This window comes from Lepisosteus oculatus, chromosome 6 (assembly GCF_040954835.1).
Source record: "Lepisosteus oculatus isolate fLepOcu1 chromosome 6, fLepOcu1.hap2, whole genome shotgun sequence".
NCBI lineage: Eukaryota > Metazoa > Chordata > Actinopteri > Semionotiformes > Lepisosteidae > Lepisosteus > Lepisosteus oculatus.
The window spans coordinates 33,953,015-34,070,356 of record NC_090701.1 but is presented as its reverse complement, the minus strand read 5'-3'; the positions used below and the strand labels follow the sequence as shown (position 1 = coordinate 34,070,356).

General features: G+C 34.6%; 1 protein-coding gene across 1 annotated transcript; it reads right to left on the bottom strand.

The window, feature by feature from the left end:
• Nucleotides 1–20,276: 20,276 nt before the first annotated feature.
• On the bottom strand, nucleotides 20,277–113,491 carry vipr1b (vasoactive intestinal peptide receptor 1b). The gene is made up of 13 exons (XM_015354105.2): nucleotides 113,155–113,491; nucleotides 102,540–102,636; nucleotides 84,813–84,920; nucleotides 59,248–59,351; nucleotides 57,962–58,059; nucleotides 50,319–50,451; nucleotides 34,149–34,302; nucleotides 33,913–33,973; nucleotides 30,948–31,014; nucleotides 28,900–28,991; nucleotides 27,019–27,148; nucleotides 23,841–23,882; nucleotides 20,277–22,895 (listed from the first exon to the last, which is right to left on the bottom strand). Exons 1-13 carry the CDS (start codon nucleotides 113,209–113,211, stop codon nucleotides 22,704–22,706), a joined length of 1,335 nt encoding a protein of 444 aa, XP_015209591.1. The 5' UTR covers nucleotides 113,212–113,491; the 3' UTR covers nucleotides 20,277–22,703.
• Nucleotides 113,492–117,342: the final 3,851 nt, after the last annotated feature.

Below are 117,342 nucleotides of genomic sequence, written 5' to 3'. Positions count from 1 at the left end.
TGTTTTACCCTTGAGGGAGATACTTCACACCTATTGCTCCAGTCTACACAATGGTATAAGTGCAGACCAGCATTGCTGGGTGTAATCCCTACAATGGATCCCTACAATTTAACCCAGGGGGTGAGAAACATGCTTTCAGTCCACTTAATATTACATGGTAACCAGAATGAGTCCTCAATGAGACACACCCTGGAATAGTATGCTGCAAACAGAAGCATTGATAGACAGGTCTAGGTTCTGTAAAACAAACACAAAGCAGCCATAAAATAAAGAGAAAGTGCTCTTTTATTTACAGAGCCATGGAATCAATTCCAAAACAAACCAAACAAAACCCCAAGTTGGAGAACAGCTGATCCTGTTCTTAGTATGATTCAAATGACTAAGCATCAGTGTTGTTCTATAAAGCAGGAACTGAGGGGGGGTATGATTCTGAGAGTTTGAATTATTCAGGCCTATAAGTTAATATGTGGGCCAACATTAGCACATAATTATTACTTTGTCAATCATAGTTATATGACTGAATGCTCATTGACAATTTAATGTTACATTTTAATACATGAATGTATAATAATAATAATAAACTTTATTTTATATAGCGCCTTTAAAGGTGGCTTCTCAAAGCACTTTACAGGATGACAATAACAATAAATAAGAAGACTACAACAATAAATAGGACGATTTCACAAGATAAGACACAGTTACAATTACAACAATAACAATAGAGGAGACCATGGAAGGTGGTACTAAGAAGAGCAGAGGGGTGAAGAATGGAACCAGTTAAGTAAAGGCTTTTCTGAAGAAGAAGGTTTTGAGTCTGGATTTGAATGAGTTTAGAGAAGGTGGCTCTCGGATATCCTTGGGCAAAGCGTTCCAGAGCTTGGGGGCATAGCAGGAGAAGGCCCTGTCACCCATACAATGTAGACGGGCTTGGGGGACAGTAAGGAGGGCAGAATTTGAAGAGCGGAGGTTGCGAGGTGGGGAGTAGGCCGATAAAAGTTCAGACAGGTATTGAGGTGCCAAGCCATGTAAAGCCTTATAGGTGAGCATGAGGATTTTAAAGTCTACGCGGAATTTGACCGGAAGCCAGTGCAAGGACTCCAGGATAGGAGTAATGTGAACACTTGCACTAGACCTGGTCAGGATTCTGGCTGCTGAATTTTAGACATACTGCAGTTTGTTCAGAGTAGATTTAGATACCCCAGGGAGTAGAGCATTGCAGTAGTCAATTCGAGAGAATACAAATACGTTGATCAGCTTTTCAGCCACAGTTAATGATAGCATAGGGCGTAGTCTTGCGATATTTCTAAGGTGAAAAAAAGATGTTTTGACAGTATGCTGTACACGTGGGTCGAATGTTTAGCCAGAATCGAATATAACCCCAAGGTTTTTCAATTTGATTGAAGCTCAAATACAGAGCCATCTACAGATAGGGTTACAGGACTGGCTTTACGAAGTTGATGGGGGGTACCAATAAGCATGACTTCAGTCTTCTCACAGTTAAGATGAAGGAAGTTTTGAGTCATCCAAATTTTTATGTCAGAGATGCAATTAGATGGAATAGAGACAGCCACATCAGTGTCGGGTTTGGTATGGATGTATATTTGAGTATCGTCAGCATAAAAAGGAAAGCTGCGGCCATGTGATCTTAAAAGCTGACCAAGTGGGAACATGTAAATGCTGAAGAGCAAGGGGCCCAGTATTGAGCCCTGGGGGACACCAGACTTGATAAGACCCATTTCAGACCTGTACCCATTGAGAGAGACAAAGTGACAGCGATCAGTGAGGTAAGACTTAAACCATTTGAGGGCAGTGTCAGAGACTCCAAACACAGTCTCGAGACAAGAAAGTAAGATGTTATGGTCAACAGTGTCAAAGGCAGCACTGAGATCAAGAAGGATGAGTATGGAAAGAGAACCAGAATCAGAAGCTATTAGGAGATCGTTGGTGACTTTGACCAGGGCGGTTTCTGTGCTGTGAAGTTGACGGAAACCAGATTGGAGGGGTTCAAAAAGGTTGTTTGTCATGAGGTGGTTATGTAACTGAAGTGTGACAGCACGTTCAAGACTTTTAGAGAGAAAGGGTAAGTTGGAGATGTATGCTAAAATATTTTAGATAATTACCTATTCTATCAATTTCACTGTGCCATGCACATGAGTATAGCTGCTGTGGGTTTGAATTTGGTCATCTGGTGTACTACAGTGGCTTGACTTTAATTTTCTTTGATAAATGATACAGGTGACACAGTGGTGCACTGGTCAGCATTGCAGTCTCAAATTGCTGCCCCCCTGGGGCCTTGGGTTCAATTCTGGATCAGGGGTACTATCCATGTGGAATTTGTATGTTCTCTCATGTGTTCATGTCAGTTTTCTCCAGGTTCTCCTGGTTTCCTTTCATGGTCTAAAGAAATACTGTCAGTTAACTGACTTGTGGGAAAATGGGTGTGAGTGTGTGCATGTCTGTGTCTGTGTGTGCCTTGTGATGGACTGGAGAAGACCCCCTGACAAGTGCTCACTACGAGCAGCCCACAATAAATACACTTTGAGGATGACCAACTGACTAGGAGTATCCTGCTCGGCCTACTGGACCCTTCAGCCCTGTAGTGCACCCTGGAATGAAGCACAGCATTGGACCCTGGTGGCTTTCCCCATCCTGCACCTGCTTCCACCGGAGCTACTTCTCTGCGTTCCAGTCCCTCAGCCCGCCTGTCTGATCCTGGGAGATCCAGGTGGACCCTGCTCCTGGAGCTCTGCTGTGGATTAGGTTTGTCATGTGCAGTTAGCTGGCCACTCTGACTGGACTGTGACCACCCTAGCTCTTGCATCCATTATCATCATTCTGTGTCCACCCCAGTTCCCTGGGAGGTGGTGACTGGCCGTAACATCAGTTTTATATAGCTACTTATATTTTTATACTCCAAGACAAATATACTGTATATTCATTTATTATTGCGAACTAAACTTGATCAAAACTGTGTTTGACATAATTCTTTAACTCTCAAGAATTATAATGGGAATATTAGTATTTATACTCAAAATCAAAGCAAAGGCTCTTGAAAAGTTTGAACTTCCAATGGTCCAATCTCCAAGATGTTCCAGGACACACAGAGAGACAGAGCTTTGCTTTGCTGCTGTTTAAGGCTGTTTAAAGAAGTTAGCAGAACTTGCTTCATCAAAGCTATAGAGCTTTACAGACTACACACTAATATTCAAGATGTAGACATGTAAGATCAAACTGTTTCATGTGTCACATGATTTTGTTTGTACAACAGAGAAACTTGTAAAGAATTTTGTTTTCGTACAGACTCACGCTCTCAGCCTAGTGTCTTGAATAAAGTAAAGTCCTGAGCTGGTGTGACAGTTAATGTTGTCAGTTTATCGAGACAGAGAGCAGGAGTAAGCAAGCGAGCAAAGAAACCAAGAAATCAAGGTTGGTGATTGGTTATGACATACACAAGGTGTATTCAAACCACCAAGCGGGATCCTCATTGACCGGTCATCCTTTGGGTAAGTGACCTCTGTGCTATTAGTAAAGGAGAAGACATTCCTTTGTGAGAGGAGCCGTGTTAGACCCTTCATCATCAGGGAGATCAAGAATGTTTACAATGTCCTGTTCTGTGTTATACACTTGGGATATGCTGCTTATTATAGAGGCTCCTTTCAGCAGCATTCTTAGTGCTTTACACAGAGTGACCTACAAGGTTATTCTCTGGTCAAGGCAACAGAAATGTTATCAGAAATTTTTACTAGCATTTCATTCTTGGTGTAATAATATGCCTTGGAGCTACGTCGGCTTTATGTACAGTAAATGTAAGCAACATAATTACTTTGTCCCAGACTTCAATTTTTAGAAATTCCTGTAAAGTAACAAATATACTGCTTGAAATTGTACAGGTTATCAACTACTAAAGCAGTGTTTAAAGCTTATCTTGTCTTTTCCTTTAGATTGTCTGTACAGAATACAAATAAAATAAAAAAAAATCTACTGTAAATAATCAGTCGTTCATGGAAAATCAGAAGGTATTCAAGCAACATCTTAACCTGAGCTGGTTCACCAAGGCATTGGTCAATACTCTTTTATTAGGAAGTGTGTATGAGTGTGTGCTATGGATTGGATTTTTGATTTGTTATATTTAACATTTAATTAAACATTAGACATTAATAAATGGATAAATTGACAGTCATCTGAAAAATGTATGAATGATTCTTTGCGCTCAGCCTGTATGAGACAACATAAAAAAGCAGCTTTAAAGCCACTAAAGAACCTCGAAGCTTAACAGTGATTTTAACAGCATTCTACATTGAATATTATGTCTATAATTTCAGATGACTGGGATGAAATTTATGAAATGTTAAAGGAATAACAAAAATGGAGTGAAAATATGAAAAAATGTTAACAGCAGATATTTAACTAAGTTAATTAGTGAGCTTCATGGTCCTTTATAATTAAACTAATTAATGAAACTACTTGAATACTATATTATACACTCCTCAAATGAGGCATGATATTGCTTATGCACAAATAAACCAATCACATGTGCAAGTACCATAACTGCTGACGTTGATGAGATGAGACATTGGCAAAACTGCATGGAATCAATCATACCTTCCTAAGAGATGATACTGTAGTATTTTATTGGCCATTAAAAAATGCTGGTGATTTGGCTCCAAGAATACTTTAAGACACTTCTGTGATTATCTTGGGATTAAACATTAAATTGAACTATGGTACAGTATATGTCCGGAGAACATTTCTGGTGTAAAGCTGAGATAAAATTAGAACGATGATACAAGCTAATATAAAATTGATCAGACTGTGGGCTTTAAATGACTGAATTCCTTCTCTCTGTGTTCTTTATAACTTTTCTCAGCTTCATTAATGTTTCTTGATCTCTATTATGTATCATCCTATACTGTAAGTGACATTTGACATTATTCTCTCAGTATGACAGGTAATTCAGTAAGTATTTCCATCTGTTATACTGTTACATCTGTTACATATTTTTTAGATATGACTTTTTGCAAAATAGAAATAAATCAAAATAATTTATATGAAAAAGTAAAAGAATTTATAATTTGAAACAGAAATATTCCCCATTGATGTCATCTGCAGGGAGATTAGTGAAAGAAAAGCACCTGCAGGGCTTTCAGTTATTCCTGCTTCATGCTCTCCAGATTCCAAATAAGTACTCATATGTGACAAAAGAATTCAATCTCTTAGGTAAGGAAGAAACAGCAGGTCTTGGCAGAAATTGACAAGATTTACAGCAGTTTATATTCCCAGAAAGGGGTTTTGAAAGGCTTTGCTCTTTGGAGATAACACCTCTCTTAAAACTAATCTTCAAATATTTTCACACTGGTGAACGCATTAAGATACTGACACCACCACATTTTTACACCTAGTACATTTTAACAGTTTCTAGCTATGCCTTATGATTTCTGCTTCACACCATTGTCCACCATTGCTTCACCCAGTTATTTTAGATAATGGATAATTTTGAAGAAACAGTCAAATCACAATAATCCAGATGTGATAAAAGAATGTCTTTAAAATGCTTGGTTTGAGGGATCGCTGACTGGCAATATGGAAGTAGAAGATACTGTAGAACCCCCAAAATGAAAATCCAAAGTGTTTCTGTACTGGGGGGACATGAATGAATGGTCTAATGAATGGTCTAAATCAGTATTAATAATTCCAGGAGGGCTGAGTATCAACTGGTTTTCATTTCATTCTGGATACTTAATGACTTGATTTACATTTACTGATCACTTAATTGATCTCTATTAATACTATTGCAAGATCCTTACTCAGTCAAGATTACACATTTCCTACTGAATCAGTTGAACTAAGGCCCTTCTGAAAAAGGCGTGAACGTCATTGGTCTAGAGGCTTGTACAGTATGTATACTGTAGACAGCAGGAGATTGGCATAAACTGAGATAAGGCCTTTTCCAAAACATTATGAAAGTCAATTAAATAATCAGTAAAAATACATATGCATTTCCATTGGATGCACCTGATACCATTATGTATTTTAAAGATATTTTTTAACAATCTAACCTCTCGTAGCAGAAACAAAAAAAAATCACAATGTAAAATTAGATTCAGATGTAAATTAAAATTAACAATTTTGGTTTTTCATCCTGATATATCTTCTTTCTTGACTTTATCAAAGATTAAAAATGTGCTTTGTAGGTTCCAGTACATTCACTACAGTCCTATACTCCTGTGGCAGAGGAGCTATCACACTACCAGATCCCCACTTGTGGTAAAGTGGATTCACACATAAAACAGCACCTGGATAGAAAAGGACGATCAGGAGGTGTCACGAACCTCAGAGAAGCATGCAAGTGCTACCACATTTCCACAAGCTCTAGTCTCTCTAAATGCCCACACACCAATTAACACCACACTATTTAAACCCTCACACTTCTTCTTTACCTCGCTCACTATTAGAGGTCTCCTCCCTGAGCTCAGTACTTGCTACTGTACTTGTCCCAGCGTTTTTTTCCAATACTAGTTCTCTGGCTTTGACTCCTTGCTCTCACTCTAGACCATGATTCCACCTCAAGGGGTACTTTGCCCCTTTGGAACTCTTCTGGCTTTTGACTCCTAGTGCTCCAAGACCACGACTTCGTCTCTTGATTTGGCACCGTACCACTTGGAAATACTAGATACCTACCAATCAGACTCCGGCAGAGTAGCCACGCACAGGGTCCTACCTCCTTCCTGGAACGCGATAGGAGACTTCCTGGCTTTATTTTCAAAGATGTGTTTCACACAAAACAATACAACTTAACCCTATGTGAAAATGCACATATTACATTCAGACAAGCAATAAGCCAATTATAAAATGGGTGAAACTATTTGTGAAAACATTAACTTTTCAGACATGATCTCTGGTCATTAAAGACTTCTCTTGGGGCAACATGTCACAGTGAATTCAATTTATACAGTATATAGATTGGAATATATAGATGCTGTTCTAAGTTGTCAGCATATTTAAGGAGGCTACATAAACACACTGCAATTCCATCCATAATCCTTTATTTATAATGAATAATTATTTTCTGAAACATTATTTGTCAGGGTGGCACGGTGTCACAGCAGTTAGCATTGCTACCTCGCAGTGCTGGGGCTTTGGCCAAAGACCTGGGATGCTATGTGCATAGAGTTTGTATGTTCTCCCCATGTTCACCTGGGTTTCCTCCAGCTGCTCCAGTGTCCTCCCACAGTCCAAAAGCATGATGGTATGTAAATGAGCTCCTGGGACCATTAGCCCTGGTGTGATTGCGTGTGTGTTTGTATCAGTGCATTCCCTGCGATACCCACTGGCTGTCACGAACATGGATTGAAATCCGTGTCAGGTCTTGTAGTAGACCCTATGCGATGCGGTAAGAGCTGAAGAAAACAGAAGGCGTGGTAAAAGGGAATTCATGAACAATTCATGAGACAGTGAACGGGGAAGACAAAGAACGGCATCCAAATCCAAACGGGTCCAAAGGCAGGTCAGGGCACAGTCCGAGAGTCCATCAGCGAGAAATCCATCCTGGGACGCGACAAGGTTAAAATCCCTGGAAGGGGGAACACACGGAGAGACAAGACATGGAGGTCCAAGGGTGACGGGGCAAGATCCTCCAGATCCCAGGCTCAGGAAGCGGGAGGTGTCGGGGATGAGACCTATGCCCTCAGGAGACGGACGTAGGGTTTCTTGGTGCCAGGCGGGCCTTGCGACATCCTTACCCTAATGATGAGCGCAGAGGACTGGAGGAGCTAGTCTTTAAATAAAAAAAACTAAGAGGGCACACCTGGGAAGCATAACAATCACAAGGACAATAATGGGTGCAGTGGAGCGCCCTCTAGGGAGGGATGTCGGGTGTGACACTGGCATCCTGTTCCTGGTGTATCCTGCCTTGCGCCTGTTGCTCCCCCACAATCCTGTAGTTCGAAAATGGATGGATAGCTTGGGGGGCTGAAACAAGGTCTTGAAGTCAATATTCTTATCCAAATGAAGTGCTGTATAAAGTCGCAATGAAGACGGCTGTCAAAACCGATCCGAAAAACAATAGGAAATTCACAGCAGGTAAGATGCCCCTGGGTGTCAACTGACAATTATAGTGCCTCACCTAATATAAATGGCAAAATGCTCTATTGTAATGTATGCTTCTGTTACACTGAAAATAGAAAAGTGTGTGAAAGTGAAATAATGAGAATGTGTTCTTGCCTGAGTCTGTATAGAATTGAACAAGGAAACTGGAATACAGTAGGAGGCAATATTTTTATTATAATGGACAACAACTTCAAGAATTTCAAGAATTGAACATTAGAAAATAAACATCATGGCTAAGATCTAAGTAATTCTGTGACTGCTTCAGGGAGGTTATATTATACAAGTCATTTAAGAGGGAGCATGTTTCTAAAGACAAAGAGCGAACATTTCCAAAAAAAGGAAATTCAAAGTAGTTTCACATCTTTATTTCATGTTCACCATAAATATTTCCAAACATAATCTATACATTTAAATTTCATCTTAGTTTAATACACTAAATATATTCATAGTATTTGTAAAAGAAATAGACACAGACACTCACACCAGGGACAGTCTTCACAGATGCCAATTAACCTAACAGTATGTCACAAAGGAACAAGTAAAGGTTTGTTCCATGGTGAAAAGAGAAGAAAGGAAACACAACGTTTCGGCTATTGAGCCTTCTTCAGATGTGTCACCCGAAAAGAAGAAAGGAAACGTTGAGTTTCCTTTCTTCTTTTGAGCATGGAATAAACCTTTACTTGTTGCTTTGCAGCCTATGAATGCTGACGCAGCTACCTGCTTGAACTAACAGTATGTCTTTGGACTATGTGTTACACCATGCTCCCGGAGGACTCGTTCAGCTCCGCTTCTGGTTTTGTACTTTTGCACTGGCTTGTTTACCCACGGCTTTTGGACCACGGATTGTTATATCAACTACGCCTCTGGAGATTGTTCTGGTTTTCTGCATAGGGTCCTCACTACTATTTCCTAACACTATGGAAGGAAACTGGAGCACACACCCAAGATCCACATCATAATAATAATAATCCCCATCTATGAATTGACTTCATTACTCTGCTCTCCTCCCCACTGATAGCTGATGTGTGGTGAGCGTTCTGGCGCACTATGGCTGCCGTCGGATCATCCAGTCGGATGCTGCACATTGGTGGTGGTGGAGGGGAGTCCCCATTACCTGTGAAGCGCTTTGAGTGGAGTGTCCAGAAAAGCACTATATAAGTGCAAGCAATTATTAATTATTACTATTATTATAAACACGGAGAACAAACAATCTCTACACAGATAGCACCATAGGAATTGGGCCCAGGGCCCCAGCACTATCAGACAGCAATGCCAACCACTGCTCCATTGTACCACTCTTGATCTTAATTACAATGTTAAAAGGGCAACCTCCAACATTTTTCAGTCAATTCTAATATTTGTGCCACATTTTGTAATGCCAAACATCAGATAATTTTTCCAAAGAGCCTTTAAATGAAAAGTCTACTGCTCATTTGCACAGACACCTTCTCTGTGGGGAGAACACCTTGTTCTAGAAAAAAAGAGCCCTTGAATGTTATCTGCAAAAAATATGCCTGATACTGAAACCACTCAAAACATCCAGTTTCAAAATGAATGTCTGCTACTATAATAGAACTGGATGATAAAATAATCCCAGTTCTTTGTGTTGGTTACAATTGGTGCTTAATTATTGCAGACGTCAGAGGTGGCCTTCAAGAGTACACTGCACTCACCAGTCAGAAACTATGAACACGTCTGGTGAATGAATATCATATGTTAATTTTCACACAAGCTAAAAAAGAGGAATAGAATTTAAACTTTAATGCTGATTATTCAACATTATTACCTTAAATGTATATCACTTTTTAATATTACTTAAATAATGTATGGTAATTGGAGGTTACTTATAAAAGCACTTCCTTGAGATCAGAGCACTAATAGCAATTTAGTACAATCTTCAGGCATTGCAAAGGTAAGAGAAATTAACACCACTAAGGATATAATTAGAACATAATAGTAATACGGTATGTAGTGGAAAAGATTAAGAAATGAACAGTCATCATTCAATTAAATTTACTATGAACAAAAAGAGCTACAGTATATACTGTATAGTTAATATATAAGACAAAACTATGAGAGATGAATCCCATAGAATTAAGAAGTGTTATCTAATAAAAACATGCTGATCTCTCAGTTGATTATCATTGTTAGCTCCTGGGCAATGTACTCCAATAACAAAAAAGGTAAATATTATGCTTGGATACAGAACAAAGAATAGAGCAAACACAATATACTGTACAATGCTCCAATCTGACTGCATGCCTTTTTAGAATATGTATCATACAGAGATATTGAGAGTTATCCACTTATATTCAAGCACTTTGAAAAGTCACCTTTAAAGTTGCTATATACTGTAAAATAATGTTTATTATTTTTACAGTATATACTGTACCACCTAATCTGTGATAGAAGTGGGAAGAAGGCGTATTTACTACTCAGAGGACATTCAAGTGTATCCAGGTGTAAAAATCCTATGTGCAGCCTTTAGAGGTTCCGATACCTCTATTGTATTCATTCACTTACATTAGATAGTGACATGAAGTACAACTTTGCTAGGTAATGTGTATAGCAACAATGACAACTACTGCAACTAGAAAAAAGGACTGATTGCTCACTGGAAAATAAAGCTGCAGAATTCAATGTGTATTGTTTTTGTATAAATAAATCAGAACTTTATTATTATTATTATTATTATTATTATTATTATTATTATTATTATTATTATTATTATTATTATTATTATTATTATTATTATTATTATTAAAGAAAGCGCTGAATACAATTAAGCGCAAAACCACAATGAAAGAAGCAAACTAGCACAAGGAAGCTGCAAACTAGCAAATCGCACTATAGCCCAACTAATAACAGACCCTTGGGTGAAGGGCGAGGGAAGTATTTAAATAAAAATGGAACTAATAAGGAAATTATATTTCAATAATAGTTTAATTAGTCGCCCGCTAGGAAAGTCTACCCGAGCATGTTCTAACAGTGCCAGGAGGTGTGCTGTTCCGCGTGCGTATGCGGGACCAATCATCGGCACTTGCTCGGGCATGACTATATAATCTTAAATGACAAACATAGCTAGTATATTGTAGCGTTTACAGGTTCTTTTCAGAACAAAGGACGAGTGGAGACATGATTAACAAACAAGCATCAGCTTTATTCGTTAACAACCACACAAAACCACACACAGGATATCCACGCACATGAGGAGACTGACGCAACACATACACATTCTTAGGGTGGTAATTACCTGACAACACAATATACTTTTACACGACTACACAGGGCACTCGAACTACTAGGACATTATTTACACAGGTAGGGTCAGCCGCTGGTCATCGTGCTGACCCTCAGACTCTCCCCGGCTACCACTCCCAGCATGCCCAGCGGTACTACGGGCGCCTAGGGGTGCTTCCTCCTCACCACCAGGCGAGGGCGTTACAATATACTGTACATTAAATAAAAAAAAAACATACAGCACTTTATCCAAGAATTGTCAAAATATTGAAAACTGTAGACCACTGGTAATTTTACGATTACTTTATGACGTGATTTAAGTAAGGTTAATTTGGATGTTTTTCGACAACTTATTTTCATCTGCATTAAAGTTCAGCACTTAACTCAGTAAACATTTCCCCACATTTGTTGAAGCACCACAGGAAGGTTTGGTTATAAAATTACCTCTGAGTCACTTATGTAATATTTACAAAATGTGGGTGACAATTTATAGTTTGTGTATACAGCTAGATACTGTATAGCTATGCATTCACAAAGATTTTAACTCGCTCCAAAATGTCTTTATTACATCCTTACGCAATTACTACCAACGTCAGACTGTTGTGTTGCAATCTTTTAATTTCCTCTTGAAAGTTTCAACTATTCATACAGCTGACAAGGCTATTACCTTGTAAAATAATTTGCAACCGGCAAGGAAGACATCAGGGGCATAGATAATTATGAAATATAATGCTGCAGAAGTTAGCAATCTGAGCAAATGGCCAAAAAACTCTTTATCCATATTACTCTATACTGTACATACTAACAAACCTTATTGCATCATGCGACTTCAAGGACAGAGCTTAAGAGTTGTAGAATATGATCAAACATGACATGGGGAATAATCATGTTCAAATATAAGGTCATCTGACACAATACAAAATGAGACAAAAAATATAATCATCATTGAAGAAAGTATAAAAACACTCAGTTTTTTTACACAAAAGCAGAAGATAATTGAGGCAATAAGTATTATAGAGACCACGGAATAACACAAAAAAAGATTCCTCAAATGTACTGTAAGCTATTAAAATACAAAACAGTATACATCTGAATTAATATGTACAGAGAACAGTGTACTTTCAAGTCCAAATACATGGATTGCAGTCCAGGTGATTAAAAGGCTATTAAGAGGAAAATCATTTGGTCCACACTTCATTATTAGTATCATCTGATTTAAGAACATTGTGAACATTCTTTTAGAAAGTTTAGTTAACTTTTTTTTTTAGCAAAATGTGGTTTTAGAAGAATTAGTAATTTATTTTGAATGAAACATAATGGTAAAAACAGTGCTACCATCTGACATCTTGGTTCTTCGTAGTATATTAATTTACTCTTTTTCTATTGCTAACACTGGCTATGAGAAATCTTAATATATTATTTTCTTCAATGCAGAGAAGTGTCAGTTCATGACACATGATCATGTACTTGACAACTGTAAACTAAAATGTGCCTGATAATTCTAGGATTAGTCTGTTTTATTCTGATGTTTTAATTTCATTTATTAACAACTCTTGAGTTCTAAGTTTTTTTTCCATCTTTGGTGCATATTTTGAGCAGCTGTGAGGTGAAATTAAATGTTGTTTTTTTCTTTCTATTAAGTTTTCAAGGATAATATGCGGTAATGACTTTGTAACTCCAAATTGCACCTTCTCTGGGGGTTTAGTACACATGCCAGCTACTATGCCAACTCCAAGAACCAGCCACTGCAAAGCCTCCTGCACACATCAGCATAAAAATCTGTGTAAATGAAGTATTTCACAGGGATCATCAGGAACAAAATTGCGAGAGAGAGAAATTCTCCCGGTGAGAAGTGAATTGAGCTGGCTAATGGACTGGAACTAGGCAAGCTACAGTATGTGATGGCTTGAGAAAATACAGTGAGGGATGCTGTACTGAGTGAGGGATACCACAGTGGTGTGAGAGAAGAGATTATTTGCTGGCCATAGCCAGCTAGAAGAGCAAACTGTGTACCTTCTCATTATGTGTGAGTGGAGAGACAATTGAGGGTGGAAACATGATGAAGTACACGGGAATGAATACAATGAATAATTGTGCTGCAGAATAAATGTAAGCTGCAGACAAATGGGCAGCCTAAGGTGTTCTAGGAGACAGAGAGCTAGGTTTTGCAGTGTAAACCATAAAGAATGCACTCCAGACATAGTGGGAAGTATTCTGTGGGAAGACCTTGAGAGACAAAGAGAGAACTGAAAAAGGAGTAAGCCTTACACATTGATTTGCGAAGAACATTCTGTGCATGTTAGTGTAAGACCCTTGTGAATACAGAGAAGGTCACAGGGGAAAGAAAAAGATCACCTAGAGAGAAGGTGTAGGAAAGAGGGAGAGGAAAAGGTTTAGATCAGAGATTCAGAAACTTTTTTGACTTGGTGCCCCCTTTATTCACCAAACTCTCATCCCGCCCCCCCACATTTTCTATTGAATGAAATCTAGCCCTTTGCATATATACTTATATTATTGCTTATTTGCATTATTTTGTAATATATACTATTCCATATTTTGTAATAAATGTTGTGTGTAACCATAATGTACAAGCATCCCCAATACACAACAGAATAGAAAATAAAATACAGAAGAGATAAAAAATTACTTCATCAAATAATAATACACACATATACAGTATACTGTATATATAACACCTCTAAAAGGAATAATCTTAAAGTGCTTAATGTCCACACTGTACATGCTCTAAGTTTAATTTAGCAGGGCCTTTGAGTATTCTTTTGAAGATTACATAGGGATCTTTAATGATCATGTAGGTAGATCCCAGGTTTAATGACTCATGCTTAATGTACAATGTTTAATGGATAGTGTTTGCAGTTGGCATATTGGGCATGTGTTTTTGTAATTTCTGATCCACAGGTAATAGTACCACCTACTGATCCACCATTTGCAGCAGCAACCTGTTTTTTTCCTCAGTGCTCTCATCTCAGAACATAGCAGGCTTAGCCTTCCTTAGCTTCTGTGATCTATCAACAGCAGGAGGTAAAACAGTTGTTTAATAAATAATTTAATTGCATGTCATGGATTGAGGTGTTCATCAACTTAATAAAAAAAACACAAGGACAAAAACAAGTAAGGAAAAAAACACATTTTAGCTGTTCCACACCTGAAGAAGGCTCCACAGCCAAAATGTTATGCTTCTTTTCTTCTCTTTTCAACATGGAATAAACCTTTACTTGTTCCTTTGCAACCTATGCATGCTAACGCAGCTACCTACTTGAACTACTTCAGCCCAACTCTGCTGCCCCCTACTATGCCTTCCTCTAAGTCTTTTCCTTCTCTTCATCTTTCCTTCTCCTCCTCCCTGGCCTACTTACCCCCTTCTCTCACCAAACCAGCATTCTGTCTCTTCATAGCCATCTGTTCCAAGACCAGGCTTTCTAACCACCTCCTATTCCTTTACAGATGTCATCGTTACAATATCTGCTTCCAAGATGACGCCCTGTTAGTGGCAGCCTGTTACAGGAGCTCTGTGTCTTTTTGTTGTCTTTTCGTTTCTTTCAGTTAGTGAGTTAGTGTTTTTCTTTCATATCCTTGCCGGCGACTAGATACATATTGTATTGTATGTATTGTATTATTATTGTATCATTCGTTACACTGTGCTGTGTTGACTGTGTTAAGCTGCTGTGTACTGCAATTTCCCTCACGGGATCAATAAAGTATCTATCACTATCTATCTATCTCACAGCCAAAGAAGGCTCCACAGCCGAAACGCTGTGTTTCTTTTCTTCTCTTGTCAGTGTGGAATAAACCTTTACATAATTCTTCAGGTTAAATTATCTCTTTCTCCCTTGCTTCCTTTGGAACACCTCTGCACCATGATGTTATCCTGGATGATAAATATAAATTTAAGCTGTGGCTCTTGCTTCTGGAGCAACAGAATGGCATCACTGTCTATAATGATCACTCTCTGTAACCTAAAGACCTCCATCTTTTCACAGATGCTGCCCTGTTCATAGGTTAAGTGTCATTGCAGTGGTTCCCTTTTCAGATCCTGAAACAATCAGTGCACAACAAAATGGTCACCAGGATATTTTGTATGAAATATTTACACAATGTTATCTATATGTGTCTGTTTACTTATCTCACACATTCATATTTTTTATTCCTGGCTTATTTGATTTAACTATGTAGCTTGACAAGGTGAATTAGTGTGAATGCAGTTTGTAGATAACTCCTGAAGTTCCCTTAGCAACTTTGGTCATAAACATCATCGTGTGAAACATTAATGGTTTTCTTTGGCAACTTTTAAATTTGAGGTTTCTAGATTTTTTAAAACTGTACCCTATTGTTATTGCCACACTTCCTTGGGGATACCACTTGCTAATTCTGTACCATTCTGTTCCACACACTTCTGTATCCAATGTACTGTACACATTACAAATTCTAATCTCTGCTTAGCATGAACCTGCCCAGATGTTTAACCTGGGTTTCTATCTGTATCAAATTCTAAATATGCACTCCTCATATTCCAGATTACCCAGATTATATTTCAGACTCCCCCATTCAACAGTTCAAGACTCAAAGACACAAGAAGCTTTAAAACAATGGGTTTGAAGTGTTTGCGTAGCTGAAGATAGGCTAAGAGACTGGTAAATATGAATGGTCAAAAGGATTTCTAATGGCTAACTCTGGTTACTTAAATCCATAGTAAATCACTAAAACCATAATAAACCACTAGAACCATAATTAAGGATAAACATGTAACAGCCACAGAACATACCATAACTATAGAGACAAGGGAGGGAAAACAAAGGAAAACAGGAGGAAAAACAAAGGGAAATGGAAGACAGGAAAGGAAGGAAGAAAAAGTAAGAGAGGAACAGACATAGAGAGAAGAAAATCACCATCACCCTCCTCTTCCTCAAGCTTGTGTCATGCAAGAGGAACTTGTTCTGATCAGTCTCTTGGACTAGATTCTGGTTAAGTAGTAATCTGAACACTATTACAGAAAGCTTGCCATCTTATTAATTTTGGGAAATTCAGAGAAAAAAAATATCCTAGTTTGATGATGCATTTTTACAATAGGGAAACTGATTTTCAGTTACTTTTGGACATCCATGTTGTAGTAAATTTACTTCTGAGTAGTATCCATTTTTATTAGAATGCTGGATAGCCTCTTTCTGACCAATTGAGGTGGTACATAGTGTTACAGGGCTAGGATTTTAGGTCTATTTCTACATACTATATGTGTTTCTGTGTAATGTTGTTACACAACATTTGTTTGTCTGTCCAGGTGTGACTATGACTTATACAGTATAACAAAAAGAACTCATCATCATACCCTTCCAGCCATTTCCTACTGTAACTCTGATTCAAAACCACGGTGGAGCCGGAAACTATCCAGGCAAAAAATGACAGGGTCCACACTAAATGAAATGCAAGTCCATCTTAGAGCAAGACACACAATCACAGACATGCACACACTCAATCACACCTACCGTAGGACCTATTTTCCCAGAAGCCAATTAACCTACCAGTATATTTTTGGCCTGTGGGAGGAAACCAGAACACCTAGAGGAAATCCACGCAAACACAGGGATAAACAACATAATATATTGTTGCAATTAGGGGGTTACAAAATAGAGAATTACAAAAAATACAGAGGTATGCCATTATATGCAAAAATATGTCTTAAAGAGATGCCAAGAATATACCCAAGAGGTTGGTATATCTTTACAATTTGGAAGTTATGATTATTTACTTTAATTATTGATTGTCCTGCTCAGTATTTTCTGTTACTCTCTTTTTTGTAACACCCTATTTGTTGGTGTCAAATAGGTGTCAGGACCGGATTATCTGGTATAAACAGATTTTAGGCAAAAAAATAATTAATGAGGCACACAAGGTTAAACAAATATTAACAATGACAATAACACACACTAAACAACATATAATAAAACATTCAAGTTACAGTACTCTCTCTACACAGAAAAAGTCTCAGAGGCCTACAGCCTGACTAACCAGAAACAAACTGCTACCCAGACTGCTACCAAGTACTTAAAGACCAACAAAAGTGATAAACCTGCCTTCTAAACTAAACAGAATGGGTTAATTGCAACATACTGAAATCAGCATACTGTATGTGATAGTGAAGTTTCAGATATTCTGTGAAGTTTAGAGGACTGAAATTAAGGAAATAAATATTTAAATTGGGTGTATTGTACAGTAAATCTTAGACATACTGTATTCTGACACATCTGGGTTAATTTTATTGAGATGGGACTCTACATTTGTGTTTCTAAGGGGAAAGCAGGGATACTGAGGATTTGGGGGTAAGAGAATACATTGTGTAGGCAAATATAAGGATACATGAAAGAAAATAAAACTCTTTATCATCATTACTTTTAAAAGTTATTATTTAAGACAGTTCTTCATAACAGTGCCCCTTTTCTTATCTGTGTCTGTGGTACAATAAGAATGGTAGTAAAACAGCTGTAATGTGCAGACAGTCTTGGAGACAGAACAGGAGGCTCATCCCAGTTGATAGCAATGTTGTGTAGGACCTCACATGCCACAGTGACGGTGCATGGACTGGTACACAGACCTAATAAGAAACAAGCAAATCTCTTTTTTAAAAATTTAGGGATCAAGTATCACATCAGTAGGTATGTACCCTTATCTGACATATTTTAACATAAATCTTCATAAATGTTCTTAAATTAAAAATAACAGTAAATTGCCACAAACATTCAGTTATATATCAACATGTGACAGAAAAAGTAATAATCATGGGCTACATATGAACTAACTGATTAGTTTAATTGAAATGCTCTGATTCATAGCCCCCTGCAGTTTCTGCTAATTAGATCAACAACAATGCTGAGCCCTCAGCACTGTACTAAGCCCAAGTTCAGTTGGTTACCAACTTTGTTCCACAAGATTTCTGTTGCAGTTGAGTTCAGAGGTGGAGATGATCTCCAAATAGTATTGTATTAACTAGTCCACAACTTCGTACACAGCTGCAATTTACCCAATTTGAGGAAAAAAATATTTTTCTATAAATCTGGATGCTACAAGTAAATCCCCCTATTCCAAAAGCATCCACTAATGGGAAAAGATTTCTTAACCTAGGGATTCTCCATACAGGAAATCTGAGTTTCCTAAATAAAATAAAATGGCAAGCTCCCTATATAAGGTTCAAATAATTTACTAGAGTCTGGTCTTTAAGGTTGATCTGGACAAGAACCTCTCACCTCCGGTGTCTCCCTTTTCCCATTTTTCTATATTACTTCTGTATTATGTAAACACAATACAATAGACTGGAATATGTTAAAGGTGAGCAACCTCAGAAAACAAAACATAAGGGTCTGTAACATGCATAGATTTTGAAGGAAATAAATGTCAATTAAGAACAGCAGTGAAATTGAGTTTTTAATGAAAGTTCGGAGGGATGAAGGCAGCTGAACTACTAATTAAAATCAGCTGCCACAACTCACACTCATTTTGACATAAGTGCTCTGTCTTCATATATACTGTACCACGTCACCTTCTCCTCTTCCTTTCTAGTTTTTCTCATCCCTCCTGCACCTTTGCAGCTAGTTCCTTTGATTGGACAGAAGCCCTACCCTCCCCATTAAATGGCCAGGAGGTTGACCCTCAGTTTATCTCAATAAACAATTCTACTTTATCCCAGTCTTGGGATTCTGTCATTCCTCGTGAAAGATAAAAAAGTTCCCGAGAGAAACAGTATGTTTTAACCCCTTTAATTAATTGATATTGTACCTTATCCTAAAGGAAGCTATAAATAGAATGTATTGCATACAATAAAAATTCAACAGTCTATTCTCCTTTACTCTTAAATAAGATTGGATGTGCTATAATTTGGGTTGTAGGGTTACTTTTACTTTTGAATTATGGACTAAAGATGTATACTGTAGGTATACTGTAAATATTTAATTCAAAGTGAACGTTGCATTACTGAGAGGGAAAACACACAATGATGTGTGACAAACTTTAAAGAAAAAAATTATTAAAAAGACCGAATGCTTTCAATATCTGATAATTAATGGGAGTTTGAAAAGGTGACAAACACAGAAGTATTCTACTTAACATTAGTGTGCCCACTAAATAAAACTATAATTCAAGTCTTTACATGTAACTTAAATATTAGTCTTTTCCTTCTTTTCAGATACTTAAATAGTAAGTGGACTAAAAATGGTCTCCAGGGTATTTTTATGAAGTATTTATACAATGTTATCTATATGTGTGTGTTTACTTATCTCACACATTTATCTTTTTATTCTTTTCATGTTTTTACTACTGTATGTAGCTTGACAAAGTGAATTAGTATGGGAATTCTGTTTTTGTAGATACAGTAGCTGTTGAAGCTCCCTTAGTAACTGGTCAGACATACATTTCAGTATGTGAAAGAGTATTTTAATTTGATCTTTTTAAATTTGAGGCCAAGTGTTTATTCTATTCTGTGATTCTGTAACCTTTCAATACTGTATATTAAAAAAGTATTGAAAAAGTATTTTTTCTGGATGACATATTCATGAGTTGTCTTTTTATTTCTATAATTTTGCTTCAGAAAAATGAAAATTTTGTCATAATGGATTGAGCTATTAAGTTGAAGAAAATGTCTATACTATAGTTCACAAAACAACAATACAGTTTCTGACCCACCTCAAGCTTTTTGAAACCAAAATGCAACGACCTTCTCAAATGTCAAAATATTTTCATGCTTCATTTTAATTTACTATTATTAATTATTATTATTACTATTATTTTAAATAGTTTTCAGGCATATGTAAGAGTAGGCATATGTTGTTTACTTAATTGGAACACAGTGCTCTGTACATTTCAAAATATTAACATAAGATGTTTCAATTGGAAAAAAAGAAGTAGAACTTTCGAGTGTGAGACAGACATCAGACAACAATAATGTGTGGACAATATTTTTTTGTAGCCATTGGAAAGTCTCCATTATGGTGTAAAATACATTTTTACAGTTTTCTAATAACTTTATGACTACTAAATAAACAGCATGTGACCAACAAGCACAAATCTGGCATCTAACAAAAAGAATTATAACCATATTACAAACTATTTCAAGTGAAATATATTGTTTAATATCACAACATCCAGTTTTGCAACTACATATGATGATTTTTTTACTTTGAAAACATCATTACATCTTAAAGTACAAATAATACTGTATATAATATATTCTGCAAATAGACAGACTAATAGACATTCTAATAAAACAAACCATTCTAATCTCACATAATACATTGTAAATTTACCATTCCAGAAATTAAAAAAAAAACAGTAAAGGAACAAACCGTACAGAACATTATATACAGTTTTAACATAATTAAGAATATACATTCTCGACAACATTTTCTTAGAGGTAGAGAAGCCATTTCACATTTGCCTTTACACTGTAGACAACAGATATTGGTGTGAAGCCTTCAAGCACAGTTACATATCAGAAATCGGAAATACAAGAACAGAAATGCAAGGGGCTTGCAGACAGAAACACAAAGCTAATATAGACAACATATTCCAACCTTATAAAGTATATCACCACTAGTTTTTTAAGTTTTATTTGTATTATTTGTGTTTCAGAACTATTACCATCTAACAACTCTTTGTCAGTTATACAGATATGCACCGCTTTAATTTCAAATTACATATTACTAGTATTTTACCGGGAATTTCAACTCACTTTTGCTTTCTTTCAAAGAACAGAAACAGGAATGCTTATTTTATTGCAATTATAAACTGTTAAACTGTTAATCAAGCAGGATCACAGAACAGAAAAACCTAAATACAACAACACTTCCGCAGAGCAGGTCCATACCAGCTAAAATTAAAAAAATGTTGTAATAATATTTAAAAATGTTGCTGTAAGGATGTGATTATATTATGTTAGACAACATTTTGCAGTGTTTTACAATGTTACTAGAAGAGTGTCATTGGCACAATCAGGCATTTACACATAATGTTATAGCCATTTTACAAAAACCTAAATTATTTACAGTATATGTGGTATACAGAATATGTTCTTATACATCAAGCATTGTACCAGTAGTGTGTTAATTCTATGTTTTCTTTCATGCTATGACTGTGATAACATAGTGATAACATAGTAAAGAATATTTCTTCAACATCCATTTTTCATTATGGTACCACAATTTGGTAAATTGGGTATCACTATGGTCCACTGGTGGAAAAGCGAAAAGAATACTATCTGTGATGTATTATTATATAATATCTAAACAATAAAGTTTAATATTACATATACATTCAATTTATGAACATCATTACTTTTATTATATACGTTTATGCTGTCCTTATAATCATTAGTCATTGGCTAACAAACAGATCAGACAGAGGAGGGCAATTTGTCTTCTTATGATGATTCCAGTGACCACATAGTATCTCCCTTTAAAGGTACCTATACGGTATATATAAAAAGTTCAGTAGCCATCATTCAATGCACTTCAGTGCTACAGTCACAAGATACATTGCTCTGCTGGTGTGGCTGCACAACATCCTAATATACTGTAGATGTGTATAATATCTGTCTGCTACATGTTTTCATGTGAAACCATGTTTGAGTTTATTAATTTTAAATTTGTTTATTTATAAATATGGTTTTCTAAAAGCTGACCACTTGTTCAACTCCTACATTTTAAGTACTTACAGCTTTTCTTTGGTGATTGTGTGCAGTTGTAAAAACTTTAACATTTTGATCTGAGGAACCTGGCTTAATGATGCTTTAACTCAGACAAAGTGCTTCATTATCCAGTTGTAAGCACCAGCAAGATTGACACACACTACCACTATGTATTTGTGAAAAGGACAATTGTTTTTTTGTTTGCAGGAAGCGGGAGGATTGTCATAAAGGTACTGTATTTGCAGCCTTTTTAGTACACTTAGTGTAGAAAAGGTCATTAATTGTGAATTTATCAAGTCTACTGCCATTGACACAGACTCAGGTTTTGGAATGTGCAGAATTTTAATTTTTTTATTTCTATTTAAAGACATGTCTGTGTCAAATACGTTCTTACAATATTCACGATGTGTACACTAATATAAACTCTTGGTAGCCAGCTGTGAAGTTTAGCATTAAAATTTCTTGATTGATTTACTACTAGAGCTTTTTTAAAGTTTCATAAAAGAACTGCTTAAGATTCTTCTAGAATATTGTTGTTGTCTGAATGTATTACTTTTTATTTTTTCATTTTGCTTTAATTTTTAATAGACTCTCTTGTATCTTGAATGAACGTTCCCAACAAAACAGCTGAAACACCAAGCAGAGATGCAATATACTGTAAGTTCCTAGGTTAAACTACAGAGGAATCAGCTTGAAAGCTAGATGCCCTCTGGGTCTTTGGACTGCATCTTGTGAACACTGAGATCTGAGTGCTGAAGTTTGTGCCACTATTTCCCATAGAGGGTTGATGGTACTTCATGTCCGTGCCAAGCAGCCTCTCCAGATGCCACCTCCTCCACTTCCTCTTTATTTCTGCTTGAACCTGTGGTTAAAGAGTAGAGACACTTTTTATTATCACTTTGGTCTCATGATGTGACACATACTGTACATACTGTATATAAATACAGTAATAAACTATCAATTGTAATAAAATTCAGTTACTTTTGGTAAAGTCGGAAAGATATCAACAGGGATATTTGGATAACCTTAATCTCAGATGTCAAGTCTTGTATCTTTAATTTGTAAGTATAAAATTTGGAATTAAAAAATAACTAGCATTTCTTTTATAGCTCTTGAGTGTTAGAAATTTACTGTCATCATGGTGGTAATAAGAAAGGGAATGCATTTCTTATTACCAATTAGAACTTGAGGACATAAACTACTGTTTTCTTAGAACTGCAGATAATAAAAAATATTACTTGGAATACAATATAAAATAATCAGAAAGCCAATCAACACAGACACACCACCCTTGCAACATGCAGAGTACTAGTTCTTGCTACACAGGCAGTAAATGTTTCTGATGTAAAATGATCAACAGGAAAATTATGTTTTGCCCTGTTCATATATATGTTTAAGATAACCATTAAAAAATATTGCCATTTCTAATTAAGTCATTGTAATATGTATTAAATATGTTAATAAAAGTTTTATGAACCAAAATAAGCGAGTAAGTGTGAGTTAAACACCCTGTGAACACAGAAGTGACAAATGATAATAACAATGACACCATTTTGTAGCCAAGGCTACATTTGGCAGCCATCTGTGGAAGATTGCTGGCAGTGCATTCTGAGGCCACTGTCACCATGGGTAAGTGATGCCAGACAAGGTTTTGTTGAAATTAAGTGAATCACTAAAGTGGTTGGCTTCTGAGAAAAAAAAGTGAGAAGGTGAACAAAGCAGCTACATCAAACGAGCACATTAAATGTTCCCAGACTCTTTTCAAAAAGGATATACTAAAATTAGATTTTAAAATATTTTAACCAACCTCTCCATTTAGAAAACAGTACAGGACAGCTACAAGAAACCCCTGAAAAAGACAACAGACAGTTAGAAGTCTTAGGCCCAGTGCCAGAAAAAAACCTTTTTAAAATGAAAGACAACAGTACACTCTACTGTATGTCTTGACAAGCTTTCGTAATAAGACAGACACCATTGTTTATGGTGTAATTTAAAAGATAAGCTTTCAGAGTTTAAAAGTAAATTAATTAGGACTTTCTAAAAACATTTACTACTACAAGACATCCAGACTGTTTTTTACGGGTTTTTTTTTCAATACAAAAGTGCAGCAGATGTAAAATCCTAAAGTTTTCATGATGCTACCTGAACAAACTGGAAGGAAGTTTAGAAGTACTGCTTGGATTTTGTTGTATGCACAATTCAATTTTCATTTACATGTAATTAGATACATAACATTGTGTGGATTTTGCTACATTCTTTTAAAATGTTATACAACATATTAATATCATTGACGATTTAATTGATTTTATGAATTACACCTTTGTCTAAAATTAAATCGAGAAACTTTAATTGTATTGTAAAATATATAAAGTTGTAAGTTTTATTTATGGAAGCCCTTTTTCATGCACATATGGCACATTACGAGAGTGCATATATATTAGTTTAAATACTTGATGGCTGTAGTGCAGACTTTTAAAATTTAAGTACCAAAACTGATATACAACAGGTGTGTGTTTGTAATCCAGGTTTTTAAGTATATTGTACAAGGTCATGAATACAAAGCAACTATTACTGACAATTGTACTACTTGCGGCAATAAAAACGTACGAGAGAAGTGATATGGTTAAAGGAGAATTATTACATGCATTGCTTCATTACTTACACAACAAATAAGGAAAGTAAACATATTTATTGTTGTAAAACTGAATCCTTTAGGTGCCATAGTGAAATGGCAGTTAAATAATGCTGGCTGCTAGCTTTTGAGCCCTGAGTTCAATGGGGTTTATGTTGGGTGCTCCAGTTTCTAATCAGAAAGCATGGGTTATTTGGCGTTTTTAAATTCTGCATGGGAGTGGTTTCATTTGGTCCAGAGAGTAGCCCCTAGTCACAAACATGAGAGAACAATAAAAACAAACACTTGGCCCACTACATTAGAAGGTGGTGATGATGATAATAATAAATCCAAGCATTTCTTGATAAAAGACAGGTTAATTGCTTCAAGAACAAGGCTGCATTAGACCATTGTTTTCCCAGAAATGTGCCTCCTATTCACAATTTTAAAAGTTTCTCCACATAGTTTCCACCTGTGTCCCCTGTTTGTGTTTCACTGGTAATTCATAGGCCCTGTGTCCCCTGCTTCTAGGATAGGCTCTGAGTTGCTGTGACGCTTACCAGGAATAAACAGTTTCCTGTTAATGGATGGATGACCACTTTAGACCGAGTGCCTTAGTTATGTTCAAGTGGCAAACTGCTTTTACTGTTTTCAAAGTGCATACAATGACGTGGAAAACAGAAGGAAAGCACTTAAAATGAAAATACTGACATCTACAAATGTTAACCATCTTCTTAAGTCAAGTTTGTGTTGTAATGCTGCTGTGTACACAGCTCTGAAACCCATGTAAACACTTTTTTTTTCCATTAAGGCCAAAGACTTAACCAGCTCAAAAAGGGAGCAAATGAAGTGTAGTTCCAGGCTAGAAAACTCATTCCAGTATAAATTGTGCAGTTTAATGTATGAGGTGATGTATGTGATAGATAATTTCAATTCCATTCCTCTGATAAAAGGGTCCTTATGTTTATTTGCTATTCTCCTACTGATCTAATCAGTTGCCCTTATTAGAATTAAGAATTAAGGGTATTCTGTGGTCATATATAAATTCAGGATGAAATGTTATTTACACCTTGATAGCTAAGGATTATCCTCTAATAAAAAAAATAAAAAAAACTACTTTCTGCCAAAAACTACAAACCTGCATTTCAAATATGTTTAATTGTTGTACAATACAGTTAGGACTCTTACACAGAAACATTAGAAGAAGATACCTGTATAAAGTTGGAAATGTCACAGCTCACATGTTACATCTTTAATCTTACTGCTTCATCAAGCTCCCTATTGACATTTACAAAAAAGAGACCTAGCAAGCTTCCCTTTAGATCTTTGAAATGCCAAAGACAGAAATTAGGTGAAAATATACTTTAAACTTGAACTTAAAAAATCACTTATAGCAGACAATATGAATTTCAGCAAATTCATATAGTTAAAACCAGGAAAATGAATGAATCCTTTTTGTTGAAGATACACAGGCATTTTATTGAACATGACAAAGTAAATTTGGTATGCTGGTTAACATTTGTCATAAACAGGGTTGATTAACACAGGGTCAGCAGTGAAAGTCAGAGGCTAATTGCATGAGTGGCCACCACTGTAACCAATACAAGCTGTACATCTGTAATGCATGCTTTGCATCAGGTTGCAATCTCCAGCGATCCCGTCCCATTATTGCAGTGCTAAGACAAAAATCTGTCTGGTCCCTGGACCCAAGATGCCGTATTTCATCCTAATTCATAAAATAATGTGTGCTCAAGTGTGGCAAGGATTTGCTGCATGGATAAAACTCACATCATCTCCTAAGAAAACTGTTTTTACATGAACAGCAGGGAGATGTGTGTTGTCCTGTTGTAATATTAACATGTCAAGATGAGGTGAAGGTAGGATTGTATGTGAGGTCAAAGGGTGGGATAAATGTATACGTCTGTACTGGAGATCTGGAGGCTACCACTACAAATGGAATTGATTCACTTCACTACAAGTCAGAAAGATCTGAAGTCAACAGTCAACTCAAATAAATTGTTTTCTTGATAAGTAGGGTACATTGCTGCCTTTCTCTGTTTTTCTTTCTTAATTCTTTCCAGGCCTGACATTCAACAGGTCAAGTAACCTCCTCATCTTGGCCCAATCAACATTTGTACTGAGAGAAGGTGATTTAAAACATATGCATTATCAGTTACATAATTATTATCAGTAAATCAGGCATGAATGATAAATTAATCTAATAATCTAATCACAATTATTCTAAATCATTTAAGTTATCCCAAAAAAAGTTTTTTTTTAAACAAACTTACTGTACATGCATATGTATGTGTATACAGTATGCTCAGCACATTTAATATACAGTACAGGCTTTTGAGCAATTTTCTCTACTTACCTGAAATGACCCAAGGACAAGGTCGATTACCAGTCTCACTTCCCATTTAAAGTTGTCAGGAAAGAATGCAAACATGATGTAATGAATCCCAAAGAGAGGAATCAACAGCAAAGTGGATTTTGCCAGTCGTCTATAACATCAAAAAGAATATTACTTGCAATGCAGCTTGCATTACTAATATCCAATTCTTATTATGGCATTAATTAAATATGTTACCATCATCTGCTGAATTTAATGGAGTAATGGCATGAGAGTTCCTCATACACTTCCGAAATAATCTTATATCTTTCCATTATCAGCAAAGGATCTGGAACCTACTGTAGTGCAAAGCTATGAAAAGCTTTCTGAAGAACCACTGTTTTACCTCAGGATGAAGAACAATTTGTAAACATGATATACCAATGCACAAAGACAATGCAACAATCTAACTTTTAAACCAATAGCTCATTGGGAACATACATCATGTATTTAAGATTTAAATAGTGAGCACATGGATTTTTTTAAAGTAGAATTGATACTTCACATAACAAAAAAATGAACTCAAGTTATGTGATTTCACAAAAAACACCAGGTGCTCTGCGTTTGGCATTTTAGCTGGGTGGATATTGAAAAAATGAACTAATGATCTATATAAATATGCATTGACAAATATTATTTTTAATTAATGCAAAAGTAGTGTCGAGATTCAATCACACCCCACCAATGAGCAATGAAAATGTTTTGTTTGCCATCAGGATGATTGAAGGCAGACTGTGAGAGAAGTTGCCTGGAGAATTACATTTTCTGCTGCTATAATCAACAGACTAGTCTGGTGCAAACTGCATCTATTAGACACAAGCTACTGTACATTAAGTGTGACATACCAATGGCCAAGAACCATCACAGCTATATGACCCACATGTGTAATTGTTTTCAGTGCAGTGCAGTGTAACTGCAGCACAAGAAATTCTGGGAATAATTATCCTGTGTTTCAGCAGAGTGACTTCTGAGATGTTAGTAGAGAGTGGTGGAGCATTCTACTGAGTTATGAATGCCTATAATAGCCTTGTCAGACCTAACATTTGACAAGTTGTGGAAAGTTGTTGTGAGCATTGTGGTAACTATGTATTTTTTAAATCAACTGGTAGTGCTGGAAAAGGAGGAATCTTCATTAACGTAAAAAAAAACTTTTGATGCAGACTGAGGGCAACCTGTTCAGCAAAGTCCTTGAGTCAACAATTTTTTCATTCGTGCGTGCCAATCTGGAAATGTCTTTTTTCCAGTAACAAAATAAGACCACACTTTGCTTTGATCACAGTGGAATGACTTTGTCAAAAGTGTGAAGGCCAGATTATAAAATAAGAACATCAGTGGGACCCAGTCATCAGTGCCATCAAGACACTTGCAACTGGCTAACCTTTGCCAGATGACAATTGCTATGCAGAGAGAGTCCTGGATTGTCCCACAGTAGTCTGAGCAGAGTATGGTATGTCTATGCAACAATACTGCCAGGACTATGACAATCAGTGAATAAAGGAGTGTGACTGCAGGAATGTCTTAACCAATAAAGTACTAATGTCATAGTGTTTTCATATGATACTGTATTGTATTTCTTACTTAAAGCACTTCCATTTTCCTTGTTTTATATTTTGTTCATATTTTCTCTAATATAGTTTTTTCTGTGTTTATATATTTTTAAAATATATCCATTAGTAATGACTGTGCTATTTCTTTTTTGCATCAGTATATACAGTATATAAAGCAGACATATGATTAAAAGTATCTGTTTAATATTTTTTAAAACTGACAAATTCTGTTCTGACACTGCAAGATTAACTTAATAAAATCAATTAAAATAAAAAAAGGAAACCTCTCAACCGACCGATATTAAATCATACTTACAAATATTGGCTGGATTCCTTTCTTCCCACATCTGGAGAGTGTATCTTTTGAACTAATATGCGAATAATGCAAATGAACAGAATGAAGTTCACCTATCAACAAAGTAGAACAATGTCAATGGATGGTACATTGCAGTTTACTTCCTTTCATATTTTTTCAGATAATTTACTTAGCTGTTTTCTGCTTTTTAAGGTTTAAGTCAAACATATCTCTGCATCTTTAATTTATGTTTTTATCAAGTTTTAAAATATGAGAACTGAGGCTTAGTTACCTTTTAATTGAAAAGAACACAGACACACTTGTTTGTGGACCAAGGAGCTTGAACATTTTCCTTCACTTGTCATATCTAAAAATGAACTAGCACTGGAAATGACTTTTTCTTGTTCATTGAAATCATATACAGAATTTTAATTTAGCATTACATGAATTTGATTATTCAGCTGAAAAGTGAGGTGTTCAACTACACTAAGCTCCAGATCAAAAGACAACTCTAAGGATTGTATCATGGAAAGCAAACTAATGTAAATATGTTTCTTTTTAAGAATAGTTCATCTGTGACAACTTTTATGAGGTAATGACCTCTTCTGTCTGTTATAAGCATTTCCAAGTATTTGAATTGCATTTTTAAGAAGTTCACAATCCACATACCTGAATATGGAAGCACATTGCCACCAATGAAAAAAACAACAAATTGATTCATCAGTAAGTAATTATGAGATAGCAATGATCATACTTGTGTATAAACCAGTGCCAGTCAACGTATCGATAGCTTGTACTGTAGGTACTGTCACTGCAAATGTAACAGGTTGCTCATACACTGATATGATTGTTGCTTTCTTGAAATTACGAGATAGCTCAAGCATTTTTTTTCCTTGGTGGCAGCAATGCATTTCCGTACCTGAAAGACTATGAGGCTCCACCCTGTGAAATACTCTAAGGATGGCAGATTCTGCTAAGGTATTACTCTTATTTGTTAACTCTTGATCTCTTGATTGATAATGATGTTTTCTGGGAATTTCAAATGACATGAGCAAAATTATCTTTATATACAGTATATGTTGATTTCTGATAAATTACTTCAAAAAAGACATTGTTTGGGGTAAACAGTATTTGTATGAATTTCGTGTACCAAAATGGTGTTAACCCATTAGTAGCAAGAGAGCCACTCATTTAAATACAGTGGCTACTAGCTACTGTAAATGAGTTACAATAAATGTAAATGTATAATGAAAAATCATTTCAATAATGTCAATAAAGTCATGTTGTATAATTTCAGTATGTTATGAAAAAGTTTTCTTTTGCCACATTTCTCTGAAGAAATTTACAATTCTAAACTTACAAAGGTTTTCTTCAGACAGTGTAATGTTAAAATTGATTTATCAGCCAAAGCCTTAATGGTATTTAAGATTTTTCAATAACCTACCTTATGACCTTTATAAGGGTTCATACTGTAACCTTAAGCTTTCAAAAATGTAATACTTTCTCACACACAGCAATCTCTACTCAGGTTTCACTTTCACTTCTTCTGGTTAACTGTATTCTCAGATCAAGCACTGTCACTAATCTGACAGTTACTGTACAGTACTTTACAGAATGAGATTCCCTGGTATCTATTTGTAACACATTTATCAATACAGTATATGCCATTCTGTAAACATGCTGGTATTTGAACTAACTGTTGACACACTAAGTAATTATCTGTAACACAGAAGTATTTGATTTGAATGCATTACGTCATGCAAACCACACCTGACTTTTAAATCATTTTTGGAGAAGCTTCTTTACACATATAAAATTGATATCAAATCTAAAATCATTAAAAATATCAAGTTAATTTTATGTTTCTAAAATAATTCAGGATTAACAAAATCTACAAGGTTTAACTAGATGCTCAAAACATCCAATTCATATGTTTCTCATATAACAAAAATACCAGATGTACACTACTTTGTACACATATTTAGAAAAAAAAGGTTATTTATTTTTCTTTTTACTATTAGTATTTCCACTAATACTAATAACAACCCTTTGACAGGTTCTAAACTTACCACTATTGATACAGTAATGGGTGCTTTGATAATCCACCAATATGGATACACTATCATGTCCCAGCATCTAAATTACAGGGAAAAAAACATAACATAGATAAGGAGAGAATAAACATTGGGTAATTCTTGTGCATAATAAGTGCCTATGAATTTACAGTATGTGCAAAATATTTTGCTCAAAACCTTTTGAAAATGAAAATGAATTTGTAAAGTTCATTATGTTAAAATTATACAGTATATGAGGTGATAAAACAAATATGAAGTGCATTTTTTAAATTAATCACATATATTTATTAACAGACTGAATAAACAGAAATACAAGTTAAAACAACACTTGTAATTAAAGGGGAACTGCCGTCCCAATTCCTCAGACAAGTTATTAAATCTTGATTAAAATAAATTGACAGTATCACAAAATATTACAAATTCCAAATTATGCACAAAATCGTAAACTCAATGAAAGTACTGGATAGCAGCTATATTGTCAAAAAAACCTGGCCTGGCTACGGGGAAAAGTGAGAGTTCACATGAATTGCAACGTGAGAAGGCCGTTTCTTCCCACTAGTCATTGTAATGGCTAATGTAATGCGATCTACAAGCGAATAAGTACAGGTTGTGCAACAGACATTTCAGTGCAGAAATGTTCCTGTTACGACCCCAAGTGTCTAGGGGTACAGGGGTGTAACATTTAGGATAATTCTTTTGGAAGCAGGTGGGTTCTGGTGAGGGACTAGGAAGCGTGATAACAAAGGTGGGTGCAAAAATGAAAAGTTGAACAAGTGACTGGTAAGACACCATAACACACAGGGATAAGGAACTAGAGTGGTGCCAAAGAAAAGGAAATAACAAACAAAAATGGAGCTGGCTAAGAAAGTGAGGGAAAGCTAACCTGACTACAAAAGAAAACCCAGAACACACGGTCTTCGGCGTCTTCAACCTAGCTAACCTCCACTGACTACCCAAAATGGCACTAACCCGTACTAAACTAGTGTTAATAATACAAAATCAACTAAGTGTGTAGAATTTACCCAACAACCTAAACTAACCTTATACACAAAAGTTCACACAAAAACACAAGTGAACTAGGAATACAAATAAGGGAAAACGAGAGTAATCAACAGGAACAGGGTACAAAAGAACACAAAAGTTGAACATATAACATGGTAGGGCAAGGTAATGGCAAAACAAGGATAAACACAAACAAATGAAAGTACAAAGAAACTAACAGAAACCAACAAAACAACAAAGCAACAAAGCTGAAGCTATACGAAAACACACACACACACAGAACAAAACAAACCAACAAAGCCGAACCAAAAGCAAAACGAAGCGATAACCAAAGCGAAATGAAGCAAAGCAAAACCAAACGGAACCTCCATGTTATATACTGAATAAGATGCACTCTGATGTAACAGTTCCAAAGTGACCTGCATGCAGAGTTAACAAATAAGTTGTATTTGTTAGAAAACCTGACTTGAAGTCGAGACCTATTGGATTAAAAGTGATGTATTTACAAGCTTGCTTGTTTACAATGTAATAAGGCTGTTTCATCTCATTGGAAGTTGTGTTGCCCCTTTCTGCATCACAGAAAATAGCACTGGACATTTTGTAGGTTTTTACTGTGTACATTTTACTTTTATTGTGGTTTGAAAGGCACTCATCACTGCTGATTCTTTCTAACCCCAAAATATAAAAATAGTGTTGCAGTATAAATCAGTTCAGGTTTTTCACCCTCCTCCATTTTCATTGCACTGCTATTGCACCATCCCCTCAGTTCACCTTATGTGGAAGGGGAAGGTAGATTTAAATGTTATTAGAAGAGAAAAATACACTTTGAAGGCAAGTTCTGAAAATTTCCCAGTATTTTGCTGTACTTTTCAAATTTAACGGTGACTTCTGGAAAATCAAGAAAAACATTTGACCACAATCAAAGCACTTTAAAATCACTCTGAATCAATCAAACAAATCAATCAGGAAATTAATAGAATTAAACAATAAGTGATTCATATCTTTGTGACCACCACTGCTCAATCTCTGTGGGTGAAAACACATTTCAGAATCTCCTATATTAGATTGTATGATTAAAAAAATATATATTTACCAAGACAAACCAAATAACCACAAGCCCATTCTGCTCACTCAGGTTTCAAGAGTGTGACAGAGATCCTGCAGCTTGCCTTTAATGTCTGCATCACATCAACATCACACCATCCTTAAAAACAGCTTATTCAATTCAGGGTCACGGTGGCATTTCTGAGATCAAACACTTGGCCTTGGCATGTTTGTGTCTGCCCTGCAACATGCTGGGGCACGTGTGACTGGCTTCCCATCCAGGATGTACCCAAGGAAGCATTGGGGGTAAGGCTGGATTAAGCCCTGGATGGGATGCCAGTCCATCACAAGGCACACACAGACACAAACACAAATAAACACACTAGGATCAAGCTTTTTTTTTTACAGATTAAGCCAGCAGTACATCTTTTAATTGTGGGAGGAAACCAGAGCACCCAGAGAAAACCCATATAAACAAGGAAAGAATGAACTCCAAAAAGACAGCATCCCAGGAATTGAAACGAGGGGCCCAGCACTGTGAAGCAGCAATGTTAACCACCGTGTTGTTTCTTTAACATCTGGTAAATTCCAAAATTTACTCTTCCTCTCGGCCCCATGGCACCTTTTCCAAAAAAAGGGGAGATTTCCGCTACATCAGTCTGGTCGTTCATGGTGGGAGAACTCCAGGATACTGAGCATCCTGGGGAATATGTCAAGGCAGTAACAGGCTCAATTGATAGAAACTATGTTAACCTTCCATTGATGTGAAATCAAGTGGCTAAAATTCCATGACAAAAGCAAATTAAATGCTGTAATAAAGTATTGGTACAGTATGTTGCAGGTGACAATTTCAAATATAAGAAAAAAAAATTGTAGTCTTAGGTGATGACAAAGTTAGGTTTAATAAACTCACCCAATATCATTAAAATAGGCCCTTGCAATGCTCCAAGCTGTGATAAATACTGATGGTGTTCCTGGAAGAATGGAAGATTATATAATTATAGCATCTGAAACAAAGAGTGAGGCCACTCATTTCTAGGTCAGCAAAAATCATTTGAATTCACTTTATTAATATTGTATCCCTCTGGAAAACATTTATATGAGTCATAGTTAAATTTTTATAAAAAGTAATAATAAATAGAAACCTACCCCAACCAATCAAGATGTAACACCAGAAATACTTCCGCTCAGAAAAGAATGAAATGGCCAGTAGAGTATGCAGGTAAAGACCTTCAACCAGAAGCCAGAAGAAGTTGGCCATAATACAGTATTGGAAGAAGACAATTGCAGCTTTGCAGCCAACCTAGGAAAACACACAGTAAGATCAGTGATATGTGATTTTGATTTAACAGTACCCATCAGCAGGATAATTTCAATATTTTAAAGATGTGCTTCAGTGATACTGAATGAAACACTTAAAAAAATGTAAAAATGCATATTTAAAGGGTTGTCTTGAGTTATAAAACCTACAACAGCAAAAGGTTTTATTATCCATAAATTTATCAAAAAGTTTAGTATCCATTATTTGTATGCACGAATAAATAATATCATGAAATAATAGAAAATGCTGGGACAGTCTAAGAACACTCAGCATACACTAGAAAGAGAACAGCAAACATGGTTCTTGCTACAGAAATTAGGATCAGACCTTTTAGAACTACCCTGTTTAAGCAGTGAAAAACATTACACTGTTTAGTTAGAAACTATTGGCTGTTACTGAACATTTTACTACGCTAAACTTAATTCCATGTGCAAATATAGTCTATCTAACCTGTTGGAGTTAGGATATGCTTAAAACCGGTCTTGTGATTTATTATAATAGTTCTTTTATTCTCAAATTGAAATGTGCACAAATACACATCTTTAAATTTATCACACTTCCATGGGTAAGTTATTTTAGGGCTATTTTATCTATTTCTAAAACTGACAGAATCAGAAAAACACCTGAAAAATGTAACAGTTGATAGTGTGAATTAAAAAAACATTATACATTTACATTAAATCTTGAAAGAGTATATACAGTACAATATCTATAAGCTGCAGAATCGTCCACTTTGAAGAAAAGTATAAGGCTTAATATGAGTAGGGAAGAAAATTACTTTAATAATCTGCATCTGTAAATTATGCCTTACAGTTTGTACAAAGGCTGTTAGGATATGATAATTAGCATGTTAGATTTCTTGTTAAAATATTGCATACAGAAAATATGGGAATAGTTTGGAAATCACTAGGTATTTTCATATCATTTATTAATGTATTAATTTACCAATTAATTGAAAGCAATTTAATTAAATTAAATGGCTAATTTAATTAATTTCTCTTTCTGTTGATTTTTGTTTCTCTTCACTGAAATATTTACAGTATACATATTTTTCAAATATTTATAAATATTTTTCAAATGCAGATAAATAATACTTTTATTTATAATATAATTTTATTTTATTTTATTTATCTTAGGAATTTCTTATAGGCTATATATTTTGTCAATGTTTAAATCCAATTTTACCAGTGATGTAATTTTTCTACCATACACAACAGATGGAAAATTTATGGAACATATGCAGACTCAGTCTGGTGATACAGTAAACAAAAAGCTGGAGGCATCACAACAGAGATTTTTCAAAGGCTCAAGGTCCCCACTGGACCTTAAAAGTCATTAATGACTCCTTATTTCCATTTACCTATAAAAAAGGAAATACCAAACAACTGAGCTGTGAATGTTTCTGCAACTCAAATAATGAGCCAAAATACCACTGACTGTTTCTCTTAAGTGTCATCACTGTGCAGAGCAAGCGAGTAAAAATATAGCATGCCTGCAACTTCAAGTGGTTAGACTGTAGGAGTTGGGATTCTGGCAAATTAGTTTTTGTGACTCAAGCAAAGATGAATCATAGGTAGGTGGTACTGTATAACAGATGAAGGTAACAGACTGGAAAACAGGGCAAGCTTCAGATATAACAAATGTAGAAATATCTAATTTGATACAGTACCTTTAAAATAAGAAAAACTGCCTTCAAACAAACCAGTTTTAACCATGTTTGAACAGAAATTTTACAGTAAGCGTTATGGTTTGTCTTTTTTTTGTAATCCTGAAAAATAACTTAATGTTTTACTTTGCATTTCTGTGTACTGTATAAAAGAACGTTTGTATTGGTTAAAAATACATTGAAACAATCGATCTCTACAGTTAACTAGCTGTCCAGCTTCAAAAAGGAAACCAAAAGAAGGAGATAATGTACTGCTCTATGGAAAAAAGTAATTTTTGCATATTTATATAAAATGTGATGAAGATTCTAGTTCTTTACCAAGTTATTAAGGTTGTGGAATTTTTGGTGCTGTGAACACCTAGTTTAAAAACAAAAGAACTGAACATATCATTCCTTACCCTCACTGGCTGAGAGCTTACATGACATTTTTCATTGTATCTTGCCTTCAACATACTGTAAATAGTAGCAGGATGCACAACTACAACCTGTGATGAGCGTGCCCTTGGTACTGTACATACTTAGCGTCACAGGCAGACAAACACCAAAAAAAGGAAAAAGAGAGCTATGAAAAATTAACACTAATAGAGGCAGTGATAATGGAGGTACAGATGCAGCCACTCAGAATGCATGCCATTTTTTAGTATGCAGCGTGGTACGTTATGTGATTCACTGGCCAAAGTCGATCGAAAGGTGGCACTTGTGATGCGTTCGATGCTAGTGATGTTGCTTCATTTAATCTGTTTCCCTACTTCTTTATCGTCTTGTGAAAGATCTCCCTTTTTGATTGTGTGGCAAGGGGTCTCTACACGAACCATAATTGTATCTTCCCCAGATAGCAGTTACAATAACCTCTCTCGTTTGATTCTGTTCAGCCAGGTGCACTCGTTAACCGTCTTCTTACTTACAGGCATCCTGACATGGAAAACAACTGAGGCTGCTACCAGTTTGATCCCACCATACTGTAAGTCTTTGCTGATTTGTAGTACTTAACAAAAACCTTTATCTCTATATTGTCTTTCTGAATACCCACTGTTTAGGAACTGCTTTTATAGGGAGTTAGAGTCTTCGGGTGCAGACAATTACAGTTTTCCCAGTGAGAATATGAAGAATGTACAGTAGTTCTCCTAAATGAGATGACCACGCCCCTGGGGAATTCATCCGTGTTTCCAATCCCTGCTTTGCTACACATCTTTAAATCCACTTAATATGGAATATTAATATGGAATTTTGTAACTAAAGGAAATTTGTGGTAACAACAAAAATAACATCTCTGAATGTCAATATTTAATGTCAATATATTATATATATTTACATACTGTACATAGCTGGTAGTGGTAACTACAAATAAAAAAATAACATTCACAACAGTATTCTACCTTCTTCATAAACTTTTTCTGCATCAAAGTCTTTAACTCGGTTATTTTGGGAACGTTTTGACATGCTCCTTCTAACTATATTAAGTTTATATACTTTTAAAAAAGCTTTTTTAACCTTTATGAATACTTGCTATTGTTATTGTTGTTAAAAAATGTAGCACTTTATAAAATCATCTTAATAGGGATTTATGGAATTATGGAACTAAAAAAACGTTAGTACTGTAGCTGCAGATAAAAATAGTTTCTAAAAAGTCATTAATAATTTTAATTTAAGTGATTTAAATATCTAAATCAAAATAATATATTTATCTTTAGTTTGTCAAATGGGGTTTTAGATGTTTGATGTTTTAGATGTTTTATATAACTACATGGAGTTATCTTTATTGACTAGGCAAAATTATGTCAAATATTCTAGCATTTTATAAGTCAAATGTATAATATTCAAGAACCAGCTCTTTAGCTTTACAGCATTGTAAAATAGCCAGGATTATATCCCAATGACATACATGTACTGTCCTAAAAGGTAACATGGACTAAGACTAAAACAAATGTTTTCTTCCATAAAATTGTTTAAGAACAATAAAGCAGTTCCTTAACTCAGTGGAGTGCAATAATGTCTTCCAGGACACACATTTCTATACTTCTGAAACACACATACTGTATAGACAAGATCTGTATAGGCAAGATCACAGATTTTTTTAACTCACAGGAATTGCCTTAGATCCTACACCTCTATAGAAACTAAAGGCCAATGTTCAATTTGCTAGATGATATTCCACTAGAGCAACTATTTGCAGTGCCAGTTAAAGTTAGCCATTTATGAAATTTGATACTTGTTTATTGGAGATAAAAAACAGTTTTAATTTCACTTATTATACCTCCATTTCATTTACCCCACAATATACTGTATATAACAAATGAATTATTTAATCAATTACACATTTTATCTGCATTAACATTACACATTTTATAGTATTAACCAGCCACAGCTTCAGCTGGTATCCTTATAGCACCCCAAAGCTTAGAGATTCCTGTCTGTACTGTGCATAATTTTAAAATACTGGGCTTTTTGATTGTGGGCATTTACTGTAGGACACGGTTCCATTCAAGTGTATTAGTCCTGATGGTACTCAGTCAAGGAGTCCTGAAGTACATTAGTTAGCCAGCTACATTATAGGATTACTTATTTTCTGTACTGAAAGACAAAAATCCTTTCTGTAAGCTTCACTTTTTATAAAATCGTGATGTTGTATATTTGTTCTTAACTGTATAATAAAAACTCATTTAAATCATTTTGCATAATCAGTTTCAATGACAATTTTTTACAACTTTGACAACTTATTTTAATGGATATCAGAAACAGACCTCTAGGAATGCATCTACATTCTTAATTATGAATGTAAGAATGTAATTACTTAAAAACCTACCTTAAAAATAGAAAGCATGTACAATACTATCAGAGAAAGAAAAAAAACTAGAAACAAACGGCACTTCAACATATTATAGAATGAACAAGTGTCACTATTCATCTTAGTTCTTTCATTTCACTTTTGTTTTATTTCACCTTTTATTTTTGTAGCAATTCACTGTTGTGCATGACTAATTGATTGCCTGCAGATGATCGGTGATGAAAATGGGGTCTAGAAACCCAAGGATTGTTTCTGCATTTTATACAAATAGAATGGTTTTGGTTCACCAGATGTTACATTTATAATGTGCTATTTATAGTTTGAACATGACACAATACTGGGCTCTGTACACAGGACTGCTACATTTGTTACAAACAAAAGCTCGACAAATAATCTGCAAATGCTAAAACAATCACCGTTCAACTTAAAACAAAATAACAGAATGCACTAACATTTGACTTGCAATAATTAAAAATGGAATTTACAAAGAAATATACAAGTTTAAAAATAAAAGGTATGGATAGACTGAACATAAATGCATATCTATATACACTGTATATATATATAAAAAGTTTGATGACATAATAACATAAAATACCAAAAATTATTTTGGATAGAAAGAAGAAATTACTACAATGGAGCAAAGTTTAACCTGAATGTAGATTTGCCTAAATGTTTTGCTTTAGCCATTTAAAGAAATACATAAACACCATAAACAACTTAGGAACCTTAATATAAAAGTTCCGTATGTCCTGGGAGTCTTCCAATTGTCTCAACCTAAAAAGGTTCTCATTGGGAGAACTGTGATTTCAGCTCTACCGAGCAGAGTAAGCAGAGTGTTGTTCAGTGAGATCAGACCCTGTCATAAATTATGCTGATTCTAATGTAAACACTGTGCTATGAAGTATGAAAAATGTTGTATGGCCTTGTAGCAGCAAAGCTATTTACTGCGTGTTTAGAATTAACTGTTCATAAAAATGATAATAATCTTTCCCTTGCCATGAACAGAAAATAACCCTGGCACTTCTTAACTCCTTTGAGTCAGTTTCTTAGGAATGCAGCTATAACTTGGAACACTGACAATTTGGATTGGATGGGCTTATTCGTTAACACAAAGCACGGCATCATATAGACTCATCATGTCACCTCCAGTGATGAACTGCTCAGAGTGACACTTCTTAAACTACGTCTCAAAGAGGGAGAGATGTGTGGAATTCAACCCCAGATGCAAGCCACCTGTCATAACCATTAACAGGGTCAGTGTGAGCACCAATGAGGAATATTTCACATGGAGACAGACACATCCCCTGATGACAGCACAAGCAATCGGCACCCATGACGAAGCAGCTTAACAGGCTCTGCTCAATAATTTAAAATGTGCTAATACCCTGGCAACATGACAGCTAACCAATATTGTGACTGCAACTATTGCTGTTCGAACATAACTGGAATAAAGTCAACTGAAAAGAACTACCGGACTGAGAGATCTATGTAAACAGAATCATGACCAAGAGATTCTCTACGACAAGACATTTTGTGACCTGCTCCCAGTTGATCATTCATCTTGTCAGATCAATGAACTAATACAATCAAACTTTTGTCAACACCACTGAATATCATGGACTATTCAGAATAATGGCAAGCATATATTTTTTTACATTTCTTCCCATCTTAAAAACATTCATAGCTGGTCCAAATTCAAACACATTTCATCTTCAGTGCAAGGCAAAGTAAAACCATTTTTTTTTCACTTCTCTTGAGCTGAAAAAAATTGCTTTTGCACAGAGCCAGAGGCAGGGATTGGATATGTTCCAATCGGATCCAGTATTTCTCTGCTGATGGCACTTAAAAATACCATCCAGATTGCACTTGGACAAGCATTCTAAAATGGATGAGTATGCATTCAATGTTCACATTATAATACTCAGGATTTTCAAAGCGTCTGGTGAAGACTAATTTAAGAAAACAATTTTCTACATGCCTTTTGAGCATATGGATGTACTGTATATGTATGAGACTGGTTCACAAGGTTGATTATAATACTCAATAATGAGTAATATACAGATGCAGCCATTCAAAATGCGCAGGCGATACCGCATTATTTTGCGGTGCGCTTTACGCAGTCTACTGCGAGTTACCGTAAATTCTCCTAAAATACCGCAAGTAAAATAATAGTATCCGGAATATCTGCAAGTTGGAGCTAATAAAGCTCAACCTCTCATGTTTGAGCTGTCGCCATCAAAGTCTTTAACGAAGATATTACTAATAGTATTAATAATGAATGACCTTGGACAAGCTGTAAACTCAAAGTATTTCCCTGGTCCACATTCTTTTTTTCATTGACCGTCTTTGTTAAAGTAACACCACAGCATTTCGCAATCACGCATTTGTTTCCAATTGTGCAAAGTACAGTAATTTTTGAGAATCGATTCACCATGCCTTTCACATGCTCATAAAAGAGATTGATTTAGGAACATAAACATATTACCGTATGCAAACTGTACTGTATACAGTATGTATATTTAATGTCTTAACTTTGCCCGTTTAAGTATTGAATATTTATATGGAATTTTACCACTGAAGGGAAATCTTAGTTCCTGAGCATAAAAAGAATAGGAGCATACTGTAACGCGTGTGAAGGCCATAAACAATATTAATTTTGGAATGTAAGCATACAGTATATGGCTGGTCTCGGTACTTTAAAGAAAACATACACACCAGTATTCCATTTCTCCCTAAACATTTTAAGCATCGAAGTCTTTAACGTGATACCGGAGTCAACAAGCATACTTTTAGAATTTGATTAAAAGGGAATATAATATGGAATCGCGTATCTAAAGAAATTAATAACGATATAATTATATTCATGTACCGCATGTACTGTTGATAATGTTTCTGTAGTGCTTTTTCAGCACTCTGCATGTGACCTTGCTGGTGGTGCAGTGGGTTAGGTTCCTGACTCCCATGTCACATGGGCTGTGATTGAATACTACTGGAGCCATGAATTTATTTTAACAAACATTTCTTTGAAAAAATGAAACGTTTCCCTGAGTCAGAGATTAAATAAAAACTCACTCGCACCAAACAAATTTATATTTCTAAATAACATGATCGAATTTAAGTCACTTTAATAACAATGAATAGTCACCTAGGCATTACAATATAAACATATTGATTTAAATCACGTTTTGATTTAAATCGCAAACGCGGGTTTATATATATGTGATTTTTGATTCACAATCAGACAAATGCAACATAAATTGATGTCTTTGTCTTCTAAGTATCTTAATAAACTTTCAGCATAGCTTTCTCCCCGTTTAGATTTATTTTTCTTGGGATCTTGGGATCAAACGTGGAAAGATAACATTGTAATGGTTTTTATTTTTTAAATACATTTTAGAAAAGTGTAATCTATACTAAAAAGCTGTACACCACCTGCTATAAAGATACATATTGTAATACTTTCAGGTTCGGATAGGACAGACACAAGAACTCAGACTTGCGGAGTTAAAGCAAGTTAAAGCCTTGATTTTATATATCACCTTTAAAAGTGGCATCTCAAAGCAAAGTAAATACCCAACACTGATTGTACCCATCTGTCATGCTAATAAAGCACCTTGAATTGAATTGAGAGAGAGAGAGAGATTTAAACTGTGACACTTATCATTCAACCAGAGCTCGAAATATCACAAGGATCTCAAGAGCACAGCAAAGACTGTATTAAAAGTATGCTAGTGACAAACTAGTATACTTTAGATCTTTTTTTTCTGAAGCGGGGAAAATCTGATCATGTTTCTCTATATTGGCTACATTACTACAGCCAATTCATAGAGGAGGATTATTAGGAGGCCATGATTGGTAAGGACCAATGGGAAATTTGGCCAGGACGCCGGGGTTACACCCCTACTCTTTTCGAGAAACGCCCTGGAATTTTTAATGACCAAAGATAGTCAGGACCTCGGTTTTATGTCTCATCCGAAGGACGGTGCCAGTTTACAGTATAGTGTCCCCGTCACTATACTGGGGCATTAGGACCCACATGGACCGTAGGGTGAGCGCCCCCTGCTGGCCCCACTAACACCTCTTCCTGTGCCAAGGGGTTCTTTTTCCCAGACTGGACCCTGAAAAATAGTAAGTCCAGTCTGGATGCCGCACAGCAACACACTTTCTTTTTTTCCTTTTGTTTTTTTCCCTTTTCATTTTTTTTCCGGGTTTTGTTAGCCTCACGCCCTCACCATCAGACGGGGCATTGACTCTATGTGTACAGGTTGCCATTGTGCTGAAAGCCTTAAGGTGCTTTCTGGGTTTACCGTCCCAATTTCTAATTCTTTTAATAAATTCAAACCATGGAAACACTACAGTTCTGATACTACGTGTTCTACATGTTCTGAAGTAAAGAAAATTAAATGTGTACAGTTCCTAATCCTGGTGGTGTGATGGTATGAGGGTCATAGAGCCAAAGCCTTTTGATTTTAAATGGTGGTGGGCATTGGAGATTGTACACTGAGCCTCGTCTTCACAGCAGCATTAGGGGTAAAACACATGATCAGCACTAAATCATATCATGGCCCTTTAGCAATTCATTTCTTTGCAAATAAAATCCACCAAAATCTATTAATCTTATTTCTCTATAAATGTTTATAACTGCAACAGAAAACTTTATATCCATTAGTTGTTTGCCATTCAACAAAATATATTTACAGTACATTTTTACATTGCTTCACTTTTAGTTTCTTTAGTGTTGCAGGGTTTCAGAGAAAGGATACACAGTTTTTATGCAAATATTTATAAATTATTGTTAAAATGTAAATAAACACAAAATCTCAACATCAAACACTTGTATTCTCATATATACTGTAGTTATCTGATATTAATTATGTTGATGAGAAACTACTGGGTAATAAAGATATTTCTGTTATAATGACACAGCTCTTCTCTGTTTTATTTTGGATAAAGAGTTTTTCCAAGCCATAGGATTTTGGCCATGAGTTACATGTCCGTGTTATTCAGAGCTTGAGACGTTTCATTAACTGCTATGCCAGATTTTTATATTAGAAGTGTTACAAAACACACTCCTGATATTGACTTAGTGCCTTTTTAAATGCAAGATATAAAGCCAAATCCCAAATTTGTTTGGAAAAGGCTGATGTTTATTTTTTAATTAGATAAAGATTAAGAGAAAAGTGTAACACTATTAATTACACAATCTAATGTTGTATGTATTTGGTCATTCATGATATTGAATTGTATATAAATTAAAATGTTTTAATCCTTCTTAATTAGGTAAACCTAAACCACAGTAAATCTGCATAATGAAGGCCAAAGACACAAGAACACAATTTCCTAACTGAAAAAAGAATCTTGGTAGATATTTAAACATTGCTTTTATGCCTCTAGTGGGAAAAAAAAAGATGGAGGAGTCTGCTCTAAGAGATAATAAACACAGTAAGTGGGGCTCAGTTATAACTGCTTCCATGACAAACTGCAGATCTTCCTTAGCAGTCAGTAGATTGAGAAATTATCTGCTTCATCACTGGTCTCTATTTACTGTATTTAACCACTAAATAACATCTGCTTTACTTCAGATTAAAGTGTATTTCTTCCAAAAGTTGTAGTCTAGCTAATGATGATTCCTTTTGGAAAAAAAAAAAAACAGAACAAAATCAGAACAATGTAATACAACATTCCTTCAGTATGCCTCACCATCAGGGGTACTCCCCTCTCAGTTAGACAGCTACAAGCGAAGCTCTGTGCTGTAAGAATCTGACTGCATTAAAAGCAACGTTCCAGCCTTCACTGACCCCATTCTTGGCACTAGGGATCTCAGTAATACTGAGTGCTATATACTGTAAATAATGTCAAGATAGGACAGAATGCCAGACTCTGAAAAAGGGAATTTGGAGGCTCTAGACCAAGCTCCAACACCTTTTTCTCTGTAGTTAGACTCTACATTTCTTCTGCTGTGAGAGGCCAAACTTGAGTCATCATTAAACTATGTAAGAATAAGGAATATCTTTCTAAAATCTAGAATATCCCAGAAAACTGGAAACACCCTACTACATCTTAACTGTATTTCCTAAAAAAAATCTGAAAATTAAGCAAATAGTTGGCCACTGCATCCCACAGACAAGCTTTAGAAGACAACATCTACAGGGGATTTACAAGGGATACAGTAAACTCCTTTCATTTATCCATTATCAGGAAGCTTCTTATCCCTGGTAAGGCTTACAGTTAACCTGAACCTATCCTAGAACAACTGGACGCAAGACAGGATTTTACCCTGGATGGGACACCAGTCTATCATAGTGCATACAAAAACCAAGCAAGAACAAGACACTAATTAACCTACCCAGCATATCTTGCATATCTATGGGACAAACATACAGTAGGAAGAGCATGCAAGATACTTTTATAAGGTATCTCAATCTGGTAAGGTTGAGAAATGTAGTTCACTCACCAAAGAATTCTCAAAAAGTTGTCAAAAAGAAAGTGATAGCCTTATCAAAAACAAAAGTCAAATGAATTAAATTCAACATAAAAGAAAACAAATTTAAATTAAGGAGTTAAAGTATGTTGCTCAAGCAGTGTATGCAGTGGAAGCTTGAACCCACTCCCCCAGTTATGAAACCAGATCTGTCAGACCCTAATGTTTACACTAATGCTCTAATAATCAACTCAGAATTTACTTCGTTGGGATACAGGAAGTTCCTCCATAGACAACTCTAAATCCTACAATTTAGAATGACTCTGATAACAATTGATAGTGAACTATTTTACATTTTATTTCTGCATGTCTCAAAGAAATGGCAGTCATTTCAGTTGTCCATCCTCATACAATCCATCAATGTATTATGAATACACAAAAGGATTTCATGGACACATGCCATGCCATGACACATCATTGTTCCACATCATAAACTAAATAATTGAGAGGAAGAGAAAACATCAGTATCTTCTTAACACTGATTTTTATAAAATTATTTAATGTTTTATTTTACACCATTAAAAAGTACACAATATGTTAGATACGATAGCACAAAAATGCAGTGGACTGTAAATATAAGAGGAGTAGGGTGGTGTGGTGTGCTGATATCTAATTAAAAAAACGTAAAAACACAAAAGTCAAGAGACAGACAGCAAAATGAAAGCTGCAAATTCAATTTTCTCTTAAGAAAGCACCTTCTAGAATGTAATGACCTTCAACAAAAGTAACCACTATGTAACAAATTAATATTTATTACCCTTTATTATTAAGTTGAATTAAGATTAATTACCCTGGCAGTTATTGTTTTATATTATGTTTGTCAGGTTACATGATGTCCATTTTTGTTCTCTGATGCATTGTGTTCTGCTGCCTAAACCAATGAGAAACATTACAAATGTAATAGCCTGCCACCAAAAGAGATCATAATCTAACAGCATGTGTAAAATAAATTGTACTACAGATTAATCTCAAAACCATTTTACCCTGACTTCATTCATCAAAGGGGAATATTTCTAGCAGTACTGAAAGCAAGTAGTAATTGAATATACATTATATGAATATGTACAGATTCAGCCATCTAAAATGTACATCAAAACTCAGAATGAGCAGAAAACACACTGTAGAATACTATAGTTTGGTGCAGCAGGCCACTTTCACCCCTTCACTGCTCAATACAGTTCAATAGGTGACACTTGGGTTGCATTAGATGCATTAGATATTACTGAAATATCAGTAGCTTCATTAAATCTGTTTTTTAGTTTAATAATTGGATTTCTTGAACATATTACACTTTATTCTCTCATTCTAGCGTTAATCCCGCATCAACAGGGTCCACTTGTTGGCACGCTCGTCTCCATTTGGTGGTTTGAACCAAATCTTTGAGCTGACGTTGCCATTAAATGCGACCGAGAATATTCCAACCTCATAGAGGGGGATTATTAGGAGGCTTGGGAAATTTGGCCAGGACGCCGGGGTTACACCCCTACACTTTTCGAGAAACACCCTGGGATTTTTAATGACCACAGAGAGTCAGGACCTCGGTTTTACGTCTCATCCGAAAGACGGCGCTTGTTTACAGTATAGTGTCCCTGTCACTATACTGGGGCATTAGGACCCACATGGACCGCAGGGTGAGTGCCCCCTGCTGGCCTCACTAACACCTCTTCCAGCAGCAACCTTAGTTTTTCTCAGGAGGTCTCCCATCCAGGTATTGACCAGGCTCACACCTGCTTAGCTTCAGTGGGTTGCTAATTGTAAGTTGCAGGGTGACATGGCTGAACATATTACACTTTATCAGTTATGTAAAAGTAAAATTCTTAGTGTACCTACCATTTTAAAATGTAATTTGTCTACATGTTTTTCTGAAAAGGCGTTACTATACATGCCTGGATAAGCCTGGGAATTCTCAGAATGTAAGCAATATCATGTAGTGACTACAATAGTCAAAACAACTGACACTGTTCATATTGCAATTTGCTATTATATTATTGAGGAATTGTATGCACTGCTCAAATAAGTTTAATATATTTTTAAAGATTGCTTGCGAAACAGTTTTGTCAATAACTGCATCTATAGTAGATGAAGGCAGTATACAACAAAAGCGGTAATAATGTATTTGATGTACAGTACGAAGTGTGGGGTGTCGGGAAATGTTGTTTTTTTGTCTATGTATTCAGTTCATGTGCCAAATTAAAAACTACAGTATATAGTGCTTGATGTTGAAATCTAAAATTAATGCCACTCACAATCAAAAAGTATAGTGAATATTTCTCTTTTGTCTTTGTCTCCTTATGCCAGAGCTAATAGTAAAAAAATGTCCTCAAAATATGATATTGTCTTTGAAATGTATTAGTATTAGTATTATAACTTCCATATCCAAAATAAAGACTTCAGTAATAATTGAATTTTTATTTATTAAAAAAAATAACTTAAAAATCAGTGGATGTCCACAGATAACCAAACTGTACATCATCTACAGTTTTACTGCAATTCTAATAGACTTCCTAGATCTAGATGCAATTACAGTACTTACATCACTGTTTTGCAAGAAAATAATTTAAATGTTTTGAGCAGTGCATATTAATATAGTATTAATATAGCACAGACTTGTATCAACTACAATGCAACTTACAGTACATAACAAACTCATTAAAATCTTTACTCAAAACATTTATTTTAGTCTGGCCTTTTTTGTTTATTATGTGTTTATTTGTTTTTAAATACAATGTTTTAAAAATCAATGTTTTTTTAAATAACATTTAAAAAGTATTTGTTTTCTAATTAATATTTATACACATTTGCTGTAAGATTTATAAATTAGTATTATGCACCAATGTGACATCTCATTTGGAGATGTGGCACTGTAGCAACGTGGTAAAAACATTCTGTCTCAACAATGTAATCATTATATGAAATTGTTGCTAGTATGCATGCAGTATGAATAGAACAGTAAAGCACTAATGGATACATTAATAAACATTTAGTAGTGTACAGATTTACCTGAAAAACACACACAGCTGCAGTACTTTATGAATTCACTGCACCACATGGCAGTTTTACAGAGTAGTGCAGTGCTGCGATGATGCATTAAATATGGCTAAATTTGTCATCTTACTATTAAGAAGCAGCTTTTGTTATCTAGTTACATTAAGTCAGACAGTATTTCTAAAAGAAAGAGATAAATATACTTGAAATAATGCCCCTGTTCTCCTTTGTGTTATTTTTTCTTCTTATTTAGCCTTCACATCACTTCTGACAATGTTTTTTGCTTAATTTGCTTTTATTCCTTGAAAAAATTGAAAAACCTCAGCTTTATCTCAGACTTATTTGAGAAAACATGACATCCAATATTCCATCTTCATCTTCTTTGAAAGCAAGAAATTTCTTAACCTAGTTAATGTGATTCACCAAGATTTCTAAATTATTTCATGATAACAAGAACGCCTATAACATAAAATGCCCAAAGTATTATATTTGAAAGTATATGTTCTTACAATATTTTTAGATTAAATGAAAACATGGAAATATGTACTGTAAAACACTTGGTATTTGATGACACAATGCTGATTTGTGTAAAATAAAAGTGTATTTTTTCTAAATACTATATATGACTTTTAAAATTATTTACACTTCAGCAATCAGTTTTTTCATATTTATTTTGATCCTCACTTGGCTTTGAGAACATTGAGAAGGTGTATTTTTAGGAAATTCACATTTTCTCTTGCAGGATTTCTTCAGTCCAGCTACAGTACTTCAGATTACATGGCTTGTTCTTGTGATCTGCTTTCTTTGGTTTACATCACAAATGTTCTATTTTATTTAATCTGGATAGTGTGATGATCACAAAAATAAGCATGTTTATTTTTTTGTTTTCTTAACTATTCTGAAGTAAATCTGGAGGTATTATTCAGGTCCTTCATTCTTTCATTTTTATGTTGTTTGTTCTTGTTAATATTAATGTATAAAAATACATTTGGAATCAATCCATCCCTCACTTTTAAGAAGGGCACCAGGACTAAAGGTTGCAAAGCAGTTCAATTTTTTATTCTTCCTCACAGCGGGGATGATGTTCAACATAAACCTCACCTTTCTCTGTTACTCCCAGTGAAAGCGTTCTTTCTACAGTATATTTTATCCTATCACATCAGGTGGCTCCATTTGACTTGGGAGTCAATTAGTTGCTGTTTTGCCAGTTGCCATGGTCAGCTTCAAACAATAGTCTTGGAGATGTTGTATGCTCATAATGCCAGGTTTCTGAAGATTTCGAATTAACTGCCCTATAATATGATTTTTTTTCTTAAATTGTTTTCTTTGTAGAGTAGGCACCATCCTAATAGCCCACAACTTCTTGGTGATGGACACCATCGTCAAAACTAAGGAGCATTATTAAATTGTCTAACTATAACTAAGATTGTTAAGATCATGATCAAATGGTACAAACTATTTTCCTTCTGTATTCTTTCTCCAAGACCAAGTGGCAGTCAAGTGGACAATCAGAAGCTTTTCAGAACAGCTTATAGATGTTCTGTGAAACTATCAGTTGACTAAAACTTAAAAGTAACTAAAAATAGGAATATAAAATTCTAGAATTGAAAATTCTATATATTTACAGGGTATGAATACATTTAAACATCAAAACACATTTAGAGAAATATGTAATTTTTTTGACAAATGTTTTTGCTTCAGCCAATATGAATAGTATAATTGTTCATGTTTTAAATTATGTAAAAAATAGTAAAATATATGCTTAAATGAAGGTATGAATTCATTCAAAGGCAACTGTATATACATTAATATACCTTGTCCTAAATAAGAATAATGTGTTTTATGGAAAGATTTGAGGTATATTGGTATCCACAAATAGCTCTGATTACTGTACATGTAACAAGCAACAAATTTACCCATTGGTTCAAAAACTTTTAAAGGCATCCAAATAAAAAATGATTAAATTGATGATCCTCAGCATGATATAACTGTAGCTATCATGTTACCAACTGTGAATGAAGCATTTTATGCCCAGCAGTTCTTTTCTAAGAGATTAAAATGTCAAATAACTGACTTACCGAACCAACAGCACAGTGATCAGACTCCCCAGCTTCAAAAAGAATCACATCCTTAATAAACACTGAGATTGTTTTCAGGATGAAGGACATAAAGAGGTGCATATGAATGTAGTTTCTTGTGCAGTGGAGTTTCCTAGAAAAAGACAAGAAATACAAGATCCAAATTGGGGTATAGTACTTTGCTCAATGTGCAATATACATTTGCACCCGATGTTACCAAAACATGGATTACTGTGGAATTCCAGAACCATATTTGGAAACACTGCTTCAGCACTGTCTTGCTGAACCAAATATCACCCAGTTTATATATCCTGATTGTAAAATGGCATAATTCTAGTGAAATACATGGCACACTTAAAACGTGCTATTACTAAGTTGTCTTTTGCTTGTCTTTGATTTTCCATAATGAAATGTTTGAGGATAAAAAAACAGACAATATTTAAATATGAATGACTTTCTTTTCACTTCTATTGTAATTGCCATCTGTTTAAAGTGACAGTTTTTCCTTCTTCATTATTCATCTGTGTTTAATTGGACCAACTTCTCACTATCTACAATCTGTGCTGCTCTTGGACCCTTTTGGCTCATGACAGTTTGTCCACAAGGGCTTTGTTAAAACCAATGTGTGACTCAGTGAGATAGATGGCTTCACAAAGATATAGATATAGAGAATGCTGTAATGAGGTGCATCACAGATTGTGGACAGGTGGGTTATGTGGGTAGCCTCCTTGCCAGGCCCAGTGTTGAAGTGGGCTGCTGAGGAACAGGAGTGGCTTGCTGGATCAGGGTTGACAAGCATTAGCACTTGGAAGGAGTGGGGCACTGACATAGTCACAGAAGGGAGTTTCTCATCACAGAAGGGAGGGCAAAAGTCTAGATTATACACAACCTTTAAGAGCTGTAGACATAAGCTGTCTGAGACCATAAGACAGTGAAAAACCTGCAACACAGATCTGGTATACAGAGGTGTCCCTGGCTAAACAGAATCAGATGGTAAAATATGAAAGGACAACAAAGTAGTCGTGAAGAAAGGGGAGAAAGCAGTAATGAAGAAGGGTGATAGATCAAGCACTTACATCAATACAGCCATCATGTCAGTTAGAGGCATGACACCCTATACTGTAGGTATGACATACCTCCTGCTCTTCCTACAGATGCAGCCATTCAAAATGCGCAGGCGATACCGCATTATTTTCCGGTACGCTGTACGCAGTCTACTGCGAGTTACCGGCAATTCTCCTATAATACCGCAAGCAAAATAATAGTATCTGGAATTTCCGCAAGGTGGAGCTAATAAAGCTCAACCTCTCATGTTTGAGCTGTCGCCATCAAAGTCTTTAACGAAGATATTACTAAAAGTATTAATAATGAATGACCTTGGACAAGCTGTAAGTGTAAACTCAAAGTATTGCCCTGGTCCACATTCTTTTTTTCATTGACCGTCTTTGTAAAAGTAACACCACAGCATTTTGCAATCACGCATTTGTTTCCAATCATGCAAAGTACAGTAATTTTTGAGAATCGATTCACCATGCCTTTTAAATGCTCATAAAAGAGATTGATTTAGGAACATAAACATATTACCGTATGCAAACTGTACTGTATACAGTATGTATATGTATATTTAATGTCTTAACTGTGCCTGTTTAAGTATTGAATATTTATTTTTATGCCTGAGCATAAAAAGAATAGGAGCATACAGCGACACGTGTGAAGGCCATAAACGATATTAATTTTGGAACGTAAGCATACAGTATATGGCTGGTCTCGGTACTTTAAAGAAAACATACACACCAGTATTCCATTTCTCCCTAAACATTTTAAGCATCGAAGTCTTTAACTAACGTGATACCGGAGTCAACAAGCATACTTTTAGAATTTGATTCTTTTTCTTTATATTTAGGCTCAGATTTCAACTATATATCGTATTACTATAAACTTTCTTGGAAAAATGTCTTTTATGTAAACCATGTTTGCTATTAATTCATTTAGGGCTAGAATATGTTCATTGTCTTCCAATCGAGTCGAGTTGACATTAGAAGCTTGCCACGCTCGGACTGTTACACTAATGCATTAGCATGTTAAAGCGATTTCATTGAGGAGCCTAGCTTTCTTAACTAGTAAGTACTGTACTTCCTACTTTGAAAATACCTGTGAAACCGGTTTAATTCGTCACAGCCAGCATTCCCGCAGAGAGGGGGGTTGTACTCATTAATGTCTTAGCACAAAGCAGAAACTTCTTGTATTTTCCGATGACATACAAGTGGAAAGATTACAGATTTTAATCGTCTTTTTTCAGAACCAGGGAAAATCTGATCATGTTTCATTGTTATTAAAAAGACTTAAATTCGATCATGTTGTGATATTTAGAAATATAAATTTGTTTGGTGCGAGTGAGGTTTTATTTAATCTCTGACCAAGGGAAATATTTCATTTTTTTCAAAGAAATGTTTGTTAAAAAGTTCCAGTGGGATTTGATCACAGACCATGTGACATGGGAGTCAGGAACCTAACCCACAGCGCCACCGGCAAGGTCACATGCAGAGTGCTGAGAAAGTACTACAGAAATATCGACAGACAATGTACAGCGTGTACTATTCTTGTGTTGCGGTACATTAATATAAGAATATCGTTATTAATTTCTTTAGATACGCGATTCCATATTATATTCCCTTTTAATCAAATTCTAAAAGTATGCTTGTTAACTCCGGTATCACATTAGTTAAAGACTTCGATGCTTAAAATGTTACGGGAGAAATGGAATACTGGTGTGTATGTTTTCTTTAAAGTACCGAGACCAGCCATATACTGTATGTTTATGTTCCAAAATTAATATCGTTTATGGCCTTCACACACATTAGTATGCTCCTATTCTTTTTATGCTCAGCTACTAAGATTTCCCTTCAGTGGTAAAATTCCATATGAATATTCAATACTACAACGGGCACAGTAAAGACATTTACTGTCAATCTTTCTACGACAGACCAACGGACCACGAGTGCCCCTGTCAGTCAACCAATCACGTACCGTGGTACTGCGCGTCATCTTGCGTCAAAATGCACGATCCCGTAGCCAATGACCTCCGGTACGTGTCTGTACCGTGCACTTTGAATGGCTGCATCTGTATCATTTCATTATAGCAGGTAAGTGATGATCTAAAACGTTTAACTTACTTTCCACTATTATCTTTTCACCTGAATTGTCAAGAGTGAAATCCACACTTGTTGTCTCTGTAGAAAAAGTAAGAATGTCTACCAAAAAGAGCTCTTTATATACTATAGGTATTCTGCTTTGGACACAGGTTCGGACTCCATTCTCTCCATTAAACCTGTCCGCTTTTTTGGTGTGTGCATTTCCTATTCCCCTCTCCACTTCTCTTATTAAGAACATACAAAAAGATACAAATGAGAGGAGTTATAGGTCCATGAAATTCATTCAGCAGTTTCTAACTGATTGATCTGAGGATCTTATTCAGTTGCTTCTATACAGTATTTTATACACTATACAATATTGGGTAACAAGTGCCCTTTCCTTTGCTGGCTATGGCATATTGGAGTTAAAAAAGGGAATCCTTTCTTTCTGAACTGAGTATGCCATTCCTGTCTTTTGTCCATTGTCTTCAGTTGGTTTCTTTATATGTCTGGATGCTTGTCACTGTTTCCATTTTACAAAACCAAGAGGGAGTTTTTTATTTTCTATATGTTTTGCTTTAAGGATCTTACTCTTCCTTCCATATTGTTTGAATGGCTCTTGAAGCTATTGCAATCCTTTTTTTCCTATCTGATGTTTCTTTCAGGTTTAAACAGAACAGCTATAAGGAAAAGGGAGAGGGAGCAGCAGGCTTATGCAGGTTGAGCTGCACTGCAGTTCCCAACAAAGCCTTTCCAAATAACTTTTTCTGCTTCTGAGTTTGCGGTTGCTCAGGGTTGCCTGCCAACAAAGAAAATGACATTTTGCAGGTGGAATATTGCCAGAACTGTGACACTACAAAAAAATCTAATAAATATTTTTCTCAGCTTAAATTTCACCTTACGGAATTGGAGGATAGAGGTTTGTGATCTAATTGTGTCATGGAAGCCTGCCAAGGAAGACAGTCTTATTGCATTTTTACAAAACAATTCTAACAATACGCAACCTTTGCTGGGTACAGTACACAGGAGTCTGTGCACAATTCAGGTGTACAGAGCAACAAAACTCATAACTTTCTTTTTACACTACTAATGCAGCATGACGAGCCTTCAATACTGTTTTTCAATGATCATTAAACTCTTATTGTGGAATAAATTTTTGTAGTGTGGCGTAATCCCTACTCTAGCCAAAATGAAGATCACGCTGAGTGGCCAATCCATCCTGTTCAACAGAACATGAGGATTCTGAAGTTTCATTAAACTCTGGAATTAATTCTGCTCCTGCTCATCAATAAAGACGAGTGAGTTAGCTTCATAGGTGGCAATGCCCAAGCCAGGTCAGGCTTCTTGTTGCCCATGTTCAATGTTCAAATCTTCGTTTATCTTGGTTTCTTCTGTCCCTAAAACATTTCCAAAACTCTCTTTATGAGTCTTCCTAATCAAATTAATTTAAGAAGTAATTAAATGGCCTGGGAATGCATCACTGTCTCTGGAATTGGCTCACTTGCCTTAATTGATAATGTAACTCATGACAGAAGAAGCAGAATAAATCAGAATAAATTCTGAAGCTAACTGAAATAACTTACATGCTAATGTGGAAGAAAATGCATCCATACAATTTTGTCAGCTCTTCATCGTGCACCATGGCAATCACCCAAAACATATGGCCACTGTAATCAACCGGTTTATCGGGAGAAAACACCCAAAATATCTTAGATTGCTCAAGTACTGTATGTCTCCAGATTTAAATCCAATTGAGCATGTACAGGTATAATACATAGTGAAGAAACAACTGAAGTCATTACACCCCATGAATAAGCAAGAAATCAAACTGGCTGCAGCAAAGCATCTCAAATAACAGCATAAAGTACAACAACAAACTTTTTGTAGTTATTTGAGATACAGATTGTTGACTTCATGGATGTATTGACTCAATGACTGGAATGCTACTGGAGGAAAAGACAGATGTAATCAGTCCAAATTGTGATTCTACATTCCACCGGATTAATTTAGGGTATATTAGTAGCCAGGTGTGCTTAGACAGGAGGTCGCAGGGAGAATGTGGCAGAACTGTAGTGAACATACTGTAGATAGCACAGAAGTAATTAAATGACTCCTGTGTTATTCCATCAGCAGATCAGCAGGTAGTCCCAGTATTTAAGAAGGTTTACAACATTTAGAAGGATTAGTTTTATTTGTGATAGAAGGATCCAGAGGAACATCTAACTCATTTGCTAAGAGTGTATTTCTTACATTTTGTTTTAAAGCTCCTGGGTCTCTAAGGGTAAGTTGATTAGTGTAGTTTTGTCAGAATCTGGGTGTAAAAGGGCTAAGTTAAGTAATGTACCAGAAGGTCTCTGAGAAGACAAGCAATCTGGATCTTCCAAAGAAGGGAAGCCTGACTGTAAAGGGCAAAGCCAGGTTATGTGTATTAGGGATATTGACATGTATTTTTGTAATGGAGAGTTCTTTTTGGAGCCTTAAATGTGAGCAATGTGTTCCATCTTCTCCTGCCATTCTTCTGAAGATTGGGACAATAGGAAGAGGAGCAGGAGTAACTGTGCAAATGGAACCTCTGAGGAGGCTGCTCTGTGGACGATGGTTCCCAATTATCTCTGTCAAGTATTCATTTAGGGTGCCAACCTACTCATTTGTTTGAAAATAAGATTGTTTTTTGGCTGCATGTTATTCACATGTCTCAAAATGTGAGGTGTGACTGCAATGCTGAGCCCTCAAAGGCTCCTACTCCAGGAGGCAGGACTTTGTTTTTTGGGAGGCAAACTAAAACCAAAAAACCTATTTTATGAGGTTTAATGGAGATTGAAAACCTCTTAAATTACATTTGTTTCTATTCATTTATATGGTTAAATTGTTTTGCCTGTTTGATCTGTGTCATGGGCAATGCAATGGATGCCCCTCAGTGCTGGGGTCCCAAGTTCAATGCCTAGGGTGCTATTTGTAATGCATTTGATGTTCTCCTCATGTTTACATGGGCTTCTTCCAGGGCTTCAGTTTCCTCACACATTGCAAAGACATACTGGTAGGTTAATTGGCCCTGATGTAATTGTGTGCGTGTTTGTATCAATGTGTACCCTATGATGAATTGGCATCATGACAAGGATGTATCCAGTCATGCTCTGCTTGCTTGCTCCATACATCCCTCTACTGGAGGCTGGAAAATGGACGGATGAATCATGGATCATGAACATAATTTCTTATGTTCATGAGCCTTTTTTATTGTAGTTTGTTGTTGGTTTTGTTCTATTTATAACAATTGGTTAAAACTAATTAATTTATTCTGCTATGGCTGCATGCAAATAATGTATACTTGTTTTCTCCACTAATTTGTCACTGTTTATTTCATTCTAAGCAGGTGATAAGGGATATGTAAACTAATAAAATATTTGAAACATTTTTTTCTGTTTTTTCAGTTTCTTACCAGGTAAATCATTTGAAAACAAATTCTCATTGATCCCCTGGGGGCCCATATATATAGCATAACATTTAATGGAGCAGTGCTGGAATTCGGGCCCACAACTCCCTGTCCAGAGCTTTAACTATTATTCCACAGTGCTATATTTTATAATACCTTACTCCCGTTAATTAGTTAATGTTACAGACAATACAGACAGTCACTGTCACCATAGCTTTAAGACAGTTGTTGAACTCTCATTATAGGTTTTCTACAGCAACATCAAACTGCTCTTTTGAACACAAAATGTGTTATTTCATCTCCATATATATTTTATGTGAGCCTTCTTATGATGGGCTTTAAAGTAGGGAAGGAAAACTGAAAGTCTGAAAAATACTAGAGCCTAATCCATGCTTTTAACTGCATTTGCAAGGATAGAACAAAAATACATAACTGAAATTCAGCAGATCATTTTAGAAGACTTTCTAAAATACAAAACTAATAGTAATGTCGTTTATTTAATCACAATACAAGACTTGCATATGGGTAAACATATGGTATGGTAATGCATGGGTGTCAAATGGCCTAATTTATTTTTGCAGCAATTTGTAATCATGTTTTTTTCTTCAGCAGTTTATGCTATGTCTATAAAAATATAATATAGATAAAAAAGTGTTTTAAGTCTATGTATTATGCTTAATCCCCTTGTTCTGAACTTGAAAATAATTTAAAATTATATTTGCACAGTAGCATTAACAGGTAATGAACCATTCAAAATTTACTTTATTTTCATTTACTGATAATTTTACGGTCTACATAAGGAAACAAGGAAAATCTGAGGTGTTCAAATGCTGATTTACAGTATTTGTTCCTTTATTTAATTTTTAAAAATATTTATACAAGTTATATTTCAGTTAGCAGGTTTATTATTTTAGTCATGTCATAAAAACCCACATAATAACATGGGGTTTTGATTAAGGATCATAGCTGCTAGGTCATTAAAAGTCGATAAAAGTTCTCTAAACAAGATATTTTAAATTCTAACATCCCTATCTCAGTAGGAAATGAAAGTCTGGTAGACTATTTTTCAAATTGAGCCTTACCTAAATACACACAATATGATTGTGGCAGCACTGAGGGATATTAAAGACACACTGTAACCAATAGTGTAGCCAATCTTCACACTTCCAAAAAAGGTGGTCTGAAAGACAAGAAAAACAAGAATAGTTTTTTTTCACTTTTTTCAATGTTAAAAAACAATTGTTTTATGCAATTTACATCTCAAATACTGCACCTATATACAAACTATGTGTGTGCTGTCTGGTAAGAATATTTTCAAAATATTTTACATTCTACTAAGAAAGCAACAAAAGTATCTTGTGAAAAGCTGGTGAAAAGGAAGAGTAGTGTTCTCTTTGTACAATAAATTAAAAAAAAAGGTCTGTTTCCTTGGCATTAAATAAACTTTTCAAAATATGGTAGATGGTAGGATGCAAAGCAAAGTAAGTAATAAATAGCAATGAAAAGCACATTGTGTACTGTACATCACCCCTTTCACCTGTGGTAACAGGAACTTTTCAGCTACAGGAAATATAGTTTATATTCATGATATGGTATATGACCCAAAACTAAAACTGAGCTGCAACATCCAATAATATTTAGATGGTATCCAGCCACACAACATCAAATTCCTTTTAAATACTCCTACTAACACATTCCCATCTGAATCCCCCACCTGCATGTTAATCAGGAACCCTATGTGAGTTCTACGTGAAAGCAAAAACTGGAAAAAGCTTTTACCGCCTTTTAAAATAGGTTCATTGTTCAGTGAATTGCAACATGAACTATATGAATAATATTTACTTTACAAGAGAAACTAAACACATTTGTCACAGATTATTTATTTTATTTAAACTTTTCAGTGCTTATCTTTCATTATGTGACAACTGGAATAATATTTAAACTAAGAATGTTGGGGAAAATGATTAATTTAGATGCAAAATGAACTTGCTTTGACAGTTTAACAAAGAGGAGAGCCAATTGGTAATCACAGCACACACCTCCTTGTGACAGTTGCCCTAATGTGTACAGGAAAATGCTTTGGTCAGAATTTAGAAGCTTCTTGAATAAAAAAGCTGAAAAGCATCTGTAAATCTTTGTTTCAATAAAATATGTAATTTCTTTAATCCTAACATTTCCTCATTTAAGAAAGAAAAAATCAATTTTAAGAAACTATATTTTCCAATAGTTGAACAAAAGTTGTAAAACCCATACAAAATAAATAATAAATACATTTCTACACAGCTACAAATAAAAGGAGTGAATTAATATATTATTAATATAGATATACACACTAAAATGTTGAACCATAATTTGGAGTTTTACAAACCTCTTCCAAACCGGTGCTGTTAGCATCATACCTACAAGCCACAACATAGGAGACAGGATTCATATCTGTCCAGCCTTCTGAAGTACAGGTTCTTGTCACATTACCTGAGTAAATAATAAAAATATAACCAATAACAATCAATAACAGATGCCCATTTTTAAGTTACATAAATTATATAATCCAGTTGCCAATGCCTCATAAATAAAACAAATGTAAAATATAACTAACATAACAGTTAACCCGCATGCAGTTGTAAGATGAAGGAGCTACAATTATTACAATGTTTTATTCTATGAGCACACTTAAATGGAGTTAATGCCAGTGATTTTATGGTAAATTATACAAAACATGAAAATTTACTATATAGCCAATAAAAGCACAGGAAAAACTTAACAAAGCCTTAGGGCTAAATTACTTGTGTCGATTTATTCTAAACTTTCACAATGGTAGTTTCAACAAAACAAAATCTCAGTGTTGCTCTAATTTAAACTCAATGTGATATCCTAAAATACTTCCCATCTTAAAGACTTACATCTTGACCATTTTCTATAAGGTTTCGCAATACATATATTGACTAATCCTAACTATAAAATTAGAACTTTATGGTCAATCCCTGAGACAGAAACCCTTTAGAATATGAAATTGATGTGACATGCCCACCTTCCCATACAAGTCCCTTTTTTATCCTACACAAGGCACCATGAACGTTTTTCCCAGCTTTGTTTAGTCTCATTGGAAGACAAATTGTTATTCCAAAATGACAGGAGGATACTCTGGGCAAGATGTGGCTTATGTACTCCTTATTATTCAATTTTTAAAACTTTTTAAAATGGATTGAATAAACTTCCTTTTGTTTGTTAGCCTTCTGTGAAATGGTGTCTTACAGAAACGTGGCACTGACCTAAGTACGAATGACAAAAAGAGTGCAGCCAAATGAAGTGACTGCTAAACATGTACAATCTGTCACTAACCAAAAAACAAACATTTCAATTATGCTGTAAACAGAAAAATGAAAAATGAAATATCAAACTAAATTAGGTTAAATTAAGATATTTATGGTGTAGCTCCAGTTTCCAACATAAATCACTAATGTATCTTAATCCAACCTCCTATATATACAGAAACTGTAACACTTTGAGTCATCATGATAATAATAGAACAAATTAGGTGTAGTCCAGCCATGGACACCATAAAAATACTCTCACATTTATGGACCTAATGAGCAAATATTTAGCTTTACCTTAGACCTCAGCCTACAAGAACAACTACTGTACATAATAGTGTGGCATGCAGCATTATCAAATATTAAAGACATATTCACCTTGGAGACACAAACAGAACTTGAAAACCTTCTATTAATGAAAATGCTGTTTAAAGTACGAAGCCTAGAGATCTCTAATAAGTTAACTTCTTACAAGTATTAAAGACATTCAGTGTGGACAACTGTTTCCTTATTTGTAATTTCTTAAATTAATGTCCTCTTTGTTTGCATAATTGTATTCCAATAAATCTGATACAGTGAGAGCGAATGTAAGAGAGTTGTTGGAAGGGTGGGGATTTTAGTCAGGCATGTTTAACCTTAAGCCAGTTTCATTCCAACTCTGAAATCCTAAAACAAATAAATCATAACTGTCGTTGATGGGAAACAGGGAATACACTTTGCTGAATTAGTTTAAACTGAAAGAATTGTTCTTGGTTTGTCTGTACTTCTATGTGTTCTGTATCAACAATGCTAAAATCAGTGAGTAAGAGAGACAAGCTTGGTGCAGAGAATCCTGTGAAATTTTGAGCAAACATGACTGAATCCAGCGATTCCATAATCACTTAGAACACCTGCACACTGTGTGGTGTGCTATATACCACTGAGAGACCACAGGAGACACCTCACTATAAATGGCAAATATGCTTAGAAAACACAATTCCAGTCAGTATACTAATAAGGAAGATTACAGTTGCCAAGCAATCGGAAACCTAAAAGGCATCAATCAATGTAAAAAAAAAATACAGCTGTGACTAAACATCAGAATCAAAATGCATTGATTGAAATTGATGTGGACAAATTAGATATTGTCACAATCTTTTTGAGATATCTTCTTCTGCACATTTGTCTATCAAATGGTGATTCAAGAACAGCCAGATCATATCAATAGTTGACTTTAAAGATAGAGTGTTCCCGATGCCAAATACAGTAAATTGGTGTGAAACTGTACTTTTATATTCTATTCCCCATTCCTCTAGTACAGCAAGGACACAATTATTTAATAAACATAATATTATTAAATAATAACAATAGTAATTTCTTAAACTTAGTATATTGTGCTTTTCTGGACACTCCACTCAAAGCTCTTTACAGGGTCTACCCTCCACCACCACAAATGTGCAGCATCCACCTGGATGATGCGATGGCAGTCATAGTGCGCCAGAACGCTCACCACACAGTGGGGGGGGAGAGCAGAGTAATGAAGCCAATTTATAAATGGGGATTATTAGGAGGCCATGATTGGTAAAGGCCAATGGGAGATTTGGCAAGGATGTTGGGGTATCACCCCTACTCTTTTCAAGAAATACCCTGGGAGTTTAATGACCTCAGAGAGTCAGTACCTTGGTTTTATGTTTTATCCACAGGCCAGCACCTTTTTACAGTTTAGTGTCCCTGTCACTATACTGGAGTATTAGGACCCACACAGTCCGCATGGTGAGTGCCCCCTACAGGCCCTTCTAATACCTCTTCTAGCAGCAACTCTCATCTCATTGCTTGGTATTGGTAGCTCCTTAGGAACTCCTTGCCTTGCACTTTCTAGTCTTACTAATGGCCTTGAATTCGGAACCTGTCCTCGACTTTGTTTCTTGTCTAGCGATTTGGCTTTGGTAGTACCGATTACTTTCCCAGCTGACATTTTTTCTGACCTGCATCCAGAACGGTCCATTAACTGCATCAGCACTGCGTGCCCTTACAGTGTCCTAAAGTACATACTGGGTTGATTTCATAATTCACATACATTTCTGTCATAAGCATATACAGAAAAAAATCATCAAACAAGAACAGGTCACCTACAGTAATTACTGTAAGTCTTATACAAACATTATTGTTTTTCAGATCTTTACGTCAAAATAAAACTGTTCACCAGAGTAATGTCTTTTCATGCATGTACAGTAGAAAGCCAGGGGTTCTTTATTTATTTTTCCAGTTATAATCCCTTTATGTTGAGCTTTTGTATATTTTCTTCAAATATCCTTTACTTCCATCTTACCACACCCATACACAGTATTTGTTCACATTAGAACTTCTTCTGAATGTATTCAGTCTAAAAGCTGTATTAACTTACACAGAACAGTCTTTGATTAATCCCTGCTATGGAAAACTATTTTCTCACACCTAATTCTATAATCCTTTCATTGGCATGCAGAAATGTTTAAAATCTAGTGCTGAAATATTTTTTTTCTATGTTTGAGATTTGTTTGGGGTGAGATATTTTGTATTTACTATTCTGGAGATGTTTAATTTTCCACACATTTTGCTACAAAAGGTAAAAAACTACAGGAACTATAGTACAGGAAAAACTTCAGGAAAAAATATTCAATTTCGAAGATCTGCCATAAATTGTGCTTTCAAGAAAATCAAAGCACAAAAATGCATGCATAGAAATTAGATTTCTTCCCTCAGGTTTGATTGAAACCTGTCTCAAAATAGAATTTCCATGAAAGGTCAAAGACATTATTCAAAATCGGATGGATTTTTAACATTTTCCATAAAACAACAAAAACAGTATTTTATATTTTTTCTAGCTCACCAGAGACAGCACTGATCATTATTTTTTTCGTCAACCTTTCCCCCGCTACTTTATTACTTTGAAAACTTATAGGGAGAAAAAAATAAAGTAGAAATGTTTACAATTTCCAGAATTTCAGTGTAATTGACTGTATTTTGCTTCTTTTTCCTCAAAGATAATGAAGTTCACAAAGAATGCACATGGATTCGAGATCGTGAAGAAATTTTGAAGTGAAGACTCATTTTGTTATTCTGTGAAAAAGATATTATCGATGAGTCCAAAAAACACCTTTTATTAATTTGAGTGAAACTCTGCTTGTCATCAGTTTCATTCTTGAAGGCATGAATGGCCTAAACCACAATAGAAAATATAAAGCATTTCATGAACACTGGTGCTCTCACAATTTCTTTCACAACAATCAATAGACAAACTCATGTACTGTACATAATGAATCAGAGTTTTAAGACCTAATTGTACACCATGGTACTTTTTTTGTATACTTCGTTTATACTGAGGAATTAAAACATTGTGGTTCGGGACCTTCTCAGATGAAAATTCCACTTTAAATACTAGAGTGAGTCCAGGTTCAGAATGTGCCTGGGCTTTATTCAGGGTTTTATAAACAAAATTTATAACACATATTCTTCATACATACTCAATGCTATACATAAAGTCTTGCAAACAGAATAGCTTTCATTACCTCTCTAAGCTATGCTAATTGTCTTCTGTTGTTGCTCTACACAAACTCTTAGTTTTATAAACCCTGGTTTACCAAGTACACACAGTGACATATCTTTTTGTATACACAAACATATCTATGCAGCCTACATTCCATTCAAAAAGAATCACCTTTATTTGCCAAGTACATTTCATGTACAAGGAATGTAGTCTGGGGTATTTGGAGCTGCAAAAACATTCTACATACTGTATACTATATACAAACTAGATAATAGACATCTTTAAGACAGTGCACATATAACTAAGAATTCTGGTCGATCAATAAGACAGCACTACAAAGAAGCTGTTCAAATACTGGGTAGTTCTGGTTTTAGTAGACCAGTAGTGTCTTCTTGAGGGGAGTTAATGAAACAGGTAATAAGCAGGGTGCGAGCTGTTGTCAGCAATCTTTCCTGGGCACTGCATTTGTACAAATCATCAGTGGAAGGCAGATGACAGCCAATGACTCTCTAGAGAGCAAACAACACACTACAGTTTGCCTTTGGAGCAGGCACGTTGCCACACCAACCAATAATAGAGGCAGTCAGAATGCTCTCAATAATGGCTCTGTAAAACTAGAATAGAAATTGTTGAGAGACACCAGCATTTTGTGATACTGGAAAAATCCATGTCCTGTTTTAATATTAGAGTATTAGGGATCTTAATTCCTAAAACTCTCTGGGCTGCACCACCCTCTTAGCCACATCATTGAATACCAGAGAGAGAGTTTTATGGGAATGTTTCCAGAAATCAACAACCATTTCCACTTTTTTAAGAGTATTAAGCTCCAGATGGTTCTTAGCACACAATGATCACCTCCCTCCTGTACATGGTCTCAACATCCTTAGTGATGAGACCTACAAGGGTGATGTAATTCACAAACTTTGTGTGACAAAGGAGTTGCTGGAGGTGCAGTCATTGTGGTTCAAGCAGTAGAATAAAGGGGATTGCACACTTCCCTGAAGTACACCAGTATTCACAGTCTGACAAATAAGGACCTAGCTGCACCCATTGCCTTCAAATTTTGAGAAAATCAAAAATACACTGGTAGATGGACAGTGGACCATTCAACAGTAAGAATTTATTGTAAGGAATTCTGGAATTATGGTATTAAATGTAGAACTAAAATCCACAAAAAATAATTCTGCATCTGCACTTGAGGATTCTAGATGTTGCAAAATATAGTAAAGTTAACAGCATCATCCATTGACATATTGGCCCTATGTGCAAACTGTAGAGGATCAAGAAGGTGTGAATCTGTAATAGCTTTGAGATAACAAAGTACCATATGTTTAAAAGCCTTCATTATGGTAGATGACGAGCTAGTCTATAGTCATTAAGACACGTTAACATGAGCTACTGTAATTACAAAGTTCCTGAGATAGTCTTCATGATGGACACTAGTGGGGGTCCAATGTTCATTCGAATCCCACAATAACGACAAAACAACTTTTGTAAATGTACTTTGTGATTGTGTACATGATTAATACTGTATACAGTATATGTAGTTAACTAAGAAAAAACATTTAGAATTTTGTGTTACAAAATAAAAACATATATCTTAAAACAAATAGCATACAAATAACATATAGCATAAAAACAACTATCTTGTTTAAGTTTAAGGGAGGATAGTTTATGTTCCTGTCAAATATTCTTTAGACCACAATGATGTGGCCAAGTATTTTATCAATTGTTGAAATATGGAAGGTAAAGACATTTCACATAAACATTTTTATTTTTGTGCCATATCTATTCAGCCAAAGTTTTATTGCATGATATATACCTTAGTTTGTTTAACTGCTGTCGCCATGAAGCATAGATCATGACAACAAATCCAGCAATGAGATAAGTACTGTAAACCAGAGCTGCTGATGAAGTCATAGATTTATTTATTCACCTTTTTTGTTTTGTTAAGGTACCCTAAGGGATCCATAGTCAAGATAGTTTAATTTTATTCTTACTTTATTTAAAGAAGGAAAAAAAGAAAATTAATACATTTATCCACTAAAAAATGCATGAATTGGTCCAAATCAACTGGACCAAAAGCAATATTCTGAAATCAGTAGAAACTGTAAAATTCACATTCATGTAATGTACCCAAATGTGTACATACTGTACATGTAATATGTATCAAGTATCAATATTTTAAATTGATATTAAAACAACTTTTTTGCTTTTGAAAAGGAACTGAAACCAGTGTAGCACTGCTCTAAAAACTGAATTTTCCATATTAATGTCAGATTTAAGATTTAATTTGTCCACGTATGCTACATATTGTTTTCAATATAATGTAAAATGTGAGTCTCTTACTTTTAGTGTACAGGGCAAGAGTCTTTCCACTGAATATTGGTTAAATAGATCATCTGTTATTTCCACTTTTATAACCATATAGTTCTCTTGTATGGTAGAAGAGTGCATATTTTTTGCTGTATTCATAAACCCACTACACAGAGATTATAATCAGTATTACAAAAAGAATAACAATAAAATACTTGATGTAAAAACTAACAGTTCTACATATATCTTCATTTTTTAAATGAGTATATAAACCGACTCTGTAAATAAAACAAAGAATATGACACTCTCATATTATAATTTCCAAAATTATCACATTAAAGTGTTAGTACTGTTTGCATTCCAAACAGACTGCAAAAAACATTATTACACTCTTTATCATATTTATTGCTGTGATCTCCCTATTTCTAATTTCTGAATTATCAGGCTCATTTCTGCATAATCAGTAACACAAGGAGACAGCAACGTGTATTGTATTCTGTTAAATTTTGTACTATTTAACTTCAATTCTGACAAATAAAAAAATCACGTATCGTGCTAAAAAATGCACTTGCATCTTATATATCTTATAAAAATTTTCATTTGGCATCTTACATAAGACAAATTTACATTGTATTACATAGGGACTATTATGATTTGCAGATAAACACATTGGTGGGACTGCCAGTGTTTTTGATAATAGAGCATCTAATTTTGAAGAAGTGGTCCTCTGGACCCCTTTGGATTTTAGTAGCAGTGAACAATTACTATGATTCCCAATGAAACACACATACTGTATACTAAACTTAAAAATTGATGCAATTAAGTATATGCACAGTGGGAGATACAGCTGAGTCATTGTTGTGAATATAATTGAAGTGCCTTAATCCAAACAACAGAAATGTCCATAATCATGAAATAAAACCCTAACAATAAATATATTAGATATGCAGCTGTAGTGGATCATTATTATAATTCAAATATGTTTGGAATGGAAGCTAAGCTTCTTTTTCATGAAATTAATATGTTTCAAGAAAAAAACAGGAATATGTCTAAATTGATACAATAAAAGACAAACACAAAGCTTGGCAAACTAGCCACCGGGGTAGTCGATATCCATGTTCATACCATGTTGGCTGTCAGTTTAAAACAATCTTAGCAACTGTTCAAGCAATAAGCCAAATGAGCACTGTCAGACTGCACTTGCTCTTTCAAAAAACTTTTTCAACTAACTCTATCTGTACATATTTCAGGTGTGGGTAACTAACTTTGACAAAATATTGCAATTCAAGTACTGCACCTACATGTACAGCTCAGTAAAAATATTTACTGTATATACATTAACCACAAGGACAAGTATTATCCATTCTGGGAAGAGCTTATTTAAGTGTCTTAGAATCAGTTATAAAAATATTCCCAATTAACCTGTATTTTTAAATCTGACCTATTGGCTTATAGTAGTTAGTTTTTATTGACTATATATTCAGGGTGCCATCTGGGACAAAACACTATCATCATCGTCTTGTTCAGATGTTTAGTCTTTTCTTACTGGAGAAGAAAACTGTCACAAAAACATCAGCTTTTTGACCAGGTCAGTCTGTAAAACTCTTTTCAAGTGTTTACATTGTTCTGCACATATGTGCAGTTTTTGCTTTCAACAAAACTAATTACAATAAAAAGGGGAAAAGATAATTAAAATCAAATAAATAAAAACAGTCTAAAACATCTAGAAAGGTTAGAAGAAAACAAACTACATTGCAGACGAATACATCTTTAACAAAAGATTGAAAGAAAATGTTTTAATCAACTGAAAAAAAGCAGGCAAGGGAGCCATTGGGGATTGTGTGTTATTTGCCAAGACACCGAATGCACAAATGAGTTAATCATCCTTATGTATGTTGTTTTTGCACATTCCTGGAAATTATTTTCCTCAACTTATCACAGCATTGCACATTAGGCCTTAAGGGCATAGGAGAATAAAGAAAATGACTCACTTTTCACTAAATGCAATGTACAGGTCAAAAGGCAGTTATGCTGTAAAAAAATGTGTTCCATTAGAAATGTATGGATTTAACTAAATGGCTGCACTAAACTTAGAACATGCTGGGTCTCAAGCTAAGCTATTTTATTACCTAATCTGTTTATTACATAATCACTTTTACCGCAGTGTTTTGAGAAGCCTACAGTAAGTTAACATTTTTCAATGGGAATCTAGTAAACAGCACAAAACTGAAAGATTCAGCCAATATCAAAAATCTATATATGCATTGTGAAAGTTGCAGCAACACAGCTTATCCAGAAACATAGGGTGCAAAGCTGAACCACAAGCCGTATGAAATGACACTTGATTGCAGGGTAAGATAAGGCAATCCAAAAATTAAAGGCCTGTGACATAAAAAAGTGTGATTAGACTTAAATAGCAAGCTCCACCACTGACATATAACTGGAGAGTTACATAAGAGAGAGACAAATGGGAATAAAAAAATGAAAAGGGTTGTACAGTAAAACCTACACATTAACAATTTAGTTTATGCACAATTCAAATAAGGCAAATAGAACTTATCAAGTCATATTATTTAACTGAAATATACAGCAATATTGTGAAATACATTTTATAGTAGTAGATTTTATATATAGTGTAATACAAGAGGTCTTAGGTTCTACCATGCACAATATTTTTAACAGAAAAAAACTGTCCAAACACAACAAAGAGTACAATTTTGATTCTTACTCAGCTGCTCTCTCTTAGCTATCTGCTTTCAGGTATTGTGTTTGTTCATATTATTACAAAAGCAAAATAAAAGCAAGCTCCATGAAGATGGCCCCACCTCAGGACGACTCCCAATTCATTTGTTTGTGCTGTTTTGGTTTCTGAGATATAAGAGATTATACTGTATATTCACTCAGTGGTGAAATTGCCCCTCCTACAAACAGTACAAACAACAACTCTGAATTCATTTGTGGCATTGAAAACAGCATGATTGCTTCTTTGGTTTCTAAGATATTACATAAATACAATGTACAAAACAGTTCTGGTGTTGTCTGGAAATTGCCAGCCTTTTAATCAGTACTGTACTACATACAATATTGCTTATGGTTGATGCTTTGGACATAAGCCCCAAGCAGCAGTTACACTCCATGTTGCAGGACGTATGTTATTAGACCAACTGTATATATTAGACCAGTGTCTATCAAAAGTCTATACATCCTTTCCAGAATGACACATTTTGTGGTATAATAGCCTGTGATCTAGACAAATTAAATCAGAATTTATTTTATCTTTATTTACACATTGTAACACACAGCCTCCAAGTGAAAAGCAAATTCTGAAAAGTAAACATTCTGAAAAGTAATTACAAATGAATGTGTTGTGTCACAAATGTGTTATTTTGGAAGGATTGTTTAGGCACTGTTTATATGTATATACAGTAGGACTGAAATGTAACAGCTGTCTGATAAGCTGTGTATTCTCATTCGAAAATAAAATCACTTAGTATTCAGGGATCTACAAGTACTAATAGGGTACTTGTGCTGCACTGCATTCCCTGATGGAGGGATAGATGATACAAAGTACTGCAGGACTGTTGAAGAAGAAGCAACATATTTTACACATACTAAGTAAACACAAAAATATAATATAAACTAAGCACATTATTCAGCATTTCCCATTTCTCTGATGAAGTAGGAACAATAAACATTTAACGGATTTAACAGTTAACAGAATGGTCTATGGATTCAAATAATGTTTATTGCTTAAAGCATCTAGATCTAAAATAAAATTCTCCTTTGGCAGGGACTACACTGACTAGACTTGTCTTCTAATGTTTAGTGAAGTTCTGAAATTTCAGAAGGGAGATATGATACATGGAGGATTTCTCCATGTAAAGCTGCTGTAACGTAAGACCCTTTTGGTTTGTATGAGGGAACATCTTCATTTCATCTTGAAATTAGAATCACAAACGTTCAACTGCATTTAGGTGTGAAGATGGAAATATTTATTTTGTGTGCAGTTGACCAGTTCTTTTTTGCTTTGGATACAGACTTTAGATCATTGTCATGCTGGAATGTCAATTTTCAGCCAAACCTGAGCTTCCTGGCAGAAAGAACCAGGTGTCTGGCCAGAATGTCCTGGTATGTTTTGGGAGTTCATGATTTCCTATATTGTGACATGGGCTCCTTGCAGAACAACCCCAAAATAGTTACCCCATAAAATGTTATGTTAACTGTTTTTTCAACATGAGCCTAATCTACTTCAAACTTCAAACATTATACTAAGGAGCATGTCCAAAAAGTTTAATTTTCATTTTCTTTTACCACAAGATTCAATTGTCATTTACATGATGTTTGGCAAGTTTGAGTTGCCACTGTTTGTGGTTTACCCTCAGAAGAAACTTCTTCTTTGGGTTTTTGGTTGCCTCCTAATAACCACATGTTTCACAGTTCATGGTGGCAAGATACACTAATTACCCATTTCCTTGCAGGGTGGCAACTATAAATTTAGCCTTAAATGTCTTATGGACAATACACTGGAAAGTGGCGGATTCTGCTTTTTGTAGATTCTTTCATAGACATCTCCCAACATTTGGAGGTTAATAATCTTTTGCTTGCAGTCTTGGAAGAGCTTTCTGACCTTAACCTTCACATATGCTAAAATGATTACTGTAACATATTTGAAGATTTGTAAGTGAAATGCATTAACCCAGTTACCCCAATTTCATTAGGGGTATGGACAAATTTACAGGACACTGTATATAATTCCGAAACAATTTTACTGTAAAAAGTTAAAAGGCTTTAGAATTAGGTTAATTAACATCTTGAGTCATGAGAGGCTTGTTTTTTACTTTATTTAGAAATGTTGAAATCTCTATGGTTTCTCTATCACCATAAAAATTCCATAAAAATGTTTAATTTGAGGAGTTATATTCATTTCTAAATTTATAGTATGCAATTAACAAATGGTTAGTTCTTTAAACTGTTCTTAACCTTTTCAAATCAACACAGTTATAAAGTATTAAGATATTATTATTAAGATAATTTATTAAATAGTCATATTAACACTTTTTTTAGAAATGCAGGCATTTCTTAACTGCCTTAACTACCTTTCATTTTTAAAATGGATAAGACTACTTATTTCTTTTGTTGAGGTTAAATTAAGAAAGTAGATGTTAAATTAAGAACACCCTCTTCCCGTGGATAGATCAAGAAAGCAATTAGGTGTCAATATTTGGTAAAGGAAAACAATTCCCTTTCAGAGTCAATGTTTTGAGATAGTTTTTTTGTGCAGTACAAAATACACAAATCAAGCAGTACTGAAACTCCACACAGTCAAGCCTCGTCATAGCAAAGTAAAAATAAACAAGTAAATTTATTTTTAAAAAGTTTGTGCTAACTCGGTGGATATTGTTAATTCTTCAAATACTCATCTTTCTGCCACAAGGCTATGTAGTGGGAATGGTATGCCCAGGGTGAGATCCTGCTCTTCCCATTCAGTTTAACCACTAACTAGCTTCAGGAAGAGTGACAAAAGAATGTTTAACATCTCAGAAATCAAATGTTAGCTGTTGTGGCACAAACATAGCACAAAAAGATTAAACCAGTTTGGTCCCTGTGCTGCTGTAAGAGGGCTGAATGACATATCTCCCCACAAAAGAATACTGTACCTCAAGAAATCAGCACAACTGGTTTTACGTTGTGTATACTGGCACCAAAGTAACACAAATAAAAGAATTGTGAATTCTGACTTGTGTAGTTTGTATAGAGGCTAACTGCACATGCTGAGTTGAAGTCATTCCCCCAAGAAAGACTGCCTTGTTTATCTCAGAAACCAATGCTGCAATTTATAGCACACACTGGCACAAATGTAGCACAGACAAATGAGCTTGGTTTGGTTCTGCTGCACAGTTGTAGGGGGGCTGATTGAGCTCATAAAAAGGTACATCATGGCTCATAAACCAAAGTAGCACAAGTGCTACTTTTAACAATCTATACAGCACAAATAAAGTACAAAAATTAGACCTAGAGTATTTAGTTCTGCTGAGCCAGTTAGAGGGCTGAGTGATATCTCAGAGGCCATGAGATGTTGTGCAGTTTTTTCTTTGGGCCAACTTAGAGTTAAATAAGCAAGGGAAAAATATACCACTTTTCATATCACTATACATAGCTTTATACAACATTATCTCATGGGAATATAATAAAAAAAAACTTTTCATATCACTTCATTCAATTGCTATATATGCAGTTTAATATTATCTTGAAAATAGATGAGACTAACCACATAAGTGTTGTTTTTTTATTCTAGGCAGTTTTAATTCTATCATAAAAAGCAAGTTTTAACATGAGGTTTTAAGCCTTTATTTAAGTGAAATACAATCAGGAAATACTGGTGTTTTCATGGAATTCATCAAAAGGAAATTAATTACAAATATACTAAACAGAAAGTAGTGGATTCCTTTTCCAAAAATATAAAGTAGACCTTTGGCATTTTATGTCATTTCCTAACTACAGCTTGTTTCTTCACCTTTTTAAAATAACCTCCACAATGACTTTAAGTAGGGCCTTGTTTAACACAGTATAGAGAACTGAAAAGGATTTTTGAGATAGAAAATATTTTTGAAAACAAGGTATTTGCAGTTACTCAGAAGGTAATTAATTTGCCTAAAAACATTAAGGAAGTACAGACTTTGTGTCTGAGAATCCTTAATGTTCATTAAGTAAAATGTTATCAACAAAAACATCCAAAAAGACATCCAATGTCAGGAAAATATTAGTTGCAATACTGTACAATTAGAAGAGCCAAGTTAGTTTGATGGGAAACGTGATACTTTGCCAACATAATGTTATTTAAATTCAAAAAGTATTTTAGCAGGACAAATGAAGTGTATGCATTTGTCATAAATAGATCCAAGGTAAAAAGTTCAAATATGTAAGTACAGTATATGTAGATAGGTCAGTAAAGAGGTTTACAATGTATAAATTATAGTAGAAGTCAAGCCTTTTGTGGTGTCTGGTTTTATTTCTTCATTGACAAAACTTTGCACAACAAATGGCTTTCACATGCTTAAATTTAAAAAAAATCTACAAATGATGAAGAACACGCTTCTGAATCAAGTATTTCTTGATACTTGCTTGGTCTAGCCATCAGGCAAAATGCCAAAGAACTCAACTGTTTCACATTGAAATATAAAGTACATCAGTAGAAATATATTAAAAACACACAACCATTTTTGTAGCATTACTTAAATTTACTTTCAAACTGATATGGTATTGTATGTTGCTTTTAGAACTTAAAATGTCATAGAAATATATTAAACGTGATTATGACTACAATGCTTCATGTAAATCATAAGATGACATATGTCTGAGAACAATGTATTCAAGACAGATACTTAAAATTAATGAATAATATAGAATAATAATATCTTGGCAAGCAACAGACGCAAGGCAAGACGCACCATGGACAGGATGCCAGTCCACTGCAGAGCACACAGAGACACACACACTCACACCTGGGCCATTTTCACTAGGAGACTATTCACCTATCAGTATGTCTTTGTACAGTATGTTGGGAAAAACCAGAACACCTGGCAAAACCTCCAGTGAATAATGTGTTCCAAAACTGACTCAGGTCAAAACTGAGATCCTGTTCTACATGTAAAAAGCTTTTAATGTTTTCATTTAATGTGCAACTAGATGTATACAGTATATGGAGTCAACATTTAATAGTTCTTGTAACCCATACCCCAAACTGGCATGAAATGCACGATCATTTAAATACCATTTGTACAGACCTAATAAGGACACATTATTTAAGAAGATAAATGTCCAGGAGCTTTCTCTTTAAGTTTTAGAGTCATATTTCTTGGTTGCCAAACATTTTTTATTGTTTTAGTGTCACATTTTTTGGTTTGCCAAACATTTTTTTATTGTTTTAGTGTCACATTTTTTGGTTTGAGGAACATTTTCAAATATGATGACTACAGGGCTTCAGAGACATATTAAATTATTGCTGCGTTCAAACCCCAGCTAGGGTTAGGTCTAGAGTTCACAAACTACTTTGACATTTTTTATGCTCAGTGCCGCATTTTGGGTGCCAAGGTAACTTTAGGACGAATGATAATCTGTTCATATCTGCAACTTTTTTTCAGAGAATTTAGCTATCTCTGTTCTATATTGCAGCATTCAATAATTGTGTTCCAAAAATGATTAAAAGTTGTAAAAAATTCCTCTCTACTTAGTAAAAATTTTTAATTTTGTAATTTAATGTGCAACAAGATAAATATGCATGCTCATTTCAATACCATTCGTACAGCATTTTTAAGCCGATTGGAAAATTGCTTAAATAGGACACATTATTGGAGACGATTGATTTCCAAGAGCATTTTTCAATGGTTTTGATTGTTTTAGAGTAATATTTCTTGGTTTGAGGAACATTTTCAAATATGATGACTGGAGGACTTCAGAGAAATATTGTAGGATTGCTCTGTTGAAACCCCAGCTAGGGTTAGGGTTAGCGTTCCCATACTACTGAGACATTATTTACGCTCAACAGTGGAGTTTGGGTCCCAAGGGAATTTTAAGATGAGAGATAATTTGCTCCTATCTGAAACTTTTATTCTGAGACTTGTGGCTTATTGTACATTGCAGCATTCAATAATTGTGTTCCAAAACTGACTCAGATGAAAAGTTGTAAGAAATCCTGTTCTAATTAGTAAAATCTCTTTATTTTTTCATTTAATGTGCAACTAGATGTATATCTGGAGTGAACATTTAATGGTTCTTGTACTCCATACCCAACACTAGCTTGAAATCCATGCTCATTTCAATACCATTTGTACAGCATTCTCAGCTGGTTGAAAAATTGCCGAAATAGGACACATTATTGAAGATGATCACTTTCAAAGAGCCTTTTCCAATGGTTCTGATTGCTTTAGAGTAATATTTTTTTTATTTGAGGAACATTTTCAAATATGATGACTGGAGGGCTTCAGAAAAATATTTCAGGATTGTTTTATTGAACCCCAGCTAATGTTAGGGTTAGAATTTACACACTACTTAGACGGATTTTAGGATTTTGAGTCCCAACAGAAGTTTAGGATGAGTGATCATCTGTTCCTTTCTACAGCTTTTTTCCAGAGATTTTGGCTACCTCTGTTCTATATTGCACATATTAGCAGGTTTAGCTAAAGGTTTATTTAAACATTATTTTCATTAAATACCTTTACCGGAAATTCCATGTCATCTTTTATTTTTCCTTTGTAAACCCCTTGATAGATTGGATGTTAAAAAGTGTTTGCCTAAGGTTGGGTGATTAACTGCTTGTCCTTGGGGAATGGTTTATTTTCAATACTTTTATTTTTTTTTATTACCTACACATCAGTGTTCTCTTAATACTATAATTTGTGTGGAAGGTGGAATTGGGACCTGTGTTTGATTCTTGACTAGGGTGTCTCCTGTGTAGTGTTTGCACATTCTTCTCATATCTGTGTAATCCTTCTTAAAATGGTCTGATTGTCCACAAAGACATGCTAATTAGATTAATTGCTCTTTAATTGTTCCTGTGTGTGTCACTACTTGCCCCGTGCTGGAATTACCTTCCTTCCAGAAGGTCTTGCAACTATGATAGGCTCCATATCTGAAATGAGCAGCTTTCTTATAACAGATGGATAGATTGTGTGTTTGTTACATTATTTGTCATCGATTCTATTTTGTTTTCTTTAAGAACTAACTTCAAAGGCCTGGCATCCTTTATTTTTTTCTGTCAAGTAAATTTGATCTTTGAGGTTAAAATAAGGACTTTCCGATGTCTTTTCGACGTTGGCTACAGTATATTAAACCCTCAGGCTGATGGAAAATACAGTAAACAGCACAACAGAAATTGTACAGTATATAAAGTGAGCTAAGGGGAAATGTGATGCAATTGACACAAGTAGAAAAATAACTGAAAATAAGGTTTTAATGATTCACCTTAGAAAGTAAGTATACCCATAGTACATTTAAGTGTATCAATAGGTTAGTGAAGCCAACAGATAAAGGGGTTAATTGTATTATCAGTAATGAACATACACAATTATAACTTCAGTGGAATAGAATTAAGCAGTAGACACATACTGTATGAATACCATTTAGCAAAACTGTATTCATTTCCCCTCATTATTTCCATGTTTCAAATTAGTGGGTAGCCTTTAAAATGCTTTAAACAATTATCCAGCAATACTTGACCCTCAGCTCCACGGACATTCCATCCACTTCAGGTAAACAAACAACCAAACTTTTTGTTACTGTTAATAAGTTCACTTATCACTTTTCATTATCAACACAATGAATAGGATTAATTTACTACCATCATGATATATGATTATTTGACTATTCTTTTTTGAGTATGTATTCTCCATTTATTGTAAATTGTTATTATAACTATTATTCTAAGAACATACTATATATATATAATTTGCATAATTTATATGAATGCAGTATTAAATCTACAATATTACATTTTGATCACAAAACCCATCCATATGAGTAAAATATTTTCTTTCTGTTTACATAAAACAATTAAATGTTGAAAATTGCAGTTGAAAAAAAAATCTCCGTTTCAAATGTTTATGACTGGTCAAGAAGTGGTGACATGCTGTTCACTGTGAGAATGGGGCCATGAATGTTAAATTTTTGTGCAGATAAACTGAACTTTATTTAATGGTCGTTCAATGCGAATTGTGTTTTTCACTGAATTTCAAAACAAGACTGCGTAAACATGAAAACAGTATATTTTGATATTTGTGAAACAAAGATAAAGTAGCTTGGGAGACCATCTAACATTTACAATATGCAAAAAGTCGTAAATTTATATAATACATTGCACTTCCTTTTATGGTAATGTTATCTATAAATGTTTTTTTGCATTATGTCTGACTTTCGGAAATTACATTCATTATATTAATATAGAACTGGAAGCACAAAGCAAGGTACTGTTTCATGAAAGCTATGTTAATTTATTGGAGATAAAATTAATGCAAACATGATGCTGTAAATTTAAAGCACATTCTAAGAAAAGAAACTTGCTGATTGTTGTTTTTTCACATTGGTTTAGAAGAGAATTGCAATTTAAGACTTGCAACAAAGTATAAGTTAAATAAAATATATCACTGCTAGATTAGAATAGACGACATTTTTCAATAAAGATTTTGGCCAGTTTACAATTTAAATACAATATTATCATCAATTAACGTGATAAAAATGTGGTAGAAACCTGAAGTCATACAGCTAGGAAACAAAGAGAAGGAGACAATGAAAGCAATTACTGAATGTGTATAATAATATACATATTAAACATCTGAGTAACAAATTACAGTCATAACAGAGACATAATTAGTAAAGAAATATTTGATTTTCTTGTTTTGATTTATATACTGTATATATAGTCTGTTGTTCAACAAGTAAAGTAATATGTTGTACATTTCACAATTACAAATAGAAAGCCATGATACTTTCATACTTCAAAAATTATGACCTCCACATGAAGTTCAGAGACTCTGTATAGGTTTCGGGTATCCAAAGTAAATGTACAGTAGGTAACCCAACCTGAAGTAAATGAAGATTGACTCAGCTGAAGCAAATTGCATTTCCATGCATTTCTGGTTTTGTGCCAGATTCCTTTTGTTACTCCATCTTCAGCTTTTACCATTTTCACTGTTGTAGTGTATTTAACGTTGAATTAAATAATGCTGGTTAGCTTCTTAAGAGCTTCCAAAAATCAATATTCCTTATTATTTCAGAAGAAATCTAATTTAAAATAAGTTACTGTTTTACTGGGTGTGGAGGGACATAAATCTTTTACAATTGTATATAAAAATCAATTTTAAAGTCCCACACTACTACTAAAACAGTCAAGTGTATTATTAGAATGCAGATAAGATTGCTTCAACATTGCCTTGTTCATATATGATTTTAGCGATGTTCATTAAAGTGGCAATAATATAGTAATCATAATCTAAACACTGTAAATAGTAAAATAATATAAAATGATGTGTGCTTACATCTAAACATTTTAGAAAACAGAACTTTGTATTTATTTAAAATTTATTTCATTTGAAAGGTTTCCATTTTATAAATAAAGGTTTCAGGCCTCAAATTTCTTTCATTTTGATTATTATATTGAAATTGTGTGTAGTGTCAACCACTGAAAGGCTGAAAGCAAACAATAGTAATTTCTGCACTGCAGATTGCTGATAGATGTTCTAGTTACTGTCTTGACGAAATAGAATTTGACACAGTCTGAATGTAAATATTACAGAAGTAACTCAGCCAGCAAAACATTCAGTGAATAAACAACAAAGTATGATTGATCCTTTAAAACTAAGCCTCAGCAGACAGAATTTACATAACAAAAGTTGTTCTGTAAGACTGGAATATTACACAACAAAACAATGCAAGTTACAAATAATAACAACACTGAAAAGAGCTCTTCCCTTTTTGCAGTATCTTTATTTTATTACTTTAATCTTTAATAGTTATTTAATACATAACTTTGCAAATAGATTATGTGCTGTTATCATGCAAATTACCTTGATCATGTTTGTAGGCAGCATTGATCATTTATAATACGGAATAGTGTGCAAATATTCATGGAATTCAAGTTTTGTCAACAAAAACATGTTTGTTTGATCAGCATTTATTTTAGAGTTGTAGAACTAAAAGTCCTTTCCTGGCTCTGGTTCTGTATCAGACAACAAGTAAATACAAAAACTTCCTACTCCTTCCTACAAATAAAAGTAACCAGATGTAGTTATTCATCCTACCCTAACACTTCTCTTTTTTAAGTTTAAGAGTTTTATCTAAAAATACAAAACCATTATGTTTTCTTCAACATTGAATTTGAAAGAAAAGGTACAATGAGATGAATTATTAATGCAGTCCTGATTCTGTATTAAAATAAATTCTACTGTACTTACAGTACTTTACTTACTGTATGTGCTATTTCTTGAATATACTGTACTACTGTACCTTTTAAGTACTGTATAGACCACTAAGGGCATGTTGTTTGTAGAATTGTGGAATTGTAGGTGAGTGTGACTTGGCAGTCATAATAGTTACTTCAAATAATAAAAGATAACAAGGTTACAAATTAAAGCTGTAGCAAATAAGGAAATGACCTTTACACCTTTTTAATAACAGCTACTACAAATGTATTACTGTGTTACATTGTTTGTGAAAATTGTCACACTGAATCAGTATTATTCCTTATCTTCCATTTAACCTTACACTTAACTTCCAGGAGCTTAATTTTAAAGTTTACACTTAAATTATTACTTTGATTTGTAGAATTTCATATGCAGATTTAGTTGTTTCCATTCGCAAGTTGGTTATTCTGTTTATTGTTTTTTTCAAACTGATAGTTAGGATGTCTCTTTCTTCCTACTGTATATGATCTGAAAAATCTTCACAGGAAAAATTAATGCAATTTAGCATTTATCAAAACTTTTGCTGGTAAAATCACATAACTGGTATATGGAGAAGGTAACTCAAGATAAAAGCTCCAGATCACCCATCAATGCACTCATTGTTTGTTTTTTCCTGTTTTATGTTTACCATCACAAAGTAATGAAAAAACACTATTTTCTTACTTAAAAAGCAATTTAAAAAATGACTGTCCCAAACTAGCAAACACAGTCAATTGAACCAGGTGGTGATTTTTAAAACTAAGATTACGGTTGTAATCTAACTAATCAACAATTGACCTCATAACTTGACTTTTTGGGTGAAAAAAGGAAAGAATGTCAATGAACCACAGGAAAACTGGTCATTCAGGAAGACTACTTCCATATCACATTCACATAGTGGGTCTTCTACAAGTGCTAAGCAAGACTATTCAGTCAGGAGGTGAAAAGAGCTAACATAATTTGTCAACTGCACTTCCAGAGGCTGCATCAAACTCCAAGTGTTTATTGTCACACTTCTCTGCCACACAAATAGGCAAATCAATTCTGAAAAACCAGGCATTCTGGCTGCTTTTATTATGCTATACTGTGGTTCTACAGATGTTGGGGCAAAAATAGAAGGACTTTTTCCATTTACGTTTAACTCTTAGAGCTGGGTTAGTCAAACTGCAAAAAAACAAAACAATTAGAGCTCCAAATTAGAGATCTTATATAGAGTTATAGAGATAGAACAGAGATCAAAGTGTTACTTATTATTTAAAAAAAAAACATTTGTATGATTTACATACTGTATATCAGTCAGACCAAACACCAGAGCCAAAAATAAAAAGAATCCTATCTAGAGGTTCGACTAAGGAGCTGTGTTAGTGTGCAAGCTGCAAAGCAGGGAGGAAAGGTTAATTCCATGCTCAGCAATAAAAAGAAAGAAGAAAAAAGTAGCGTTTCAACAAAGGAGCACATTTTCATCTTTCTTTTTACTTTTCAGAGTAAAATTAATCTTCACTTAATCCTCTATCAATATTACCTTAATTATAGAGAAGGACAAAGCTCTAATTTGTCATTCAACCCACGTGGATATACTGTTCCAAAGTGATAAATCAAATAAGCCTCACTTTTTAGAAGTAAAAGATCAATGTCATCACATCTATGGGAAATTTAATACCAATACTTTTTAGCATGGAAACATACTGTTTGCACTCATTAAAATGTCTTCCTACAGGTGATTAAGGGTCTTCTATACAAATGACTCACCTGTCCTCATTTTCAGTGGTCTTTTAGTTATATCTACACACTCAAAACAACAAGGGCATTTTAGGAGACATATCACCTGAAACATAGCATAAGTATTTATCTTGTTGTCTGAGAGATCTCCCATGTGAACATGTTCATTAGTACCCATTTGTAATAAGTACTTAATTTATCTGTTATTGCATAAATAACGTACAGTACAGTAGGTGCTGCAGATCACTTCAAGTACTAAGAAATTACATGACATCCTAATACTTTATATAAACCTTTCTACTGGACTTTAGAACCCAATGCAAATATATATATATATGTGTGTATGATGAAATGATGCCAGTAGATTCTTTACAAACTAAGGCATACAGGACTGAAATGTACTGTAATAACACAGAAATATAAAGAATCTTTCTTCATATTTTTACAGTGGAGCAATATTACACAACAAGGTTCAAAATCATAAAGAATTGGACAGGAAAATATCAGACACTGCAGTTATTTAGAACTTGTTCAAGCTAGCTTGATACTACTAAAATTTCTATTTATGGTCTACTGACAACAAATAGGTAATACTAATACTTCTCTTCAAACCCTTTAATTAATTTATTTACACTAAGTTTCTATTTGTATCACAGATGTTTTTTGTGGAAAGTGGCATCTCATCATTTCATTCAGTTCTTAATGACACAGAAATACATCTTCATACAAAACAATGTAACTATTTACAACCCACAGAAAGGGACTTTCTCAATGCAATTTTCTTTTATGGTTAGCTTTGAGAGAACCACTCTCAGAATTGTAAAAGTTCAGATCAGAAGGATCTGAATTATTTTTTACCTTGGTATTTGTCAGTTATTTCATGTCACAGATCTTACATTGTTATTTGCTGTATACAGTGATTACAGTGATAACACCATACACTGCTACTATTGCTACTTGTTTTATAAACCAAACTATTATCTAGTAACAGGAAAACTCTACTCTTAGTGCATCAAGGAAGTTAACATACATTAACGCTTAGTTTTTGGTATGTTTAAATTTCTCTTAAGACTTTTGGGTGAGGCCAGATAAATATTTGCATGGTATCCATGGAAAAGCTGGGACAAACCCCTTTCCTCAAGTCATACTATGAATAAAGTTCAGGGAAGTTATTTATATTAGTCACACATAGAGGCAATTAAGAGTAGGAAGTGGGATTTTCTTGCAAGAAAATATTTGTATCACCAATTTAGGAAATTTAGAAATGAAAGATTTCTCATTGATCTTAAATACCTTACCAGTGTTATACTCATGCTACACTCTTCATACTGTATGTGTATGGCATGTTGAACGTTTAAATCCAGCTGCAATGTACAAATACTGAAATGTGTTATTAGGCTCCAAGAACATTAATCTAACAGGAAACAATCATTTTTTTAACATAATGTTTACAGCAGAGTCCTGGGTGTCAAACTACTATTCATAAAAGGGACCGACAGAAAAATGCTGATGATAAACACATCTTATTGGACAGCTTCTGAGGTCAAGTCTAAACTAGATACAGTAGCAACCATGATTAAAATATAGATGTCAGAATTTTATTCTGAAAAAGATCCTTGTCTGCAAAATGCTAAGATAAGCAACATGAGAAATGTCACAGATAGTTTATTTCACTACTGTTACAAACCTCACGGTTCCGAAACTAACTACATAATTCTATATGTAATAGGTGACAATACTGTATAGATTTTGAAAATAACTGTGCTTTTGTATCGTAAGTACAGGAGCTTATGTTTTTTCAAGAACAATAAGACAAGTTAGCAAAATAATTATTTCAGTGAGAATATAATCTTTGTTATATTCTTTTTGCCTGCTCCTTTCTATTCATTTCAGATATATTTAGATTTTTTATATATATGCATATTAGATATTGTTATGTCCCAGTGTGTGGTCTGTGTGTATTTTTTTTTATGTTCCACACTGCTGCCCTTGATTGTTTTCCCTCCCCTGTTAGCCCATCATTACACCACAGTTCCGTATGACATCATGATCAATTAGTTTCTCAGCCAATCAGTGCATCTTATTCAGCATATGGAGGTTCCGTTTGGTTTTGCTTTGCTTCATTTCGCTTTGGTTATCGCTTCGTTTCGCTTTTGCTTCGGCTTTGTTGGTTTGTTTTGTTCTCTGTGTGTGTAATTTCGTATAGCTTCGGCTTTGTTGTTTTGTTGGTTTCTGTTTGTTTCTTTGTACTTTCGTTTGTGTTTATCCTTGTTTTGCCATAACCTTGCCCTACCGTGTTATATGTTCAACTTTTGTGTTCCTTTGTACCCTGTTCCTGTTGATTACTCTTGTTTTCCCTTATTTGTATTCCTAGTTTTTGTGTGAACTTTTGTGTATAAGGTTAGTTTAGGTTGTTGGGTAAATTCTACGCACTTAGTTGATTTTGTATTAGTAACACTAGTTTAGTACGGGTGAGTGCCGTTTGTATTGTATGGTTTTGGGTAGTCAGTGGAGGTTAGCTAGAATGTTGAAGACGCCGAAGACCGTGTGTTTCAGGTTATCTTTTGTAGTCAGGTTAGCTTTCCCTCACTTTCCTAGCCAGCTCCATTTTGTTTGTTATTTTCTTTTCTTTGGCACCACTTTAGTTAGTTCCTTACCCCTGTGTGCTATCAAGTCTTACCAGTCACTTATTCAACTAAAATAATCACTTTTGCACCCACCTTTGTAATCATGCTTCCTAGTCCCTCACCTCACTAGTCCCTCTTTGCTTCCAAAAGAATGAGCCTAAATGTTACACCCCTTTACCCCTAGACACTTGGGGTCGTAACAGATATATTTACAACACACATTTATGTTTCCATTAGAGGTGGCACGGTAGCACAGTGATCAACATTGTTACATCACAGCACTGGGTTTCTGGGTTCAATTACTGTGATGCTATTTGCATGGTGTTTACATGTGCTCTACTTGTTTATGTGGGTTTCTTCCAGAAGCTCCAGTGTTCTCCCAGTCCAAAGACACTGTGGTAGGTTGATTGGCTTTGAGAAAATTGGCCCTGGTATGAGTGTGTGTGTGTGTTTGTGATTGACTTGCAATGGACTGGCATCCTGTACGGATATTTCCAGTAAAAATGTTGGACACGATAATCTTGCATGTAATGTTAATTATATGTTTCGGCATGACTGTATACTACCTATTTTTGATAAATAACATACTGTATGTACACATGTAGCTTATTGCTAGATTATGACAAGCAAATTCTAACAATTGTATGCATTTCCACTTTATGAAGCTTTGTTATTGGCTTTTTATACACAAAATAATTCCAATCACTTACAGAAAAGCTCTGAAGTATGAGTCCACTGAATTTTGACTAACAGAGTTCTGGTTAAAAGATTTTCTTGTGGCAACTAATGCTCTGATGGACTCAGACGTTGTAGTGGCAAATGTGTACAGTAAAAACTACTGTATATGACACTATACTTATCTATAATTAACTTATTATCTTAGAAACATTTGCTTTTCATCACAGATAAATTATGACTATCAATATTATTATTTGGATAATTTTAAAAGAATCTGATTAAACCCAGAGTATCTGCTGAGTACTTTTATGAACTGACACCCAATATACCTAGATGTGGAATAGGAGTGGAAAGCACACTAATAACATGATACTGTACTTTGTTAGACCTCAATCAGAAAATAAAAAAACAACATACCAATGAAGGAAACAAGATTGTGCCCCTTGTGTACATATTAAACAATTTCATATGTGTTTTGGGGAGTGTCCAGAATAGGTAATATTTTGAAAAACAAATTGCAGCTTGTGGTTAAAGTTTGGACATAGGTTTCCACTTTTCTAATTAGGGATATTCCTTGGTCTCACTACGTACTCTTGCTAAATGATAATTGGCTTCTCAAAGCAGCAGAAAGGGATATGGTTGGCTGATCTCACTATAGCTAATAGTATGGTATGTTGGTGCAGCATTGATATCCCCTGCATTCCTTTTCCTGGCATCACTGCACCCTGTCCTGTCTCGGTATTATTTATTTATAGTTCTCCACGAAATATTTGCTGACAGCCTTAGTAGATTTAAAGGTTAACAAGTCTCTAAGCAATTATAAAAATAAGTAACAGCTTAATTACCTGTTACATTAGAGAACAAACTGAAGTATGTGGGGCACTGCACTGTGACCACTTCTCCAATGCTTGCTGAGGGCCAGCAGGTAATGTTATCCCACAATGTTCGGCAGCCTAAAAAAAAAGCAAGCAAAATATGAGAGACATCTCAGCTGAAGCCTAGGTAATTCTTAAAATGGAGGCAGGTAGTCATACTGGCATAATGACACACAGTTAAATAAATTTAATGAGACACAAAAAACACCTTCAACATTTAACTTCTCATGACATGGAAAATAAATTCTTAATGCACTAAAAATATAATTCACAGTCACTGCATTTCCAGTAAATGACTTCAGTTTCCTATTAACTATGTCATCCATTTGCCAGTAGTACTGTGAGTTGGATCCAAGTTACTTACCACAAGATAAACATTTTAACATTCATCATATATTTTATTCCTCTCTAAATGTTTTTATATATTTGTATACATTTTATTTTCAAGTATTTGTACTACTGCATTGATTTTAAAAGTCAAGTTCTGTTAGCTTCACAAAAGCCCTACTGTGTGCATATTTTACACTGATGTAGATTGAATAATGATGAAATTAGCACGTGACCCCATTCCAGCCCTTCTAAAAAAATGTAAAATAATTCACGTGACAATCAGCTTTGTGAAGAGGATTCAGATTAAAAATCAGTTTTTAATTCCTTTAATTCAAGATGTAATATATCAGTTTGTTTTATCATATAACACAAGCTATATTGCTTACTTTAAATATTACAAATATGACAGCATATTTAAAACAACACAATTGACATATATTATTAATGATATACTGTATATTTCAAACTCCCAAAGAGTTTGTTTTCCAAAATGTTTTCTTTAATATTACTTTTTACGTTATCTGCTGTATTTATTACTTTAGTTATTAGAGTCAATAATTTAAGCTTTGTCTGAAGCATGTGATGACATAAGAAGCTTACACAGTACATACAAATGTTTCAGTTTTAGTACAGAGTAAAGAAAAATAACAACTGCAGGGTAAACAGTTAATTTCCAGTTCTACAGCTAAGGATACAATTGAACTACAGTATTTTACTGTTTGTGATGGGGACAAAAGATTAAGACAAAATTGGGATATTCTGGTTTTACTGGGAGGTCTGGTATTTATTGATGAATCTCTGGAGAGACCAAGATTGTATATATTCATACTAAAACAGCAACATTTGTAGTATTTATATGTTGTATTTTCTTGTTTTCAAATCTGACTAGTAGTCATGAGATTTCAATTTTTAAGATTTAATTCAGAATGTTCACAATAAAGTTCTAAGTACGGTTATTTTACTAATTGTATTTGCTGCTGGAAATTATTATCATTGTGAATGTCATGTCATGTAGAATAACTGCAGGCTTTGTAAACAACAAAATTACAATGGAATTTGTATACTGTAGCAGTAGTCATGATTGATATCTTATTAACTAATATTTTTTACTATAAATTTTAACACAATATCAAGTCCATAGGACATGTGGTTGAAATAAATAATGTAAATCATGTAACCAGGGAATTATATTTTTTATTTTTTTGTTCTAAAACTGGATTCTTATATCCTGAATATACAATTTTATAATGCGAGTGATAATTTTAAAACTTGGTAAAACAAAAATGAACATCAATATTCTTTATTCTTAAAAAGGGTGCTAAAAGGGCACAGTGTCATCATGTTTCAGATTTTCATTATCTTTTTCTTTTGAAAGAGTTTGCAAATCAAAATAGGATAATATAATTCTGGAACCAGAAACTTTCACTATGCTTTTTACATCATTTTAAAAATAAATAAACTATGGCAGACAATTCTGTTTTTGTTTGTTAATATTACATAATATATCTACATTCTACTTTTGTTTTAGGTAATTTGGCAGCAAAGTTATTCCTGTTCCTTTTAAAAAAAAAAATATATAGTCTTACACCTGGGATAGCATGTATATAAGAATGGGATATTGTAATCTTAGGATACCACTGTCACCATATTCAATTAGGTTAGGTTTTCTACAACTGCCCTTTAATGTATTAAACATAAAGTAAATCCCAGAGGGTGGTGTAGTACATTTCACATTAAATTGCAATAATTTTTAACTGCCTTAGTAAGGATGGGAAAATACACTTTAGTATTAAAATATTCCAGAAAGCCCTGCAGCTCAAAAAATGATACATAAAGTAAAGCACAAATTCAATAAAATCGCAGCACGAGTACAGTTCCTGTGGAGCTTGCATGATATGTTATATTCATTTAAAACACTTTTTTGACAGGCATTAAGAAAGTTATGTTTAAGACATAATGCAGTTTTCCACATGTTACTTTTTTCTCTTTCTTGACACCAAATCCTTATATGCAATATTCTTGTAATTTACCATTTCTATTACATGACAATTACCAAATAACAAACAAAACAGATACCAGCTATCAAAAGTCTGACACCAAGAGATTGTTTTCTTATTTTTTAACTTTTAGCTTTAACAACTTTTAAGAGGTGTCTCTGCATGGATCTACAGTACAGTATGCTCAGACATATGTTATGTTGAAATAACAACATTGTAGAGTTTAGATGCTCAATTAAAGTTATCTCTTAATAGAGTGGACAAGTAATTTTATTGTTCCAGGCTGAGATAGATGGCAATGGAGGTCTCTAAGAATTTAGACACAATGGGTAATACCTAACTAGTTCAGGTGGGTGACTGCGTCAGCATGCGTAGGCTGCAAAGGAACAAGTAATAGGTTTATTCCATGCTGAAAAAAAGAACTAGTGTCATACCTAACTAGTGTCAATATTTCCACTTACTAGAGCTTCAAAGCCAAGGGTGGGTTTGGTGAGATTTACAGGGTCCAGATACTGTGATCAAAACATTCAAAATTGGTTTACTTTAGTTATTTTAGTTGTGGCTATATGATTAAGTGTCAACCAACAGTCCAGAAACACAGGATATAAAATCAGATCAGGGATTTTTAGAATAGGGAGATACAGTATGCTCTCATTTATTTTGTGGCATTTGGGTTTGCACAGAGAGAGAGAGAGAGAGAAACATTCTTCCCGAAATTCAGAAATCTAATCCCAGAGTTCCCACACCTGCCAAAACCACAACAGGTCCCAATCCTACTGGGAGAGGGAGGAGGGAACTCAGTTGATCTGGCAGCCCAGTATGTGATCTCCTGTCACAGCCTGAGGAACAGTGAGTCTGTCTCCCAATAATGCTCCAGCCGCCTACAGTATATGTCAATATTATATAATATGTCTTTGTTGTAAATGTCTGTAACATGTCTGTAGATTTTATTTTACTTCTACTTTTTGTTTTGTTCTATGTTAATTTTATTATTTTTATTTGCTTTGGCAACACTGATTGTACCCATCGGTCATTCTAATAAAGCACCTTGAAATGAATTGAATTGAATTGAGAGAGAGAGAGAGATAACTACAGGTTGTATTGTATTTAGTTTAGAAGGCAGCTTATCTCTTATTTTGGAATTCCTGTTCCTCTAACTATACCAACCTCTCAGGGATATTCTGACAGAAATCACTTACAAATTGGATACAAGCATGAACATTTATTTTACACATTGACTAAACCGGCCGGTCAATTTCAAAATTGGAAATCACTGAAAATCAAAAGACCAGTAAAATTGCAAAAGACAATTAATGTAAAAACTATAAAGGGCTACACTTAAATTACTAATATGCTTCTAAAATTTTTCCTTGAAATCTATGGGATTTGTGAATAATGATTCCTTCATGTGTTTTTAAATAATGACTAATTAATGACATACATGTGTTTATTATATGTTGAAAGTGTTATTGAAATATTTTACTTGATTATTATTGACAGCTGTATCAATCACTCAACCTCGGGGATTGATTATTATAGTACTGGAATCCATGACTCAACAAAATCACACAGTGACTTGAGTTCTTAACCTCAATTACTTCTGTTCTCTCTGCTATTCTCTGTGTGGATTTTCCCTTAGCTGTTAGCACATCAGTCCACTGACAATCTTTTTCAAGGATCATCAACATTTTTGTACCTTATCTTGTGCCTAACATGCATAGCCTTACATATCCATTTTTGTCTCAAAACGAGTTCTTCTTGGTTTAATAGTGATGTATAGTTATTTCATTTTCCAGGTGTCACGATCGCTAACCCCTCCTCTTAAGGGCGCTCCAGCCCTTCCTTGTTCCCTCCCATTGTCTGTACATGTTACTTATTCCCGCTCCCCCTTAAAAGCCAGACGCGGACCTCACTCCTGGTTCCTCATTGATTTCCGCATCATGAGAGCCCGGGGTACTGCCGCGTCTGGCTCCGTTATGGTTTTAATCTTCTGTTCCTGATTCCCCTCCCTTCGCTGGTCCCGACCCGGTTCATGTTTTAACTCCCTGGATGGATCCCCTGGCCTTGGATTCTACCCTTTGTCTCGGATTACTCTTTTGGATTTCGCCTTGTTTGTTCGCCCCGGATTCACTCCCCCTGGACACCAGCACTGCATGGACACGCCCCCCTGTCTCCAGACCCTCTCCTGCATGACTTTTTCCCTAGTGTATCTTCACTATTCTGGATTGTGTCGTCCGCATAGGGCCGGAAGGAACTGCTACGTGACACCAGGTCTCAGTGGCAAATCCAATATAGGATTCTACAAGAGATCTAACTTTCATTCCTTTCCAGGATCCACTGAGCCATGGCTTGCTCCCCATAAGTCTTTGACCTTTGTTTCAGGCTGTGATTCTGCATTAAGTTACATCGAAAATTTATGATGTCACCAATTCCAAGAGAGTCTGATCAGTCTCCAGCACCCATCAATCTGTTGGAGCTCAGAAAAATGGCTTTAGCTGGAAAATGTCTTCCCAATTATACAAGTGATAATACATCTTCATGAGCATGACAATTGTGACATTCATCAATCACCAGGATGTTCTCAATCTCAGTCCAATGCATCTACTTCATTGCTTTGATTCCATTCTGTATCTTCGGAGTGCACCACGTGCGCCCCAAGGTGGATGCACCTTCTAGGCAATAGGCCTGCTATTGAAGGAAAGGCAGACACCAATATACCCAGCAGTCATATAATTGATATGAACATTGTTTGGTACAGTGCCTCATACCAGTTTATTAGCTGTCTTTTGCACAGATCCAGCCATTCAAAATGTGTGTCAAATCTTGTGTCCGTGGTAAGCTAGAGGGTTCTGTAAATGACGTACCATGTACCATTCGGCATATCCAATTTAGTGCTTCAAGGCCCAAAGAAGATTGATAGGTGGCAATTGCGGTGCGTTAGATGTTACTGAAATGATAGTTTAAGTTTATCTGTTGTACTCCTTTAAATCCACTTAATATTGAATGTTAATATGGAATCATGTACAGTAACTAAAGGGAAATTTGGTAGCTGAAAATAAAAATAAACGAAGTGTACTAATGTCTCTGAATATCATCAATGATATCAATTTAATATAATATATTTATATCGTTAGATGTAGTAGCTGGAAATAAAAAAATGAGGTACACAACAGTACACTCTTACATCTTTTTACGAATGTTCTTTTTATGAAAATGTAATACTACAAAGCAATTGAATTGTTAATCACAGTTTGAATAAAGAAAGCCAACTTTGAAACTAAGAAGAAGCGATACCTGTGCCGAATGTAGAGAGTGAAGATGAAAGTGTCATATAACTCGTTTCATATTGAGTCACATTCCACTAAATAGTATGGGTGAGTGCTAGCACGGAGCCTATAGAGTGGCACGAGAGACGGGGCATGATACAGTTCACCGCGTCTTGCCTCATGTGTTGTTCACTATTGTGTGTACTCTTTTTATTTTTACTTTAAAGAAGATAAAAATTGTGAGTGTGTGTCTAATTACATATAGTAAAAAGCTAATTACGTCATGTCATTTTCCATTACACTGCAAATAAACATATATAATACAAACAAATAATTATAATTTCTGATGTTATAATTGCTTGCAGAGGAAATGTAATCAGCTGAGACCAAAGTGTTTCCAAATAAAGTTATATAAAAACACTGTTTTGTTTGTTAATTGTGTTTTTACAATATGTTTTTAAAGCCACTACAGATGCAGCCATTCAAAACAAGCAGGCGATACCGCATTATTTTGCAGTGCGTTTGATGCGGTATACCGCAAGTTACGGTATTAATAACTTATATTCTCGCATAGAACCGCATGATAACGCAGGTAAAATAATAGTATCCGGAATTTCCGCAAGGTGGAGCTAATGAAGCTCAACCTCTCATGTTTGAGCTGTTGCCATCAAAGTCTTTACCGAAGATATTACTAATATTATTTATAATGAATGACCTTGGACAAGCTGTAAACTCAAAGTATTGCCCTGGTCCACATTCTTTTTTTCATTGACCGTCTTTGTAAAAGTATCACAGCATTTCGTTGATCCAATCACGCATTTATTTCCAATCATGCAAAGTACAGTAATTTTTGAGAATCTCCGATTCACCATGCCTTTCACATGCTCATAAAATACATTGATTTAGGAACATAAACATATTACTGTATCCAAAACTGTACTGTATACAGTATGTATATGTATATTTAATGTCTTTACTGTGCCCTTTTAAGTATTGAATATTTATATGGATTTTTACCACTGAAGGGAAATCTTAGTACCTGAGCAAAAAAAGAATAGGAGCATACTGTAACGCGTGTGAAGGCCATAAACGATATTAATTTTGTTATGTAAACATCCAGTATTACAGTATATGGCTGGTCTCGGTACTTTAAAGAAAAAATACACACCAGTATTCCATTTCTCCAACATTTTAAGCATCAAAGTCTTTAACTAACATGTGAAATAACGTGTATAAAAAGTGGTAGTTTTAAGCTTTTCTGCGAATACGCTCGATACCAGAGTCAACAAGCATACTTTTAGAATTTGATGATAGGGAATATAATATGGAATCGCGTATCTAAATAAATTAATAACGATATAATTATATTCATGTACAACAACACAATAGTACACACTGTACAATGTCTGTTGATACTGTTTGTGTAGGGCTGTTTCAACACTCCTCATGTGACCTTGCAGGTGGTACTGTGGTCTAGGTGTCTGACTTGTAAACCACAGGTAGGGTGTTCAAATTGAGCCGGCGCCATGACTTTTCTTTTAACAAACATTTCTTTAAAAAAATTGTTATGGACAATTAATTGACTTTTTATATTTCTAAATATCACAACATGTTCGAATTTAAGTCATTTTTTTATAACAATGAATAATTGTAAATACGACGTTTACATTGGCGTTATTGATTTTTCACTTGAGTGTATGGAGGATTGTCAGCTGTCACTTAGAGCAGACCCCCCCTCTTAGGCTGCGCAAACGATCTTTTAGATTTTTATAGAGAAATGGAGGCTGTACACTATGGGTTACAATATAAACATTTATTGTCAAACTTTAAATTAGCAATTGATTTAAAGATGATCTGTCAAAGCGCAATGTAACCTATTACTTGATTCTTATGGATACCCGGTCCCACCAGAGATTAAAAAAAACATGCAATCGCGTATCTAAAGAAATAACAGTATAACTATGTTCATGCACAAACAGTAGCATGTTACATTATTAGTTTGGGTGTCTCCTCTTGTCAGAAAGCTCTAAATTGCATTTTGAGTGTGGTTTTTGACTTTTTTAAAATTACAACCCAAAAATAAAGCTGATACTGTTTAGACTTTTAATTATTTTTAATTGCCGTAAATCGCTACCTTTGTCTTCTGCGTAATAATGTTCACCTCTCTGTCCAACAAATTAACAATAGTAATAATAATGAACTTTATTGTACATAGTGCCTTTAAAGGTGGCTCCTCAAAGCACTTTAAATAAAAACAATAACAACAATACTGTTAGGCTGGGCAAATGATTTAAAAAAAAAACTTTTTATGTGCGAAAAACGGGTGCAGCTGTTTCACTGTTTTAAACGAATAAGAAATTAGATTGCTCATAAATCTAATCTCTTATTCTACATAAACACAGCATAATTGCTCTCTGAAAATGCTCTTTTTCTTGTTCATTTTGGAGACCTTGGTCGAAACTGATTTGAGATGTCAGAATGGATTTATTTTCTGTGTATTTCTGTGTGCGCGTTTCCTACATTGCTTCCTACAAGTCAGGCACCCAGAGGTGGGGGGTGCGTCTTTCTGCCTCCATAACTAAAATGCCAAATAGGAGTGGCGCAGCGCGGTTTTCATCACTCTCTGCGGGAGTGCTGGCTGTGACAAATTAAACCGGTTTCACAGGTATTTTCATAGTAGAAGGGGGCGAGTCTTCTAGTGATTACAAATCAGATCAGATTCCCTTCCCCCCACAGAAAGACAGACAAATGTTTTCACTGTTTATTGGTCGCTATTCACCACGCGACGAGCAGCTCCAATTTCAGACGTAAGCGATAAAAATACTGTATAGCTGAAAAGATGTACAACGCAAGAATTTCGTTACCCCAGGAGGTTTCGTGAAAAAGCTACAGGCGTACTAATTGCAATTGTTTTTATTTTTAAATACATTTTAGCAAAGTCATATACCATAAAAGTATGGTAATTAAAAACCATTAATACTTTCGCTTAGATTTAAATAAAGTCAATGTTTTCTCTTTTGGCTATACTTGACTATTTAGCCATGAGATATACAATAGATTGTCATTAAACAATCTTATGTTTATTAATCTTCCTTGTTATGCACAGTGGGAATGATAATGTAATGAGAATTAATTTAATCACAGAGTGCTCATAAGCTGATACCCTGGATTCTCTCCAGACACAGCTGTATGTGCCTACCAGTCAGGACAGGAGGCTCTACTGTACACAGAGAGGGGCGGGAGGGGAGAAGAAGCTGCCCAGCTGTGTGGTTGAAGCTGATACCCTGGATTCTCTCCAGACACGGCAGTTTGAGCTCCACCAGTCAGGACAGGAGGCTCTACTGTACACAGAGAAGGGCAGGAGGGGGGAACAAGCCGATACCCTGGCTGATACCCTTGCCTGTGTCTCCAGACACAGCTGGATGAGCTCAACCAGTCAGGATAGGAGGCTCTACTGTACACAGAGAAGGGCGGGAGGGGGGAACAAGCTACCCAACCGTGTGGTTGAAGCTGATACCCTGGATTCTCTCCAGGCACAGCTGTATGAGCTCCACCAGTCAGAACAGGACAAGCAATGTAATGCTTTTCAAGCAATGTAATGCAAGACGCTTTCTAACATCGGGCAATGTGTTTTTTTTAATCTAATCATTCCTAATAGAAATTATTTACCTGCATAAACTTATAAAGGTTGTATTTTCACACAGTGAAGAGGTCTTTTTTAGTTATACAGTAGTTGCGCAAGCTCTGGTGAGTGTATCTTTTTTGACGAGTTTCAAAAGACAAACACAGCTGGATGAGCTCCACCAGTCAGGACAGACAAATAAGATACACTCTACAGTCATTCACAACAGCGACATATCATAAAACATTTGCACATATTGTTAAATTATTACTTGTTTTTCAGGAAGTTAAAAAAAACACTTGAATTACTTATCCAGTCTCTTGAAATAAAATTATTTTTCAAGCAATGTAACTAACGTCGTTTTTTTTTAATCTAACATTGACAGCCACATCTTAAATCTTGTCAGTCAGCTCTTTTTTCTCTATTTGAATTGTGTTGATTTAAATAACTTAGGATAACAAGTGGTCTCAAAGTCACCGAGCTCACAGAGCTTCAACAACAGATGACAACTTCCTTAGTCCTTCCTTAGTCTTCCTAAAATTGTGAGACGAGGTGGGGGGCACTCAGGAATGTGTTATGCGAGTTAGATTATGAATGAATAAAAACATTTAATTAAAAACACGTTTGCGTTTGTTTGAGAGCTATATTATGTATTTTTCATATATAAGATATAATGATGTGTTCCTGCTTACACATTGCACAACTTTACAAGCTATTAAAAAATTTTTGATTCATGTCTTTTTCACATTATCTGGCGAGCCTTGTTTTGTCAAAGAACCAGAGATCATCTCGCTTTCAAAGGACAGCACAGACTTTTAAAAGGCCGCAAATATATTAGCAAGGGTTAATTGCACTATGGACCGTACAAAGAAATGTAAAATAGTCTTCTTAAGGTGCGAGGGCAGGAGTGGATCGCAGCAGGCATACACAGCAAATAACAAGAAAACAAAGAACGGGGCAGGTGAGACGAGTATCCAAACAGTGAGTGATCAGAAAAAGGAAATTGTTACGCCCGGCTTTTTGACGCAATTTTTTTTTAACTTGCTAATGTTATTGAGGCGGAAAGATGCACCCCCCACCTCTGGGTGCCTGACTTGTCGCCATCTTTAACCATTCCATGTTTAAGTCACAGTAGGTAGAGACGTACAAAAAAAAAGTTCATTCCAGCTACAATACATATATATTTTTGTGGTAAGAGGGAGCAAAACATCAGTATTTACTGCTAGTAATTAGTGTACGATTTATAGTTGGAATCCTGAGCCTAAATATAAAGTTACATAAATCCGTTCTGACATCTCAAATCAGTTTAGATCAAGGTCTCCAAAAGGAACATGAAAAAGAGCATTTTCAGAGAGCAATTACGCTGTGTTTATGTAGAATAAGTGATTAGATTTATGAGCAATCGAATTTCTTATTCGTTTAAAACAGTGAAAGAGCTGCAAAAGATCACCCGTTTTTCGTGCATAAAAAGTCGTTATTAACTCTCGAAATCTGTTTTTATAGGTTTTGATGTTCTGCAATGTCTAAGCCAGAAAACATAATTATATCTCATTTTTTATTTCTTTAAACAAAAAATAATTTGCCCGGCCTGTTATTTGCCCAGTTGTTATTGTTTTTATTCTGTAAAGTGCTTTGAGGAGCCACCTTTAAAGGCGCTATGTACAATAAAGTTCATTATTATTACTATTGTTAATTTGCTGGACAGAGAGGTGAACATTATTACGCAGAAGACAAAGGTAGCGATTTACGTTGCATTGTGCATTGTGCTGCTGTAATACAGTTTAAAATAATTTAAAGTCTAAACAGTATCAGCTTTATTTATGGGTTGTAATTTTAAAAAAGTCAAAAAACACACTCAAAATGCAATTTAGAGCTTTCTGGCAAAAGGAGGCACCCAAACTAATAATGTAACATGCTACTGTTTGTGCACGAACATAGTTTTACTGTTATTTCTTTATATACGCGATTGCATGTTTTTTTTAATCCCTGGCGGGACCAGGCATCCGTAGGAATCAAGTAATAGGTTTCATTGCGCTTTGACAGATCGTCTTTAAATCAATTGCTGATTTAAAGTTTGACAATAAATGTTTATATTGTAACGCATACTGTACAGCCTCCATTTCTCTATAAAAATCTAAAAGATAGTTTGCGCAGCCTAAGAGGGGGGGGTCTGCTCTAAGTGACAGCTGACAATCCTCCATACACTCAAGTGAAAAATCAATAACGCCAATGTAAACGTCGTATTTACAATTTACAACTATTCATTGTTATTAAAAAATGACTTAAATTCGAACATTTTATATTTAGAAATATAAAAAGTCAATTAATTGTCCATAACAATTTTTTTAAAGAAATGTTTGTTAAAAGAAAAGTCATGGCGCCGGCTCAATTTGAACACCCTACCTGTGGTTTACAAGTCAGACACCTAGACCACAGTACCACCTGCAAGGTCACATGAGGAGTGTTGAAACAGCCCTACACAAACAGTATCAACAGACATTGTACAGTGTGTACTATTGTGTTGTTGTACATGAATATAATTATATCGTTATTAATTTCTTTAGATACGCGATTCCATATTATATTCCCTATTAATCAAATTCTAAAAGTATGCTTGTTGACTCCAGTATCGATCGTATTCGCAGAATAGCTTAAAACTACCACTTTTTATACACGTTATTTCACATGTTAGTTAAAGACTTCGATGCTTAAAATTGTTAGGGAAAAATGCAATACTGGTGTGTATTTTTTCTTTAAAGTACCGAGACCAGCCATATACTGTGATACTGTATGTTTATGTAACAAAATTAATATTGTTTATGGCCTTCACATGCGTTATGCTCCTATTCTTTTTATGCTCAGGTACTAAGATTTCTCTTCAGTGGTAAAATTCCATATAAATATTCAATACTAAAACGGGCACAGTAAAGACATTTAAATCTTTCTATGACCGACCAAAGCACCACGAGTGCCCCTGTCGGTCAACCAATCACATACCGCGGTATGACGCTTGATGACGTAGCCAATTACCCGTGGTACTTGTCTGTGCCAGCCACGCACTTTGAATGGGTGTATCTGTATATATATATATTACTTTTTAAAAATCAAAATCTAAAATAAAATTATGTTTTCTAATTACTATTTATACACAATTACTTATAATTGTGTACATTATGAACAAAAAAATTATGTTAGTGAAACTTACAGTATGATTAGCACTGGAAAGCTCTAATGGGTTAACAAGCAGATAAATTTTATTAAAAAATGATTTTCCTGACAACCATACACAGCTGCACTACATTAAGAATTCACTGCACCACCTAGCAATTTTACATAGTGCAGTCCTGCATCAGATTATTTAAAAAATAAAAACTGTGAGGCACGGTACTATAATGCTGCTGTACTTTTTGCAGTATACCACCTGCCACCTCGCACATTTGGCTGAATCTCTAGCTTTCCTTTCAGGAAAATGAAGCCTGTGGGAACTTCTTACTCTATCTCAGCTGTCTACTGGCCCTGCTTAAGAAAGAATTTAAGCAGGCTTGGTAGAATCACTGGTTTTGATTATGTTGAGCTGCCACAATAGTTCACCTCTTGGAGACTCTCCCTTCAAGTCAGAATCTTGAAACAGCCTACTGAACCAGAAGGATAACTTTAGCATCCTGATCAATTTTAGTCCTTACTGCCACTATGGCAGTGGATGCATTAAATAAATTATTAAAAATGGAAATTTTATTTCAATATCTAGGGAAAAAAGACTTTTCTTTCACTAACCTGAATTTGCCTAGTAAATATGTGGATATTTATGGAGTCGCGTGGATATAATTAAGCTATTTTAGTGCAGTTAGTTTTAGTTTTAACAATAAAATAAAGCTAATGTTTTATGTGCTATACAAAATGTTCATATTGTTGCATAAATGCCATTGATACGGAGTGGCATTTTCTTCCCTTAGAAAATACTTTTTGCATGTCATTAAAAGAACAAAGAAAATCTGACCCTCATTTAAAAAAATGGAAATGGGTGAGTATTTAGGTACTGTATAATTGTGATATTTATTTGACACTGTTATTGTCCTTTTACAGTAGCACAATTGTTTCATGTCTGGGAAATAAAACTGTGTCTCTTCAGCAGCTGTCTTCAAATTCTAGAGAGGGAAGGACAATATTTGGACAATGTGGTATAATGTTTTACAGAACAAGACACATGATTCATCCTTTATAACTGGAAAATGCTAGCATATGCTGGAATCTGTTCTGGTAGTTTGGTGGTGATTGCATAGACAGGCTGAACTCTGACGTATGTTGGCAAAAAACAGTCATAACTATTTAGAGCACTCAGAATATGAACACAAATTAACAAAAGAAAGAAGTCAAATATTTGGAGCAAATAAAACAACAACAAGACAACAATGTGACAGCAGAAGGTAGGATATAGGAAAGTTAATCAATTGAACAAAAAATAATACATAGAATACATAGAATTTTCAACATCCTTTTAAACCCCACCCCCCGTGAAAAAAACTAGACTCTCCAAATACTATAAAACCATACATTGACACTATTGCTCTCAATTTACTTTTTGCACTTCACCACTAATGGCCTGTGGCCCAATATTTTTAAACCTAGAATTCTGTACATTCAATTCAACATATTAATGACATCAGACAAGACCATATATATATATTATCATTATCACAGATAGTTTCAAGGGTAATTCCTAACTTTACAAAAAAAATAACATCAGACGCACTGAAACATTTGGTATTGAAACAGTATTAGTGTGCGGCTACAGTGTCATCTTCAAACAACAGAATGTTCTGAAAGAATTTTTTCTATTCTATTTTATTTTTCCAGTATTGTTATGGAAGTGTATCCTATCATTTTAAGTGATTGCATTCAATGACACTAATCTTTTTGTCCATATTGCAAATTCTCTCATGTTGTTTGTATCAATATATAAACAAATCACGGGCTCTTTGTATTTTGTTAATATATGCATGATACTGGGTACATACCATTGTAAATTTGTCAGTTCTTGACTGGTTGACTGGCACATATTGCTTATATCTATGATGAACTGTGGGACCCAACTCATTCTTCTTGAAAAAATGAAAGACAGTCCTCTGTGGGATGCAAGAGAAACAAGGCTACTTCGATCCATCTGTTCCTCCATGTTATTCCTGGACCGGGTGGAATACAATAGTTCAATAGTTCTTCCTTTCTCTGTGAGGTGCATATGGAATAGAACTGTGTGTGCTGTACCTTTCGAGGATAATTTTTTGTCTCAGCTTGCTTTGCATGTGTATTCAACTGATACACTGTACAATGAGCGTAGCATATCTCCACTTTGATGAAAGATGTCTGGGGGCTTTGTCTTGTGTTCAAGATAATATTTCCTTTTTTATTCATTTTGTAGGTCTGAATACTGTTATAGCTGGGGATGTGTTTTAAAACAATGAGTTCCACTCTAGCCAGTTGTAGCTGAACATACAAGCTGGTAAATTTCTGGTTTACGCTAATTAACTTATCGGTAAATAAGTCAACTGCAATGCACTGAAAACAGCATATGGAGGATGATCCCATGATTAGTTAGCAGTTCATTACTAAGCTAGCATGCTAGGTAAATACCAAATGCAAAAAGCTTGGCTGGTGAAATTAGTCCCCTGCTCTGTACTAAAACTTCTCAGCTGTAACAAACCCAAAGTAACATATCTTCTATAGTGTAGTAAAGCCCAGTAATAAGTCTGTGCAACTTTATTTACTAATCCTATAAACTAAGAAAACAGTTCTTAACTCTTTTGCAACTGCAACTTCCTTTGGACGACTGAAAAAGCGCATGACCCCCTATGAAAAAACACATAGTGACTTTGTTTTGCAGAGATTTGCCTGGTTTGTACAGTAGGTGTTGTAGCATTTTTGATGGGTTGAGACTCTCCTTTGCCATACAGTACTTTACCATATAGAACGGGTCAAGGTTCCATTCCTCTATCACATGAGAAATCATATTCCAAATACTTGAATTTCCTACATTTTGCATTTTTTTCTTTGTCTATCTCTGCAGTTCTATGCTTTCACTGTTTCACTGTTTGAGTTGTACACTCGCTCCAGTTAGCAACTGCTCCATTTTTAAGCTCTTTACGAAGTAATGGCTCATTCACTGTGACAGTAGGGTGACTAAAATAGCCACTAGGTAGTAGGTTTCTGGTGCACCTTTCAGAAATTTAGTTGTACTATTAGAGCGTTTAATGACTTTTTATTTATTTTAATATACTATTCACATGACCCACCCAAGACCATGATGCGCAAGACCATGGCCCCAGGTTAAGAATCACTGGACTAAGACATTTATTTCTGTACCAAAGGTAACAAGGTAACATTGGATTGGAAGGTTAAGTTTCATATGCAGTAGAAGGTTATTACTGAAATAATAGTTTCTATTAAATTATTTTAAATGCTTGCCACTGAGAAATGTATTGCAATATACAGTAAATCTAAAATTACATTCTAAAAATTACAGCTGACTAACTACAACTGACCTGTGTTTCATGTTCTAAGTAAATGATATGTAACTTTTAAGTGTGTTCACCCACATCTGAGTATCATTTTAGTCCTGTGTTACATTATTTATTGTGATGGGATGCCATGCTAGTGTTTCTTAGGAGGGAAGGTTACTATCTCATCATCACTGTGATTTCTGCAAAACTGTGTTTTGTATTTGATTTACCTGCATTTGGTTGCTGATGTACTGATTGGTATTGACCCTGCCTCTTTGGTACCGAAATGAGAATGGTGTTTTATATTCATTAATATTCACTATTTCATTTTAAAATAAAATATCTAAGAATACATGTCAGATTTATTTTTTCATCGTGTGAAGCAACACAAGCACAAAACACAGCCTTGAAATATAACTCCTAGACTAATTAATAAATTAATAATAAAATATTGATTAGCATGCTTGAGTGTGTTTTAGTGCACACAAATTTCAAGTAATCAGAGATGTGCATCTCCCCTCAGATATATAGGTAAATTTGATGTTTCAGTATGTATAGTATCTTATGTTAGGATAAAATCACTTAATGCACTAATTCCACTGTTGTCATAGAGAACAAAACTACAAACACTCCCTTTTCCATGCAACAAAATAATCTATTATATGTGAATAACACACTGAGAATGAAGGCTAATATCAACTACTGTATGTACAGCAATTTTGTTCTAGATTTTACTGAAAGTTTAAACCAGAAAAAAAGGGCAGAGAAAAAGCTGGGTGTTCCTACTTGAATTAAGTTTTGGGATTGGATATAATACTGTTTAAATCACACTGAAAACATAAACTAGTTAACATATTACACCTTTATTTAGTGCATATACTTTCAGACATTCAGCCTCAGAATTACTGTGTGGCTGACTGAAGTACAATGGGAGTGTCATGCATGCATGCTCGCATATTTGCCTTTGTAACAAAGACAATATTTAATGCATAATTAATAATTTTCTTGTTTCTGTTAAATTGTTGTAAAAAGTAGCTGATGTATATTTTAAAAAACAGGATGAAAGTTGTAAGCAAAAACTAATGCATATGCTAAGAATATACCACTGAATAGTGGTCAGTGATGAAAGCCTTAAACAAAAATAGAAAATACATTTGTTAATTTTGGCAAAATGTAACTGTTCAGATACTTAAAATATAAAACATTAAGTGAACCTGCATGTATTGGCAATGACTAATTAAAATGACTGTTGTTTTCTTTTTCTGTGTCAAGTTCCTAATTTTTTTTTTAAATACATCTATTGGATTGTCTATACAATATTTATAGTACTGGGATCCATAAATATTTTAAAACAATAAACATTTATGTTCTAACAAAATCTGGCATACAAAACAAAAAATACTTCTCTGTTGATAAAACAAATTGATCAATGATATTCACCTTCCAGTAGTTAGAAAAAACACAACTAAAAATTATCCTGCAACATGTTGTAGAGGTAACAGTTACATTAAAATTAGTGCAAATGTGCAAATGAATGCTAAAAAATAAATTGATCATTGGCCAAGTACTGCCTGGATCATTTCCCCATTATACAAGTGAATAAAAACTCAGTGTGTATTTCATAAGCAACAACAATTTTCCAAAACAATATTAGTGACATACACACAGTATAAAGGTTAAATGCAGGATATAAGTTAGCAGGTTTCTTATGACAAAGTCAACTATTTTTTAAAACCCCAAATTTATACACTTCAGTTTGCACCCTTCAACTACTATCTCTCTCCATTATACAGATATTTGAAATTTGAAATGATACAGTATATATACAGTATGAGGTACACGTGAGGAGCTCTTTCATCCTGTGAACTAGAAATACAGTAGATGGATCCATAACTGAAGAAGGCTCCATAACTGAAATGTTGTGCATTATACTCTTTCCTTCAAGGAACTAACCTCTATTTGTTCAAATGCATTATGTATGACCTTACCTTGAATGATGGTTTCAGTTTCCATTGTAGTGATACATTTTTCTCTTGTTCTCTCAATCTCCAGCATAATGTTGCACCCCTGGGGTGAAGCCATCACCTATAAAATGCACAACTGATTAATTTTATTTTTCATTTGCTCACACTTACAAATTAGTTTCATAAGCCCTGTTATTTTAAGAAAACTAAAAATATATATATATATAAATCAATGTTTCTGGCTGTCTTCATGATTTCATTTCATAATACCTTGTTTTAAAAAAAATAGATTTAAGACTTATTTGCTTCCTTATTTCTATTATCAAATGGAGAGGTGTAACTTCTGTTGTGGCCAATACATGATATACAGTATAAACAATCAAATCATCACAATTTATGTAGAAACCTGTTCCTCAACAAACTTTTTCTTAGGGCTGTGCTCTTTTTATTAAACATTTTTTTTTGCTTTCCAAGGTATTTAAAATGAACCAGAACTCGCATATCATCAGCAATTCAAACCCTGATTCACAAAAAACACAAGGAGGGATAATGATACATATGTTCTGTTTTGGCTGTCACATTACTAAATTAATTGCTTACACTTATAAAGCACTTTTCTGGACACTCCACTCTAAGCGCTTTATAGGTAATGGGGGCTCCCCTCCACCACCACCAATGTGCAGCATCCACCTGGATGATGCGACGGCAGCCATAGTGCACATGTACACTCACCAGCTATCGGTGGGGAGGGGAACATAGTGATGAAGGAAATTCTTAGATCAGGATTATTAGGAAGCCATGACGGTTAAAGGCCTATGGGAAATTTGGCTAGGACACCAAGGTGACACCCCTACTCTTTTTGAGAAACACTTTGGGATTTTTTAATGACCACAGAGCGTCAGGACCTCGGTTTTACATCTCATCTGAAGGATAGCTCCTTTTTACAGCATAGTATCCCAGTCACTATACTGGAGCATTAGGCGAGGGTGAGCGCCCTTCTAAGTTTTTCTTAGTTTTTTCTAGGAGGACTTGAATCCTGGGAGAGGATTGCAAAGAGAGAGAGATTTAACTGCAGGCTGTATTGCATTTATTAAGGAGACAGCTGATCTCTTATTGTGACTTCTGTGGGCATTATTTAAGATTTCAATACTTAGTAGCAGTCTGAGGGTTTCTGGGTGATTAGGATGTTAATAATTAATAATAATAGTTCCTTACACTTATATAGAGCTTTTCTGGACACTTCACTCAAAGTGCTTTACAGGTATTGAGGACTCCCCTCCACCACCACCAGTGTGCGGCCCCACCTGGATGATTGACGGTGACCATAGTCCACAGTTTGCTGACCATACACCAGCTATCAGTGGGGAGGAGAACAGAGTGATGAAGCCAATTCATAGATGGGGATTATTAGGAGGCCATTATTGGTATAGGCCAATGGGAAATTTACACCCCTACTCTTTTCAAGAAACACCCTGGAATTTTTAATGACCACAGAGAGTCAGGACCTCAGTGTTATGTCTCATCCTTTTTTTTTACAGTATAGTGTTAGAACAAAAGATGTTAGGCATCTGAAATGTCTTGTCTGTAAATACTGTATAAATAGAATAACATATTGTTGTCTGTAGCATAGTGTTTGTCTTGTCTTTGTTAATAAACATTTGTTTAACATGTGCTAGAGAACAAAGAATTTACATTCCTCTAATTATACCAACCTCTTAGGTATGTTCAGGAGAAATCACTTACAAGCTAGGGGTTATGAATATATATTTTACTTATTGACTTAACCGCTCAGTCACTTCCTGATTTTCACCATTTCTGTAACCCCCTTTTTGTCAGTATTATCTCAAGCAAAGCAAACTAGACATCTGTTTGTATAAGAAGTGAATATAATAGCATAAGGCAGTAATGTTAAAATTGTTTAATGTTTAAGTACCATATATAAAAATCAAACATTAAACGAATTATTAAAATACATAACTCTCAAGATCTTATTCTTATAGGTGCAAAATTGGTCATAGATGATCAAATATAATCAAGTAGGTACCGTAGCTGCGTCAGCATGCGTAGGCTGCAAAGGAAGAAGTAAAGGTTTATTCCATGCTGAAAAGAGAAGAAAAGAAACACGTTTCAGCTGTTGGTGCCTTCTTCGGGGGAGTGTCACACTCCAAAGTCAAAACATTGTGTTTCTTTTCTTCTGTTTCCAGCATGGAATAAATCTTTACTTGTTCCATAAAATATAATAGCTTATGGCTTTAAAATGTACAGTAAGTCAATTTAAGACTTTACTCTGACTATTTTAGTTGTGTTTCCACTTATGTAGATAACATTTTTTATCATTTTAAAGCACTAAAATAAAGTTCAATGCACAGCTTTGAAAAATCAGCCAGCATTTGTCTTTCCAAGCAAGGCCATTTATTTTGATATTGCTATCCGCTGTCTCCTAGCAACATCAAAATATGTACCGGTATGGTATTTAGGGACGTGAGAGAAAACAAATATTTATCACCTGTGATCTTAAAAATGTGGTTTGAACACCAATAAATCAGGTCTGCCACATTGTTTGCATCAGCAAAACCACCACTGACATAATAACAAGTACTGTAAGAATGTCTTATCGGAGTTATAAACAAAGATGCTCTAAAAGGCCTTTGCACAAACAGAAGTTTATAGAGGCAAGTTTTAATGAAAAAATTTACAGGGCAACAAAAATGTCAACGACATATAAAAATCATAAATCTCTCTACTGTAAAATTTGAACTAAAAATATTTCTAGTGACGAAATACAGGAAATAAAACAATAAAAATGTAAATACTTTAAACATTTTTTGGATTGGAGTTTCCTGATGTGTCAGAAACAGTTAAAGAAAAAATATTTTGGAGATAAAAGATATTTACATAACTGTAACCCATGTAGTAAATGAAGTACAGTATCATCAAGCTGCTGTTTCACTACTGCAGTACTGTACATATTGTGGGTGTCTGGCTGTTGCTATTGGCAATTGAACTGCTGGTTTAGACACAGGCTGTCAATATACTGTACATACTGTATTACCACAATGGCTAAAGGGTGTACACTGTTGGCATGTAAAATGTTTCTTTAAGAAGTAATATTAAATGCAGTTTATCATTCTATGATAAGCCTTTATATTTTCATAAACCATTCCATCCATAGTTTACCTAACATTTTTAAAAAGGGAAAACATGCTCCCAGTGCTAGAAAATAATTTAATGAATAATATGTATGCTGCCTTTAGGAGAAATTAATTTCCTTGACAGAAAAATTTATTACATCCATCCAAAATAATATATGGTCTAATTATTTTCATTAATGACCTGTTAATTGCCAGCTGAGAGAGTGATGGTATCTTTGACATTGCTCATCTTAGTCATGACCATTTATAATAATCACATGACCTGAATCAGTGCAGGAATATACTTAACTTTGAAAGGTACCCAAATAAATTGCTAGAGTGCACATACCTGTACATACCGTAGATGTAAACTAGTAAGCTATACTTTATCTGAACTCTATGCTAATGAGACTTTGGCTTGAAATTAACTTTTTTCAGTTATGGTCTCTTTAGATCTCTTCTCAAACTGCTGTCCTCCAATATACAGTATATTATTTAACATACAACAGAGAAGTCAGACACAAAGCATGGTTATGCTTCTGCAAATCAAACAGAGAAGAATAGTATATTTACAGTATGTTTAGTGTCTGTGGGGGAATTTTTTCAAATGAATTCAATGCATTTCCCTACACTTCACAGCAAGCATTTAGTTCAGATAATTAATATTAAAAAATATGGCATATGTACAAGCAATTCTCTAGTATGTCATTTTTCAATACCAGATAACACTATCCTTTTGTTCTATGAATCATACTGTAATGTAGACTGCATGCACAATTTTGTTTAACTGTAGCAGGAATCTGGTATGAGGAATATTATCTCCTCACTGGGATTATAAGTTTCATGTTTTATCAGTTCCTATAATACATGATATACTGAAAACAAAAATGTATAGGAGGCAAGAAAGCATAAACAATTTTTTAATACATTTTTTTTAAAGAATTGTATATGATTTCACTGCCATATACTGTCACATAAGTGTAAATGTTGGAATTTTCCACTGATAACAGTTTTTTTAAAGTCTATAACAGTTTCAATTTAGAAAGCAAAACATACAGTCCTTTAGTTTTCATGCTTGAAGAGGACAATGTGGAGTGCAATTCCATAGTTCAAGTGCCCATCACCTAGGCTACAGGATTTATTCCACTGCTGTAATTTAGAAACATTGGAACTTGTTTATATTTAATAATGTCCCTATGTCCCAAGCCCTTTTTGTCTTTTTTTCAGAAAATAGTTTAAGATGTTTAAGTATCTGTAATATGTAAACTACACCTATTTCTTTGTTACTCTTATCTGTTGTATGGTTGGAAAAAACTCTTCAAACAACAAAAATGTATTTCACTGTACATTTTATTGTAGAATTATGTTTTATTGCAGAGAATTAGAATGTCTATAAAAATTACTTAATGTGTGTTTTTATATTTTCTGAAAATATTTGCAACATTTAAATATGTATTATTGTTTTATTTATAGATGCTTTCCAATTCTTTCCAATACATGTATTGTACACTTCTTTTAGACTTTTGTCCTGGTCTTCACAGTTCACAGTTTTTAAAATGGCAGCCTCATCTTATGTACTGCTTAGGAAACATAAAGTGTATTTAACTAACATTGCAAAACCCAACAAACTTTTATGTGTTGGAATCCGAGAATGGAGGAGCTTCCATTTTTGTTTTTCTTTACTGAAGACTCTAAGCTCCAGTCCAATGGAAAACTGAACACATAGTATCAATTGTATCAGATCACTCTGCTCATGAAGACCCCGTTTCAAATGACATCAAGAAAATAAAGCTCCGGAGCAGATATCTTCCAAATTCCAGTTATTATGAAGCTCAGGCTTGTTTGCTAAGGGACTATGGGATTACCATTATCAAGGGATAATAATATAAAGAATGCTTCAAACTCAATGTCTTAAGAAAGCATAACAATCAGTGTTCTTAATTATAGTCGTGGCTCCAGCAGAACATTTAAAGTATTGGCTGAAGAAAGTAGATAATAAATGCAGGTCATGTAACCCAGAAGATCTTGACAGGTTTTGTATGTAATAGTAGTCATAAGACCCTCAAGGGCCAAAGTCAAGAAAGCCATTCAAAAGTTCTGTTCATAACAATTATTGTTGGTGTTTGATTGAATTTGAAAATCTTGTTTTTACAAATATTTGTAATTATTAATTATTGTTTAGACAGATATTCTATTTATAGAAAAATATGGAAATGAAATGATAGTGGCTAATTAAAACTAATTAAAAACTATTTTAGCAGTGAAGCCTTCTTCAGGCATGTGATCTCCTCCAAAGCTTCTGTGACATCAGAAGAAGGCTCCATAGTCCAAATATAGTTTTAACCTCTGTTCATTTCTTTGACACAGCTCCCGCACTCTTAACATCAACAACATTGAAAGACATACAAGCATTTAAATTTTTGCTTTGTCAGAAAATATTGAATGCTCACTTACAGTACCTAATCATGCTTAAGCAGCATTTATCTAAACTTCTTCAATCCTATGAATAGTTTTGTAATCCATCCTAAATGTGGATCTATAAAGTCAAGAATTTGTCCTGTTATAATTTCCTAAAAAGCAAGTACTTAACTTGGAGGGATAACACTTATTCAGTATTCTTAAACTGAACAGTATACTGTATATACAGTATCTGTAAATGATTAATGTTGCCAGGCTACTAAATTATCATAATATAAGCACATGTAGTGATCCTCGCCATACAGGATATCTTTGTATCAGAACTAAACATTGAAAGAGCCCTTACCAAACATGTATATTAATATTAGCCAAACAACCAGTATTAGCATGTTATTTCTCCTCCTAAAATCAAACTTATAGTTTATACCTTATAGTTTGGATAGTCACTTAATTTTGAGCTTTAAGCTTTGAGCTTAAAAACATGTTTTTTTAATTTAATATAAGGCTAAAACAGTTTTTTGAAACGACTATTTTGGTAAGAGAAAGAAGTGCTATTAAAGTATAACACAAAACAGCTTAACTGATGAAGAAGGAAGAATCAAAATGACAAAGCACAGACTGTGCATGAGTTAAAGGTTTGTTTGGATTACAAATTCTTTAAACCGCTGTTTGGTGTGTACATGTGTCAAAGAGTATGAAAAGATATTTTTTAGTAAAATATTACATTTTAAATACGTTTCAAGCCAATGTTTCTTTTTAAATATATTAACCAAAATATAAGATGAAATGATGGTTTTGAAAATGTCTATATTTTGGACAATTTCAGCATCTCCAACAAGGAGCGCATAACATTTTATTGCAACCAATTAATAAACAATCATGTTCTAGAAAAGCTGGAGAACTAACTTTATTCCCAAACTAAAAAAACTGATCATTACTGTATCCCGCCTAAATGAATAACCATATTTTACGACTGAAGTACCGTACTAGCTTATATATGTATAGCTTTTTATACATTTTTTAATATTTTGCAACATATACAGTATATATATATTAATATATGGTGGTTCAACAAGTAAAGGTGTTTACTCCAGTAAACCTAAAGATACATACATATATCAAGTCTTGAGTCATCTATAAATAATTAAAAAACAATTTCATTATTTATGCAATTTCAATTTATTCTGACTTTCAAAATTACACATTCAAAGAAATGTGATACAACATTTTCTATACTAAATCCTTGAAGAAATGTTATCAGTATTCTGTAATCAGTAAAGGTGTTAAGCAGAATTTATTTGTTAATTTTAATAGACATAGTTCCTGATAATTCCCACTGAATTGTAAGACACCACATTTTGTGAATTTAGTATCTTAATGTTTTTTTCTGCCCTCTTAGATGTACAAGGTGTGTAAAATACTCAAATAAGAACTAAATAAACCTATATGGTTACAAATAATTCCACATGCCTGCCCTGAGGAGGAGCATTTATAAAGAAAGGTGACTATTACCTTTCCACAAAACTATATACATTGAAAGCTAAATATTTAATGTCTGCCTTTTTGAAATTTACCAGACTTGCTTGCTGATTACCTTAACTAGAAAGTTTTTTTTATTCACACATACCACTTTCCCTGCAAATTATGCAGATTATACAACAAAAGGCCATAAGTAAAACTGCTGAAAAATTGATTTCTTGCCCTCAGGAGCTAGTTCCCCTCAGAATGAGGGTATCTGATCCACAGGACAGCAAAGAAAAAAGTAATTCTTGTTGGTGAAGGCCAAAAACCAAACGTTATGTACAGTACTTTAGCTGGGTGAAACAATGGATGGGTGTTACTTCAGGGGTTCTGTAAAAGCAAACTAATGCAGTATTTTTTTTTAATTAATACACTGGTATTTATTGGATTCTGTGATGTTTTATCCAAGGTTGTCACAGAAAGGACAAAATTACCTTTGCATGCTCAAGGCTGTTGTCATGGTGTTTTAAAATAGCATGACATGTGTATACTTTAGGAGGACCTGAAAAAAGAACATAATGCAATAATGCAATGATTTAAGAGTTAGTGGAATACATAACATGGACATTTGACTAGGGAACCAAATCTATATTCTTTTTCTTACTTCTTCTGAAAAGTAAATTAGATTTTCACTTATAAAATGAACATTTTGATGAGCACATAAAGGAGATTAAGGGTGTTGAAAGTATTAAACTTGTGCAATCAACACAGTTAAAACACAATTAAAAACCAAGCTGTGTATAATTTGTATACATTAACCTAAGGTTTAGTTTACAATCTGTTCTGATTCCTTTTTTCATGTGTCCCAAGAATGCACTAAACTTGCATCTTGCTTTTTATGTGCATTGCATCTACTGTAGATGTTCCGCATTACTTGCTAAAACAAGGGCAACTGTTGAAAAACTAATTACAATATCCCATCTGTTGAATATTAAATGTAATGTCTGACTAAAACATTTCACATACTGTATAGAAAAAGCTAAGACAGAAATTGGCAAGTAGATTACAAAATGGAATCTTTGTTTAATTTTTTGGAGGACTAACCAGTTTTACTATCTTGGCCCTCTTAACCGATGTGATATTGTTGGTCTTTTTTCTTTTTTATGCCTGGCAAGTTTTAATCTGATTACAATTATCAAATAACTCTGAACTCTTGGACATTTTCAATAAGGACAGAACTAATTCCAAAATCAATGTTCTTGTTTATATTTCTGCTGCATTTGTTTGAAAATTAATGAGATAGTGTAAAACATATGATCACTGAAAACTGAGTTGAAATACCAAGTAAATATTTTAGGAGCTGCACCAATAGCAAATGGTAGTTCGAAAATATGTACCTTTATTTTATGTATTTTTAGTAGCTTAATATTAGTATTCTTTTAAAATTCAGAATTATGAAATCCATTTGTAACTCCTAAGGAGAAAGGTAAAACTATATAGTGCAGGAACAGTACATAAGTCATAAGCTGTACACTGTACTTACATAAGCAGAACATATCAGTATTAAGCAGGATATGTAATGTATTAAAGAAATAAAAATAACTTATGATAGTATTAAGTATGATAATTACAACAAGGTAATATTTGATTCATATTAATACAATTTTAAATACTATGTAATTGTAAATAATTAGTGTTTTTCTAATAAGCCACAACTACCTCGGAGCGCGGTAATGGCTCTAAAGGATTTTCAATTGTACAGTATTTCTGAGTTCTCTATTCCTCATATCCAGTGCAACAGAAGGTGAATGCAGATAAGTTTGATAGGTTTCTGACCCATTCAACTGACATTTCCTCTAGCTGTATTCTGTATTTTGTTTGGGTGAACTCAGTGCCATTGATATACAACTGCATTCACACTTTGCTACTCTTGCTACGAAATGTCCATTTCATAGAGGACAAAAATAGACTTCCCAAAGTTGCAGGATTAACAGTTATAAACACAGAATACTTTAAATTAACAGTTTTATTTAATAGATTGCTTGCTGAAGTCTTTCCTTAGTTCAAATAAAATATATTACTGAAAGCATTTTACACTCATGCTTCCATTTCTTTTTAATAACAGTTTTAAGTTTTACCATTTTGTTTGCAAGAAAAGCATGCTTTAAGTGGTTTCTTTTTTCTTCAGTTTCACTTGCAAATGTGATCATGCAACCCATGGGTCTTTTTTGGTATCAGTACACAAGTTATAACTCGGTTTTCAAACTGTAGGTCATGCATAAATACACTATAAAAGAGATATCCTTCTGGAAAATTTCATGAAATATGAAACCATTGTGACTGTTTCTTGAGGATTACTTCAGATGTTGGTCTGCTACAAAGATAAATGTGACACTCTAAGGAAGCTTTAGTAACTGTCAGCTGGCTCCTCACACTAAGTTGGTCTAAATATTTATTTTATGAGAGAATGCTGAGCTAAAGCTTCTTGGAAGCAATCCAGAAAACTGTTACCAGGAATTTATCTTAGATAAGATTAACAAAACAGTTCATTATAAAAAGTGGCATTTAAATATAAAAATGGAAAGTATTGTATATAGTATACAAATTTTATGATCTCCATGTCCAAGGAAGAGTCTAACGGTAAAGTTAACGAAGTTGCTTTAGAGTAATATCCAGGTCAAGTCTAGACAATTACTGTATCTGCTGCAACATATTTTAAAAAGAATCCTTCCAACGTTAGCAAAGGAAACACCTTGCATCCCATGTCCTTTCAAACTCCAGAGTCAGAAGCCAAGGTACTGTCCTTCATGACATGCTTTACATTTATAATGTTTGTGCTCATCTTCATAAATATGATCTGGCAGTCAACAAGTTGATGTTGATAAACCAAAACTTCAAATTTATACTTCGACTAAATTTATTATTAAAATGGCTGTATACAGTATGTTGTAATATCACAAAATTAGGAACTTGCATTTTAAAAAAGTAGGCAACATCGATACTGTTTTTATTTTCATGTATTATATAATTTTATGTTATTACAGATTTTCCTTGCAATCCTAATGTGACACATAATACTCCTGATACACTCTGAAAGTCGTGTGTAACTCTTCTGTAGCGGAGTAGTACAGTTGAAGTATTAATCGTACTAACTTGCAGAGAATCGCTTTCAGTACTAAAAATCTCTAGCACCAATATTGTATTGCTGTTGTTTGTTATCTACATATCACGAAAATATTTTAAAATACTTGTGATCCTATAATGAATTTAATATATTTAACACTTTCAACGGTTCTTCATCGCCAGCAACTGAATCATTTAATTTTATCTGCAGTGCAACTATTTGTATAGCTAAAAGTACCTGCCATAAAGTCATCCGGTTTTTTAACCCGATAGATAAATTTACATCGTTACTAAATACTCCAATTGTTAAACTAGCAATGAATCTTGTAAATCTACAAAATGGATATTAAAGTACCTTACTTCAATACATTTATATTCATCCAATACGTATAAAGATGTCTGTTAATAGCAAAATTCAAATTAACATTATAATTGTTTTTCAACCTTTAGTTCGGTAAAACAGAGGACAACTGTCATCTAGGTCATTTAGAGAAAAAGATACTTACAGAAGTGAGCAAGCAATTTAGGCTGATCATTAAGATCAAACATTCTGAAATATCCATTTCGAATAGGATTTAAAAATCTTCTTTTGCAGTTCTTCTTACGTGTTTAAAGTACTGATCATGTCCAATCCAGACAGATTCAAATAAAATAATTTAGTTCACAAAGCAGTTACTGTAGATTGAGATTAAAAGTTGGTTACAAGCGAAGCCACTTAAGCTTTCACAAAAAGCGCCTTCTTGGAGGTTAGTGCGAAATAATTCAGAACTTGTGCGCCCAGCCTCATGCTGCCTTTATCGCTCCTCTGCTCGAGTCCTCTCAACTTCACACTCCATTCATAACCTGGAGCCTCTGTCATAACTGACAAGGCAATAACCAATAAGAAATGTATTGTGGTCTCTTCTAGTCCAATGTCAAATGTCTGTGGGAGGGAATGACAGGCTTGCTGCCTCTGTCCACGCCCTGTTCAGTGCACACGAGGTGATGAAACAAGAGAAAATACTGTGTAGCTACAGTACAGTATATCAGCTGCTTAAAGTCTGGTGTCTTTAGAGTGCGCTCTAACTGCATGGTTTTCGTATCCTTAACAGAAAAGGCACTACTAGACTAATACCAGAGAATCATAGTTTAACTCTGTCACTCTCAATTTAAACATTCCAAAACACACCATTGTCATGAAAATACGGTTTTGTAAGAAATATAAAATGGAACATCATAACTTCCAAATATTATTTTAAGCAAATAAATAATATTTAAATAATTGAGATTTGTAAAAAAAAGATGAAGATAAATGCTCACAAACTAACCCTTGCTCTCTCTGAAAAATAAGTGGTTAAGTGTAATTTTCTCTCTTTCACTTTATCTGTCAGGTAATATGCAGGTATTTATAAACAAGGCTCCAATCAATAACAATGAAATATATGCATCTAACAGTGTTTCTATCCTTTAGGAGTCATTATTCCAGTAATATTTGATTGCAAGGTGGTGTCTCTGCTTGTTGTCTGCTTTTCTTTCTTATTAAAATATAGAAGGGCTCAAAGTAGATTCTGCCTATCTACAGTAGCTTATTTAGTTGCAAGCTGCTGATTAATCAAAGGCTCTCTTTCAGCCATTTTGGAAGAATCTTGAAGAATCTCTGGGTATTAGCTTTAATAACATAGCTAGTTTTTTTCCAGGTGACTTCAAGCTTTATTTTGATGAAATATTCTATCTTAAATACTTTTCCAAAACTATGTGCTTCAGTGTCTCAAAGCGCTCAAGGTAAGGTGAAATTTTGCAATAGTACTGTACACACCTTTAATATGATATACTGTATTGTTTAGTTATCTGTTTCCCTACAGTCTGTGTGACTTTTTCTAGACCCTTTAGGTGCTGGCCTACCTTAAAAGACCACATTGTGTCTTTCATCAGCAGTCATACAAGGCACGCATTAGGGAATATGACCTAATTCTTGGGACATTCACTATTGACAATCCTCCAGATCCAGCAGAGACTACTGTATATAAGATATCAACTCAAGCAGAAAAAGTTATGCTGCAAATTCAGTTTGAACAACTGTTATTAAGTTAAAGTTTAGGTTGCTCAGCTGTGGATTATCGGTTTATAAAATAAGATTATAGAGCTGAACCAAGCAATTCAGAGATGCTGTGATTCAGAGAAGATACAGAGCAGGTAGCACATTTAAGAAAAATAACAAATACTGTATCATAATTTTCCCTAACATTGGTTAGGGAAGGGCCTAGGATGTTAAAGTTAGCAGAATTTATATTTAAAGACTAGGAAATACATTGATTCTCAGAAATAAATTCCAGAAGCCTATTTTTGTTTTGTATTCCCATTTCTCAAAGAGTTATTTTACTTCACTACCCTATCTTTCTATTAATTTGAAGTAATTAATTTGAAGTAATCTACACACTTAAATGGTCTTGAAACTAAAAGTAATAAAGCACTTTTTATAGACCCTTTTAGCATCAGTCTTTGAAAATGCTCAGTAATGGAATCACAATATCTCTAATTATCAATTTGAGGTAAGTAACGTTATTTACTTATTATCATATTTGTTAAAGTGTGATGCCATGAAGGTAAAAAACAGTGCTGTTTTTTTCCAGTGAAGGGGAAACAGTGCAAAGTGAAAAACAAAAAATACTAGCTTTACTGTATCTTCTTTTCTTGTATCTGCTCTATAGGATATATAGTAGGAGAGCAGAGGTTAATTTCCAGTGAAAATGACTGCTTTCTCTTTTTTAATGTCATAATTTGTCTTCCACCAGTTAGTCAGGTGATGGAGGTCAGCAGGTAATTTACCATTTCTTTCTGGGGAAATCTCTTCTTGGGCCATTTCTTGAAAGAAACCAATGTATTGACCTCCGCAACATTGTTAGGTAGAGTATTTCATAGTCCCACAATCCTTTGAGTAAAGAAGTGCTTCTTGTTCTTAGTTTTAAGTGCACAGATCCCCTTACAGTCTTCTCTGTTGAAGAAATTCCTTTTAGCTCCAGAATGCATCTGATTGCCCTATTGTAGACAGATTCCAGATCAAAAATATTTTTTCTACAAAGTGGTTAACAACTTTGTACATAATTCTGAGTTCAGGTGGGTAGCTGCATCAGCATGCGTAGGCTGCAAAGGAACAAATAATAGGTTTATTCCATGCTGAAAAGAGGAGAAAGAAAACACAACGTTTCAGCCGTGGGGCCTTCTTCAGGTGTGAGAAAGACAGTAAGCAAAGGTCATGCTCTTCTGGGGAAGAGCATTCTCATAGTGGCACTCTTAAACAGTTTCCTTCTTATTCAGCTGCAAACTTTGAAAGATCAGGTTGATCTAGGCCGCATCTGGGTAGTACGATACACTTTCCACTTTCTTAATGATCAACTTCACCAAGGGATATTCAGTGTCTTTGACATGTTTTAGACCTTTCTCTTAGGTTTTCATGGCATCTTGCTTCTTCATGGTTGAAACTTTGTTTAAATTCAGTACCTAATTGAGGGACCTTACAAGGACTCTGAAATCATGTGAACTACAATGCACACAAACAGAAGTTATTCAACTATGTGACTTGTTAAGTTACTTTTGTTCACCTAAATGAATTTAGGTGCCAAAGGGTGCAGCCAAAGGATTTGAATACTTACACAATCATGAACCTTCCATTTTTTATTTAAGATTTTGTTTGCTTTATGCTTTGAATGTGTGTATTAGGATATGTATATTATAATTACTGTATATTTAAAGCTGTTTCAAAGTTTCAGTCTGTGAACTTTAAAGCAACAAAATATGAAAACGGAATAATAATAATTAATAATAATTGCTTACACTTATAAAGCGCTTTTCTGGACACTCCACTCAAAGCGCTTCACAGGTAATGGGGACTCCCCTCCACCACCACCAATGTGCAGCCCCACCTGGATGATGCGACGGCAGCCATAGTGCACCAGAACGCTCACCACACATCAGCAATCAGTGGGGAGGAGAGCAGAGTCATGAAGCCAATTCATAGATGGGAATTATTAGGAGGCCATGATTGGTAAGGGCCAATTTTAAATTTGGCCAGGATGCCTTGGATACACCCCTACTCTTTTCGAGAGACGCCCTGGGATTTTTAATGACCACAGAGAGTCAGGACCTCGGTTTTATGTCTCATCCGGAGGACGGCACCTGTTTACAGTAAAGTGTCCCTGTCACTATACTGGGGCATTAGGACCCACATGGACCGCAGGGTGAGCGCCCCCTGCTGGCCCCACTAACACCTCTTCCTGCAGGAACCTTAGTTTTTCCCAGGACGTCTCCCATCCAGGTACTGACCAGGCTCACACCTAGGATCTGAAAGACAGAAAATCTAAAAAACCTTGAAAGGTGATGAGTTATTTAACATTGAAGAAAAATATTTTTTTCTTCTTAATTATGTTGTATAAAAACTGATATTTTAATAAACAATTCAGATATCAGTGGCATTTCATTCACAAAATGATAGCAAAATTAAGTGTACTAAAATCAATGAGGAAAGCAATAGCAATTGTTCTTTAATTTAATTTTCTTTTATTTAATAAGAAATAATGAATATGTACAAATTTACATAAATTAGTATAATTTAAAGCTTTTCTACACAGCCCTTCAGACCATGGCACAATTTATTGCATATTTAAAATTGAAACAAGATTAAAAGTACATTTTATTTTTATCTGCCATTTGTTTAACTG

Coding starts and splice junctions, on each gene's coding strand:
- vipr1b (XM_015354105.2), bottom strand. CDS start 113,211: ATGGATATTTCAGAATGTTTGATCTTAATGATCAGCCTAAATTGCTTG. Junction 84,921..102,539: donor AACTGAAACCATCATTCAAG/GTAAGGTCATAC, acceptor CTTTTTTTTTAG/GCTGCCGAACATTGTGGGAT. Junction 58,060..59,247: donor ACAGCACCGGTTTGGAAGAG/GTTTGTAAAACT, acceptor CTTGTCTTTCAG/ACCACCTTTTTTGGAAGTGT.